Here is a 144179-nt window from a genome sequence, read left to right on the forward strand (position 1 = left end):
TCCTCATTTTAAATTAAAGTCATCCTATGACAGGCTCCCTCAGTGTGCTCAGACAGAATGTCAGCAGGGAACAAATACTAATGAATGCTGTCAGAAAGGTGTAAAGAGACTGATAATAAAATGAATGTATACATATTGTACACTATATGAGGATAAAATATTTTACAGTACTTGGATATTAATTCTGCTGTGACTCTGAGAAATGAATGTGGGATTAAACAAAGTGGCAACACTTTAAAATTTGCAATCAATTACAACTGAATGTAGCTGTAATGTAGCCTACATGTATTAGGAATACTAATGTGGACCATATGTGCATGCATTAGGATTAGATTGTTGTTGGATGATGACTAAAACAAGGACTTAATATGTGTGTGTAAAAACACTAATGCATTTTTCTTATAGTATCAATTTTCATTTTTAAAAGAAGGTCTATCAAAGATTATATGTAATATAATCTCTTTCCCTATTTCCTGACAGCCCCATCATCTCTTATCGCCGACCACCTAATCCGCATAACCTTCTTGCTCACAGTTCTCTTGATCACCCACAGCAACCATCCACACCAGGCACTTTCTCCTACAACAGAACTCGCTGCATCACCTGTAAATATATATTGAATACCACGCATATTCAAGGCCTCTCAGGACGAATCCAGACCACACAGATGACATCATGTATTTCAAGCAATCTCTTTTACTGCCTCTTCTGCAGAAAATGTTCAGCTATTTACACTGATAAGACAAGAAGGAGACTGGCAGACCATTTCAGGGTACACGTCAGAACTGTGAGGATCAAAGATTTCTCCAAACTGATAGTTCCCTATTTTCCTGTTAAAGACCTTGATCATACTGATCTCTCCATCTGCATTGCAGAAAGACAACATTTCCCCCTTCTCTCAACAACAGACTAGTCTCCTTCTAAATCCCATCTATTCATTTGCAGTTTTTAACTTTACACCTCTCCTCCTGATCTACCGGACTGTCTATACTTACAAGCTGGGGGATATGAATATTTATTTTACTTATTGACTAAACCACTCAGTCTTTTCCTGATTTTCACTATTTTTGTAACCTCCAGCCCATTTCTTTCTAAGGTCATATTTAGTTATCTAAGTGTTTTCACAATATGTACATATGTGGACAATCAAAGTCTGTACTCTAAACACATATGCAGTAAAGTGTGTTTTATGACATTCTACAATTCTTTCATTTATCACAGAAACTCAATTATTACAGTACATTTCAAATAGGTAGATATCAAATATGTAGATATATTTAATATATGTTTTAAAATTTTAAAATGATAGATTCTGCTATTTTTAAAACTTTATTGTTGATAATGAAGGACAAAGCTTTTATATAGTATTAGAATAATATACCGTCATAATTATCTTGAATTCATACAGTATAGAAAAGCAGTGTTTGTTTTTACCAATTTGCATCTTCAATTCTGATGCCATTACATTGCCTGAGATGCCACACACTCTCCGCTCCCACCTCTATCTTCCCACCACAGACCACTGTGCACGCTGTGCTCAGTCTCTTTGATTCTCTGCCTGACTAAAATACAAAAAAACACACATCTCAAGTACACCTATTTCACTCTATGTAACAGGTATTCATGAATAAACTTTAGTCTCTAAGCAACATGGATTCAATCGATTGGCACTTGAACAATGTCTAGCCAATTTGTTAAGACATCCAAATGTTACCTCTCCCAGGGGTGAACAGTAACTGCTAAAAACCACAGCAAGACTCACTGACAAGCTCAGGAAGGGCAGCACATGAGAGAAGGAATAAACAAATTCAGAATGCGGATGAGCTGCTGACTGTTAGGAAGAAGCAATTTGGTTAGGTGGAAGATCTGTAAAATAGTTAAGCTGTTTTAATGAAAATCTAATTCTGCTCCATTAAAAGTTGAGTTCTTAATCAATTCTATTCTTGACTAGCTCCAGGTCCCAGGGTCTCACATTTTGAATTTGGATGAATGTATACTTACAATAAGGAAATACCATTCAGAAAGTGATTTGATTTGCAACCAAAATTTGCTAAAAATAAGTCATCATAAACTATGTTAAAATCCAAGTTACTTATCTATTTATCAATAAAAAATTGTGACCATAGCCTCACATGTAGTGATCATAATTAGCGGTTAAAGATGAAGAACCTGTATGATGATTTAATTCTACGGAAATATCATTGTAACGTTTGCTTGGGTTCAAACCTTTAATCTGAAATAATACAGAACAAAACATTACATACAGAGTAAACATAAAAAAATGTTTTATGGGTTTTGAAAATGTTATCATGGGTCCAGATCAAATCTGGGGGAATCATACCAATTTCTTCTTTTGTGGAATCTTATTGCTTTTCTGTAAGATGGGTTTTCAGGTAGGGAGTTTGAGACCAGGAATTTAATTAGAAAACCAAAGTTCCCTTCTGAAACTATTTTGTTCTTATCTCAATTTTCCCCTCTTTGCCCAAAGCAGCACACAGACACTGACATATCCACCTGCTGCTGAGTCCTTAACAGTGTACTTTGTTTCATATTGTTAAAGAGGAATATTCTTTTACTCTTTGCTGTGGTAATACCACAAAACATTGACTAGTAAAAAAACAAGCCATTCCAGAACACATGGGAGAACATGAAAGACAATCAGGTTCTAAATCTGCTGCTGGTCCTCATTTGGCATGCACAACCTTTTTTTAAGACATCTGATCAAATGGTTTCTTGTACCTCCTTCACAGCACTTCCCAACTCTGGGAGGATTTTAAGAATAGAATAAAGGTGAAGAATGTGAGCAAGTTGCTCAGGCTGTCATGGTTGTATATTTGGTTGGTATACTAGACACTACCAACGGAGGGGATTGTACACAGCTTCTACCAATATATATATATCATGGATTTGCATGGCCAGGGTGTTACTCCCAGTGACAAAATAAATTGGATTTGGAAAAATGAGTCATTAATTTGTTGGGTAATACAGCCCTTTCCAACAGAGAGTGTAGCATGCTTTATCATACACTTAGTCTTTAAAGACTTACTATGTTTGTATCCAGGTCAATACAGTATGGCCTCAACTGAACTTAAATGATTTAAAGACACAACAAATATATTTTCTTCACTCATACTATCAAATTTATTTTACCATAGTCCCGTAATTTCACAAAGCAGCAAAACTACTTCTCTTTGCTGCATATACTGTAACTAGAAAGGACTATGTGAATTTTCAATACCTTGTCAGTCTAAATCTATGACCATTGGGAGACCAATATTTAGTGACCAAAACACAAACCTGAAATACACTTTACCTTTTTGTATTGGAAATTTGAGTAAAAAAGCATGTAGACTTTTTCACCAAGTACTTTACAATCATAAACAATGTTTTGAAACCAGAACAATGTATATATAGATGATAAGCAGACTTTCTAAATCTGAAACAATGAGCAGAGGGGATTGAAAAATTGGGGATTGTCCCAGGGCTGATGAATTCTCTCTTTGTTAAAATAGCAGACACTTATATATATATATTATGTAACTGTTTAGGATTGTCTAACAATACTCCTTCTGGCAAGAAGGACCGCACACTCCTTCAGTACAGAGAGATAAAACAAATTTTGGCACTCTTCAGTTCACAACTTTGCTGTAAAATCAGACAGCAGTCCGGACTAATCTCCATTTATTGAGTGCTGACTACTACAAAAATCATCTGTACATGTGTAAACCTGTTATCTGAAAAACACTGAGATGTGAAATGCTGTAATTTCTGCACAATCACATGAAACTGGAGGAATGGGACAACTGTATACAAATTCAGATGATCAAATTGTGAAATAATAATAATGTTAATAATAAAGTTAGCACTGGTTATTTAGATAACAGTGCCCAACATAAACTATTTTTCTGAAAAAACTTATCTTAAACATATAACATAATTATTGTTTTGTTATACTTTAATTTACTTTTTAATTTAATTTAAAAGTACTTTGACAATTAATTCAGATTTACATACACCACCAAATTACTAATTAATTTTCAGTGATGCATTAATAGCACACTAATTAATAGAGCATTTTAACAGATATTTTAAAATTCAGAATGCAGAGGATCTTAACAGCGTTATGGATATTAATTAAAACGTTGAATTTACTGTATTGTCAGGATGTCTAGATGGCTATAATATTATGCATTAAAAGCTCTGAAGAATTTAAAGACATTTCTGCAGGATACAATCACAATGGCTTAAGACATGAGTACTGTAACTGTAGCCAATCCTATTAGATGAGTTTCCTCAAATGGAAGATTAACCATCACAGGCCTGCACCTTGACCACAAAAATCTGTACATTATGGCCAGCAATGGTATGCGTTATAAGAACGGCACTCCAGAAAGTGAGCTATCATAGCACTTAGGACACTTTGGATATTTGTCTATAATTAATATAAATAAAACAAATATGTTTTTTTCTGCAGCTGACTGTTTTAGAAAATGAAATGGTTGCTAAGATACATTTTTTCAAGAAATACACCACTCTGTTATTTCGAAATGTTCCTTTATTACTTCCATTATTTTTTTAAATATGCTTGAAAGGTTCAGATTTGAATCTTGTAAAAAGGGTGCTAATTTCTCTTAAAAAACCAAGCCAGCCTATTTTACCTATTTTTTATTCAATTGACTGTTCAATTGACTCACTCCATTCAATTGACTGTCCTATAATAACTTATCCTAAATGGGCACAATTTATACTTAAATGCATAATGCTTTTTGATCATGTTAAACAATGCACAGTGACTTTTGTCAAGCCTCTATACAAAGCCCAAACAAATCGTGTCCTACTGTTACTTCATTCTCCACAGTAAAATTTGTGATGCTTTCCTTTAATATAAAATATATGATATTATGTTAAATATACATTTATTAAAACACACATTTAAGGATTTTCCTGCTAATTATTTTTTAAATAAACTGTGTATTTACTACATCAATCAACATTACTTTAGTCTTTCTCAAATATTTTGAAATTATCCTTTCAATGATGATTTCAAAATATTTGATTTGAGTAAATTGCTTATATTAGAATAGAAAAATATGCAAATCCATGGATTTTATTTTAGCTGGTGGGGGTCAGCAGAAAAAATCTTATTTCATGGCTCTTAAAGCAATTCATCATTTAGGAATGTTTCCAGGCCAAACTGCAATACAAGTAACAGGAAATCTGGAAAAAACTAAACAAAATTTAAACTAGTAAAATAGTAAGTTACCACATTTTTTTAATTCACTGGATGCATTAAACCCTAGTTAATGCAAATTCTAAGAACCCATAACACACTCGGAAACTTAACATAACAATTTCTTGGTCTTCCTTTGGCAGTAATTATGTCAAACGAAGGTTTTATATATCTCAATAAGAATTTCAACATCATTGTTCTCAATGTTTTAATCATAAGTCTTCACAAAACTGCATTGCAGTTTCAACGCCCTTTATATTTCAACGTTTCCTGGCTTGTATGGCTTGTTTTGGATCAATGCTCTTTTTTGATGAGGTCTGGACTTGGAGTATCTACTCAAAAACCCTGTTTTCTTAAACTAAGTGTAACCCTGTCTTAAGGGGATCTGGGTATTAAAACTGGCTATAATTGATCAAAGATGTATAAGACTGGCTTACAAACTACAACACCCATAAACACACTGTGTGACTTAATGACGGTGTCTACATCACAGTCCCTATTCTGCCTGGCTATGCTTTTTTTCTTTTTCTTTATGGAAGCCAGTAAGCAGCAGCATCATCAGCTAGGTGTAAGGCCGAGAGTCCACCATTGAAGCGGTATCGGTTCAACATTGTCCATAGTCATCGCGGTAGGTCAAAGCCAGGAGGACAAACAGATGGCTCCACCACGAGGGAGTGGTTCACAACACCACTCAGCACTCCAAGCTGAAACAGCTCTCATATCCTCTGGTGGCGGATCCAATCAGACTGGGTGTCTCGAAGACTCTGGCCAACAGAGTGGCAGTAACTTCCTGTTCGACGTAGGTGTGGTGGTGGGATGTTGCTGAGTACGGGCAGCCATGGTAGTGGAATAGGATGCAACATTCCAGTGATGGTATGCATAGACATGTTAAGTTGCATGTCAACCAGGTTTGTGTGGGATGATCTGAACAAGATTGTGGCTGACTTTCAAGCCATGGTGGAGTTCTACAACTGAACGTCGAGGGTTTCTTAGCAGCTAAATGAACTCTCATCAGCACTTTAGCAAGTTGTTACAGTGTTGATGTAGTCTGGATGTGCTGACATCTAGCAGGTCCCTCCCAGTCCTGGCAGCTTCACAGTTGGTTGTGTTTTGTCACCGGCACGCAGGAGGAATTCACATGGACATCCTTTCTTTAAAAGTTTATGTTCTAAACATATAGAAAAAACATGAGAGGGTTATCAGAGATAAGTTGGGAGTACAGCAAGTTGGTAGCAATGGTCTAACTACCTGGCTCCACAAGCCACTATTCCCAATTCCTATGTCAACAACTCATCACCTCGTTACATACTGTAAGCATGGGCGGAAAGTATCATATGTGTGAAGTCTTTATCTTGTTGGAAGACCCAGACAATGTTGGCAAATGAATGAAAGAAGCTTAAATTACTGATATATGTCTGACTTCATCTTCCTTCTGAGATCTCACTGGTGCCTTTTGATTGAGTCCTTCATCAAATGATCAAAAGGGCCCTACCTCAATGGTTCTTACTAGGCACAATGCTTTTTATTTGGAATTCAATATTTATTTGCACTGAACATATTGTATATCAAGTTTGACCAGAAACTTAAATATCAGTCTCTCAGAAGGCTTTGTATTTCTCTTGATAGTTTGACTTCTTTTCACATTTAAAACAAACTTCAATGTTGTAGGGACAGTGTACTAGAGGGGGTATGAAGATGTAAGCCCACCACTGAAATGATCTTTTATAGATTTACAAGGGAGGAGACCACCAAACTCCTCTCATTTCAAAAGAAATGAAGCATGTGCATATTCTTTTTTAAAAAAATCATGCTTATCCTCAACTTATACGATCCTGCAACAATCAATTAGCTGAAAAAAACAATATAATACTTTGAAGAGGCATCATTTTTAGAACTACACAAAAACTTAAAGATGTGTTTTTAGAAGCAGTACATCCGAAGATCCACTTTAGACATAAGACACAATGGTGCTACATAGCAGTGCTGGGGCTCTGGGTTCCAGACCTAGGGTGCTATCAGTGTGGAGTTGTATGTATTCCCCATGATTGTGTTGGTTTCCTCCAGATGCTCCTTTTCCATCCCACAGCCCAAAAACATACTGGTACTGTACTGTAGGTTAACTGGGTTCGGAGAAAATTGTCCCTGTTGTGAGTGTGTGTGTTGGTGTCTATGCATGCCCTGCGATGGACTTTTCCTGTCGCATGCCAGTATAGCCTCCGGCTCCCCCACACCCTGTATTGGATGAAATGAGGGGATGGATAGAATAATAAACTTTATTTTAATAATAAACTTTATTTTATATAGCGCCTTTAAAGGTGGCTTCTCAAAGCGCTTGTTCTGTTATCATGAAAGAGAGCAGAACATTTCTCTAAATGTCTCTGAAAAATGTATTTAAACTTTAGGGAACTAAAGTTCTTTAACAAACCTTTAAATTCATGCACGTTCAAAATTTCTGTTCTTTCTCATTGCAGATCACAACATTTTCTCTTAACACAGAAAATCAATACAATTTGCCCTTTCTAAGTCTTTTATGTAATTTAATTAAAACGGTCTTCTGACATAGCATCATACATAATGATATTACTTCTCCGTACGTCTGCTGACCTTTGAAGAGGATGCCATGGTTACATATGAAATTATTGTTTCTTTCTTTTATTTCATCCATTTTAGCTTTTAGCTTGTTAGTGCAGAAGCAATTTCTCCTACTTGAACCATACTTTAATCTTGCACATAAAAAGTGATATACTGATTTTTATATATTAAAGTATTTCTGTCCTTTCTATTCAAGTTCATATTATTCCTTTAGATTTATTGTTTATTTTTCTCTGTTGAATCCCACAAATGCTGCATTTCTTAAAAAATTTAGTTTTTGGTCCAAGGGAAAAAAACAATTACCACAAAAATGCAATAAAAAGGGAAGGAAAGGGTTAATTGTTTCTGGAAAAAATGTGTGTGTATTTATATTGGCAGACATAATCTTGTTGTATCTGTTATTTGTGCCATAGTGCTTTTCTGTCTATCTCATTCAGTTATCTACAGGATAATCCTAGATCTGTGTCCTTTTATCTATTACATTTTTATGAAGTGTTTAAATTCCATGCAAATGAATTTGCATTTAATAAAGCAGACATTATCTTGTACAAAGAACCCACTTGCTTTGTCAGTTGCAACAGCATTTTAAAAAGCACAGGGACACATCTGAGAGAGGGTACAACCCAGACAAGGTCATTCTAATCTAACTCATTTGGTTAGTTAAGTAGTTAATTGATCAAATAATCTTATTCAGCCACTACCTAAAAAAAAAACAGGATGTTGGCTTCAACAGCATGGTTTTGATAGGTTATTCCATACTCCCACAAACCATTGGGTGATATAGATTCGGTATGATTCAACATTTCATTATAACATTAAGAATATAATCAAAGGAACAAATTACTTTCATTAAGGATTTCAATTTTCGTAACTTGAATTGGAAAAAAAAAACATTAGGAATATCAGAAACAGAAATGGCACATGATTGTTTCCTGAATCAGCTTGTCAAAACACCAAATATAAATACTTGTATGGATTTAGTCTCAAACGATAAAAGAAAAAAAAGAATTACGTGAGAGAACATTAGAGCACTGTGCCCATATTATGATTTCCTTTGAAGTACTGTATATTTTCAAGCTGTACAAATAAAATCCTAAACAAAGATTTACAGCTTCAGAAAAGCAGCGTATGAATTAAAACAAGTAAAATGAGATAGAATAATGGACATTAATGGACGATAATAGAACAGAAACAGATCTATCTATCCCATAAAGAACAAAAAGAAAAAAACAGTGAGGAATAAATAAAAATAGAAAGGAAGCACTTTACAAAACAATAAAAAAGTAGCAGTGCCCTTCCATCCATCCATTTCCTAAACTGCTTTAACCAGTACAGTGTTGCGGTCGATGCTGGATGCTAGCCCAGCAAGCAGCAGGATCCAGTTCAGATCACCAAGGCAGCTGTGAGGAGGAGCAGGCTGAGCTCTGAAATTGTAATTGGTTGTGGATTCAAGGCCTGTGTGGTACAGTACATTTGTTGTTGTACCCTTAGGCAAGATGCTTTGGTAGGAAGTCCAATCATATAAATGGGTCTAAATTTAAGTTGGTTTGGATAAAAGTGTTACCCACATTAATAATAATTGAATTATTTTAAAGCACAGGCAAAAATAGTTATATTTGAAATGCCAGAGACAGAGAAAAGATAATAGTTTAATGGATGATTGTTCAGTATATTACAGTAAAAGAACGTATATGCTAAGAATACAGGACGAAGTAAAATGTTTTTGAAATAATACACCATAGACCTTATCTACATGGATTACTGCTTGGTGATGTGTTAACACACTGGTGGGAGGACTGGATATAGCTTTAATGAACAAGTAATAGGTTTATTCCATGCTGAAAAAAAGAAGAAAGAGAACACAACGTTTCAGTCAGGGCTGTGAAGATTAAAGATCTCTCCATGCCCATTGTTTCTCATTTCACCTCTGATTGCCACAACCACTCTAATCTCTCCGTCTGTGTTCTCAAAGACGGTTTTCAGAACTCATACATCAGAAAGACCACCGAAACCAAAATTATTCTGCAGCTAGGATCACACATTCTCCCTTCTCTTAATGTTCTTTTGTATTTTCTCCATTCATTGGAAGTTTCATTTCACACCCCTCTGCACCCATTCTGACTTCACACCTCTTGATTGGCCTCTCTTTCTGTCCCCTACTCCCGCCTCTCACTCCTCCTCCCTCCCAACCTTTGTTCTCCCGCTACTTTACCTTTGCCTACAGCCCTGTCTCTCTCACACCTGAAGAAGGCTCCACGGCCGAAACGTTGTGTTCTATTTCTTCTTTTTTTGAGCATGGAATAAACCTATTACTTGTTCCTTTGCAGCCTACGCATGTTGACGCAGCTACCCACCTGAACTAGCTTTAATGAAGCTGTATCATGATTTGATTATACATTAGTAAACGGTTTAAATGCCTCTTCTGTATTTGAGATTCACGCAATAATAGTCAAGCATTCACTGAAGTTTTTAAAGCTCTTAACAAGCCAGTCTGACATCTGGGGTTTGGTGACCATAACTCACAAAAAGTTAAGATGCTTGTTGAACGTCACACAGATGAGCAGTATAAAGTATTTGCACAAAGTTTGACAAAGACTTTGCCCACATACCAAAGGAGCTGATAGAAAAGTTAGAACCAAAGTTACTGACATACTGTAGCTCCTAGTCATCTAGTAACTTTCTTGGTATGTGTTTGAAGGGGCCATAGTAAACATAATTCTGCTAAAGCTGTAGAAATGTGTTTTCCTTTACTAAGAAACCTTTAATGTTCTAAAATAATGGAAGCCAACTCTGGTGGATCTCTTTATCATTATTTGTTATATATTATTTTGCACCAACTGAGTTCTTAAGCACTAGTTAATGGATTTTAGTCTTCAGCTTGATGCATGTCTTTTCAATTTTCTTTCAGGTCTTAGAAGGCTGGATGAGTTTAGCAAAGGGTATCACCCCTTTACCAAGTCCACAGTTACAGAACTGCCCTCATTTAGGCACGTTACCCAAAATGTAACCCGCTGGACCTCTTAAAAAGAAATAAAAGTTGTTGGAAACTGCATCTTTGAAGTAGAATATTTTGAAACTCAAGAAATGAGTACAAAACAAATTAACCTGAAGCCTAAACAAGCAAGTAAATCAATTGAAGTTATCAATTACATTGATGAGATGTAGCGCTCAGATAGAATGAAAACCAACAAACACACTGTTGCTCCATGACCAGGGGTGGGAAGCAGAGGAGTAGAACCAGTTTTTCCACTGTACTGTACCTTTCAAAAGCCTCATATTTCTCTTTAAATATTACTGATGTTCATCTACTGCACTACTGTATGTGTTTCTTTTTGTTACAGTCACTGATAATTGGATAATTACCATTAATGTCAGGGCTGTTAATTAGTAAATGATCAGCAGGAAAGGAAAACCAAGGTGTTTTGAATTTCCCACATATGATGAATGATGACGTGCTTTAAATAATGACTATTGCCCTGCCATAACATTGGTCACAGCTCTTAAACTTCCATAGGTCTCACACTGTACATTGCTGTGCTCATACATTAGATTCTCTAGAACACCACTACAGAACATCAACAAAATTAAAATAAACATTTTCTGAAAGACTGACGTTCAGATTTTTAAAACATTAAGCATTAATATCAATGAGTTCTTAACAAATGTCAAATACAATCAATCTATTCTATTTAACCCTTTAGATCAAATGAAATCTTCTGCATTTGGGCTCAGATCAATTCCCTTCTAGTGAAATATAAAAGCTAGTTTTTGTCCTTCTAATGATCTGCAATCATAAATCTATGGAACCATGGTCATACAGTATGACTTAAAGTGACAAAATATGTAATTGTAGCCTTATAATTCCTTTCATGAGTCACATCTCTTAGAAGATGACAAAATATCACATTCTTCAGTATTAGTCTGCCATTAAGAAAATGTAAGAGTACATAGCAAGATTTAATTCAATATGTTAAAGCAATGTAACTCAGCAGGATTCATTTTACATTATAAAGTGTATAAGTTGATGAAAACCTTTCCTGATATCTAAACTCCAATATCAGATAATTGTACTATATATGTGATTTACAATCCAAGCTCATTATATATTAATATGGGATATTTTATTCAGTATCAAAGATATTGCTTTATATAATATGCTGCATATGCTTATGTAGTGCTTACTATAAAATATTATATAATGTTAAATATGCTAATTAAAATACTAAGCATAATGTTTAAATGCAGTTTAAGTGAAACATAAAATCAACTCGTTGTTAGCCTTGCATTCTCTGTCTTTACAAAGCATTTTGTAAATCCCATGATAAATGGTGCCTCGTTTAATTGAAAATGTGAGAATATAATAATTTATTATACTTAATTGTATTTTAGAATTCAGAAGGTTATTGATTGAATTAAATATAATTATTTTTACTATACATGAACATGTAATGTGTAACAGTTAATACTATGCACATTATTGAACCATACTACTTTTTCCTCTTCTACAGTATATATTTTTTTCAAAATACTTAACAACATCCAAAAGGTATCATTGGAGCCCCCCTCCTTTTAATTTCACAGGGCCTCCAGTATAGGAGATGACCCCACCCCTCCCATAAACTCTTTGCAATCCTACCATCTGGGAAAAGATATCGCAGTGTACGGGCTAGTTCCACTAGACTCTGTAACAGCTTCTTACCGCAGGCTGTCAGGCTCCTCAACAACCTGGAATCTACTTGCACCCACCCCAGTTCCAGAAATAGGGTTTAAATCCCCCCAGTGTATTGTGTATATTGCATTGTATGTATTTGCCTTGTAATTTGACCTATCTGCACTTTGCACTATGTGTATCCTGTCTGCAATGTCCATGTCAGTGTCCTGTCTCTCCTGCCTGTATTTGCACCGTGGACCAGGAGGAACGATATTTCGTTCCACTGTATACTTGTACTGTACAGTATATGTCTGGAATGCCAAATAAACGTGAACTTGAACTTGAAGGTAACAATGACAGGAGTACTGCCACCGTACGGACTGATCTCATCAAATCTCAGTATCTCAGCGTTCAATGCTGGGAGAGAAGATTTCCAAGGAAAACCAGGTTTCTACTGTAAATGGTGTTGGTGGACCAGTAAGGGGCATCATTCTGGTGACCAGGGACTTTGCCGTAGAAGATACCATACTTCCTCTGACATGTTTAAACAAGGTCTTGACTGCGTAGTCACTAAAAGTCAGATGCTGCTTATAAGAGTAGGTGTGTCCTAGGTAAATTCCAACTTGTGCTCTCTTAACTGAACTGGTGAGCCAAATTCTGACCTTCTTCCTTTTCTGCTGTGTAGTGGGGTGTTGCAAAATCACCAAGACATAAATATTTAAGTCCTTTTAATAGACACCCTTCAATACATAGTCATTCATTTGAGCACTGAATTCAATAATTAATTATAAAAACTACTGACATTTTAAACATTTAATTTTTTTTCTGATAATCTGATGGAGAAAGGGGATTCTAAGAAGCTTAATTTTTGTTTCTTGCTAGTTATATCAGTGTTTAAGATGAAACAGCAATCATCTTCTTGCTTATTTTTATCAGCTTTGTGAAAACCTAAAAGTAACTAATTGCAGAAAAATGAAATGGAATTTAAATGGAAGAATTAGAGACCTTGTTGTTTTATAGATTATATGCATTGTGAAACCTAATGTGCAGTATCATTAATCTAAAGATGTTAACTGGAACCCAAGAGTACTGCAATATTGTAGGTGACATTCAAATGGACTCCATAAAATCATTGACAAATTGCATTAACTTTAAAGTCCCAGCATGCGGCTAAAGTTAAATTGCCAGAGGAATTTCTATATTTTGCTATATCATTGCTTTGGAATGTTTTCATAATTAGCAGTTCACATTTGTATCTTTAACAAAGTAAACCCCAATTGTTCTTTACTTACTATGTCAATTCATATATAATAACTTTAAAATATAATTAAAATTAAAAATAATAATTTATCAGAATGGAAATTCACCAATGTATCAATATCTTTATAGTCCATTTTTACCACAAGGGTATTGTACCAAATAGTGCCCTACATCTCCCTCACCTACTAATGAATCTAGTCTCAATGTAAGAAAAAATATTTAATGCATTTAAAAACTCAAGATAAGACATTGGATATATATGTTAAAAACCATTAAGTTGTGACTTCAGCAATGAGGTTCTTTAATATAATGTACAATATAGAAAGCAGTGAATGATATTCTATAGTTTCAGATAAAAATGTACATAAGATAATGAGAAGTAAAATACACTTTAGACATTTACGGGCATCAGGTTTCTTTGCCAGTAAGCCAGTACTGATGGCTCCTGCCCTCCTCAAACAACAGTGACATTTTATATTCCTGAAAGTTTTTCTTATCATAACAAATTATTTCAAAACACTTTACATTAGAGATTACATTAATTAATAAATACATTGCAATCAATTCTTTAAATCTTCTTCAATTTACTCATTTAGTAGAAATTATTACAGTGTGCTATTATTTAACAAACAGGACTTCAGGTTTATTTAGATTTAACAATTATCTTTGCTGCTTTACATTTGAGTCCAAATGAACACCACAACAAACAAAATATATAATTCTATGTTCTGAATACATCAGATTTGTTTGGTTCTGGCTAAAATGCCTTATTCTGAAACATGATCTCAACTCCTGAGATTTCCATTCACTTCCTAATTAGCCTTCATTGACAAATGAGTATTCATTTACAAACAAGTGTCTATTCAAAAACTAGCATTCATTCATAAACAGCAAGTCATTCACACAATATCAGCGTAATTGCTCCAGTAATCAGCTACAAAATAGATGCATTCCCCTCCATGTGAAAGTCCAGCAAATCTAGATAATCACATTGTAAACTATTCCAGTTAAAAGAGTGAATCTATTCACCAGATGGCATGCATTGAATTTGCTTGTAGTTCATAGATCCAGTTTTGTCACAAAAGCAGAAAGAAACCACATTTATCTTGAGATTTATATGGGATTGAAAATCCAAACATAAACAGTTGGGTTTTCCCCTTAAGATGCCATGTCATTCTTCTTGAATCACTTTGTGGCAGAATATAAGTTTAGGTTTTGTCTTAATTGCCTCAGTTGATATTAATATTATTCTGGTGGTTAGCTGCGTCAGCATGCGTAGGCTGCAAAGGAACACGTAATAGGTTTATTCCATGCTGAAAAGAGAAGAAAGAAAACACTTAGTTTTGACTGTGAAGCCTTCTTCGTGTGTGAGCACTCTTTAAAGCACTCTCTCTGCTCACCCCCAAAGAAGGCTCCACAGCTGAAACGTTGTGTTTTATTTCTTCTCCTTTCAGCATTAATATTATTCTATTAATATTATAAGAAATTGAATTGCTGTGTGACACATATACACCCAAATGTTTCCTGTTGCATAGAAGTATAGCGATCAGGAGTCTCCAATCTGGTCCTAGCAGAACCTAGAAGGGCTCACAGACTATGTTTATATCATCAGTTTCTAAAGTCCTGGAGCAATTGAACTTTGTTCAGTTAAACAAGTGGTGTAAAATCATCTTAGTGTAACTTCAGTATCTACTGTCCTTTAAATGCTCTGTCAAGCTTCTTTTGAAATGTTAGCCATCTTTGTTTGTTGTGAAACTGTACAGAAAGGGCAGTTGTCCACAGAATGTGGTGGTAGAAGGACCCCTTGTACCTGTCACAACAGCAGTAGAGGTATCCCCATCCCCAATGCCAGGAAGTCAAGCTAATAAGTTTTTAATTGTCGCCAGAGACATTGCTACATCCTGCAGCAGAAAATAGGTCATCTTGTCATCTTTAAATATAGCTGGGTCTTGTAAGTACTGCAGTACACCAGGTATGCTTCTCAGAAATTCTGGTTCTCAGTGCTTTAGAGATTGCATAGCTAAGAGGTGATATCTGTGATTCTAGTAGATGCAACCAAATTTCAGTGATGCATCAGTGAATTTGGAGAGTTGTGTCTGTATTGCAAAGCATAGCTACTTCAATCACCTGAAGTGCTGATGCAATGTTTAATATTGTACTGAACATTTTCTCTGTGAAGCAGATTTGTAACTTTATATTAAGTGTTTTCTGGAAGCTTTTTATTAATTAATAGAACATTTCCAACATGCCAAGGAAGGAATTCCATCCCAATGTTTTAGTAGTTGGCTGGCAGTGTCAATTTCTTTCCCATGTCTACTATTGCATATCTGGAGAAATTATTTATTTTTTGTTGGAGAGACAGTGGTGTAGTACTCTTGGGCAAAGTACTCCAACCTAATTGTTCCATTAAATTACAAATACAGTACAGTAGGTGCAAAAGTAAGCCACTTTGGATAAAAGCATCAGACAAATATACAGTATAAATGAGATTACAGTTTATTCTTAACCAGTTCAACACAGGATTCAGCAGACATGGTACCTACTGTACAGTATGTACTGCACATGAACAGGGCCTGAATTCCAATTTATTCCTGAAATCTTCAGTTTGTCAGCATGATAAAGCATTCATTGACCTCCTTCTAATATAGTGTATTCTCACTGAATGTCAAAGAAGTCTTTTGCCCTTCTTTTTTCTCAGCCATCTCTAAACTATGTACAGTATCTCTTTATAATCAACCACTAATTTCTGAATAGTTGTAGTTGGCATCTCTGAAAGCCCTCTGGATTCGATAGCTAGTGCAGAACACACTGGATGGCAATCTATCTCTGGCAGTCATCCACCATGGTGTAGCTGTAAGCAATTCATCATTCATATGATAGTAACTATGATTATTAACCTTAGTTACAGTTATTTTTCTTTTTCTATGTGATGTTCTAGGGATGAACTCAATTTTTCCTGTCTCTTCTGTAGCTGTAGCAGCGGGTAAAGTCTTTAGAACTGCTTTGAAAACTGACTCTGTGATGGTAACTAAATGCCCTTCCAGACCCCTCAGATGTTTTCAGGACTTCTTTACATTTCACCTTTAGTAGATTGTCTGTTAGCTCAGATCACATCAATTTTCTTTGCACTCCTTTTATCTTGGAGCACTCATTATATTTTCGTCTTTGTCTGTAGTACAGTGACTGAATATTCCCACGTCTCGCTGATTTTATTTACAACAAATAACTGCTTTTGTGTGCTTTTGTTAAGACTAAAATGAAAAATGTTCATCAGCTGCATAAACATTAAGTATCAACATATTATTAGGAATAGCATTGGTTAATTTTTATTATAACTTCTATTAGGATGGTACACACTTTTTGTCTTAAATAAAACTACAAAAGATTATAGGTTGACAATCTGCCTTTCATCCATATACACTGAGATGAGTCCTAGCAGCTTCACTCTAAGGTTTCAACAGCTGAAGCTGTTGATGAAACCTCTGTTCTCATTGTCACTGAAAAGCATTTTCCTTGTGGCTGATATTATTCACAAGGGATGATCTCAAATATATTTTCTGATGAATGAAAATACATTCATTACCACTCACTCATTAACTCTTTACAACAATGAGTTCGAGTACATGTACGGTTTGGTTTTCGCAGTGACAAACACTTAAATCTCTTAAACTTGGTTATACAAACAGCAATTAATTAGTTTTTATTTTATTTTAAAAATTCCAACTCATTACATTAATTATAACAGAAAAGATAATACCTTTTTGTATATATTAGAACTCTATTATATTCTCCATTTATCTATGGGGCTATTATCTTTGGTGTTATTTATTTATTCATATTTATTGCTCAGACAAGTGATTCATAGGCCCACGGTTTAAATGCTATTCATGAATTTATTTTGAGACTGACAATTGGACAAGATACTGTGTCCGTGAAGAGATATAGTGGGTATACCTTTCACAGACTTATTAAATTCAGCAATCTGAATGTTTCACTTCAAATTAGATTTACTTCAGCGCCTGGCTCCTGTTCAACATAACATGTTTTGTTTTAATAGGCAGCATCAAACTAGATATTTACTTAATGAGCAAATCCTTCACATCAAGCCAAACCTTTTTGTCTGCATGGCCCTTCATACAGCCAGTTCCCCTATTGTGTAATAGACAGGGGACTCTATATTCAACGCTCATCCACAACTCAGCATTGTCTTTATGGAAATTTGGCTGTGCAACTGAAGTTAATACGCATACTCTCTTATGAATTAATTTAGCTGTAAGGTAGTATTTGCGTAGTGAAAGAAGTAAATCTATTGTTGATAATAACAGAAATTATTCAGAACCGTTAGAGATTAAATAGGATTCTGTTGTTTTCCAGAACAGAGTGGAATAAAGACAGGGAAGACACTCATTTACAGCTTGTCTCTTTCAACCAGTTCATTCATTCACTGTGGTTTTTCAATTACTATTAGCTTGACAAATAAAGATGTCACCACTGTCATTATGTGTTTCGTTGAGGAAGAATTGCCTTTAACTATGTTTAGGCTCTTTATTGAATAAGAAAATATGAAAGTTTCTACCTACTATATATTATTCTTAAGACAAAAGTGACCAAACACAGTACCTTTAAATATTGAAACTATAAATTAAACTACACAAAATAACATTTAAACTACACTTTAAGTTGGGCACAATTGAGTTTAAAGCAAAACAATCCAAAGCAGCTATTCGTACAAATCTAACACAAAGCACAGTTGGATTTGCATATTAATTGAACAATTGTTTCTGTTTCAAAAGACTTTCAGGCAAACCTTGCTTAATCTTGACTGAGTTGTAAACCTCTGTTCAGGATTATAACCTTTTTCGGCTAACACTGTGAGACCACAATTTTCCCAGAATAGTTAACCAATATTTCTGATTATTTACCTTCTTTTTGTCCACCATTATATATTTCACAGATAAAGTATCAACGATTTTCACAACCCTTGTGAATCCTTATGAATCTCACATCTGTTACATAAGTGTAATGAATATTCTAAAGAAAATGGAGAACATCCACATTTCTACGTTCATTGTGAACAAGAAAATTAAATTTAAATTCAACAGTATTAACTTTGTCCAAGATAATAAAAGATGATTTATTCATAAATAAATATGTAACTACTGTATAAATGTTTAGTGAGATTACATATTCATACATATTAAGTAAAGTAGATTTACTTAAATATGTTAAGTTAATTTTATTTTTAAAGGACTTTTTCATCATTGTAAAGATATGGAAATAGCTTTAGAATTGTTCAGGGTTTATCAACATAACAATTAAGAGCATACATAATCACTTATTATAACACAGCAGAGTGTTGAGAAGAATACTAAAACCTTTTTTGTGTAAATGTCAACACATAATCGGCTGAGTGAGAGTACACAAATTATTCTGTCATATTCATATTAATCAGTATAATTTGGATTAATAGAAAAATATTGTTGCAAGCATTTTTGTGAAACAGGTGCAATATTCTATGAACACTGCAAACCAAACATCTTTTTTGTTCTCCAATAAAATGATTAGAAACTAAAAGACCAACAAACAAATATGACATGTAAACACAATAATTCTTTAAAAAAAAACATATGTTGGTACATAATACCTGAACTCCATCCTTAAAAACAATAACAAGTCCAATTGGAAATATCCCAATGGTAAACTTTAACAGCTTAAGCAAAAGTTACTTTTTTAATATTTTGAAATGAAATTTAAAATTACTCTACAACAGCTTGGAAAATATACAGGAAGTACAATCAAATTGATACATGGAATTTAACTGCCTATTGTTGTTAATTGCAAAAGCAACAAGATACAGACAGCATTCTACTGTATATCATTTTTTAAAACACTAAAATATAACACAGCAATATAAATGTTGTCAAAATCAGGTGCCTACTTAACTTAATGCAAAGAAGTTTAGGAGGGTTAAAATTCAAATGACAGAACTGTGGTAATTTCTGGGATTGCTAAATTATTATGATCAGTTCCTCACAATCTACAGCAGTACCAGCACTGCATGAGCTACTATGAGCAGACAAGAAGTGGTATTGGTCTAAACCATGTGAAGAAGCATTAAAGCAATGCATGCAATGACTCCTAAATAGAAAGTGGCTAGCATATTATGAGACAGACAAGGCTTTGGAACTTGCATCACCCTGTGGAGTGGGTGCAGTCATAAAACGTTCTTTACCATCAGGTGAGTAGCAACACCTTGCTTTTGCATCCAGAACTGTGACACCCAGTGAAAGGAATTATGCTCAAATTGAGAAGGAACCCTTGATGATCATCAATGGAGTTAAGAAACTTCACAAGTCCTTATACAGTATGGACAGAAATTTAGTTTGTTGACTGACCACAAGTCTCTTTTGAGTACCCAAGACTGCAGTGTTGGGTTTTAATTTTGTTGGCATACGATCGTATTTGTGTACATTCTATGGCTCATGGGAGCACTGATGTGCTGTCTTGACTGCTCTGCAAAAATGATGCTGAAGCTAAGGGTGAGGGAGTGGTCTTCCAGCTTTCACACATGGATCAACTTCCTATTTTTTCTAAAGATATTTCTGAAGAATCCAGACAGGATCCTGTTCTTTTTTAAAAAAAGAAACGGTGGCCTACTTACCTAATGAAAAACTTAAACATTTTATGGACAAGAAGGATCAGCTATCCACTCAAAAGCCATCCATCAGGATATTCAGAAACTCTTATGACACTGTTGATCATGTGGACCGTGTGAAGCTGTTCAAGATCAACTTACTCTAGCACTCTTAGATCCATGGTCTTGGCAGCAAATCCCTGGAAACGAATCCATGTGGATTATGCTGAAATGGAAATTAAACACTTTCTATGTGGTGAAAGGGGTTTTCCAAGGTGGTTCCAAGTTGTTCACTCAAAAAGGACTGAGGAAATGCTAAACTCTGAATTTTCTGACAATCATTTGTAAACTTCACAAGGTTCTCAAGGGTCAACTGATTTGAACTAGCTGGACAGTGCCCTCAATGACTTTGCTCCACCATTTTTTTTTGCAGGACCCTCTTGCTCAACCTCCAGTGGCTGACTCATATCCAGCTGTTCCTAAAACACCATAACCAACAGAATCTCCATGTCGGAGATACCCTATATGTCACAGGAAACCTTCCAAGAAACGTGACCTTTAGAATCATTTTTTTTAATTATATAATAACAAATTCAACCTCAAAGTTCAGAATTATCACCTGAACTTGTTCTGAGTTGAATAGTCTCCTTCAATTATTTTCTTTTTGGGACACAGAAAATTAATACTATAACTGTTATGAGTAAATTGTGCTGCTAGTCAGAATCAAATGATGGGCTAAATAATAATGAAGAACAGCACGTAGATTTTAGAACTGTTACACATCTTAAGTCTTTGTGGTCTTTGTAGTCTTTGAAGATATGATAGATCTAAATAATAGCTGTCTCAGATTTTAAATTATAAGAAACCAGCATGCAGCAGACAACTGTAGTATTCTTTTAGGATTTACTAAATATTATTGCATTTAAAGTTTTTGATATCAACATTTGTTACTGTATGTCTGGAGCTCATTTGCTTAATAGCCTTTGCTTACATTGCCTTTCAGTTTCTACGTCTTAATGTGAACCTTGTGTGTACTGGTGCAGTTATTTCTTACTGATTGCCACAGGTCATACGCATATAGTAACTAATCATTTTCTAATGTGTCTGCATTTAGTATATCTTCAGATCCAGGTATTTCTGAGGTAACAGTATGAAAACCATTCACAGCTCACCTCACGTAAATAAGTAACAACTGGCAAAAATATGTTTTTATTTCTTTCAAATAATTTGTAGTAAATGAAAATATATGTATGAATGTGGTTTCTTTATGTCTATGATCTGTTTTAGCTCAATGTTCATTCTTTGTGATTCATTTTGAGCACTTTCCATAACTGACATTTTTAACAATAACTTTGTGTTGATTCACTCTACACTTTGACTGGGCTATAGGACAATTAGGCTTTAGTTATTCTTTAGGCTTGCAAATGCTTAGAGCACTCTTTTAAAACAAATATCCAAAGGGTCCATGTGCATTAAGATGGCTGCAATAAGTCATTTCAGGTGTTGTTCTGAAATTGCTCAATGCAGATATGCCTCTTCATTTAACATAACTATCTAGTCAGCAATGAAATGAAAACATATCCTTTCGATGAAATGCCCACATCAAAGTACAGAACAGTTGCTGACACTGGTCTGTACCTGGTCTTGTCCCACAGGACTCACAGTGTATGATAAGTACAGTACATGGAATGTATTCCAACCTCCTGTGACCTCAGCGTAGTCATAGAGTATAGTGTAGGGGGGCCATTTCTAATCCCAGATAGCTATAACCCATCAAGCTTTGCAGGTCTCCAGTATATACCAAATTATAAAGACGTGTCAAAAAACTTTAAGAGTGAGATCAATTTAAGAATTAAATTGATCACATATATCAAGGATGGAAAGCTCTTGTCCTAGAAGGCTGGTCACAAAACTACCTCAGTCAATAAAAACATCACCTACCTAAGTGAGCAGTTATTCCTTGTATTTCATCATTGATAACTGGACGGTTGATCTAGACTGCGGTTCTCTCTGGGATCGTGAATGATCATCCCTGGGGCAAAACCTGTTTGATCAGATGCTCAGAAATGTGTCTCTTATCTCAATGAATCTCAATATTTCACTGCAAATCCTGCAATACATACTTTGTGGTTCTGACAAATGCCAAGTGCCAAATGCCAACTCTTCTTTAATGAAAATACATATGCAACTATAAACAAAATAACACGACAGGATACACTGGCTTTCATTGGAAAACTTATTATTTTATTTTAAAGAATTAAATATTGAGAATGGTTCAGTTCAATTTTCTGTTTGAGTAGACAATACTTTTATTGAGTAAAAGACAAAGGACAAAAAGTTTGCTTTTGGATCAGAAAAATGGCTAGATAATCTACCCAGTTTTCACTAATGTACCGATGCTTCCATATTTAGAGACCATAGAAACATGACAGTGTTTTGTTCAGCTTTTACACCATGCATGATAATTATATCTCACTTAACTGTTATAGTAGTTTTGTGTTGATGTCATTAAAATAAAATTAAACTGATACATCCCCTGGGGAATTTGGTGAAAACTAAAACTTTATATTTTACAAGTCTGAAAGTGTAGATAAGAAATATTTAATCTGAATGTGTGTCAAAAACTAACACATATAACAGATTCTCCGCGACAAATTCCGCGTTTGTCTAATTTAATGAGTAAGTGAAGTGAAACTATGTGCGTTCGTTTTATCAAGCTTTTGCTCCGCAAACCGACCGCTGACAATTAGGTAGCATGAAATCCGCAAACAAATCATCATTAAGCACAAGGCGAATTTTCCGAAGCTGAAAATGCGAACAGGGTCAATAAACATCTGAGCTCTATAAGTACCTAAGGGAAGGTGCTTTTCAAAACCATATACCGAGTGCTGTATATGCTTCTGGTTAATAGTGATGGAGAGAATGCAGCAATCTATTGGCTGTAGGCTTTGTAAATTTCATTCAGTGTAGTCCAATAGCAACTGGAGAGAGAGAGCGACTGGTACAGCCTTGGTCGCTGCCTCCTTAATCTGTCTTTGCAGACCAGTCTCTCTGTTTCTCTCTATGAAGTCTCTACTACTTGCAATTCCTCTGCAATCTAATGAATTTTCTTCATGAATGTAGGTCATTTACAACCGAAAAGCAGCTATTCTTCTTAGAAGAAGATCTTGGGTATAATCGCATTCACATGGACTGTATTGGATTTTAGAGGACAGGAGACGGACTTTTAGATTTTCCGTGTGATATCCCTTTTTTTTCAATTCCTTGAAGTCCCGGGCTAAGGAAAACGACTTTAGATGTTGCAGATATAGCGAAGGGGTAAGTAGCGAGATCTGATTTTGGCTTGCTTTCAACGATTTCACTGAATCTGCCTTTGGCATGGCCACAATATATTTCTACTTGCTTATGTTTTAAGGATCTTTTATTTAATTGTCGCTTTGATCATACGTGCTTCTACTGCAGACATTTTGCTGTGAACATCTGTTCTCAGAGGAGGGTCTGTTCGTTATTTTTAATAAAGTATCAATGCAACCTGTCTAAAACTGACATGTAAAATAATAAGTATGCATAATGAATGAAAAATGCCGAATTAGATTACCTAAAATTCTGAGATTATAGTTGTTAGGTTTCAGCACTTGTTAAATGACTGCGTTCTACGTTCTGTTCTACAAAATGAAAATTAGAAAAAAAATCTTTAAATTCGGTCTTGCGTAATACCCGATTACCTAGTTTTATTATCATTAAGTTGACACATTTTATAGACTCCTGAAATAATTAAAAGAGACATAAACCCTATACTGTATACTGTATATTTTGAAAAGATGATATCGGTTTGGGGAAAAGACGATGAAGATTCTCAACTCGGATTCTTGGTACGTGGGCTGATGAGTGAACCTTCTAGCTCAAAGCTGTGCGTTACAATGTACCGCTACTGTACTGTATATGCAGATCATTTAATTCGTATAATCAGATTATTTTACTCGTATTCAGTCGAAGTGTTATGAGCGTGCACGGAAACACAACTTGATTGGTTACTTCTGAGTTTATTTAAAGAATAAATTACATATGATAACAAATTAGTTAACAGGTTCAATTTGAAGTAATGACTATACACTACAGAGCACTGCAAATACCTCAGTTCTATTTGGATATTCCGCAACCCATTATTATTAGTAGCAAAGGGATCAGAGTATTATTCCTAACAGCAAGTAGCAATGAGATTATTATTATTAACAGGATTAATTATTTTCAGATTGTTGGTGATTACTTTAAGCAAAAAAAAAACGTTTAGCGAAAGGGCACTTGGACCATTGTAATACACAGCTACGCATTTTTACGTCAAAACTCACACCTCAGACAAGGTCATAACTCTGTCCCCTCCCCCCATCAAACATGTAAAGGGGAGGGCTTCAGCCTTCAAACCTGGAGTGCTAAACCACGTATTAAAATATAACGTTGTTTCAGTCTTTTTTAGGTCAGTTTAATACATTAATATTACCATTATTTGATTTCAGGACGTTATTGTGCCTACAGCTCAAAATATCCGGATCAGCACATCCTTTTGGGGCAAAAATATCTCCCTAAAAGTAAACTTGATATTTACTGATAGCTTAAAATACACCTGTAAAGCCGAATGTTGTTTGGTGGCTACTGGTTTTGACGTGAGTTTGAAATCTCTGTAAGAACGACTGTAAATATTTACTGTTTTCGGTAAACCTGCTGTTTAATAAACGAAATTCCGTCGCTCAGAAATATAATGCCTTAAAATTTTATTCACTGTGTTACCCCACGTATAAGGTTATGTTACCAGTGTAACAAAACCTAATATGACATGCGATTATTCAACACTAGCTAATTCAACGAAGAACCACAAGGTGGTAGTATGAACAACTATTGGCTTCAAGAGCTTTAAAAGATTTGTAAAGTGGTTAAATTGTTGTTCAGCAGTCACTGGAAAATTCCTTTGTGTAAGGTTTATCGACTCCTTCCGTTTTAACTTGCATTCTAAAGGACTCATAGTTTTAAAGAAATGTACATATTTAAATGCATTGTAACAAATCCTCCAAAGAAAACAGGTCGCATGATGAAAATATGTGCGAGAGACTGCAGGACTCAAGAGAGAGAATTATCGATGTAACGCAGGAGGGTGTTAAAGCTCTTTTTGATTGTTACTTCTCAGAGGTAACCTCTCAGTGCAGTAATCCATGTTCTTATTTCTGTTTACGATAGTCCTGTGTATAACGGGCTCTGCGTGTTATAACCTTTGCTTGAATTATGGATGCTTGCATGCTCACAGTAATGTTTAGACACCCTGCATGTATGTGTCTGTATACATGTGTCTGCATACATGTCAACAGATGGACGCAGAAGGCTATGAGTTATCTGTTGTCAACTCTGGATTTGTCATAAAAACACAAGGAAATGTGTCCTAGTATTAGGAATATGATTATATTTTTGAAGTCAGACTGTGATTTGTATTTTGTTTTTGTTCAAAAGCAGCTCATTCAATATATGAGTTCAGTTTTTTTATTGACATTGGAAAGGCTTTAATTATTTGACAGGAAAACAACATAGCTCCACAGCCATAACATTGTGTTTTCTTTCCTTTCCTCATGGAATAAACCTATTACAAAGGCTTGTTTCACATAGATAAAAACGTTTTTGATAATGTGCAAAGAAACAGGAATGTTTTTTGTTGGTTGTCACTGGGAGGGATAGTCCATTTTAATTGTTATGAGAAAAGATGTTCAAAAACAAATTTTAGGTTTTCCATCCTCTGTACCAGTTAACATAAGTTAATCTCTCTATAAAAATTCTATTTAGTAGCTCATTATTTTGGTGTTTTTGTACATATCTGTTTATGTGCATTTATGAAGTTCTAGAAATACCTAACTCTTCATATACAATTACAAGAAATGTGCAATTCTAATATAATATTATAGTATGCATGCCTTAAAGAGAAACTTAGTAGAAAGGTAATATATTTTTTTTAACTTGCAGTTTTACTCATTCATGTGATATCTTATTTTGTTTAAAGGTCTGTGCTGACAAACTTAAATAACACACTGAATTAAAGTATTTTTTGCAATAAGTGGGTTTTATATTTTCTGTCCACCTACTGATGGCTAAAAATGCTTCACAGGATAATTGAGTACAAATTAATGGAAGATACTGTATCTGAATTCTACAGGTTTATATCTGTGGGTTTTTTTTGCAGTGTACTTTTTTTACTTTTTTACCTAAAGACACTAAATTTCAGGGTTTAATTTGAAGACTGTAATGATGTTGTACATCCTATGAAATTATCAAATACAATGGAGGAATATAGATTTATTGTGGCACGGAAGTCATGTTGTAATTCTGCAGTGAAAGGAGTCTCAGTGAAGGGAGATTAAGCATAGCAGATTAGTTATATAGCCCAGCCATTATGTAGATTTATCATGTGGCCAGGACAAACAAAGATTCCCCAAAACTACAGGAATCCCTTAAGCAAAAGATGACTTCTGAAAGGCACACCTATAGAAAGCCAGAGTTAGGCTGTTTAAAACTAGCAGAGAACAAAGTACAAACAAACTGGCTATTGGCTACACAGATCAATATTATTCTCTCAATTCAGTTTGCTGCTGTGCTTTGTCACAGTTCAGCTCAGGTGCATTCAAGCAATGTTTGTAAAGCTTTTATGCTCTGAGCCATTTCAATCCCCACATCTGACTGGGTTATGTACTCAGTCCTGTCGCCTTTTAATAGATCCCTGAATGTTTGCTCTGAGTGCCCCAGACCACAATCAGCAATTCTCATAGGAAATGAAAAATAATATTCACACAGCTAAACATCTATTGTCTAAACATAACAAGTAAAACATTCTCTATTTTCACAGGCTTAAATGAACACAGATTTAATACTACAACATTGAATACTTATGATGAACTTTTTGGCATTCGGAACAAAATAATGATAACCACTTTAGTGACATTTTATATGCACATTTAGCACAAGATGTGTAGAGTTCCCATTGTTATGAACTTTGTCACCTTTTAAATCAATACAAATATTCTTTGCAATGACATGTACAGTAGGTGCTTCATATGTATTTTTTTAACATTCATCACCTAACCACTCTGTGGTAGATTAAGTAATGCAGTCAATGTCTACTTTCAACAGTACAGTATACTCACAGAGGTCTTTTGAGATGGTGGTTTAACTGATTTACAATTTTCTGTTCTTCACATAAAAAAAATCTCTGGGAGGACTGTTTTTGTTCATTCATGTTCATGTCATGTTTTAAAAGGTAGTGAGTGGTGGGTGACATGGTGGGGCAGTGGTTAGTATTGCTACTTTGTGTTCAATTCTGGCCCTGGGGTGCTATCTGCCCTTTTTAGAAAACTCTGCACAGTGTTTGTTTTTAATGTTTATGTTCATGTTTCTATGTTGTTTTCATGTTCTTTGTGCTTGCCTGGGTTTCCTTTGCGAGCTCCGGTGTCCTCCCGTAGTCCAAAGACATATTGGTAGGTTGATTGGCTTCTAGGAAAATTGGCACTGGTGCGAGAGTGTGTGTCTCTCTGTGTGCCCTGTGATGGACTGGCATCCTGTGTATGTGCCTTTTCCTGGCCAGCTCCTCTGGAACCTTGTGATGGCTAAAGAGGTTAAAAAAATAGATGGATGTGAAATATGTTATTTGCAAAACAAATATTTGGCTGTGTTTTTTTTCCAAATATTTACGCATTATTTCAAAACAATGGCATAATATTTATAAGAAAATAGGAATAATTAAGTGCTGGGACTATAGTTTAAAGATTTATATCACTTTTCAGTATATTCAGTGTATTATTAATGAAATCATGTGTGATTAGTGCCTTTTATGTCCTGAATTAGTTTGTGGTAAGAGTAAACTGCCTCACATTTTTCAGACAGTAATCCAAATAAAACAAGTCTTTCAGCATCATTTAGGCTCTGAATCATTTCCTTATATCTTTCATTTGCTGCAGATCCTTCATGTAGCTCTAGTTCCTTGATACAGCTGTAGAATGTAGCTACTGTTTGTGTTAACAATGTTAAAAAAATGCGCCCGTTTTACATTAAGTTCTTTTTCCTTGGATTCCCTCATTATTTTATGATAAAAGCAAAATGAAAGCTAACAAATTGGGCAGGAGAAATTTTGCATCCAATAGAGAAGGATAACTTTTCCTTTTAACACAGTATTCCCCAATAATCAGAATACAATGTTATTTTATGACTCTAATACATTATACAATTAGGCATCATGTAGAAAGAATAAAGCTATGCATTAAGTAGTATGTTTTTCTGTTCTCTCATAATCCGTTTAAAAGTCACTTCTACGTACTATACAGCCACACATCAGGGTTTTCAGTACTAAAATACAAAGTCATTGTGTCAGTTGCAGAATATGTGGTTGAATTCCAGCTAACAAAATGTTATAACAGCATTTCACAGTGTTCTGTAAGGTTGTGGTTTGTCTGTGTTTGACAACATCAGGCATTCAGATATGGGTTTGTAGCCACATTACAAAACACTTAAGACTTTTATTTCACATTTAGAAAATGTTGACCGGAAAATGTTTTGTAAATATTAGATATCATAATGTTACAAAAAGCCAGATGTCAAGTTAATGTTGCAACAGTATTGTGTTAATGTTATGTTATTATAGTGATAAAATTGAAGAAAAAAAATGTTTTGATAACACCCCCAGAGTTAGATTTGTAATTTTCCATTGCAAGAACATTTCTGCATTAAGTCATAACTTTTTTGTGATTTTTCATAATGTTATGTGGTTAGCTAGAATGTTAAGTAACAAAACAATGTTAGTGGAAATCTTGCGCATTCGCTGAAAAACTAATACAAAAAAGGGCCTGCTATCTTTAGTAAGGCAGTCATTGTGCTGCTTCCTGTAGACATGCATCAGATTTTCAAATTGATATGAAATAAGATATGGCTGTTCACCGGCTGTAGTGGATTTAATATCTTGGACACTAAATAACCTCTTAGCAATATGATTGCTGCTCGAAAGAATAAAGCTGTGTGCATCTCTATTAAGTGCTGCAGGAATGCTTATCAGACCTGCTCATTTGTATTCCAATAAAGAATAGACCTGAAAATAAAGAATGTAACCGAGAACTATCTCCCTCCTCAGAAGTGCATGGTTGATCCCACAAATTTCTGCAAGACTGATTTTTTGAAAGGCGGTGTTAGCTGCTTTGGCTCATAGAAGTCTTTTATCAGTGTCATTTGGTTTTGAATTTGATGTGTTTGCTGGTATGTGGGGTGGCTCAATGGCATGGCTATTAGCATGACTGCTTCACACTTTTGTATCCTAGATTTGATTCCAAACTGGGTGCTTTCTTTAGGAGGTTTGGTCATTGTGCTCTGGTTTTCTTGCACCTTTCAAAGGCAAGCTAGCTAGGTTGATTGCTGTTTCTAAATTGTCCCTGTATGCATATGGAATAACACCCTAGGCTACAGAATGGGCTCCATGATGCCGTGATCTGTATTGGGAATTACTGGCTTTCTGACAATAGATGGATGGATGTACAGTAGGTTTTTGTTGGAAGATTCTTAAATGCTGCACCTGCAATCATAGAAATAGAGGTGCCATGTAAACACCCATAGCTACTGTACAGTATGTTTGTAGACTGGACTGGAAATAGATGCACAAATATGGAAAGAATGGAGTGGTGTCTCTCTTTGAATTTATGAATTGTCAGCAATCCCAGTCTGTAAGATTGCAGTACAGTCCTGACACAGAACCTGCATGACAAAATACTGGGATGTGGCTTTTTCTGGCATGCTTTTGCGGGAATGAGGATGAGAATAGCACACTTGTTCCTCAGGGTTCATGTGTTTTGGCTAAGCAGGCTATATAATTTCCTGACCTTCGTATGGTACAGTTGGGTTACTGAATGATTACGGCTGCTGATGTGAAAAGGAACTTCTGCCCAATATATCAAACTTCTTCCTGAGGGACATCTGTTTATCTATGTCAGGATTCCTCTAACTTCAATAGCAATTCTTTATTCTAGAATGTGGTGTCAGAGCAACCCAGAGAGTCACAAATCTACCATGTTTTGTAAATCGTGGGATGTGAACAAACTGGAATATAAGAGAGCAAAAGGAAACACTTAACAAAGACTGCAGGTCTAAAAATCTTCGGTAATAAATAACATAGTACAAGTTAAACTAAATCAATACCCTCCTTTAATGATGTCTTTTGTTGATTTAAATTTATGCACACCCATTCCACCCATTCAGGAGATATTTCATCAAGAATGATCTACTTTCAAAGTTAAATTGCTGTATTATAAAAACATTTAATTAACTTAAAAAGTAATGTGACCCGCTTAACAGAACAGCCAATTTTTTCTGAGATTTATCTGAATACCTAAATATTTAACTGCTTGTTTGAAGAATATTGCTTCAGTTAATTACCTTTTAATTAAAAGAGATAGGAGGATCTGGTAGTGTAAAGGAACTATATAGGAACGTTTCTGCTGATTTCAGCATTTTTTTCTGTTATATTTTATAATAGAAGGAACTATTGTTACCTTTTCACACTGCAGTAAGATAGGCCAGTTTTGTGTTATGCACAAGAAAAAATACCTATGCACCTGAGGTGCTCATTTACTCAAGTAAATTCCATATTTTATTTCAATTAATGACACAGAAAACTTCATAATATATCTATAGCAGTACTGTAGACAACTGTAAAGGTAAACAATGTATTAGCACTGAAAACAGTAATTATAACAATAAAAAGATGTTCAGAAAGATTCCAAAATGCCTTACTCAACAATTTAGAACAATTAACAGACATCAACTCATCCTATTTTGCTGGAAAAAGCAGTGCAGCGCAATTACTGTAAGTCAAATACATACTAACATATTGGGCATTAGCTAAAATGTGAATACTGCCATAGCCTGTAATTGTGAGTGTGAAAACCAATTAATCCGCTATTCAGATTTAACCAGCAGAGCCTGAAATCCTGCTGACCACTCAACACTCAGCTTGAAGTTCAATGTAGGAACCCATTTAATTTTAAATTAAATTACCTATGGAACACATACAGAGCTGATATATTTTGAAGTCAGTCATTATTTATTAAACTTATATGTCTATAATTCTATAGAAAATGAATAACTTGTACTGCTCTATTGTATGTTCAATAATAATAAATACAATTCATGTATACAAACTGTGAAACTTTAGAGTAATAACAGCACTACAGATCAAGCTTTACGAATCATTACTTAAGAAAAACTCAAAGTATAATCTCCAGCCATGTTAAATAAGAAAATATCCAATATAGTGTCCCTTATAAAGTATAGATAATTATTTATTCAGTACTGGTTTTGTTACGTGTTCCTAGATCTGTCTGCTCAGCAAGAATTATAGATTACAGATCATAATAAGAATAAATGTCCTATCATCAATTATCACAATTGTTTAAAAAGATCAAAGAGACTTAGAACAAGTGACAAAAAAATCAGGAATATAAATTGTAAAAAGCACAATTCTATATGTATTAAGAAATTACTGCGGTTAAAAATAAGTACATGCCTGTGCATATACAGTAGGTTCATGCGGCAAAACAATAGTCTAAAAGTCTATCTAGTAACATAAAGAGCCTAACAGAAAAGTGCAAATAATCTTATTTACTCCTATTGAATATATATAAATAACATTAAGTAGTGAGTAGCTTTTAGTCGAGTGGAATTTTTTAGCAATATGTCTTAATTTCAAAAGAGCTAGTGTAAAGAATTCCAGAGCCTGCAGGCGCAGCATTAGAAAAGCTTGGTTGCCTTGGGATCTCAGCGTGGCTGTGCTTCATTGACAGACCAGTCTCATGTGAGTTCATGGTGTGACTTGGGGCACACTGTGTCAGTGTTCCCATGTTCAAAATCAGGACCCTGCAGAGCCTTGTGGGGCGACTTTACTGTTTTTTTTTTGTAGGCTTATTTATTTATATATTTTCATTCTTTAAAAACGTAGAAAGCAGCTGCTTGACCTACATTACAAATTGATAACCATAGTGAGCATAAATCTTATACAAACAAAATACAAATACTTTTTTTCAAATTTTGCCTTTATGATGCTCATTAGGATTCTGCAAAATATGATTTTTCTTCTGAATTGGAGTTTTTGGAGTTCATATTTCAAATGCTCGATTTATATAGTTTTTCACTTTCAAATTAGAATTAAATATGAAAAGTTAAAGAAATATTTTTTTTATCAATTAGCAACTGAATTTTATTCAAGAGCATCTTCGTCGTCACCAAAAGTAGGTTTAGCCGTTTACCCTGCTTATCTCTGAAAAATTGTCATAATTTTATTTGCATTGAAATTCCAGATCATTTTACAGTATGTGTCATTTCAGCTGAGCCTCAAATGGTCAAACGGGACTATTTTTTTAGAAAGATCAGAAATGTGGAAGAAATTTCTTTGGAAGAAAAGAAGAAAAGAACATGTTCTTAACTGAAGAAACCCTGTCCAGAAATAACCACTCAATCTTACTTAAGAATATGGCTCATTTTCTCCCTACATGGAGAACATAATTGAGAATAATATTCTCTAAGTTAGTGCAACATATTCATGTTTGCATGTTTGCCTTTATTGGTTCCTCAACGAAAAACTGTAACACACATGTAAGATAAAATGCAGTACACTGTTCACACGGTCCACACATGGAGATTAAAAACCTGTGAAACACGAAATTTCAGCAGACATCTTTTTGAACTGCATGCATATACCCATTAGGGGGCAGTGTAGTGTGTACGTTGTTGAACCCATAACAGGTGGGTTGTGGGTTCAAGTCCCTGCTGCAGACATTATCATTGTACCTTGAGTGAGATCATTTATCCCCTTTGCTTCAGTTGCTTCAGGTGTGCAAGTGGCGACCAGTGTTACGAGGGGGTGGGTCATTTCTATGATAGACCGGTGTCCCATTCACATGTGGGGGAGTCACATGCTGTCAAGCCCACTTAACACAACACAACACAAACCAGGATGAACTCTGGACTACTGTAGAACTGTAGCACTGGTGTGGTGTTTTATGTACTGTATACCCACCATACAGTTTCACAGAAAACATCCTAGTGCACACAATAAAGAGTTGTGGAACAGAAAAAAAATACGTAACCTCCTGAAGATTCAGTTCAGACATTCTGGGACTTAATAGGTCAAACTGAGCAGCACTCAGCACAAAGTGTTGTCTTGCTCTCCACAGTTATATGGTCTTTAATGTACTGTATATTGTTTATAATTATCCTTCACAGAGGTAGATTGTGGATTATGAAACATTATTGGAATTACATATTTATTGTGGATAATCATTTATTGTTAATTGAAAGTTATACTGAATGATTTCTTAAGAGTTGTTGGACTGCATTGAGAAAACGTTTGCTGGTAAAAGGAGGAAATACATTCTCCAGTATGTTTAAATATTTAGAAAAAGCAAAAAGTAAAAATGTGGTATCTGGGACAGGTCTTGATCAGATCATTTAAAAATAAAGGAATGAAACAGTTAACAAACAGTCTTCTGGAATCCAGAGCTCAGCAAATTGCATCAAAAAATGATAAATTGCTTGGCGTATACAACACTATTCCATCTACATCTTCTTCGTAGCCCAAAGGCTGTTTTTTTTTCCTTTATATTATTTTAAAGGTGTATCATTTGGCATGACAATACTCTCTGGGAACAAACCAGCATGACAGAAGACTGGTGTTGCCCTAGTTTCATATGCATATAAGGTGTTTTGATCACATTAGTGCTCCTTTTAGTAACATTGGTTTAAAATAGAGCTGCAGTACTGATGTGTGTCTCCCTTGCATAATACGCACTATTGTACTATAGAGAGATGTAGTACAAAAGCCAGTGTTATATAAATCAATACCAGGAGATGAGATTCCGTTAACAGCCCTTCTCTCCTGAACAATTTTTGACAGCTCTGTTAATGGAGGAGGGCATTAATAAATGACTACTGAATTATTTCTGTGATTTATATGCACCTCTTTTCATTATGAGAGCTGTACACCCTGTAAACAGATGTGGTTCTTTTAGAATTCTTCTTATTTTTACCTACAAAATCAAAGAGCCCTTGCCATGCAACAGTGATGTCATCACTACAGTAACCCATTTTCCTCTTTCTTTATATTAAATGTTAAATCTATAGCATTAGCCCATATGATATAATCATGCCTATCGTCACCCAATTCAGCATAAACACAAAAGAAAAAAACAAAAGGACAAATCAATATATATAATTGTGTTGAAATAGATGTCTATCAGACATCGTGTTTCCAGAACTTTCATATATTGTACATAGTACAATTGTTCATTTTTTTTCCAGTTCTGCAATCTGAAAACAACCATTACAATATTATGTAAATACTCATATTTCCCTAGAGGGATAGAGATGTAAGCTAACAAAAGTGTTTAAAGTAACTCCTATTGTGCAGTATATAAGACTTGTGTTGTATAGGAGGTTAATGTCATGTTGAATAGTAGACCTAATAAAGAAAAAGCACAACATTTTGGCTGTGGAGCAATTTTCAGATGTGCCAGCTCTCATTCCGGCACCTTGAGGCATCTGAAAAAGGCCAAAACATTGTGACATTTTCCCTCGTATCTTTCCATCATGAAATTAATCTCTAATTGTTCCTTATAAGCATGTATGCTGATGCTGCTCACCACTCCATTGGATAGTTTAGAGAGGAAGGACTCCTTTTTCACCTTCCATGAAGCAGAAACAAAATCTTACCTTTTTATTATTATTATTATTATTATTATTATTATTATTATTATATTAGCTTTTCCTGTTCGTTCTTGTCACTTTTGTAATCTAGTAACCTCCAACCATATAGTTTCTTCAAAAGTCACCTGCTTTGTGACCTTAAGGGGCTAAAAAGTAAATTATTCCTTTAGGAAAAGGCTGTAATTAGGTTTTAGCTAGAGCAATACTGAGCTGCTTCTGAGAAGCTACCATTGATCAGGTTAAATGAGCAAATGTTCCCAGGGCTCCAAAGCAGAGGACAAGGAAGTAATGTGTTTTATTAGACTCTAAAACATAAACAACTTCAATATCAAAGTTTGTTAATGACTTGCTCCATTCAGTATTTTTTGCTGCTACGTGCACTTTTGTTCCAAACTTCTACTATACAGTAAGTTTAACTTTTAAAACTTTTAGATTTGCTACCAAATTCCATGCCATAAATACATAGTGTGCTTATTTTCTTCTTAATACTTGTAATTTTTACTACAACCAATCTATGATCTATATGCCACAAATAACAGTATTTTCTCAGTTGTATTCTAAGAAAGTTGATCCATTACACATATAAGCACCTCAAATATTTTTCAGTTGCCTTTCTCTGTTCTCTGCTGTGTAATACTCATTTTTTTTTTGCTTAGGTTTCTAAACAAACTTAAACGTTTTTTGCTCTGTAGGAAATGTTCACTTTGTTACCAATGCTGTGGGATAGATTTATTATTTCATTTAACTTTTTGGGAAGATATTTCTTTCAAAGGCTCCCCTATTTGCACAGTAATTCTTCACTGTGCAGAGTTGTATTTTAAAAATAAAAAAATCTAATTGGCTGCTTTTCAATAATTACTCTTGATTTGAGAAACAAAGCTAATATGACTTTTAATTCACAAAATTTAAACAAGCAGCAGGCAGAAGTCCACATGTAACCTCCTATTTCCCCATCAATATGTGGAATTCTTAATTGTGACAGGTTGAAAGTATAATGGAACCCACACTCATAGAACATCTATGAGGCACTGAGAGCTCACAGCACACAGTAATGCCTTTTGAAGTGTCCTCTACTTTTGATTGAACTGGCAAGCTAAAAATTCGATAAAACACAGTTCGCTGAAGCAGAAATTGCTCAAGTACATAAATCATTTTTCTCAACATGAATGTTTTATTCTGAAGTTACAAACACATTATTGCATGATTTACTTCATGAGTAAAGATAGTCAGCAAATTAAGAATCTCAGATAAAAGTGCAAGAAACAAATAAGATGACAGATATCAGTTATTCTCTTCATATTATGGCATCATTTCAATTAATACTGCAATAAAAATTTGTTGAGTTGGCAATGGTGAAGTCTTAGTTACTTGCATTTATTTTAAATAATGGTTTTGATGTGACAGACGCAAAGCTGATGAATGGTAGTGTGGCTTGAGGTTTTTTTAATAATAATTTATATCTACCAGCAACAAAATGAAAGCAGTCATACTATGAAAAGTATAGTACTGTGAAAATTTAAGTGGAAAGGCAATGGCTTAAAACTTTACTCAATCAATTAACTGTATCATTACATTGTGTTGGCATAGTGCAGTGTGTAAACCTTGAGTGAGGTACTTTACCCCAGTTGCCCCAGTTCACCCGGCTGTATAAGTGGGGACCAGCATTGTTGGGGAGTCATCTCTGTGACGCACTGGTTTACCATCCAGGGGGGAGGGGTCATGTGCTCTCTGATTGTTTAACGCTACAGAAAGCAGGAGGAGCTCAGGCCTGATGAGCTGCTCTGGGTCAGATAAGGAAATGACCTTTATATTATGACATGTCTAAACAAATAACTATATTAAGTATAGGTCTTTCCATTCCTTATTGTCAAACACATTTGTTGCGCTGACGAATGGAGATAAAGGGTTAACATTCTTGACTGCATCCTTTGCTGTAACCCATCAATTTAATTTGTGCACTTTCTCTCACTCGCAGGGAAATCGATCCATCTTTAATCAGTCCTGGGAAATAATTTGACCTGGAAGGAAGAGCCACTCCTGTCTTCTCATCAACTGGAACAAGGCGGAATGGTTTGCACTATGAAATCCATGCACTGGGATGGCTACTACTGAGGAGACTGATCTCGGGGGAGGGCACTCTTCATGGCAGTCAGCACACACTGCTAGGTTATAGCCCAAACAAGGAAACTTGGCTGTGGAAGACCGTATCCTGTGAATGTTGCAGTAGACAATGTCGAGGCCAAAGGGAATTGTATGGCTACCCTTCATTTTCACTCCAATCTGTGTGATGCTGAATGTAAACTTGATTTTTTGGATCGCCACTCTGGCTGTCAGATTTACTGTTATAAACTGCCAAGCACAATATTCGATAATAACAACAAACTATGGAAAACTGCGGGGATTAAAAACGCCGTTGCCAAATGAAATCCTTGGTCCCGTGGAACAGTATCTTGGAGTTCCATATGCGTCCCCACCAACTGGGGAGAGGAGGTTCCAGCCTCCAGAACCTCCCTCCTCTTGGACTGGTATCAGAAATGCCACTCAGTTTGCAGCTGTTTGCCCCCAGTACCTTGAAGACAGGTTTCTACTCAATGACATGTTGCCAGTGTGGTTTACAGCCAATTTGGATACAGTGGTAACCTATGTACAGGATCAAAATGAAGACTGTCTTTACTTAAACATCTATGTCCCCACTGAAGATGGTAAGTCAGATGTGATGTTTTATTCAATATAGTCTGTACCTGTGTGCATATGTTTGTAGAGAAGAAATGGGAGATGACTTGTCTTACACAATTCAGAAATGGATACTGTATCTATTTCTCCTCAAGCACGTTATTAAGTGGATTTTTTCAAAGATGACTTTTTTTGCTGAGTTTTCTTGACTATTTTCTTGACTATTTATGGTATAGAAATCAAAAGCACACATCCAAGCACATAAACAATAAAAATTGTTACAGTATAAGACTCTTTATATGTTTGTGCATTCATTCCCACTGATTAATGTATACAAGCTAGAATAAACATTAATATACAGCACCTACTGTATATCTTTTTGCTGCAGAATATACAGTATATGCATATAGTACCGCCCATCATTTTTCAACCATTCTTATATGTAAGAAACATTTTTGTAATAGTGTAACTGATATCACTTTGTTTCTAGAATTAGAGAATTTGCTTTTCATGAACTGTACTTCTGCAATTGACCAGGATCTTTATGAAAATAACCATATACAATAGCAACACACTGGATATAATTTCTGTTATTTAGAACAGAAAGAAACTGACGTATAATCAGATGGATTTTAATGCAGTGTATGATATAAGGGTTAAATATGCAATAATGGTGTAACTATTAAGGTACAATAAATTGTAATTACAGATTTCAAATACATCACTGTGGAAGATCTTTGAATTTAAAAACATTATATCCTTAATCTTTGCTTGAACTCATTGGTTTTCATTTAACTAATATGAATAGAAAGCTCCATCATTTTTAATAAACAAAAATAAGAGAAAGACACACTTGAGAATGAGAGGTTGTCATTGAAAAGCTTTTCAGATATACTGTACATGTACTAATAAGCTTCGGTATTGTAAGTCTGTATTTTTAAGGTCAACAAGGAAAACTAATGGAGCCATTTCATTTTTGAAGATTCATTCTATTGTAACGCTTTGGGGTTCACATGGGCACCCTTCGCCGCTGCTGCCTCAGGTCAGCCCCCCACCGTCGGGGACTCGAATCCGGGCCGCCGGTGTCACTCAACAGGGACCCAGCCACTTGAGCCAAAGGGAAATCTCCCGTCAGCCCGGCAGCTGCGGTCCCTGCTATTCACAGGGAAGGGTGGTGACGTCACCGCGCTGGTAAGCCGGTTCTCACAAGCAATGGAGGCCGTATGCATTACACTCTCCCCCGCTTAACTCGCCGTCCTCGGCAAAGGGCTATCTCACCCCACTCTGACACCAATGTAACTCTTTGGGGTTCACGTAGGCGCCCTTGCCGCTGCCGCCTCAGGTCAGCCCCCCACTGTCGGGGACTCAAACCCGGGCCTCCGGCATAACTTGAGCCAAAGGGAAATCTTCTGTCAGCCCGGCGGCTGCAATCCCTGCTATTAACAGGGAAGGGCAGTGACGTCACCGCGCTGGTAAGCCAGTTTTAGTAAGCAATGGAGGCCATATGCGTTACACCATATATAGATCAAACTGTGAAATCGATATTAGATCTAAAAAAGAGACATAATCTGATGATCTTGATTTACTGTACATCTTTGCCAAACTTTGGTGATGTGTGCTCTTGTCTATGATTAATTAACCATGGTGTTTTACACAGCCTTCCTGTTTTGTTTCTTTAAAGCTTTTGCCTGGCTTAATTAACACAATGACAACGTTTCCTTCAGTGTTTTATCTGTACTGGACATTGTAATGGAGATATGTAATATTATCGTTATTTTGTTTTTAAATGAGTCTGAAAATACTTGCGTATGCAGTATGTGATTAATTTACTGAGTGCTACGGTTTTTTATACACTTCACAAGTGTAGGAACCTGTGATGTTCGCAAAAGCCGGTCTTTTGGAATAGAGATGCTACTGGGATCCACGGGGCTGTCATTCCCGTAGTCTTTCCTCTGTGCTGATCTTTTGAAAACCACAAATTGGCAGGTAGCAGAGACACATTTTGACCTTTTCAAATCTAATGTCATCTTTGAATTCAAAATAGAAGCCGAATGTAAGAAGTGAAACCGGGGTACTGTTTCCTCCAGGGTTTTTCAGAAGAAAAGGTCTTGCAATTTTAACTGTTGGTACAGGTCTGTTCCTCGCATACAGTATAAGCAGATAATCAAATCGGTGAAACAGAAACATGCTGATGTACGTGCTGACGTACTGTAACTCAACCGCTTAAACCCCTGTTTAAATATATACAAGTATAATGTACAGTATACAAGTATATATTTTTAAAACATAAATGTATATAAACATATAAGTATTTAAATTTAAAATGTAATTTAAGTTAATTGTTGCTATATAAAAAAGAAAATTATTACATGTTAGGGTGATCTTTCACAGCCCTACAAAGAAGTTTGGTCCATGGAATTCTAATAAATTATTTATTTTCTTTGATATCATCTATAAAGCATTGGGGGAATTGATCACAAATCAAAGGGTCACGTCCTTTCCCGTTGGCAGTTTGTGGAATTTTTTAACCATTAAGTGTCGTATTCAACTTCATTTTGCTGGCCATGTTGCTGTTTAACACAACCTGGTATCCGTATATCTGTACTTACACATGATATGTTTTTGTTAAGAACAGTTAGGAAACAAATAATAAAACAGGATCTTTGAGATGAATTTATAATACTTTACAAAATTTGTATCGGACTCAAAGGAATTCTTCTGGGGCATTGTCTTTCAGCATTGTTCCAGAGAAAACCCTAGGAAATAATTGTGCTATCAGCTTTGTCTGCAGCATGTGCCTTCCAAGTTCAGTGTATTCTGGTTGGAGTACAAGTACTTATGATTTGCTGTAAACCTACAGCATGTATACTTTTTAATGAAGTTTGATGGAGCAAATATTACTTTGTCCTGTAGATAGAGTTAGTCATACTATCTGTCCTTGTTAATCATCGTACATTGACACAATCCACAATTTGCCTTGTGAAACAATTATATAATGTTTTTCCCTTTAATTAAACAATGTGTATATAACACAGAATTTGTTTGATTTAAACTGAATTGTTTTAAAGCACGTTAAAAGAGCAGCACTGGTTAAATACTGCCCAGAAATCATTTATGATTTCTCTTATTGTGTTTAGATACTATTTATATCTCACGGCTAATTGTGTCTGACAGCGAGAATTCTCCTATAATAAAATATCTCATCTCCCAGTTTTGTAGTAGGGTCTTGGACAAGCAGTATAAAGTTTTAAAGGAATGTTATCATGCATTTCAGAGCTACCTTTTCTTGAGAAGCATTCTTGAATGGCAGAATATCTATTTTCCTAAATTAAAGAAGAGAATATACTGTAATGGTTGTGCCCAAGAAGCAGGTCTGATTCTAATTGCCATGATTGTTGCAATAGAATCAGGACATTCTCCGAAAGTCACTTGTGCTAAATTATTCAGGATAAGCTTAGGGCTTGGCCTAGAGGAGGCTTCTGGGTGAGACAACAGTGGGGGCGTTTCAGTGTTTATTCTAATTTTACTCAAGACAGCCTGCTTTGCCAAAATGAAATATGGTCCAATACTTGCTTGTTTTTTCTGGCTCAGCCTTTTCTGCTTAAGAATACCCACTTCTCTCCCAATATTATGCAAATGAAGAAGAATTTCTATGAAGATTAATCATGGGTAGGGTTCTCCTGCTGTTTTTCTCAGAAACAAAAGTCATGAAAATGTGGTTTCTGTGCACAACAAACAATCAGATGAAAAAAATCTCTTAAGCAAACCCATGACTGTAACATGACTGTCTTGTTTTAGTTGTTTAGCTCCTTGTTTTTAGATTTATAGTTACTGGTTTCACAACAGAGGTAATGCTTTCAGCAGTGTAATTTGTACTTTAATAAATATTAGATATGCTATTTATTTTCTAACTAATATAATTAAATCTAGTTATTGTTTGACCATTGAGCTGTAAGGGAATAAGAATTTGTTCATTCCATGTTAAAATAGAATGTTTTTTAAACTCTGTTTCTCTTTAATCAAATATGGATATGAAGTAAATTCACTCAAAAGTTGTGAAACAGTAAATTGAATGGAAGAAGACTGCCTTAACTTAAAAAAATATATATTTCCTTTTAGAAAGAAATCATGTACTTATATTTCAAAGATCTAACATAGAGAAAATGTATCAGGTAAAGAAATTTATTAAGCTATACTGTAGATGTGTAGTATCTAGTATATGTTGTGCTCTTATTTATATACAGTTAAAGGTGTAAATTGCTTTAAATAGCTCAATATAAATGTTACTGTTAATGACAAACAGTTCACATAGTGTCACTCCTGGTTTTTTAAATATAACTTCACATTGTTTAGAAAATACTGAAAGTTTTGTAAGAATGCAAGATTACATGATGAAATTCTATGTTCATAGATTTGTTATAAAACATTTATTTTTTATATTTTTGGTATTATAATTTAAACACAGCAATTGTGTCATGTAGAAAAATGAAATGTGATAACATTCGTAAAATATACATAAAGTGTCATGGACACTCCAAGTGGAAAAAAAAAAACGGTGTATACCGTATGAAGAAGAAAAAAAAGACCATGGACAGATTTCCTTAAAAATAGGAGCACCTGGGGATATTTAAATAGCTATAAAATAACGATTTGCACTTATTGTAGCTCCTTGCAGTAGTTGAATGCTACTTAGTAGATTTGCAAATATAAGTTATACTTGTAATGAACAGTGACAACCACTTTTTATAGGACTACATTGGCATTTTTATTGGTGAAAATGAGGACAGCAAAAGAAAATAAGTAGATTAATAAGTTTTATACAGTATACTTTATCTTATTTTTCTGTAGAACTAAAGTAGAAGTCAACATTTCTGTATGCCACCTCTAAATGGTAAAATCTCAAATAGATGTTGTGTAATATATCAAAATTCTTTGCTTTTTATCCCAAAACATCACAAATGCTACACACTGTATAGGAGAGGACCTACTTCATTTACCCTTGACATGCAGGTTAACAGGCCTGCTCTTATAAACAGTACCATGACGTAGTAAACAAGTAATCAGGAACTTGGTTCAGTATCTCATTCACAGGACTGTACCTCTTACAGTGCACTGTCCATTCTGATTAAAAAGGAAGAAAGCTACCTGATGGTACACCAAAACTACTTACAGAAGCAAATATGATTTTCCTTAGATATTCATCTCAGTACTGACTTGGACAATCTTGCTTAGCTGAGATCTGATGAGATCAGGCTACAAGGTGTTGAATCTTCAGTCTAGGTGTTCTGTGTCCAGAATTCCTTAAGACCTCTCTGGTGCATCTTCACAGCACTTTTCAGAGGCTTGTTTCCCTGTAGTCTTGGATATAGCCAAATTTAGAGAATAGTTTTCCACATCTTTTTTGCCAGGTGGGAAACGAAGGATATGAGAAGTACAGTAGCATGACTCAGAACTGGAAAGGTGGTGAGATGGTCCAGAGTTTAAGAGAGTTCCAGAGATTTGCTGTTGCAATTATAAGAGAAACGAACCATTGTGCAGAATTCACCATAAACTGGTGGTGATTTAAGCATACTCATTTAATTTACTAGTTTAGGCCATGCCTTTGTGATGAGTGTCAAACAGCACAATGATTTTTCTGAATAAAGACTCACTGTGAAAAGCTGTAGGGGTCATATTGACATTAAAATCCCACTTTAACAGCCCTTAGTAAAACCTAGAAAGGATTTGTGAGTTCATCATGCTTATTGTAAAAGAATGTCACATCTCATACATAATAAATAATGTATTCAATTTGAGGAAAAAATAATTTTGTATGAGGGCTTTGTCTAGTTTCTTGTGTAGCTGCTTGGGTGCTTTTCCACTATTGAACTCTGCATGATCTAAAGCCTTACTTAGACACACCATGCCTAAACCCTTTTGGAAACTGGAATTCAAATGTGATCTCTTTGCTGGCATCATAGAAGAGTTTTTATTTCTTTATTTTACATTTATCCTTTAAAAAAACTGCATTAGGATCATTTATGAATATTTAGGCAAATACTTAACTTCCTCTTGTTCTGTTTCATTTCTTTAATCTTCATGTATTCTGCAACATATTCACATGATTTTCCTTTCTAATTTTAGTGCAATAAATCTTAAAACATAATTGTTAATATTATGAAATGTAAATGGTGTGGGTGAGAGTTATTAATATATATTACAGCTTCGGTGACTTGTATATTATATTAAATCTACTGAATTGCTTTAATTCAACAGGCAGCTTTGTATAGTCATGTGGTGTATAACCTACTAACATACAGTATATCTAGTATCGATTACCGTAAAAAAAATGGTGTGCTTGAGTGATACAGATTGTAGCAGACAAAACGTAGTAAAAAATGATGAATAGTTTTTGTAAAACTATGTTTTAAATTTTTAATTTGTTTTTTTTTCTATAGTTCGGCCAAGCCCTAGTTAATGCAGTGTGATTCTCATTAGTTGCTTTATTAACTTAACTTGCCTGGCTGAGGGAATCGCAAATTGAGTGTAAGGACAAGACTGATGGAACCTCCTTGTTTTAGGAGGAATGAGCCAGGGAACTGCTGCAAGGGTGTAAAACAGGAATGGATATTATGCGAGTGGGGTCATGATATACAGTTGTAGCCCCTCAGAGGGTGCGTTAAAACTCTTTGCTGCATTAGAGTTACTGCAGTACACCCCAGTGTACTTCACTATGTGGTTCACTGGATAAAGATGATAAATAGGTGGCACTTGTGGTGCATTAAATGTTAGAGAAATGATGGCGTCATTTAACCTGTTTCCCGACTGTGCATCCTTAAATCCACTTGATATGGAATAAGATTATGGAATTATATAACTAAAGGGATATTTTGGTAGCTGAGAATAAAAATAACAGATGTATAACATCTCTGAGCATCATAAAGGATACTTTATTTGAATATAAACATATAATAAATCATGTATATAGCTGGTAGTGATAGAAAAAAAAAATAAAATACAGTATTCCACCTTCTTTATAAACATTTCCTGAATCAAATTATTTAACTCATTCACTTACTGTGATTATTTTGGAGCAGTTTTGAAGTGCTTGTTCTAATTTTGTAATGTTTATACACTTTATATAAAGCTGGAATGTGTTAAGCTTTTCTGTGAAATACTTGCTGTTGTTATTGTTGTGAAAACAAAGTTGAAGTACTTTTTTAAATCCACTTAATGGGGAATACTAATATCAAATAATGCAATTAAAGAAATTTTACTAGCTGAAAATAAAAATGAATGTCATTAACAATATTAATGTATGGATCTAAATATAATAATGCTGATTTGGTTGCTAGTGGTACCATATTCCACTTTCTTTGCATCAGTTGCATTAACTTGTTCAATTGTACTTATTTTGGAAAGTTTTTGACATGTTCAGTTTAACTACTTTTTTGCTGTCTGTATTTTTGTAATGGATGAAGAAATGCTCAGTTTATAATGTTGCTTGCCCAACCAAGTGTAGCTTTGTTATAGTGGTTATAAGTGCTTGCCTGTCACTTAGAATGTCCCAGGTTCAATTCCGGGTCAGGGCACCACTTTTATTTTTAACAAATAAAGGCTCCTTCTCCCTTCAACACTAGGAAGCGTATAATAAAAATGTATTGCACTATTCTAGTTTACACATTTTCACCAACTATCTTCCTTTACCAAAAAACAATAACAATGGCAAACTAACTGCTAACACCCACAATCCAAACAAGATTGCCTAATCCAATTAATAAACACAGCGGAGATGTAACACCCCCAATAAATCATATTTGTTAAAAGTAGGCTGTTTACAAGATAAACTCCACTAAAAATGTTCATCTTACATAAAAATTCCCCTAAAGCTAACCCTAAAACAAAAGTGATCAGGGCATCAGCTTCAAGATTCTCCATGCCCTTATCGTATCTAATTTCCAGGGTGTAAGCCTTTTAAATAAGTGAACAGTACATCAGTCAAAGCATTCTAAAGTCTCTGAAGTATGACATCAACACTACTATAGGTTGCAAACCAGTAATTAAATGAGACTGTAAATGCACTGTATGTACTGGCACTTGCCCATCTATACCCCATCTCTGCGCCTTGCATGACACATTGGAGTCATGAGAAGTCTGGTCCAAAAAGGCAAAACATTTGCAAGAATAAAAGATTGAGAAGCACCAGTATCTCAAAAGTTTGTATTAACTTCCAGTCTTTTGGTTCTCCAGTTCTCCAAAATAAATGGATCATACTCCTCATTGATGACCTGTTCTCCATTACATTCAAACACATAAGGAGATGTCTGAATCAAAGCAACACTTTTGGAACTTTGTTGCTTATGCTTTAACATAAGAAAATCAGTAATCAAATGACCTGTAAAAAATCACTCTTATTTTTCCAAAGTGTGCAAACAAACAGATCAGATGACGCAGTTAATGCACGAACTGTTGAGTTTTTATCATTTCCCTGAGAGGGTTGGACAGAAGTAGTAAACACATTCTTATGTGTTAGCATACAGTAAATCATCTCATAAGTCACCATAAACTCATCTGCTAACGCAGCTGCTTTTGAGAGCAAGTTAACTTTCTGTTCATTGAAATAAGTTACAATACGCTCAATACGCTCAGACAATTTTTAAAGTCTTCAAGCAAACTTAGCTGTTTAGGATTGATGGTATGCCTCAGGTACTAATATATAGGCCTGCTCCACTGCCACCTTAATGGGGAACTGCAATGCTATTGTTATATTTTGGGGTTAGAAAGAATCAGCATTGATGAGTGCATTTCAAACCACAATAAAAGTAAAATGTTCACAATAACTTGTAAAACTGCCAATTTACATAACAAAATAGACAAAATTTCCAGCTCCATATTCTGTAATTCAGAACAAGGCAACAAGACTTTCAGCTGTCCTAGTACATTGTAAACAAGCAGACTTGCGAGTACATCTCTTTAAATCCTATAGAAATATTGCTCTCAACTTCAAGATGGTTTTAATAATAATAAATAATAATATAAATAAATGGCACTCTGATTGTGTTGGAAGCTTGTGGTGAAATGTCCGCTGCACGACATGTAATTATTCGCTCATTCGTTACATTAGTCATTAATTTGTAGGAGCTCTCACTCTCACCAGTGGTGAGACCAGGGATTTGCGACAACACAGCGACTTACAGTAGTTTCACAAAGTTCACAATTTTGTGCTTAATTTAAAATTTGTAACATTTTTCTATACTGTCAATTAATTTATTTTGTTACCAAGATTTAATAACTGGTCTGAGAAATTGGGACTGCTGTTCCTTTTTAAAAGTATCATAATCTAACCCTTCCTCTAAATTCAGCACAGAACGGGCATCCTGAGTCTTGCCAGTAAAACGACACTGCAACAATGGAAGCCAGGTATCCTTTGGCCAAGACAAAGTCACAGTAATATGCTCAAAAGCACTAAAAAAACTTGTGAGGGAGAGAGGGAAAACTCATTTATTTCACAGCATGTACTGTAATTTTAAAATGTGGGCCATGTGAATTGAATACATGAACAAAGACTACAATTCCCAATGTGCCACACACAAGAATCCCATGAAGTCATATCCACAGATATGCAGAAACAATAGCATACATGTCAATGAACAATGTAGTATGATTGATATACCGTAGAACTATACTGTATATGCACAAGTTCAGTATGATACCATATGGTTTTAAAGCCACTACAGTACAATATGTATGAAATATGTATATTTTTATTAATCACAATTTAAAGTAAAATTGTTTCATAATTACTGGCTTTTGAAATTTGCATTAAGACAAAATGTAGATTATTTTAATGTTGAGGTAAACCTTGAAAATATATCATGTTCACAACAAGCTATAATAATAACAACATTTATTTATATATCCGGCTGAACAATTTTGCTTTGTAAAATAACCCTACTTTCATTTCTAATATTAATTTAATATTTAACATACTATAATAAACATTTCAGCAATAAATCTTTGCTAAATCACCTGCAGTCTCCCAGTTCTCTCCCAATATAAGTGATAGCAATCAAAATTGTTGAAAATACAAAAAGGCACGCACACTCATAATGGTACTGGTATTTCTGTTAGAGTTGCTGGAGTCAGAACCAGCATGGAAGAGAGTAAAGTCTATTTTTTTCTTATTCTCAACATGGGCAATTAACATATGCAGCTCTCCCAAAGCACATGATAAAATTTTCTAGCTTACAATTTTTAGTGAATGTCAATTAGGAAAAAAGTAAGATAACATATAGTAAATGCAGTGTAGAAATATGTGGCATCATCTTTATTCTCTTGCGGATGGAACTGGAGAGAAACGTGTTAAAATACGGTGCCCTCTAGGTTTATCCATCGCTCTGATAGCATATTCACTGTTTCCCAAACATACTAAAATTATACTTTTCCAAATATTTCTAAGTCTTTTCTTTGACTTCATTATAAATTAATCATAAACCTTGTATTTATATATTGCTGTTCATTCCACAGGATCTCAAAGCACTTACAATAACCTAGTTTTTTCACCTCTAGTGCAGCCTCTTCCAGGGTGAAACATCAGTTTTTACCTGCCAGCAGCCCTGCTACACTGCACTTCAACATAAAAGTTAATTCCCCCAATTGAATTAAGTGGGATCTTTCAAAAGACCAGATTGCACAAGTTTAATTTAACCAGGACGCCATGTGTAACACCCATACACTTTTGAAAAATGTTGTGGGATCTTTAATGACCAAGTAGTCAGGAACATCTTTTAGTGTCTCATGTAAAGAATAGTACATCCTACAGCACAGTGTTTGGAAATTTTGGTCAAAATGGAAGAGTGCTACTGACACAACTGGCAGTAGCAACAGCCTGGTTTTCTTTGGAAGTCTCCCATGCCACTACAGACCAGGTCTTGCTTGGGTTTTAAGATCGGTTGAGATCTACCCACCAGTGTAACGATGCATAGGTTAGGACACTGTGCAGATAGTATAATCTGGAAGTGATTGGAAAAGGGCTACAGGGAAAACACAGTCAGGAACAGGGGGCGGTGCCAACAGTGAATCCAGGTGCAAGGGGGGAACACAGACAAACAAGTCCAGAAAACAGTCCAATGTAAAATATCCGAGGCGCAGTCCAAAATCCAAAACCAGGGAATCCATCCAAGACAGATCGATTTAAAACAGAAACGAGGACATGGAACAAGGAGATTAAAATGGAGTGACGAGGCCAGGTGCTCCGAGCCCCAGACTCAGGTCAGGATGCCATTAGGAAGCCTATGCCCTCAAGCCGTGGACATAGGGTGACTTGATGTTAGGTGGGCCTCCAGACGTCCGTCTTCTAATGCAGAGCTCCGAGGTTCTGGACCACCGGGTATAAATAAAGAATGAAACAAGGGGGCAGGTGAACGTGATAATGAACTTAACACAAAAGGGTCATAGCGCCCTCTAGAGGAGGGATGATGATAATGACAACGCGGTGGTAATGCTGCTTTCAGAAATCAGTTTGAAATTAGTCAAAGCCCTAGAAATAAAATATATTGCTTCATTGAGGATGAAAGGCTTTATTCCATGCTGAAAAGAGAAGAAATGCAGTGTTTTGGCTATAGACCCTTCTTTAGACTTGAACTTCTATTACCTAATGCAGTATGTGGTATATATTACCCTGCTTCATGAAGTGAACAAATGTGCCATCATTTTATTTTTTTGAGATATTGACAAATCTGATATATTTATGCAATATATTTGTATATTTGTATTACATTATGTTTGGTTGCTTATAAGAAATTGTATTCTTGGTCTTGTTTGTTCTGAGTCTACATAGCCTATGTTTGGTTTACAATAAGTGTTATTGAATTTATGCAATAATGGAATCTAATGCCGGCAGCAGAGTTCTCCTGCTTCTACTGCTGCTTCTACTCCCTGACTCAAAAAGCAATGTAATCTAAACAAAAATTGTACTTTAGTACATGCTCTGTAAAATATAAGGACTGTGGGGAGACTCAGTTTGACATTCTGAGAAGGCAAATTTAATTAAGGTAAAGTAAGTGTATATTAGAGGCCAATTTCCCTTTAAATATTTCTTTATATTTCTGAATTTCTCCTTTAGAGAGTTTTCCATTAAACAGACACGAGTTTAATGAAACATATCTAGATGGGGTTTGGCAATTTTAAAGATTGTTGATTCACATGCTTTTTATTGTGCGTTGATAACAACAGTGACAAACCACTACTTTGTGTTGACAAACTACCAGATTGAATTTGTTGCATACATTACATTTTTCTTATCAGACAGTTTGAAACATTTAAAACAACATTCAAGCTGGGTTTTAGAAAATTATCACAAATAGAACATCTTATATAATGTATATGTCTGTTTATATACAGTCTACAGTATATATAATGTATGATCCTTATGTTTCTGACAAGCCTGAGTCAATCTACACTACAATATTTCTACTCGTCTACTGGTCAACTGTTGATTTAATCTCTTCACCATTGCATGTACTTAATTTTGTACTGATAGCAGAGCAACTAGTGAATAAATCAATGCTTGCTTGTTTTAATCATGGGAAATAATTGCCTTGTAAATTGTGTAAACACAACAATTCTTCTCAATTGTTCTTTAGTGAGAAGACTGTAATATACGTCCTTACTGCAGAGGCAAAGCGCATGAAAACCCTGGATTGTAAACTGTAACCCAGTGATGATTCAATTACGAAATTTAATGTGTTTTTTTTTCATTTTCATTTTGAAAACTGACGTATTGTAGAGGATTTCATAGCTCCCTTTTCTGGTTTTCCTGTAAAAATCTTATGCTTGATTTTTGGTTTGAAATCACTGACCTTCACTTTTTGCTGCTCTCTCTGAAATGCAAGAAAACAAAATGGCATTAATTAAATTCTGCTTTGTGTAATGGAACAGTCACCATGATATATTATTGCAGAGGAGTACACTCATAAGGAGAACCAAAAATTGCTAAACATAATAATGTATAATAATAGTATGAAGATTGTAGTGACAAAAATGACATTTCAGTATTTTGAAAGAAAGTAAAAAACAAAACAGCTATACCATTTTTAACCAAAAACTGAAGTCAGTAGCAACACCTAGAAAATGGCAGCAATTTCAGCCATGGATACAGATTGATTAATTCACAATATTTGGTGCCATACTTAAAGGATGCTCAAGGAAATAATTGTTAATTGTTATCAGCATCATGCTAAATTCATCCTGTTCTGTCTTTGTAGTTCAAGTAGGTAGCTGCGTCATCATGCATAGGCTGCAAAAGAACAAGTAAAGGTTCATTCCATGCAGAAAAGAGACAACGTTTTGGCTCCACAGCCGAAATATTGTGTCTCTTTTCTTCTCTTTTCTGCATGGAATTAATTTTTACATGTTATGTCTTTTGCTTTTTTAACAATCAACACTTTAAGATGTGGTATCATATATATAAATAAATCATCATCCTTTGTAAGCAGTATACTGTAAATCAATAGCTAGTGCAGGGAGCATGTGGGAAGTAGAAAGGGACCAATACATTGATTCAGCTTTGAAATTTCTTTACAAACTGTAAAGACAGATTTTGTTGAAAAGGTATTGTAATCTTCTGTGTTCTGTTAAAGTAATACTGAAACTTTGGAATGCTACAGTGTTAGCTTCCTTTTAGTGATTATTAGTAGTATTGATACAATTTTATTTTACATATTTTATTTTAAATAGTAATAATATTTAAATTATTTAGGTACCTCCATGAACAGGATGACCATGAACATTAAGTTTATTGGTTGAGATCTAACATACTGTATTTATAACAGGTTTATCTTACATTTTACACTAGATGTAAAAAGAATAACAGCTTAAGGGTTTTGAAACTAAAGGGTACAACTCTGAATTGTGATTACACATCTACAACAGAGTATGTTATTTACATGAGCTGAGTTTGGGTTTATGTCAAGCATTTATAGTTTCATTATCAACTGGAATTGGTGGTACGTATTTTGTTCTTGTCAAGTTTCAGCTAAGTGATATGAGTACTTCATATTCATGTTTTTCTACTATCAGCAAGGAAAACTGATTTCATTTATTTTTTGCCAAAAAATGTTGTTTTGTGGTTTTGTTTCAATCTGCTTTTTTGGTGTATTTTTTTTAAATAAATCTTCAATTTCCAAGTACTTCCTTTCAGTGAAGGTGAAGGTGACATGAGGTGGTTATATTTTGCAGGTAGTTTTTTTTTTCAAATTATTGACATTTTTGATGGGACTACTTTTGAATGCATTTTTTACCAAATGTTTTTTTTTTGAGAAACCTGCTGTTTTTTGAAATCTCTTTTTTCCCTTTACTCTTCTCCTGTTGACCTTAGGAGCCAACTCAAAGAAACAAGCTGATGATATAACCAGTAATGATGGTGGTGAAGATGAAGGTATTTTTTCTTTTTAAAAAAGAAAAAAAAAAGCTTGATACAGTGCATGACAAAAACCTTTTGATTTTTTGTGAATTAATTTGTTTTTTTTTCCTTGAAGTGCATACTTGTGGGCACTTCTTGATTTCTCTTTTTGTTTTTCAAACCACTTTCTTCTTTCAAAAAATTAGCATATAGATGACTGCGGTTCCCCTGTGAGATACGTTAAAGGTTATCTCTAAATGTGTGTGAAGTGAGCAATATAATAAACTTTATTTACTATTGAATCCATTCCCTTTCCAGTGCTAGAAAGTTGAGGATGGGAATTGAAACTATGCATGTGTTTTAATTGTTATTTCCCTTTCTAAAACCCTTTGAGAAAAATGGAAAAAGTCATGTTGGTCCTGTTCATTTTACATTACCCAGTGAAGCATGAAAACTAACCCTTGTTTTGACAGTACGATGCTGTTAATTTGTCCCTGTGTATATATATGTTTCTGTCATAGAGATACTGTAGCTTGCCTTTTTGCATGAAACCCAGTATAGCTTTTCACCCATTGAAATATTGTATGTACATTGCAGTGTCTACTGTATGTAGCAGGATAAAACCACCATTCATGATTATGTTAAAAAGCCAAAATCAAAAAATGAATTTGTTGTGGAAAGATTATTCTACCTATTGGAAACCTATCTCTTCTTCATATTAAAAACAGCATTTTGTTCCACGTTACCTGTACATTGTGGTCTGTTACAAAACATGTTACCATACAGCCACATAATGTTGTTTCAGTGCTTTCCATTATTAATTCTGTTGGATTAGAACAGCAAATCTACATACAATAACAATGTGTGCACACGTGATAAGCTAAAGGTAGGCAGTGTTATAACAGGATCTCTGCTATTTTTGGAGCAGTGTTAGGAGGTTTTATTTGGTAACATTTGAGTAAGAAAGTGAAGCTGAAAGAAAGAATGTGACATTGAAACTGGAATGTCAAATTATTAACAAAGTTTTGATGCTAGAAAACACTTTTGCAGATTAAAATAAAAATGACCAATGAAAAAATTGGTCATTTTTAATAAATTGGCTCCACAGTTTGCTGCTTTTGGTAAAAGAAAAATGCAGATCTAGAAAAAAACTGATATAAAAAGTAAAAGAAAATAATAAGAATACAAAATCATGGGCATTTTCCAGGCATTTGCTCCTTCTCAGCAATAATAGAAGCCTTTCAATTTTCCGTAGAGCCCACACTAAGAGCTGTTTTAAGAGTCACTGTGATATTACACACTGGAACTAAAGAGTGCTTTCAGCAGTGGTGCTGGCATGTTCTCATAGCTGGGCTCTGTAGGCTTTTACAGAATTTACACAGACACAGAATTTTGACCTTATTTGCAGCAGTATTTTGTTTCTTAATCGTTGGTTTTTAACATCATATGTTTTTGAAATGATTTTACTAGGCTAAACAGGTGCACAGAAATAGAACCACTGTGAAATATGACCTTTCTAATACAGAAAAGGCATTATATAGAACATTTAGATCAATGATTTTTCTCATATCCCCACTAAGTATTCATTACATCTTCAAATATTACAACCTGCATGTCTAGTATAGTCTGGAGATGAGTGGGCCAAGGAAATGACTTTGAGGCACATACTGTAGAAGCTCAGCTGAGCAAGTGCAGAAGTTGCTGGTGGAGAGCTAAGTCTTAAAACAGCTGGCAATTCAATATTTAGTGGGTATTTAATAAACAATAAATGGGATTCCAGATTTACTCTAAAAATTCTGGATGAAGCCCTGATTAAAAACATACAAATTTTAAATCATATAGGACACATGTTCTATCCACATTAATACCGCATTGAGTGTTCTCTTTAGGGACAGAATTTTACTGATCACTTACTGGCTTTAATATTGTGCATAACACAGACCATAGCGACATACTAGTTGATAAATGTATTGACATGCACTGCAATGTAAATCTTTACTTACATTTACTTATAATAATCTGTGCGACCTGAGAGCTTTAAAGTAATGGTTAAGCAGTACAATGCTTTTTGTTAAAAGTCCTGCATTTTATTTCAACCCCACCCTGCGTGAGAACTGTTCTGAGCTTTGTGCTACTTCAGTATGCTGTATACATCTGCCATCTACACAGGTGTATTATAGGAAGAAGAGGTAACTTTAAGGGCCACTATGGAATACAGAGCATCTTGGAAAGAGCCTTAAATGTAGTGTATGAAATGTCATACTGTATGCTGCATGTACATTAACTTCCATTTACATATTTTTTCTCATATATATTTTATATATATATATATGGAAAGAGGAAATTCAGGGAATTTTAATAAATAAATGTAAAATTCAGTATATTTTAATATACTGTACAGTATTCAATTATTTTTCTTGCTGAATACTGCTTTGAAGCAGCCTGAAGTGCTGTTATCATATGGTTCTCCAGCATATAAAGCCTTCTCTCCCAATTGCTACTGATGCCTACACCAGAGATGTTTCAAGGGAAGCTCTCCTTTCCATAGTAGTACACTGTTAAACCAGTGGCAGTAATATCATACTCATTTCTTCATATGAGCAATAATTTTAGTGAAAAATGTATCTTGTACACCTGAGCATTGACAAAATGCTTCCAGAATTTGCTGGGAAAAAATAACCAATTGCCACTGGAATGCCTGAGCTCTATTCAATTAATATCTGACAGCCATGTATATTATAATATATTGGGGTGGTAGCACTCTACTTTTAATCCTGTAGAGAAAGCACTGAAAAAAAAAGAGTTTAGACAGACTTTTTGGTTGGACTAACATCACCGTATTGTGAGGTTAATCCAACCCATTAATCACTGGAATGATTAAGTGAGTATTTAAAAGGAGAGAGAGAAAAAAAAGATTGGGAAAGGTATTTTCACTGGGAAATGTGGCATATCCTACTGGATTAGACTGCTACATACTACTGTGAAAATACTTCTGTGAAAAAAAAGTAATTGACCAAGAAGAAAAATAAATAAAATAAATATGTTTAGGATGTATCATGGTTATGATGAATTCCCTGAATTTTATGTGCCTTTCAGCTGTTAATAATAAGTTAGGATGGTTGTCTTAGTATGGAACAGCAATGAAAGCAATGTAATATGACTGTGCAACTTGCAATATACCCTTACAAGCCATCTTTCCAGGACATCACATGCGTGGAATGGACAAATGAGCTATTAGAAAAACATTCTAAAGTTCGCATGCCTACTGTGAAATATCAAAATCCATTTCTCTAATGACATACACTTGGGAAGGTGGAGGAAGCACTGCAGCTTTGCAAGAGTCAATGCAATATGACTGGCATAAATGTCTCATCACTATCTAAAGTCCCATCAGAAGTGAAGAGCCTCAATGGCTCATATGAAATTGCAAAAAAAAAGAGAAGTAGGCATATACTCAATACATTGGAGAGATTAATTACCTGTCACAATACTTTCTGTAGGAAACATTTAATGGCAGTGGTGAGTGCAATGAGCATTGCCCATAGGGTCGTCCATTCACTGCTGAATGTGCAACGTGACTAGAATTAATTTTCTTCTGCTATCCCACAAGATCAACGGCTTTGATTGCTACTTCGGAAGGAAAAACTACCATTTACCAAACATGGCAGTCAGTGTGCAGCATGGCTCCTGCACAGCAGCACAATCGCAGAACAATCTGATCGTGCCTGAAGTGTTATTGACTGGTTTATTGCAGTAAGTCCTCCTGTCCCTGTTGCTCTGAGCCCTGTGCAGTGGGTGACATAAAGCTAGCCATATTAGAAAAAATAAGATTGATTTGTAGAGCACATAATATTTTCAGAGCTGCAAATTCGGAGAGTGAAGAAGGCACATACAGAGTTCTGTCAAAAGATGATTGTGTTTTCTTGAACAAGTGACGAAAAGATACAGGGCATGTTGTATTTTTTCAAGACTTGGCTGATCAAATAAACTCCTGGAAGTGAAAAAAGGATTAAATACAATAGTTTTGTCTTGTGTTTAGGCCATATGGATATTGTTGGATTTCTGGAAGCATCTGCAGTACATAAACATATGTTGAAAGCCAACATGGACTCTGTAATATGTCAAAATCAACAATGAGCTGCCTTTTAATTAACTGAGCGGCAACAGAAGAAAAAACCTTTGAGCAACTATCACGCCTGTCACAAAGTATAATGTTGTTACACAAAGAAAAATCATAGTGTTCCACACTTCTGGTGTTTATTTTATAATGACATACATCCTTTTAAAATTCAATTAGCAGACTTTTCTTCTTCACTACTTCCCAAATTAAAAAACTGTGTTAATCGCCTTCTGGACATAATTTTTTTATTCTAGTTAACCATAATTATGTTAAAATATTATAGTTGTAATTATCGTTCACTACATACACTATTGAAGAGGATGTGTGTTGAAGAAGATGTGTCATTGAACAACTGGAAAAATAAACATGTTACCATGTTGAACATCAGTTGGTAAACTGTTGGGCTGAAATGTGAGTGAAATGGGCTCTGTGAGCAGTGATTGACTTCACCTTTAAACTGTGCTTAAAACACTCCGTGGTTGTGATGTGAAGTGGAAAACGTCTCGCCTAGTTTGTAATTAGCACTTTGACTGTTTTCAAGCGGGAGCCAGATGGGCCTAAGGCAAATTTAAAAGATGGACATGAAACAAGAAAATGTGGACTGATAATAAAGTCAGTGCTGAAAGCTGAAAGTCCTGAAAGTGACAAAACAGATTACCTTGCATTCATCATTTTTGTGAATTCATGCAATTTGCAAGTTGTACATTTATATTATTTGTAATTTTGCTGTTTTGTCATACTAATATTATAATTTATCATGTACTGTACAGTATGTATGTATTAATGTATTAATATATTACATGAATCAAAACTAGAGTGGTCTACATTAATTCGATATTCTTAAAATATTAATGTATGTGATTTACCTTCATCTGTAATTTGATCATTTATTTGCTCTTAATTTTTATTAAAGTCTATATACTGTATACAGGCTACATACATAGAAATCCATATCATAAATATGATTACCTCCTAAAAAAAGAGAGAAAATTGTATTTGTACATCACTCTAGATTTGAAATGTATATTTTTTTAATGCTAATTCTACAATTGATTTATAACATTGTTGTTGCAGTACTGAGAAGCCAGAAGTCACTTGCAAAATTACATGACTGAAAATAACTAACACTTCTTTTGCCTTTTTGTATAAAAGATTTTCATATCTCTCTACAAACAAATAAGAGAGATTGTCAACTAGCAAATAATTCTGTTAAAGCCTCATACCTTAGGAAATTTTAACAAATAAAGTATGGCCATGTTTAATAACATTTGGTATTTCCTTGTCAATAAATATAAAAACTGAACCACAGCAGCAGGCCTTCCTCCTGTAAGGATGGGCTGAAGGCACTAGTGTTTTTTTGTTGTTGTGTTGGTATTGTTTTCAGTTTTAAAAAGGTTCTTGTTATGTTTGCTTTGTAACTTTACGGGGTGTCTTTCCTTCATTTTTAGATATCCATGATGAGAATGGCTTGAAGCCAGTAATGGTCTACATCCACGGTGGGTCCTACATGGAGGGAACAGGAAACATGATTGATGGGAGCATTCTAGCCAGTTATGGGAATGTCATCGTTGTCACCCTGAACTACAGGCTAGGAGTTTTAGGTGAGCTGTTGTTTCTTTGCTTTTTACAATTTTGAAACTAGCTTGTATGAAATACAAATGTTTCTTTCTTCCTCTCTCTTATTGTATGCACCTATGTTGTAAGATAGATATTTTAATTGAAAAATAATCTTTTCACTTATCTGGGATGCCAATGTTATATGATTCTGAAGTTTTGTACAGGGGTTGAATGTTATATCATCCTTAATTTGCCACAGTATTAGGCTGAGATACTTGATTAACATATTTATATGTGGAAAGTCATTCTATAAAAAGAAAATAGGATGTCTAAAAATATTTCAGAACATGGTTAGTACTAATGCACTTACATAGTAAAACCAAAATGAAACCTGACTTGAAACATTTATGAATGTTTAGTAAAATGATAACCGAAGAGTACAAATTGGGCAAAATTCATTTTAAAAGATAAACAGAAATGTGTCAGGGTGATCGTGAGATGTCCAAGTCATACATTCTTATGTTGTTTAGTGTAATGTGATCAGAATGTATCATGAAAATGTTGTCAGGTACTTCCCAGAAATAAATATAGAAAACAATGAAATAGGATATTTTGGTTTTAGAAAAATTCTATATCTATAATGTGCAATATCAATATTTGTACCCTGAAAAAAGCAAATATTGAAGTCTTTATGGTGAGATCAGAATTTCTTCACATTGCCTATATAAAACAATGAATCGTCGGAATAGGCAATACAAAAATGTTTAGTATTGTTAAGTAATTGTTACTGTAAGTAACAAGAGAGAAGGTAATACACCGATGACCAGCTCTGAAATTAGATGTTCCCTAAAGAAGTCAAAGAAATGTGAAAGCAGGCATCCCAGATGAGTTCCTCAAGATGTAACAAATTGAAAAGAATACTTTTTCATTTTTCATAAAGCCTGCCTGTTTATAGTCAACTACTTTGGTCATATAAACCTCTAGTCAGCGTGATGATCCATCAGAGCATACAGCTTGGTGTCTGAGTGATCTGTGCAATGGGATGATTGCTTGCACAAATTGTTAGATCTTTATTTTTTTCAATAAAAGGGCTATAACAAAAGTGTTACTGTCCCTCCAAAAAGAGCCTTCCTCAATGGCCATAAGCATCATGTCAAGCAAAGTGCACTTAATTGGAGCTAAACAGTCTGGTAAAATGTCCTGTAGCTCCTCTTTTAGCTTAGTGATTTACACTACAATTGCCTCTGCGGGAAAATGAACAGGCAAGTGAAGTGAGTGGAGAAAACATACACTGTTTCTGATCAAATCTAGTTTCTAAACTGTATACTTATAGAAGGATATACTAAATGTAAAGCTTATCAGCACAGAATCTAATAGTACACCCCCTGTGCCGATCTAATGGCAGGAATATCGGCAAAACATTTATTCCTGCAGGGTCTCAAAAACTGCCTAGTATGTCAGCCATTGAAATAATGACTCTGCAAAGATATGTGGATATGAAATTCAATGTGATGTCTAAACAGGGAATTCAATTATTTTCTTAAAATTTTGATTTTCAATGCCATGGTCTCAGTCGTGAGGTGCTGTGCAATTCAATCTAGAAAATCCAACTTGGTTTCCAAGTAATTAGGTTTACTTAGTTCAGATTTATTCAGGTGTGAGACAAAAACATTTGAATTGTATTCAATCAAACCTTTGTTATTGACCATATACAATGTGAAGTTCTTTGACCAAGCCATGGCTGAAATCTAGAAAGTATTACAATTTAGCTTGAACTGTTCTAAAAGTCTTAAGGGTTCTAAAAGTTTTATGTTATATTAGGCTGGTTTTAAAATACCAATTTTAAACTGTGATTGTGCTTTATTTATTTATCATCAGAAACAAATCTGTAGAAATTGGTCTAGTGCTCCAATAGGGAAAATGCAGTATCTCAGTATAGTGGAGCTCAGAAAAAGAGAGATTGAGAGTTTAAAAATGTAGCACATTCGTCAATGTGATTTATCCCTAGTCGAAAAAAGTAAGTCCTCTGGCTGATAAATGTAACACAAGCCATGTATCTACAGCATTCAGATCAGAGATCCAATGTCTCAGTTCTGTAAATGCTTTTAAATGGGAATTCAATTCTATCAGTTTTGATCTGTTGATAATGACTCGTGACACCATTAATGTCTCCGTTCCAAATTATAACAAAGTCAGTGGGTTCTTCTTTCTACTTTTCATTGTAGAATTAACCTTTATTTGTTCCATTGATGCACATTGATGCAGGTCCCCACTTGAAAGACACAATGATGTTGATGAGTATAGGTACTATCGGGACTCGTCAAATTAACACGGTGACTAGAAAGATCCCTTCTATGTTTTCATGAGCTAATTTCCAACGTTTGCAAAATAAATTATTATGGCATATTCTGTTTGCTTATTATTTTATCTTTAGCATAAATTATTTGAAATACTTTATTTTTAGCTGTCTTGAAAAGAGTTAACCACAGGATACTCTTATGACACATGCACCTTCTTATGATTTATTAGTGATGCATTAAAGAAAAGACAGATGAGTGAACATTTTATGTCTGTCATATTTTCAAGAGCTGTTGTTATTTTCAAATTATGCTCTGTGATTTTAGCCAGGATGGTTTCAACAATGGTGAAAACATACCCTGACATAATCTGAAAGCAGTTCATTCCGATTACTGTTTAATCCTTAACTGTCCCTGTACCATCTGAATATGCAACAATTGTTTGTAAATATTTTTTTTCTGGTCTTAAGACTGTCCCTTGCTTGTTTTATCACACTTAGAGATGTGTATTCTGCTCAGGGAACCCCAATCACAATTGGCTGAATACATATCCCAGGTCTGTTAATGTACTTGGTACTTGTAATGTAAGTTTTAGTCTGCAATTTGGGCAGATTCTGTCATTAGCCACTCTAAAATGTGCCTTTCCAAAGGTGTTTCAAGAGGATTTCATACTTGGAGACTTGTTCCCAGTACAGTTAGTACTGGCTATAGGACTAACAGAGAAGTAGAATGAAATGTTCAGACTGGGCTGGAAACCCTTGTCTCATTTGTGCTGTGGCAGTGGCAGACAGTATTGTTGTAACTTGAGTGAGGTACTTTACCCCAGTGTCTCCATTCTTCCCACCTGCTAGACTACTGTGTGTTGGGGCTGGGGATGGTGGCATCCCATCTAGAGGGGCAGTCATATGGACCATGAGCTGTTGTGGTTTGACTACCTGTCTAACATTTCCTTACTTAGTCATGGCTGGCCCTTCAAGACAGACCTTTATTCGTCGTTATTGTAGTGCAAATTGAACTGATGTATTCTGACTTTTAAAATGTATCTTTATCAAGAATGTATAATGTCCATGATTTAGCTTATTCAAACTTTCAAGTTTGTTCTTATTGTGGCACTTATTTTTATTTCCATAGGCGTATCCTATGTTATGCCCTGCGTTTTTGGGACAGGCTCTGAGATTGCAAAATCCTTACCTGCCATAATGAGCTTTCTGATAATGAGTGGATGGATGTGTCTGTGTTTCTATATGAACACTTGGGCCAAGAGAAACCGTCTTGTGATTCCTAAAGTGTGATCTTCAACACAAACTACTCAATTAATAATTATGTAGGGTTTTCAAAACTAAAGAAGAGGCATTCATTTCAGAAAATTGTGTAAATGCTCAATTTGAATGAACACATCGGTTTTAATGATATGATGAATGTATTTGTTTGTCTGATTTCACAAGCAGGTCCAGTAATTGATGCACAAGTTAAAGGGAATCACGGGCTATTTTAGTTGCATTTAAAGCAGTTGCTGTTAAGACTGATTTGACCACACAAAATGAGAAACATAGAGATTGCACTAGCAGCCTTATGTACCAACTACAGTATACAGTACATCGAGGGGTAATGTCAGGCAGTGCATGTGTGTGGATGTTTGTATCGTAGGTCATTCATGTCATGCAAGATTTAGATTAGGCCTGGGAGACACTGTACTGTAAGTCTTGTGTGAACATGTAATGCTCTTCCCAAACACATTAAACCATTAGTTTGATTGTGTTAATCAGAGTCTTTCAGAGAAAACAGATACATCTGGTGACAGTAAGCCAACAGTGTGTCAGGTGTTTCAGATTGTGTACACACAAGGCAATTACAGTACATGATTTCCTTGTTGTAGAGGAAAAACTTCAAAATAAGAATGCATTTTTAATACTAATATGTAATACTAGTATTAATTTCCGGTACATAGAGGTTGTACACATGTAACGTGCTGTAGTTTACATGAAAAGAAAGAAAAGAAAGACATTTCATACAACTGACAGATTTGCCATACTAATTAGAGCATTTGATGTGTGTGACTATATTCTGCCATGTTTTTTTGCAAACCTCAGGCAATCGCATATCTGATGTCTCTTTCAAAACAACAGACATCCACGTTGTTTTCTGTGGGTTAGTTCATTTTTTAAATAAAAATATATTAAGTCTGAGAAGTATTGAAGTTCAATATTGAGTTTTCTATACAAACACACATACAGTGAATATGATATAGAAAATCAAATTAACAAACTCTGATAGGCATAATTTGCATCATTTTGTAAGATGTACAGTATCACCTACAGCAGAGATGTTGGCGATGCAGGTTTGAGGTGTTTGCAATTTCTCAGGAAGTGTTTTGTAATAAGACTCAGAATCTAGTGTCTGTATTTGTTGTTACTGTTATGTTGCTTGTTATTTGCTCATGGAGAGAACAATTTTAGTGATGTTTACCTTATTTGGACAGTTTTAGTCCCTATTGTGTTTCTTTTCAACATTTACATGTATTTTCAATTTATGTGTCATTCTAATATTCTGCTTCGAATGTTATCCACATATTACACTCTGTAATGAAAAATTGTTTTGACTTTAAAAGCTTTTTTTAAAAGAACAATAGGTTCAAAAACAATTCAGTTCAGGGACACAGGAAACCTGAACTCTACTCCATCTTTCAAAAAAGGAAATAAAAAGTTGATTAAAGATTTAAAAAGGCATGCAAAACACATGTGGCGAGGTTTCCACTGACTACCTTGCACTGTTTGAAGAGCCTTCTTGTTCTCAAGACCTTAAAGCAAGCTGAGGATAAACTTTCTCATTTCTTGCACCTGAGCTCGGGAAAAACATTTGAAGAAGACTGATTATGAGCAACTTACCTAACTTAAAGGTCATTGTTCTCATAATGGTTTGTAGAGTGAGAAATGCACTGCATTTTGTTTGTTCAAGATGATTATTTTGTTACTTATGACATTTTGCTTTAGCTGATATTTCCTTGATCAAAACTGTTTCTACCTGAAGCTTAATATATTATTATTATTATTATTATTATTATTATTATTATTATTATTATTATTATTAGTAGTAGTAGTAGTAGTAGTAGTAGTAGTAGTAGTAGTAGTAGTAGTACATTAGAACTGACTGTCCACAATTGTGATGGTTCAGTAATGGGATCATTTTTTCTTAAGGGCAGTTTTTTCTATGGCAAATTTATGGTACAGTATTTTATTTCACATTGGATGGGATCACACAACAGGCAACACACCAAAATATGAGTAAAATGCATATGAAAATGCAAATGCAATAAGAGATTGTGATAATAATATGTTAAACATTATTTATCAATTAGGGGTGGCATAGTTGTTTGTTTTGTTTTTAATAAATTGAAAACAGTGCATCAGAAAAGTGAGGCTGCAATGATTTTCTTTCTCCTTATTCCTTTACCACAGCACTTTGTTTAACATTTATTGCCCAGTAAAATTGATTTGAAACTTAACCCAAGATAGGTGTGGGTGTCTGTTGGTGATGGCTTTGGACAGTATCTTGAAACCAATATTTTCAGTATGTCATGAGTCATTAAACATTTTTATCTTCCAATAAGTATGTTCCTCAGTTAGTGGCAGTGACACAGGTGTTAGGGAGGAAGAGACAGTTGCAGCAAACTAAAGATAATCAAATCATTTTTTTTTTGCTTTGTGTTGTCTTTCATTTGTATAACTTCTCATTTTCTGTTGTATGATGATGTTGGTTTTTTGCCAGTTTTAGTCCACTGTTGCATTACTATTGTTTATTATGAAAATTTCTTTATACTGTTACTCAAAATGGTGGGATATTGTTATTTTCTATTGAGAATTAAAAAAGCTTAATCTGTCTGTGCTCACTTTCAATTTTTAGAAGCCAGGAGGAATAACCATACAGTACATTAAAAGTACTATGTAAGACATCAATTGACATACTGTACAGTATTAAAACATCCCTATTCCAATGTTTCCAGTTCAACGAGTAGCTTTTTAACTCTTTTCTTTAGCAGTAACATTTTTGAGACTGGAAATCATCATTATAAATACCTCCAATATACTCCAGTCTTATTTTATTCTCTTTTGTCTCTTTCTATTTGTGTAAAATTCAAAATATGATTTTTTTTCCATTTATTTTATTGATGTGGTCGATTTCAAACCTTAAAAAGAAGCAGGATCTGTAAATCCTAAAACAAATAAGGGGTTTAAGATGTTTAAGCAGTTGGCAGGTTGCATTCCCCAGCTAGTCATGGCAACAAAATGAACAATCAATTTTAATAAAACAATTCCTAATTTTCCAAGTTGTGATGATTAGCTTCCCAGTGATTTATTGTCCTGCTAGATTATATAAATGTAATGTTTTGTTGTTTATCTCTTTGAACTGCTTGATTATTTGTTTCAGTGTAAATTGTAAGGATAATTTATTTCACTCCACATTTCACATTATACAGTATTCTATTATACAGTATATTCTATTTTTTATCATTTATATTATATATTAATTTGTTGTTTTTGCTTGAAACACATGGTTTGGAAAAACAGTACACAGGAGTCTGTATTACATGTAATAGTGCTGGAGTTAAAAAACTACTTTGAGAGCTCAAGGACTGTTTGAGAATTATGTTAGGAAACTGAATTAACAGGATGATTTAATCAAAATAAATAAGTATACATGTACAGCAAAGGCAGAATTGCTTTCATAGCAGAATAAAATGCTTTCAGTGCTTTTATTTTGCACAGATCTCTAAACTTGAGATCTGCCCTTAATACATCAGTCTGCCAACAACTGACTTCTCATTTTTGTTTCCTGGTATAATAAAATCCCAGCATTATTTCTGCACAAAATCTTCTCCAGGTGGTTAAACTCACCTGAAATAATAATTATATTTTATATTGTATTTATACAGTATTCTTAGAAGGACTTACTGTAATGAACTCTGATTTCAAGTGGGATATTGGACTGTTCTTTAAGAAGTTCAGGTGGGTAACTGTGTCAGTATGCGTAGGCTGATGACCCGTAGCTCACACCCGAAGAAGGCTCCACAGCCGAAATGTTGTGTTTTCTTTCTTCTCTTTTCAGCATGGAATAAACCTATTACTTATTCTTTACGAAGCCTTCTGTTTTTTGAGAGATGAAGGATGTGGAAATCTCCACGCTCTGTGCTCCACAACTTGACATAGAGGTTTAATGATGTTTAGATTTGGTGATTGGGGAGGCCATGGAAGGTGGTCGTGGAAGGTTTCGTCCTGGTGTTTCTTGAAACCACTCTCGAATCCATTCAGCAGCATGTTTCTCGACATCTTGAGGGAACAATGTTTGCTCCCTTGGGTGCACCTGGTTGCCTAAAATGACTTTATATTCCTTGGCCATAATTCTTTTATGCAGATTAATAATCAGACCCAATGACTCCAAAGAGATGGGTGCCCATACCATAACAGATCCAGTACCAATTTTAACAGGAGGGAATAGGCATTGTGGGTTGAAGGCTTCCTTTGGCTATCTTCAAATATAAACCTGTCTAGATGTAGGCAGAAGAGTTTAAGACAACTCAACAGACCATATTGCTTTCTTCCAGTGCTCAGAAGTCCAGGTTTTGTGCTCATTAAACCAGGTTATGCCTTAGTTATAAACAGTTTCTGAAAAGAAGCCCTACCATAAATATCAGCTTTGTTTTTGATTCAGTTCAGTGAAAATTTGAGGCCGTTGTTTTGTGGATTTTTGGGTTAACTCCTCTCTGAATGGTGAGGATTGGGTAAGCCAAAATATTACCAAGCTACTTTTTGCATTTTGAATGTGAACTTCAAAACACAGTTTCACAAAAAAAAAATGTATTAAGCTTGTAGGTGGTAGATAAATACGTTTGGAAAAAAAAACACAACTAGCTGTAGCAGATGTTTGATAGGTGGCAAATTGTTAACAGATGTGTTGATTTCTTCTTTACTCAGGTGTCCTCTAGAAAAGACATCAATATTATATCTCAGATTACCAACCTGACGCACGATGAGTTTGAACCAGCCTGTGTAACTGAAACAGATGCACTGAAAGGATTAGGGGCTCTAAAACTAACAGTTCTCCAGGTCCAGATGGTATTTGCCCTGGAGTAGATGGAAAAACAGGGGAAATTACAAGCAAGCCACTATTCAGTATCCTTCTTGAATCCCTAGAGATACTGGATATCCAGACCGAATGGAAACTTGTGTATCGTGTCTGTCCTTCACTTATCAGTGCAGATAAATCAACAAGGCCATATAAAAGTCAATGGGATTTGTGGATTTTTTAATGAACAATCATCATTTCAGTTATTGGAAAGGAAAGCAACTTTTCTGCAGCTTCAGATCCATCACGATTGTTACAGTATATACTGTATCCATCACATGTAATTGATAACTACAAAATAAACAATAATAACAAAGAATAAAGACAAACAGGCATCATAGATTGCATACAGTATATACTGTACAGTATCCTGTAATGTATATTAGAGCAGTATGCTTAAACATACTCACATACAGTTCCTCTTAGAAGAAATTACCCTACTTCATTCAAATCAAAGCCATATTAATTTGCAGTGTGTTTAGACCAATTGAAATGTGTAAGTCTATAATTTTTGATGGTTTACCTTAGAAGGACAGAGCTCACAGTAAGCATTATAGTGCAATTGGTTATGTCAAAGAACTAGAACTTGTTAGGAACTAGAATGCATGGACATGGAGGGATAAGTGCATAATGTCATAAAAATGTAAAACACTCTTCCAGTTTTCTAGTGAAGCACAGTAATTAATAAGAATCTACACTGTAAACAAATGCATAGCTTTGTAAGAATGGTTTAGTTCAGTTGAAAAAAATAATTAGTTCAGATTTAGGAATTTTAGATTTAGTCATAATAATCAGCACAAATGGCTGAATGCTTAGGGAAAACTGAAATGTTTAAGGGAAAATAATAGACATATTTAAAGAGTGTACTGAAGATTATTCAAAACCATTATGAGATTCCCCCCTTGCCAAGTTTGTGTAATGAAAAAATCCCATGTAGGGCTGAAAACTTAAATTGCCAAAAACTTGTCATAGAGAGAAATACCTTGCATATATGAGAGAATAAGAGTTAGAAGAGAGCTCAACCCAAGTGATCCATGTTTCTTTTGAAGATACATTTTAAGTCTTCTGAATGGCTCAGCTGGTAAACATTAAGCAGAGGGGCATCATCAGTACTGCCAGGGCTGAATGGAGCTGAGTCAGCCCAGAGGATACTTGTCTTATAATGTACCTGATGGACCTGTAAGTCTATCTGTTATCAGTCAGAGCTGTGTCAGCCCTTTGTGTTGCAGTGGGTAGTGTAAAACAAAAAGAGTTGTCCAGCTTTTGACATGATAAATATGATAAATAAGATATTGTATATGTACGTCTGTCTTGTGATATAGTTGTGTCCACTTCAACATTTTGGGGACACTGCTTTAGTCACATTGAAGAGGTAGAATGAATGACATCTGACTTCAAACTACAGACTAAATACAATGAAAACACCAAATACAAAATTATATTTTGTGTGTAGTGCCCATAATATATAGACACTGTAAGAAGACATGCATTTACAACTATAGATTTGGTCATAGATTTGCAGCTATATTTTGGTTGCAGAAAATAAGCAGTAATGAATTTAATTAGTATATTAAGGTGGTATTTTGCTTCTGCCTGTTGTACGGAAAGTTACAGTTGAAGTACACAGGTTTAGCATTTCCATGAATAGCACTTGATCTGTGTTTTGTTTTATGTTTTTTCTCATTTTTGTATCATATTTAATTTTTGTGTATGGTGCAAGATCCTCTCCTTGGAAGGTAAAACTCGACTGATTATATTTTTATCCACTGTTGTTCCCTACAGCCTGATTTATACTGTATGTTTGCTGAGCATTGAAGGCAATATTTTTTCCTTAATGTACAAGCAGACTTTATATATTTTAATTATTAAGTTGTTATTATTAACATTATATAGTTACTTTATGATGCTTTGTTAGTGGAAAAATGTGAACAGTCATGGATAATTTTGAAGGATCAGTTAAGAAAACTGGTAGGGTCACTCTTAGTCTTTTAAGCATTCTTTATTTTTTTTATGGATGGAAACTGTAATGATTCCATGGCAACACCTAATTCCCTTTCATAGAATGTGTCGTAGTTTGCTATAATTTGCAAATGACAAAAAACAAATAGCATCATATAGCTTCAGTTAACTCAAAATGTACAGTTTTTCTGAGTTTCTTTTTATAAGGTAGAAACTGTATTTGCTGTTTATTGCTGTGTATTAATTTAATGTTTAAGTGGTCCTTCATAATTGCAATTTGATTTTAATGAGCCAAATACAACAATTGTAATTTCATAAAAATCTGCTAGTATAGTGGCGGCATTATCACTAGTGTGAGTATTATATTGCTGGATAAACAAAATAAAATGACCCCTGTGCTTTCTTTAAATTATATGCTGTTATATGTTACTGAGAAAAATAATGTAAGAAATAAGTAAGTTAAAATGTATTTGATATTCTAGTAAAACTGAAGAGATGTTCAACTGAAAAAGGAATGAAAAAAATCAATCTGAGGTTGATTTTTTACAGTGTTTTTTTAACTAAAGGCACTGCTTTCTTCCAGAAAAAAATGCTTTAGAATCTAGAAATATTTAAAATATACATTGATTTACTTTTACTACAGCATACAAACAGCACTAGACGTATTATAGTGTATGTAAAAATTACTTGCTCCATTTCATTTAGCTTGAGTTTCCTGGTGAAAGTTACAGCGAATTTGAAGTAGTGTGACAATTTGGGAATGAGAAAAATATCTGGAATCATGTCACAGAGTATTTTAACATCTGTATACCTGTGAAGTCACATGGAGAGATTGTGCCCTCATTTCTTTTATTGAGGAGTAACTTTGTCAAATAATAAATCCAATTGTACTTTTTTATGTATTTAAAATCAGTACATTTTAATCCTAGTAAATTATGCATCATATCATATCTTGTGCTGTAATTCTAGAGTAAACATTTGTGAATAAAGGCATAGTTCCTTACCTGTTAAGGGAATTTGGAAGATGGCTTAGGATCTTTTATTTTCACATATAAATAAGCTTAACACTTGTGTCTTTCTTATTTCAGTGCTTATTTCTTGGTTTTAAATCCATGTTTCCTTCAAATATTCGTCTGCTGAGTCACTGTCACAGATTTTTTGTTTTTAATTCTCTTTGGACAGCACAGTAATGACATCAGGGACCATAGCCCACTAATCTCTTTCCAGCGACGCTGGTACTTGGAGTTCTTTCAAGTAGCTGTAGTGTGTGCTCTAAAGGGATGTGGAATACCAGATTTACTGTAGGCTTGGATAAACAAACCAAATTTTGAAAAAATGAAATGTGTACCTTAAGCCATACTTTCTTCCATTTCTGAATGAAGACTGGAATCCATTAAACCTTTTATCACTTTACAGGATATTTTTTCTTGAAAATGGTTTCTTTTCAGTCTTCAAAGCTAGCATTTTAACCAAAGTAGACTCTTGAGCTTTTATCAGAAGATATTCCAAAATACCCTTATCTTAAACTCTACCACTCAGACTTAAGTGCTATAGAAATAACAAAAAGTGAGAGCTACATTGCTTTCCATAGCTGTTGCTAGGGGATTATCTGATCATGTTAAGTATGGTACATATTTCTCTGGAAAGTGGCAGCTGTAATAAAAAAGTGTTTTTTTCAAATACAATTATGCACAGTACTTACAATAGATATCTGGCTGAAACAGACATTGGGCAGTGTTAGCAACAATTAAGTTGTTCCTTTTTTTATTTGGTGTTCAGAGGCAGAATTTACAGCGATTAGATGAAAGATAAATGTACTTCACAATTCAGAGATTGAAAATAATGCGAAGTCAGCAGCTCAGCAAGCCATGACTGCCAGAACAATTCCCTACCCTCTGGCATTAAACAAGATCTTGACTGGCTGTTTTTTAACTTTCTCAAAATGTACTTCTGAGTAGGAAAACAAAAAGGGTTATAAAACTAGGGGACATAACATTTTGTAGGGCAGCCTCACTTTGATTAAAAGTATAACTTCTTCAAACCATTTGTTAAACTTGTGCTTATACTTCCTTTTCATTAAAAGTAACTTCAGCTGACCATATACTTCTCAGAATAACCAAAGAAGGAAAAATTAAGAGAAGTACTGTAACCTCATACATGTTTTGGCCACAATCCATGGTCATTCCTTTAAGTAAATCAACAGGTGTTTGAAGGACATAAGTAGTAACATGTTGCCACTGAGTGTGGCAAGACCAAGACCTTTACATAAGTATCATAGTTTGGTCTCTAGATCAGTCAGTTTCTGAAATCGATCATGTCAGTGAAGTTTAATGTTGAGGTATTGTTGCTGCCATTTTTCGTTGAGTTGTCTCATGAACCATGAGTAACACATACTCTGTGATGGGTTGTACAATTCTTTAACAGCAGAATTTTATGTAGAAGTGACTGGCCATTTCACATCACGCCATTAGATGACCGGTCAACCAGAGGTGTTTGAGGCAGTTGTGATACAGGGAGATGGAGCAACCCAGAGAGGTAGCTGTAATGATTAGAACTCAAAGCATGGATAACAGGTTTCAGAGAATGTACCAGGAGACTAGATAGCACAAAGGGAGCCCAAGACATAGTTTTTCATACATGATTCTACAGTATATCATTAAAGCTGCAATCCCTGTAACATGGCCTTCAGGAATTGTCTTGTGCTTTACAGACTGTTTACCATCAGGCTGCTGGTCTGTGCTAGTTACAGTACGTCAATGGTTACTAACAAACTCCATAAGAAGAGTTTGAGAGCTGGGTGACTTGCCACAGGTTTGATCCGCACCATGCCACATGACCAGAACTTGACTGCACTTTGCTTGAGAAACAACTGGTCTGTAAGAATGACAGCTCTTAATCCCATAGAAGAATTTGTAGGACATGCTGTATAGATGGGTTGTTCAGTGAGAGCACCTGGTAATCATGGTACATGAGGTAACTCGGCCTTTGATGAGGACTGGCAAACCATTCTACATGACATAGTTTGAGAAATTACCTGGAAGTATGTCAAATATTACTCCATGCTACAGGGGAATCTAAACGTTAGTTTTCATTTTTCCTAAATTCTGTGTACAACTTAATGCTCTTTTGCTGCTGACCTTATTTTAGTACAGTATGTTGCTGAAGTGAATATTTTTTTTTCCTTGTACTCGATGAAATTAAGTACAAATACCTAATATTAAAACTTGTAGTTTTGCTTAATTGTCAGCCAAATAACATAAAGGCAGTCTGATCTAAGGCACATAATGTTTATGAAGTTCACGTAGGTAGCTGCGTCAGCATGCGTAGGCTGCAAAGGAAAATGTAAAGGTTTATTCCATGCTGAAAAGAAAAGAGACACAACGTTTCGGCTGTGTGCTTCTTCAGAATTCATGGGATTTAATAATATTCGTGAATTTTCTTAATTTTAACAAATGCCTCTAATGATGAAAATTTCATAACGCGATGCATAGAATCATAGAATAAATGTAATATTTAATGTAAACTCACTACTTCAAAACTGAAGTACAATTCAATTCAAACACTTTAAAAACATGAGTGTTCTTTGTGTGCTGTCACATTACTGTGTGTTTCAATAAATACCAGTAATTTATTTTCTGTTACTTGCTTTTGAAAAAAACGTATAATAAGATCTTGTTATTTTATTTCTGAAACTTGTGCTGAAATAAAGATGAGTAAGTTATAAAAAGACCACTTGTTTTCCCTAAAGCATCTGTGGATATCCTTCAGTGTTCACTGTTGGCTCAGTATCCTTCAAAGAGGATTCCTAAGAGACAAACTCATCCACTGTTTGAGAATTGGCAGAGTTATTTGTGCTAGAGATGACAGATCATGTTGTTTTCAAGCCTGTCCCTGGGGGAAAATAACTCCACAAGTTTTGTCATTACATCATTCAGCTTTATAGAAGTATATTTATCTCTAGTTTCAATTGTTATGCATTTGCACATGGTTTCTTTTGTGATCCTGTGTGGAAATGAAAGAACAGATAGTTTGCATTGAACAACAGACACAATGTATTCAAGTCTTCTTTCTGATGCCTTATTTAGACCCAGATACAGCTTAGTGGGGGGAGGTGCTTTTAGAAAGTTAGGGATTTATCTCTAAAATATAAATGAGGGTTAGAGAGAGAAGAATGGAGTCAGTTTTCAATTTAAGACCTATGAAAGAAGCAACTGAATGAATAGGTTGGCTGAAACAAATTAAGCTCTTTAAGTGAAAATACTGTATTTACCATATTAAAATTTTAGCCATATATGCATTATAACATGATCATCACTAGTAGTATAATTGATAATAAAGTGAAAAAGAAATAGCAGAGGTATTAGCAACAGTGAATATTTTTGACAGTATAACAGGATTCATGTTAGGCTGTGAAAAATGTAAGTTGTGCATAATGCTATTAATGTCTCCAGGATAGTCTTTATCCTAGATGAAAAGCTGATTAAAGTATAATGCCATGCACTGACTTGAGGGAAGAAAATTAATATCAAAGCAACTAAAAATAGAAATGATGCACAGAAATTCTGAGAATATTATAAAATGTAATAATAATCAGTACAGGGAATCAGTGATGTGTGTTACTTGCCTAGGTTAAAGAGGTTTGGAAGTCTTAAGTCATATTCTACTCAATTAAATTAAGTAAAACTACAATCATATAACAAGTAAATAGTATCTAACACTAGTTGTTAGTGGCCAGGTGTTTGTCAAGAGGTCTGTGAACATTTTGCATTTACTTTCTCCAACAATGATTTTAAACCAGTTGCATTATTTAGCATTCGAATCCTTTGTCTAAAAATCTAACCTACCATTTTCTAGGAAGAATGTGAGTCTGTTTAGCTTACTTTAGGGGAGGAATTAGTGAACCTCAAGAACTAATGCATCCATTGTGCTTGAAATTCATCAAATGCATCAGATTGTATCATTTCTTCTTCATGGTGAGTGGAATACTTCAGAACCGCCATGCACATTGCTTGATTCTCAAACAAATTATTGTTTGATTCTATGTTGTCTTGTCACTTTATTTTAGTTATTGTATAAAGCAAAAATGTTGGAGTAATACTATGTAGCTTTTTTATACATATATATCAAAGCTCAGAACTGTGTTAGGGTGTGCTGCTTTTAAAAATAATTGTATGGGAAGACAGTTGACATGACAATTACAGTGTCTTTGAGTTCAATAAATAAAACCTAATCATAGTTTGCAAGCACCTTTCTGTAATGATAAACATCTCTTAGTTAATGCAAATTTGTATTTTAGCAAAAATATAAGCAGTGCTCACATGCTATATGTAATTGATGTGCAGTTGTGAGCAGTCAGTAATAATATATATCTGCTCCATATGCAAGATCCATTGAATAAGTGTTTTGGTATGTGATTGGCTATTGGCTATGTGAGTAAAGCTACTGTATTTTTTTACTATCGTTCCATCCATTATTTTTCTAATTGCTTCATCATTTTAATTCAGGGTTGCATTATTATTATTATTATTATTATTATTATTATTATTATTAAAGTTTACATTGGTAAAATCTATCTATTGTAATATTGTAACAAATTCAGGTTTGGTGAGGATGAGCACAGAGACTCAGACTTGTGGAGTTAAAAACTACGCTTTATTTCTTTCTCCGTCACCACCTGCCAGCCAACAGTCCCACGCCCAGCCGAGAGGGAGATACCAGACAGCCCGCCAGCAAGAGCGAGCGAGCCAAAGCGCGAGCCCGAGAGAGAGAGAGAGCGAGAGAGAGTGCGAGCCCGAGAGAGAGAGAGCGAGAAAGAGAAAAGAGAGAGAGTAACACCCAGGGGTGCGGAACCAGGGAACTATTTACATGGAAAAAGGGCGATTTCCCCAGACTGTACGCCCGTTTTACTGTGGGACAGCTGCGCTGGTCAGCGGCCTTCCTAAACCCCGACCTGACCACTTCCACTCCTGTCCTGCCCCTCACCGCGTACCCCAGCCGGGCGCTCTTCAGCCACTGACTGGGGCGAATGTGCTACAATATTAAACAGCATACAGTGCTTCAAAAAATTATTCAGACCCTTTCACTCTTATGTTTTGTTGCTTTAAAGCTTGCAGTTATGACACTTTGGAATAGCAATTAATATGTGTTAGGTACCTAAGAAAAGCAAAAAAAGAAATACATAATGTGAATGAAAAATGAAAAAAATCATGATTGCTAACATATTCAAACTCTTTGCTATGTTATTTGGGGTGGCTTCTATTTGTGTGTAGTAATAGTGGTTGACAGGACTTCAAAATCATTTGAGGTTTCAGATTTCTTTGAGGTCTCTTTGAGGCTCCTTGGTTAGGTAGTCAATTGCAAGCAAAGACATAACCATGAATATTAAGGTGTTTTCAATACAAGTCACTGATGTAGTCATTGTACCACATTTTTTTAAATGTTCCAATATTACTGTGAGCATGTTCTACTCAATCCTCGACAAATAGAGGAGATATTCTACCACCAAGTGTCACGATCGTCATCCCTCCTCTTAAGGGCGCTCTGACATTTTCATATTTTAGTTTATTACGTGAACCTGCCCCCTGTTTTGCCTGTTATTATTTAAGCCTGGCGCTCCCGCTATTCCTCACTCTGCATTGGAAGACGGACGCCTGGAGGCCTGCCTAGCACCAAGTCACCCTACTGTACGTCTGCGGCTTGAAGGCATAGGCTTCCGATCAGTGTCCTGACCTAGCTGAGTCCGGGGCTCTGAGTGCCTGGCCTCTTCATTATGTTTTTAACTCCCTGTTCCTCTTCCGGATCCCATTCCGGATTTTACTCTTGTCTTGTCTTGGATGGATCACCTGGTTTGAATTTTGGACTGCATCCAGATTTCCCCTTTGGACTGTTTTGGACTTTTTTGCCTGCCCTCCCCCCTTGCACCTGATCACTGTCGGCACTGTCCCCTGTTCGCCATCCCTTCCATTCCTAGCCATGTTTTCCCCATAATTCTTTTCCATTTACTTCTGGATTATACCATCTGCACAGGGTCCTAAACTACACACTACATGGGAGTTAGGACAGGCTCCCATTACACCTACACTTAGATCAGACTGTCCCTCCAAATGTAGCAGCCAGGCATGGAGAAAGCTGGTGAGGTATGCCACTGTTAGGCAAACAACACCTCTGAGTTACAGAACTACAGAGTTTAATGGCTGAGATGGGAGAAAATGCCCATGAGTCAACAATATCCAGAAGTTCTGATGTGAAAGTCCTTGTGAGAATCTGTGGAAATACCTGAAAACTGTTGTCCATGAATGACCCCCAGTTTAACAGAACTTGAGCAGATTTGTTAGGAATCTGAGAATCATCATAAGATGATGTGCAAAGTCGGTGTGATAGCTGCTGAAGGTACTTCCAACAAATATTAAGCTTATGAGTCAGATTACTAATACAATAAACATATTTTTTACTCTAGCGTTGTAGTGTTTGTTGACATTCACTATATTTTCCTTTAAACCTCTTCAGTTTGGGCATTCAAATATTTTATTTAATGTACAGTACATGCATTACTTTGTAATTTCACAAAATGGGACACCATAGGAAGTGTATGATTACTTTTGCACAGGGCTATATAAATATGCATATAAACACAATAAATATGCATTAAAAATGGAGTATCACAGTTTTACATTCTGGAATTAAAAATAAAAGTAGCAGAAATATAGTTTTAAAAGACACTCTATTAAATTCATATTCATCAATTCTGTGGCTATGTAAAACCATTTAAAGCATGAGAAGTAAGTTGGATTGAAATGGCAGTGAATGTGTAGCTCAATGTCCCTACACCCTATAGCTTTCAACTGCTGTTAAGTCAGTCTAAACCATATGAATTCCTCAACAGAGACATTTGCCAAATGTTGATCTCTACTAACCCCTCCACTGCATGTAACATGGAACTAATCCCATCTGTGACCTACTGTATGTGTTTACATCTCTTTTTCTTTCTCAATGATTTCATAATTGGTGGCATTCTTTGCATATATATTTAATGGAAATATTATTCAGATCGCTAAGCTTGTCATTTCAGGGTCACATTTGACACTGAGCTGCAATTTGTCAGCCATTTTAGCATCTTCCTGGAAATTTCAGTAACACAGCAAGGTTATGGTGTCTTTATCTCAAGTGGATACACTCATTAATCCACTAATCTTTTGCATCAAGTCAGACAGTTTTAATTATTTGTATCCTGGCCCTCTTGACTTTACAAGATTCATCAAATATATAATATCAGGGATAAAACCTTTAAAACAACTTACAGTTGATTTTAGCAGAAACTGATACAAAAAGCCAACTGAAACTTTTCCTGATCCTGGTATTTTAATTATATTTTCAATAGCTTGCCATACCCATAGTGGTACTACTGTGGGCTAATGGAATCTATTTTTATCATTTTACTCTATGGCAAGATGACTTCTGTATGAGACTAATATGCATATTTATTTGCATAAAATGTAAAAAAGATGCAAGTAACATAATTGTTTCAGTGAAACTGCTTTACAGAATGCTGTTTATGGAATTTTGGCATTTATGAAAGAGGCATTAATTAAAATTCTATTTCAAAAACATTTGCACCAATCCATAAATATGAGCAAGCATGCAGGCAGGTAATATTATGTGTTTGCTTGTGTGCCAGACAACAGGCAAAAGGAAATGTATCATGAGGAAAAAGCATGAGGACTTCATTCCTTAAAACCTCGTACAACTTCTTGTAATACTACAAACATTGGCCAATATCATGGTTCTGTTTTAGGGGTACAATAAAGACATTGATTCTACACTGAGGAAAATTACTTTCTTCCAACTTTGATATTGAAGGTACTGTACCTATAGCTGTCTGTTGTTAAATTAAATCATTGTTTTTTTTTCTTATGGGATAAGGCTTGCACAGAGGTAAAAAGAGTAAATGGTTTCATTTTGTGAGAATTCTTTTCAGCCCTGTGAGGGCAGATATGTTCCTTTGATTGTTTTATGACTTTGAATGTTGAGAAGAAGGATGGTACATTATTATATACTGTATAAACAGAATCACAACATTAAAGGGAGTAAAAAGTATGATTATATGTGCTTACAGAGTTCTACAGGTTGTAGAAATTGTAGTAACAGATTTTCTGGAATATTTTATTATGTGCAGCCATAGTAGCTGCATAATGGTAGGAGATTGTTGGACAATTGGATAGTTCATAGCAACTTCAATTTCCTGTTTGCCTAAAATACTTATTAAATTACTTATTTTGCCACATTACACTGCATGGTAACATCCAACCTTTATTTCTTCAAATAATCTGAGGCAAGACTGCACTACTTTGTAAAACCTTCAGGTGGTACAGTGAATGCTTAATGTGCTGTGTGTGTATTGTTCAGTAAATATTTTTTTCCATTAAATACAGTATAAAAATTATTAGTATTTGTGTATAAATAGTAATTAGAAAATATAATTTTATTTTAGGTTTTGATTGTAAAACATATTATACACAGTGGTTTTAAAAACATATTGTATTTAAAAGCAAATACTTTAAAAAAGAGGTCAGTAGTTCTGAATGACTTACGGTTGCATAATGTAACCTCATCAATGGGAGGCATTGGTGGTTCTGTGGAAGAATTCTAGGCTATCATGTGAAATACCTGGGTTTGACTCCTTTAATGCCCAACCCCATGGGAATAAACTTTCTCTAATAATAACATTTGCTTTATATAATGTATTGATATGTGTATATATCTATACAGTAGGTTGTGTATTGTCTGCCTTACTCTTTGTCCTATACAATGAGTGTTGTGTTAGATGTGTACTTGCAGGTGATACAGTGAGCTCTGTTGCAAGGGAAAGTGCCTGGTGTGGACGGTTGCTGTGGGCGGTCGAGGTAGCTGTGAACAAGAAGGTTACGCAGATTAGGTGGTCGGCGATATGAGATGATGGGGCAGTCAGAAAAGAGGGCCCCAATGGAGGGATCATCCTGTAGGATGGAAAACTTAATAGTCCTGGGGATAAGAAGTGTGTTGGGGTGGTAGGGAAGCACGAAAGGAATGTGGTTGTTATGACAGGAGTTCCTGATTGAGTTGATGGTCCGAGGGGTGTTTTTGGCTCAGGCAAGGACCCTGTCAGTAACACTGCTAGAGTACCCTCTGTTGATGAAAAAGGAGTACATTTTGAGGGCTTCGTTCTGGAGTACCATCAAAGATCAAAGATATCAAAGAAACGATAATTGACTTCAGGAAATACACCTCCAATCCCACCCTAACCTAAATCAGGGAAGATTCAGTGGAGCTAGTAGAACAATGCAAGTACTTGGGGACTGTTCTGGACTCCAAGTTTAATTCTGAAGCCAATACTGACCTGATCATCAGAAAAGGTCAACAGGGCCTTTTTTTCTTAAGGAAGCTTAAGTATTTTAAGGTCGATGACTCCTTGTTGATTTTGTTCTACCGGTCCTTCCTTGAATCTGTTCTAACTTTTCCCCTTGTATGCTGGTTTGGTAACCTGAATATGAGAAGCAAGAACAAACTGGGCAGCCTTGTGAAAATATGTCAGAAGGTCATTGGTGCTGATCTTCCAGCCCTCTCCGCTATCATTCACGTATTTTGTGTAAAGCAAAAATCTGCAATGATCCTTCACACCCCTTGTTTACTAATTTCCAGTTACTCCCATCAGAACACAGATACCGACTCCCCAACTCCAAAACCAACAGATTTAAATTCTCATTCATACCTGTAGCCATATCCTTGCTTAACACTTGACCTTCAGTGTAAATATGTATGTACAGTATATTGTTGTTTCTGTCTTTTTTCTTCTTCTGTCTGTACACCAAAACTGCTGCTGTAACACCCCTGGGGATAATAAAGACTCTCTCTTTCACTCTAGCAGTAAAACTGTCATTAAAATAAGATGCTGTATTGAGATATGAGACTCCAGTCTCAATGTTCCAATTTAGGGTGTTAAGTGTTGTACATCTGTGTGTCTAGAAAATTAGGTATTTAAGTCTTATTAACACGTTTCGTGTAAAACAAGACACCTCAATTTTCAAAGTCACACGGAATATGAAATTTGAGACTTTTTTGCTGAAATTACTTTTACATATGGGAGTTAACAGGACTACTTCTACTTATGAGTAGGTTTGATGAGTATGATGAGTTTTGACTGAAATGTTTTGGAACATTTGGTTATATATATAACCCTTTGCTCAGTGTCTTAGTTGTTTGTTTAGTTAGTAGGTTTACAATTTTTACTAAAATGATTTTTTAAATATAACAGAAATCTAACAAAACAAATAAAATAAAACTAAAACAAATCGTTACTCATATCTTCTTTATTAGAACTGAAGAAGTTACAATGCCACTCTGGGATTGTTCTGTTTTTATTAATAACGTAATGAAGTGTTGCTGAAATTGCATTCCATTGTGTTGAAATTATTGACACATTAATATTTTATTTGACTTTTCTCTTGGTGCTCTACTGACAATGATTTGTCCTAAAATATATTTTGAATAGCAATTTTTTTGAAAAAGGGTGGAGCAGTGGCACTGTGGCTAAGGATCTCCGCCTGCGGCTAGAAGGTTGCTGGTTCAAATCCTGCGGCCGGCAGAGGAATCCTACTCCGTTGGGCCCCTGAGCAAGGCCCTTAACCCCAACTGCTCCAGGGGCGCTGTACAATGGCTGGCCTTATGCTCTGACCCCAACCTTCTCTCCCTGTCTGTGTGTCTGTGGCTCATGGAGAGCAAACTGGGGTATGCAAAATGATGAATTCCTAATGCAAGAAATTGTACATGGCTAATAAAGTGATCTTATCTTACCTTAAGAGGACAGAAAGGGTAGGGATAATAAATACGTAAGCAGTCACTAGGGCGTCAGTGGTGAAGGGACAGGTCACAGAAAATATTTAACGCTGTGTATTTCTGCTCAAGCTTAATCATGGTCATTGATTTCAACATCAAAACTAAATAAAAGGGGCAGATTTGTTTGCTGGTGCTCTGTTCCTCCTACTGTCAAAGTTAGAAAGCCATTGACTTTGGTTTTAATTTAATATGCAAACAAATCTTAGTTACCGTTTAATTATGTATATCTGATGATCAAATAGACATGGTAGTCTCCCAGAGGTGGGGAAACAATGTCAGTGTGTTGACCTAAGAAAATACATGCACTGCAAATACCTATTTGCATGGAGTTAACATTAAACATTAACATTAATTTTCAATAAATGGATTGCCTGTTGTCATGTTTGATGCTTTTTTTACATGACAACATTTTCAATCTAGCAGTTTGCTTTCAAACTGAGACATGATCTGGGTCTATCTTTTTTTTCTAAAAGTCTCTGTTCCATGCAAAAATCCAATGGTTTAAGCAAGGAGAGAAGCTTGACCTGCCTTAGTCCCTTGCTTCATCCCATGTCTCTGGACATCTGCTGGTGTCAGTGTCACTTGAGCTGGCTCAGACACTACTTCTCAGTCATTGTCATACTGCTTTCTCCACCTGGCCAACCTGTCACCTGCTTAAACCTCTGTACCTTGCCATTAACAACTGTCAAAGCCACTTTTGGATCTGTTAATTCTGCTGTGTAAGAAATTGAAATCTAGCATTAGAGATAATAGCTTACTGTACTGTACATAGAAAGTAAAATGTTCTCTTTTTTGTTATTTCTCTTTCTTTCTACTCATAAGAAATTAATGGAGACATTTTCATTTCTTGTAAATTGTTAGAAGAACAAAGAATCTATTTTTTTAAATAAAAATCAAGAAATCTGCATCCTACTATTAAAAATATACATTGAAAAGTATAGCCATTGCTCATAAGTGCCATCAGAATGTCTTCCTTTAAAGGCCCATCTGCACACATGATAATTCAGTCTTTTGTATATGATGTATACAGGCTAATGTATACACTATATTGATTTTAAACAATTGCAAGTTCTGACTGATCAAGTGATGTTTAGACAAGTTTGAAAACCTTTGTTTAGCTTCACCATTGCTTCTAATGTTTTGCAGTTGTCTCACACCTGATGAAGGATCAGATTGTTTTTACTGGAATTAGTCTCTGTTTCGTGTTTAAGAAGAGGAAATGCTTCCCTAAAAGCCTCAACTGCAGTCCTTCATTTCTATGATACAGAGCCTAAGCATGGCACTGCGGGATATATGGGTATCAGCCGTTTTCCTCCCACTGGCATATATAATACAGGCTTTATTTTTGAGGATACATGAAAAGATTTTCTATTTAGCACAGCTACAGTGCAGAAGCACCATCTGGTCAAAGAGAAATGTCAGGTGCAATTGATTGTATACATGTGCCTTTAGGACCTATGGCACTGGAAGACCCAGTGGATTTTGTCCAAAAAAGAACATCATCCATCAAAAGATATGCCCACTGGGCTATAGGAGAATAAAGAAACAAACTTCTATTTCTTTATTCTACATTCAGAAGGAGTTCTTCAGTTCTCATGTAAATATTTACAGTAAGTCCTCTAAGAAAGTTTTCACCCTGCAATGCATCTCTTTTCATTAATGGACAATGTAATTTACTGGAACGCATCTGAAAGTATTCCTAATCAATGTTAAATTTTCCTAAGTGCTGCTCTTTCATTAAGGCAGAGGCATTCACTTTTACTGTTGTGGAGGTGTTGTCATTGACTTTGTAGCTTCCAGACAAAGGAGGTTAAATGTGATTGATAGGTGAGAGCAGAAGGGGGCCACCAGCTGTGGAGACATGGTTGGGGACATACTCATCAAAAATGGGCTTTTCATTTAAATCATGGAGGATGTGACAAAATACCTTCGCTTTTGGATGTAAAAATCTCTTACAGGCTCTGAAAAATAAATATACAGTATATGTATTTTCAATTAACCTATTGAACTCATTTTCTTATTTTATTATTAATGGTTATTAAAGTGTTTGGGATTAATTTACATTTAAAAATATTTTGTAATTATGTATGTGGTGCTCCATATCACTTTAAACCACATATTATATGTGCAGATTTCTTTCTTTAAAAATAAATATTCCTGGAAATGAAAGTGAGCATTAGATATAAATATGCTAAATTAAAAGGTACACTTCTTGTTTCTTTTATCCTGTAGAGAGCAAATAACCCTTTGAAACTAAAGTGACTTTTCTTTTGTTTGCAGGCACTGTCCTTATTAATTGGATTTCTTGTTTTGCTTAGCTTATACACATATAAGCTGAACTAATCATAAAGCCAAACAGATCAGAATGCATTTTACAAATTGATCTTTTTTTCAAAACCGGAAAGCGAACACTTTTAATTATGGATAGTACTTTCAAAGCATTTTTAACATCTAATTTGTAATCCTTTAATCTTTATCATCATAACAGACTAGGTTATGACCCTGACCTTTCTTAACTAATTCAAGGATTTTTAAACACTATGTGCAAGAATGCTTACCATTTTATTTGTACATGGGTTGTGTCTTCAATGACAATCAAATTGATCATATGTTGTATTTCCTTTTAATTTAATTAATTAACGTTAATTTGCAGAAAATGTTACACATTGAAATACGTTTATTATATAGAATTATTTCTGTACTTAAATGTTACTTGTTGTCAATTCATTCTTATTATTATATAAAAAATTGGAACAAGTTATGAAACAGATACAAAATAAAACATTCAGTGCTAAGCTTAACTGAAAAAAATGAAATCATGATTTTACATTTTATGGGTTTACATTACATTTTTTGGGATAACATTAAAATAGAAACTTATTTCAACCTTTCATTTGACCCACAAAAGTAATTGAAGGAAGACAGGGTGACAAGTTCAGTTGAAAGTCAGCCCTGTGAATTTTTTTGCATTGTAATTCAAGAGGTAGGACAGAAATTCAGTCTATTGATAAATCCTTTAAATATACAACCCTGAAGTTCCCAGTGCTGATGGATCTGACCTTGCTTTGCTGCTGCAGAACACTATGCTTACATGCTTGTGCTTGATAATTAACATTTGGTTTGTGAACAATCTGGATTAATGAATAGCTCCCCTTCTCCTTTAAATCCTTAAATCTATTTACAACATTTTCTTTCTTTTTCATAACTGGATCAAAAGTTTAAAAGTGTATGGAAACCTATCTTTTTCATACGGCTTTAGTCCTGGAGGAGCCGATGGCCTGTGGATTTTGTTCCAGCTGCGCTCTTAATCACTGAGGCCTATTGATCCCTGTTACTGAACAGCCGGTCTTTGGTTTCAAAGCAGCTGTGCTGCTGGTGTGTTGTAGTGAAGAAATTTAGCAAACAGAACTCTCTCCTTTGTCTCATCAGCTTGCATATCAAGTGGCTGTTCCCTTATTTCCAGCTAAACAACTCTTAGCAGGTGATCAATGTATAAGGAACTCATGCAGGTGGGAGTGACATGGTAACAAACTCTCCCCACTGCTCACATTCCACACTCCTGAAAGAGAGTACAGTACGTGTGAGTCCTAGAAATTGACTTGACGGTTGATACAAATTACTTACCCCAGCTGACTGCTTTAATAATTAAAAAATAAGGTTTAATTATCCTAAGAAATTTAGAGTTCAGTTTGAGCAAAAATCTGAAAGAACTAGTGTCCTCTATCACTAGATTGATCCAAGATTCACACACAGCGACATATTCCTTTCAGAATTGCAAAGAGGTGGAAAATGGTTGTTTTAAACATAGTCTTTCATAGTATCTGTTAAACTTGTGCCATTTTAACTTTATTCCTTGAATGATGTGAAGTAAACATAATAATCTTGCAATAGTTTCTTTTTTATCATAGGTAATACAGGGTGCCGACTATGGCCATATCTCTGTAAAGAAATGTCCCCCAGCACCAACAATTTTCCATATTCTAGAGATGAGTGCAAAACTGAAAACTGAGGGAGGGGTTGATTTTTATGAAAAGGGAAATTCACTTCATCCTTTGCTGACATTACAGACCCCTCGCTTGGTTCATTTATACAGTACCTTGGTACAAGATCTACAGTTCTCTCTTATTCCCTATGGTTTTGAATACCTTTGGAAGTGTTGAACAATAAAAGAACAGGAATAAGTGTAACTTCAGATCACTGGGCTGAATGTGCAAGCACAGATACTTGGTGCTCATGCACATCCACTCTGTCACTGTTGTTTTGGTCATTTAAATCAGTGGACCTTGTAGTACAGCCTGGAGGCAGAGTTGTGTTTCTCAGGCTAAGTCATTATGCCTGCAGCAGCTTGTAAGTTTTTAAGTCCATTATGGCTTGTGCTGTTTTGTCCATCTTTTAGCCTCAGATTTGTCCTTTTTTTTGGTTCTGCAACAGTTTTCTTTTTTCCAGAAAAGTGATAATCCCAGCATGAACTCTCAGAAAAAAAAACAACAATTATGCTTCAAGTATAATATTTACTTTTGTGAACAGATAAAAGCCAAATATGTGAACATGGAAATATATTTGCTTCATGAAGTTGTCTTCTGGTGCCATTTTGATTCTTGAATCTGGCATAATATTTTGTTAAATTTCTGCAAGACGAAAATGTTCAAAGCACAAGTTGAAGTAACTTTTTCAGTGGGGTTTGGAGAGATTTCTGCCACCTATGGCAATGATCTATTTACTACGGTCTTGGAATTTTATTTATTCTGTTTGGGGATTTAGGAAACCTTGCAAATCTAGTCTGGAATCCTTGAACTTTACATCTGACTGGCCAACTCAGTTTGTGACCCCAGATATACACTACAATATTCACATGGTTATTATCAAAAATAGTGTAGTTTTACTATAATAGCTCTGTGGTTTACATTTCAGTGTTTATTATGATGTTCTGCATCAGACCCTGCTAGTGTACATTAATGCTGACCGATATGAATGTGTATTACTCAGCTCTGTTTTGTGCTTTTATTCTCACTTGTTAGGCCCCTTGTGTCAAACCCCTTATACTTCCTTTGCTTTTAGCTTGAAATTCCAATCCACTGAGAATAATCCTCTGTTCTCACAATATTAATACAGAATAAAGAATGCATACAAAATAAATCTGAATCCCTGTTTTTAAACCTTTTTTAAACAAAGCATGCTAAAATGTTTGATTTCTTATGTTGCATATAGGAATAGGAATATATCAGCTAAGAAGCTGAGTGTATGGCTACATTGCAATGAAATGTTTAATCATGTACAGTATTTTTTCAGAAGCTGAGTTTATGTTTTCCCTATATACACAGCTCAACTAAATTATATATACAGTATGTGCTTCAACACTTCTATGAGGCCTGCAGGTCAAGAAACTGCTCTTTGGAGCAGTTAAATTATCAGGCTTCCAAAAATCTGGCTGACATCTAAGATTTACTTCTAATACCTTGATTTCATTTGTTATTTTCTCCACATTTTCTGAACATTTGTGTTCACATAGCCTATGGTGAAGGAATGGGAAAATAAAACTTCACACAAACTAAGACGATCTGAGTAATGGGTGAGAAAAGGATGCCGACAGGCATTTGTAGTGCGACACATGCTTTCATGTCAACCTGGAATTTAGGATTTTCTTTTTTAGAAAGTCTTTTAAATTGGTAAGTTATTGATTAGCGTTTTCGATTATATTATTGGAATTATTTTATAAATGAAATTAATGCAGGTTATTTGCAAATAGGGCATTGAAGAGCCAGAAATTAAACTAATTTTCATCACACTGTTAATTTATCTATATAAAAGCAGTTTCAATTTAGCTTAATCACAGCACAATGCCACACGTGGAAGCAATAGTTTGGGTAGCAGCTGAAAATTAACATAGAATAGAAAGATGAACATTTGTTTTTAAGTTTGACCCATTGAGATACAGTATATCAACTTCCAGAAAAGCTGATGATATCTATTTTTTCTACATAGGTTTTATATCTACCTATCACATCTAGTGTTCATATAAAGCAATGTGGTTCATCTGTATTACAAAATTAGAAGATAATTACCAGCTGATGATTCATTTTGTAACCTGAAAATATTTTATTTAGAAGGATCAATTTTACTGCAATCTGCATTGTCAATATAATATTTTATTATCACAACACACTGTACATACTGTATGTTTGGAACATGAAAACAGCTTCATCTCAAACAGTATGTCTTCAGCACACAGAACAGAGATAAATGAAGAACTGAAAAGAGATATAAAATAAATAAATGAAAGAAACTTTTAATCTTCAAAAAAGAAAGCAGATAAAAATGCATTGAATTTATATGCTTTACCAAAGAATGTGCTACATTAAGTAGATTAATGGAAAACCTAAAATAGGGTAGCAATTGAACTTTGACTGATTACTTCAAATTAGACTAGCACTTATATGTAGTGTATTCGAATTATGTTTTATTGTGGACTAACATCCAGCCTAGGTAGTGTTCCTGCCTACAATTTCAAGATGAAGAAGGCATCTTGGTTTAAGGATGAGCAAATAGATACATTTAATAATAGCTGGAGGGATGGATATTTTACTCTAAAATGTTAAAAAAATCAAAACTTATTTGTACAGATGTGTGCATGGATGTGCTACAAAACAATAAAACATATTTGTAATTAAAGAGTTAACTCTTAAAAAGGTTAGTAAAATATCTATTAAAATTAAAACTGGTGTTATGCTGGGAATTTACATTTAAATATACAGAAAGCATTTCAAAGCCATATTTTAATGTCTCTCCTCTGTTCAGAACATGCATATTTCTTTGCATTAATTTTAATTACCTTAAACTTAAGCACTGTCTTTCTTCCTAAAGGTTATTGTTCATTTTAGTTCATTTTCTGGCTAACATCCAACAGTGCTAATATGAATACATTATACTATTTTCTGTATGTTAACTCACAGATTCCTTTCCCATAAGCCTAAGGGAAAAATATGTAGTTATTTTTTAAATATCTGTTTCCTAAAGATGCAAACAAAACAAATGCATTTATTCTAATTGTATTTTATTTACAATATATCAAAATGATATCACAACAAATAAAAATGAATGAATGATGCCACTACAAACCAAATTGAAAAGACACTGCAAATATGCTGTTATAGCACTGGAGTCCCCAAGGTAACACTGGTATCAAGTCTAATGTCAGCATTTTCCAATTCCAAATATTTTCATCATTCAAACCTTTCCAATGCTTCAAATATTCAGTGGCACAAGGGTTATACGGCTCAGATTTCACATAAATAAATCGAATTTCTGGAGAGTCTCACAGCTTTGGATTATATTATTTTTTTCTGGCAGGTATTAAACAGTGTCTCTGTGAAATTATTGTGGGTTTATTTTGTTTTTGACACCCTGCATTTTTCCATGTATTATTTACAAGCAAGGAAAGCACTGCTTTTTTTCTATTTTTTATTATCTTAACATTTGGCCTGTTGTACAGTGTAATGTTGTATGATGGGTGTATTCATCCATCATAATAAATCTTAATGGTGCAAATGATGGTTAGCACACCTGTCTCTCAGCACATCTGTATGTTCACCTTGTTCCTGCAGGTTTTTTTATCTTGGTGCATCAAAAGATGTACAGTAGTTGCTAGTTTTACTGGTTTCTTGCTACTGTGCTTGTATCTGTACCCTGCTATGGACTGGCATTCTGTCTCGTATGCTTTATGCCCTGTGTGTCTGGGATACTCTAGAGCAGTGGTTCTCAAACTGTGGTACGCGTACCGGCAGTGGTACGTGGCGTGCCACCAGGTGGTATGCCAAATGACCCTGGAACTGTGTTGCGTGCGCTGAAAAAATCGGGACGGGTTTTCATATTTTGTATTTTTATACGTGTCGAATATACGTAGCCTACGTACTACGATACAGTGCCCGCTAATACTTCAGTGGACACAAGAGATACTCTGTAATTCTATACCACTCTATAGGAATGCGTGCTACGGACACAAGTGACCAATTGTATTTAAAAAAAGCTACTGTATCTCCAGCAAACAGGGAGAAAGGAGAATGTGCGTGATTTTGGAACAATGCCAACATTGTAAACACAGGAATGCATAGAAATGCGTGCTACGAACGCTGGTAATCTTGTGAGCACAGGAAAGCGTGAAAAATAACAGAAAAATATTTAAGAACTGTTCTAAGTTAATTTGAGAAAAATACACAGAGCGTCTCTGTGTTTCTCTCACATGCGCATGAAATAAATACTTAAAATAAACACTGAAATAAAAACGGAAACATGGAAAAATGCAAGCTTGCGGATTGCTAAAGCAGGTAAGACCCACACTATTATGTGTGGAGAAAAAGCTGCTCAACAGCTCGACCTGCTGCCCCCCCCCCGAAAGACACAGTCATTCATAGAATTATTGAAATGAAGGATTATATCAAAAGTACGCTGACAGAGCGCATTAAGATGAGCATATGTTTTTACACTGCAATTAGATGAGTCTGTAGTCAATTTGGCCAATTTGCTCATTTACGTAAGATACGAGTTTGAGGGTACGTCCCGTGAGGACTTTCTGTTCTGTAAGCCGCCACCAACAGGAACTACAGGAGAGCACGTATTTCAACTTCTGAATGAATTTATTGAAGAGAATGGCATTGACTGGATAAAATGTGTCGGAGTTTGTACAGACGGTGCTAGAGCATTGACAAGCCGACACAGCGGTGTAGTTGCATGAATTAGAGAGGTTGCTCCAGAAATTAATGGTTTCATTGCAACATCCACCGTGAGACCTTTGCTGTCAAGAAAATGCCTGACGATTTAAAATCTGTTAGACTGTTGTGAATTGTATCAAGGCCCGAAAAATTAATTCACATCTGCTTTGCTCGACTAAACAGGCTCACCCCTCTCACTGAAATGGTGCTTTTTTATTTCTTTGTGTTGTTTTTTTTTTCTGTAAAACACTTTGAGAAGCCACATTTTAATATATCAAACAAAGTTTATTATAATATGTATTATATGTATGTGTGAGTGTGTGTTGGTCATTGAGAATTTCTGGGGTTCCTATGAGATGATGACTTGTAGGTGGTACTTGGATACTTTGGTTGGATAAGGGGTGGTACTTGGTCCAAAAAGTTTGAGAACCACTGGTCTAGAGGGTATTACAAAGTGATGATGAGTCCAGAAGCCACTGAATGCAAATGAAGAAAAGAAAACATTTTGTTTAAACAAAAAATATATATACTTCTACAACAAAATGAATGTGTGAAATTTACTCTCTGCTTTATAATCCATTTCTGTCACTACACCAGAGAATCCCTCTTTCATAAAGCATTTCTGTGTACACAGCTCTGCTTTCTGCACAGTGACACACTAGTGCATGTGGACACAGTGTCGTCTCCGTAAAAGAAGCAGGGAGCTGCAGTCTGCTGTTAAGGCTCACCCTTCACTGCCAGTGCTGCACTGCTGAGAGCAGGCTGGTAATCTCCTGACCAGCTGTCTGCATTTCACTTCTATCCCTCCATGACAAACAGGATATGTTGCCTACAAGAGCCCAGGGACTTGTTCTTCTTCATCTGCTTTGTCTTTGGCACCTCTGCCAGTTTCTTCATAAGCCAACCCTAGTGGCAGTGCTGCTCTCCACAATCCAAGGCATGCCTGTTGCTTGGATGAGCACACAGTTCTCATACAAATTCAAATTCTAAATAAATTCCATACATTTCTTCACTTCTTTGCAGCAACTCTAAATATTTATCCACCCAAGACCATTTCCTGATGTGTTTGATTAGAGCCCAGGAGTGTGAATGATGTTGTGCTGGGCATTAATAAGCACTTCAGAAAGACTAAAGTATCACGCTGAGTCTTTGAAAAAGCACTTTACAAGCACATTAAAGAATGTTGCCTCAGATGTAAATTACTGGCTTGATGATAACAAGGAAGAAGTCATGTTTGACAGCCATTTCTTTTAAAAAATGGACCATGGTTCTTTTAAATAATCAATGTCTCTTTGAAATAGTAAAAACTATCCCACTTATGAAAAAGACTTAGGTGATTATGTTGACACATCATTTACAGTACATCTTCTAGGCAGTGTGGGAGCAAATAAAAAGATAAACACAATGTTGGGATATATAGTTAAAAGTGTAGAATTTAAATTGAGGGACAGTATTTTAAATTTGTGTAGTACGCTAGTAAGCCCTAATTTAGAATTCTGTATACAATTTTGGTAACCACTATATACTGTAGAAAAGATATTGCTGCCCTAGAATGTGTCAGGAGAACCAACATGCATTATAGGACTTAAATGTCTTACACTGACAGGCTGAAGAAACTGAACCTTTTTAGTCTTGAATAGAGAAGACTGCGAGTAAGACCATAACGTCCCGATTCAAGTATCCAAAATCCCCAATGGTACTGACAACGTCAACCCAGCAAACTTCTTCAGAATGAGCAGTAAAATAGGAACCAGTGGACACAAGTGGAAACAATGTGGAAGTGCATTTCAAACCCCAAGAGTTGTGGTAGTCTGGAAGAAGCTATGTTATTAAAGCTAATACTCAAGAAACAGCTGGATGAAATCCTGGGAGAGATTAGCTACTACCAAACAGGCTAAATGAGCTGAACGGCCTCTTTTTGATTATAACTGTTCTTACGTTTCTGTACTTAAATCAATGAGAAATATAAACTAATATGTTACTCTTTGTTACATTAAACTACTGTACTGTAAGACCAAAGGCCAGAGTGCACTATGCACACATATAATAACAATAACAATGACACCTGAAGAAGGCTCCACGGCCGAAATGTTGTGTTCTCTTTCTTCTTTGTTTCAGCATGGAATAAACCTATTACTTGTTCCTTTGCAGCCTACGCATGCTGACGCAGCTACCCACCTATAATAACAATAGACACTTAACCTACCCAGCATGTCTTTAGATCCTGGGAGAATGCTAGTGGACCTGGAGAAAACTCACACAAACACAGTGAGAACACGCAATCTCCATACAGAAGTTGCCACAGTCCAGTTTTCCCCAGGACCCAAGAACTGTGAGGCAGCACTGCCAAGCCTCTTATTTGATGTAATAGTTTTTTTTATATTTATATTGGGGAAGGCACTTCTAACAAAACATAAAAGTCTGTCAATTAAAGCTTTTGACAGGTTAGAATTGTAGCATCATTCTGTCCTTTTGTGTTAAGCAGAAGCTATTTTTTACATTAAGTAAAGGATAATTTACTTCAAATCCCCCGGATCCAGATTGCAAGGATTTATATTTAGTGCCTAATAAAATTTGCTAGTAATTTGTCACAGAGATTAAATGAGCTTAGAAATCTTCACCTCACTTGGGTTCATGGTTTAGCTAAAAGTCACACACAGCTAATTTCAAAGGTCGTAAAGTACAGTGTTCCATGTTTTCCTCTTGAAAGGTAAACATGTCAGAAGTCTCCAGTCTAGTTTCATATACATCCCAAAAAATATTGTCAAAAATATATTTGGAGTATTTGTAGTTTCAGTAACATTGTCTGGTCGATGACAGGCTCTTATGAAGCAGAAAAAAGTAGAAGTATTTGTCAGAATGTTAATGAAGTACTGTCGAATGAGAGTATCACATACAGAGTTTGAAATAGGCAATGTCATATGACATTACACTTGCTTGACACTTAGTGGAACATAAAACATTCGAGTACCTCACCCACATACATATGCAGTACAAGGTTTCATCCCAGGACTTACAAGGTCCCATATCAATACAAGTGTGTGTTTTTTACATCATGTAATATTAATTATTTGGTTTAATTTCGGTAATGTTGGTGGGTGTCCGTCTTTTATCGAGAGTGTTCCATGTTGTCCCAAAATTTAACATCTTTACATAGGGTAGAATTATGGTGTTATAAACCCCCTCATGACTCATGTAGTCAGAGTGATAAACCTGACTTTCGGGTCACTTTAATAGTTTGAAATTCTTTTTTTTTTCAGGTTTCCTGAGCACAGGAGACCAAGCTGCTAAAGGAAACTACGGACTACTGGACCAAATCCAAGCCTTAAGGTGGATCAAAGAAAATATTCAGGCCTTCAAAGGGGACCCCAAGAGAGTTACAATATTTGGATCTGGCGCAGGTGCCTCTTGCGTTAGCCTGCTGACTTTGTCCCACTACTCAGAAGGTGAATCATGTGTAGATATTTATATATCAAAATCTTTGCTGAAACACCTTTATCCTAATTTTCACAGTTTGCACATAATTACACTTTGCTTTTTCTGTCCTTGGTTCTGACGTTTTTACCTGTAGCACATTCCTTAGTGTCCTTTGTCTTTCCACGAAGTGGAGTACAGATAGAAAACTTTTTGTAACAGTGTCTTTCTAAAACTCCATTATGTTTCAGTCAAGGCAGTTTCCTTATGTGGACATAAAAGTTATGTGAGGAGGTGTGCTGCACCATGTCTTTTTAGAGATAACAAGTGGGGTCACAATTCATTGAAACATACATTAAAACAAATTCTGTACAAGAGATAACACCTGAAAATGTGTATGCTGCTTCACTGGACCATGAAATAATGTTTCAGTCACTGGTTTTTGATATCAGTGACTAGGAAAGTGGCACAGCAGATAACAGCAGGAATTTGACAATGGTTTTGCCTTTTTTAACTTTCTTGCTGTTTTTCTCTGAAATTTAAATAGCATTCAAGAATCTAAAGGTCATATCATTTTATTGCCAACAGGGAACTTAATATCACTCCCACCACAACCAAATGCACCAAACCACTGTTGATATAAATGGAAATTAAGGAAAGGTTTTCTAGGTATCTTACCTGTGTTTGATATTTGAGTTGTACAGAAAGCATTCTGGTGTCCTTATATTCCACTGGTCTTTTTTTTTTTGCTTGCTTGAACTGTATGTGCGTGGTGGTGTTTCTACTACAGGAGGCGTCGAAAGGCTGGTCGTTTTGGACAGTGTCTAAGCATGCTGTTAAAAGCCCCGTAGAGAGATTCCAAGTACTGGCTGATGTTTTTGCCAGACATTTTGAAATAAAATACCAAAAAGATTCAGGACAGATTTAAAATTGCTATGTATTAATGATCATCAAGATTTGGACTTAATTTTCTATATTATACTAACATCACTATGAATTTTCCATTAACACTTTATTAAAATAAAGCAGTTTTGGCTGTTTTATTTATTTTTTAAAAATCAGGAAAATTAATTGCTAAAGTCATTTATTACCAAGGGATAAGAGATTATAACTAATGTTACCTAAAATAGCTGTGCTCCCACACTTATAAATTAATTTACAGTCATTCTTGTTATGGATCTATTTCATTATCTCAAACTCAGTTTTGGTTTTACTTTGTGGGACAATGGCCCATTTTGTAGGCTATAAAGACAATATTATATGTGAAACAATTATAATTCCAATAAAACTCTAGGGTGCACAACCTACAGAAAAATCTGTACCCAGATGTTTGAGTTTATTATAATCTTACTTGGTAAATAGAAATCTTAGACAACCATAAAGCACATAGGGGTTAATACTGTAGTTCTATATTGTAAGGGATGGAAAGAGCTACACAGTGTAATAGTTCAGGTGGGCAGCTGCGTCAGCATGTGTAGGCTGCAAAGGAACGAGTAATAGGTTTATTCTATGCTGAAAAAAAGAAGAAAGAATACACAACGTTTTGGCCATGGAGCCTTCTTCAGGTGTGAGCTTCAGGTGGCTCACACCTGCAGAAGGCTCCACGGCCAAAACATTGTGATTTCTTTCTTCTTTTTTTCAGCATGGAATAAACCTATTACTTGTTCGTACACAGTGTAATGCTTCCTATGCCAGCAAGGGAAAAAGTAATAAAATAAGAAACTGGAGTGCTATAGTCTACTTTGTAATCTTATAGTTAAAGCAATGATACATTTTAAACCAATTTCACAATCAATTGCATAGATAAATCAATGAGTAAAGAGCTACAAATATATGAATTCAGGACAAAACAAAAGCATGAAATAACATTGTCGTTGACCAGTCAATGTTAGCTACAGTTTTATGATGAAAGTGAAATGTTTTATATACAACTCAGAAGTATTCAAATATGTTATCAATGCATCCATCTAATCCACTAGATTTCCAACAGCTCGTTTAAGTGAAATATTAACATTGTTACCTAATTGATACCTTTATTTTTGTTTTGTTTTGTTAGAACTAATCAGAAGAAGGTTAGCTAGTATCCAAACCTAGATCTCAAGACAAGCTGACTAGTCTGGAATGACACTCATGGTTCACCTCTGGAAGATAGTTGGAGCTTGCAATTATGAGCATAAAAATGGAAATTAAACCATTCATCCATTAAAATCCACATTATTTGAAGTAGTATGTAGTATTACTTAATATTGGCCTCAAAATCGAACCCTGTGGAACAATTTAATTATTTTCATATTTAATATAAGGCTATTAGAAAGCACAGAAGGTCTTCTCTTCAAGAAAGATAGGTCTGAAAACATCAGAAGTGGTAACAAGCCATTCACTACTATCAATAAAGGAACATACCAAAAAGTGTCAAAATCACAAGTGTCAGACATGCTCTATATCATCAGGATATTTTAAAACATGAAAAAACCCCACATACTGTAGCCTACAGGTCTTGTTTGCTGTTCCATATGCATGGTTTGAGACTTTTGTGTTTGCTTCTTCTCTTACTGGAGAATCACAGACATACTTTAATAAGTAATTGCAAATGAATAATGATATGGGGCAAAACTCAGAGGCATGTGCATTTAAAATAGCATCTGAGTCAGCTACTAACTAGGCCTAGAGGCAGGTATGCCTACATTGGAAACACATACAGTACTTGTCAAATCACCAGCAGTGAATCATCATGGTACGGTGTATTATGTTAATATAAAAATAGAGGATGAAAATAATCTAGCACGTAACATTTTCCAAACAGATCAATATTTTGTGAAAAAACAGTAGATTCATTAATAAGCAATTATTATAAAATCATCCTAAAATATTCTTATGCATTAGGAGTGTATAACTAGTAATACCCTAATCATAACAAGAAGTAAATTTTGTTATTGTTTTTTTACTTCTCACACACAATTAAATGTTTTAACAAAATATCATGAATAAATGAATATGAAGTGAAATTTTTGTTGCTATTCTGATGCAAGTGTTCTGTCACATGATCTTACTTAATCTTGTGCAATCTTGATTGCTTGATTTGTTTATCCTCTGTTGGCATCAACACATTAGTGTCCTGAGAATCTGGTCTGGTTCCATCAGTTTAAAAATGAGAAACACTTACCACCAATAAGACATCAATTCACTTTCTAAAATTTCATTAACATTAAATTACAATGCAGGGGAAAAGAATTCATCTTAAACTACCACTACTGACACAACTCTTTCCAGGAATCAGGGTAAAGATAAATCTATGCAAATAGAATCCTCTTTCAAGGGCATACAAACATTTGTAACCATCTCTATACAAGATTATACTGAAAATAAAATGGAAACTGTCCTTTTGCATTTAGTTAATCTTTAAGTGTTTCAAAGCTTACCATTTGACATTAAATATTATCTTTTAATCTTTACCAAATGGACTTTTGATGTGTTCAGTATCTGTCAGTATATTTCAAAAAGGTAATGCATTCCTGCCTTTTTATCCTATTAATAGTTTGTCTTTGTATATTGCTTTTACTAAGCAATCTTTGAAAAAAGAAAATTTGATACTAACGTAGTTTTCAGTACCATAGGAAGATTGTCTTTTGAACATAATCAAGCTCAAGGATTCATAAATAAAATTAAATTTGAATATGGTCAATCTTTTAAAAAGCTTAGAGCAAAAAAGGTTAACTAACCAATAGTTTTCGTACTATCATTGTGGATAGCTAGTTTAAAGCTGCATTTTCTTTCTTATAAAAAATGAAAAAAATGGACACCTTAGATTTCTTTAGCCAGAAAAAAAAATCAATTCCATCATAACTTTGTATGCCAGATTTGTGGCTTGCTTGTGTTGTGTTTTATTTATTGACATCAAAGTACTGCCAAGCAGATCAAATACCTCTGGTCTCTGTCATTTTTCCTATTTTAATGCCAACATGTCCATTTCTTCCCTCAGATCTTTTCCAGAAAGCAATAATACAAAGTGGAACAGCATTGTCCAGCTGGGCAGTGAACTACCAGCCAGCCAAGTATACCAGGATGCTGGCAGAGAAAGTGGGCTGTAACATGCTCGATACCATTGATTTGGTTGAATGCCTCCAAAACAAGAACTACAAAGAACTAATTGAGCAATACATCACCCCAGCAAAGTACCACATAGCTTTTGGGCCCGTCATCGATGGGGATGTGATACCGGACGACCCTCAGATTTTAATGGAGCAGGGCGAGTTCCTGAACTACGACATCATGCTCGGGGTGAACCAAGGGGAAGGATTCAAATTTGTCGACGGCATTGTCGACAGCGAGGACGGGGTCTCAGCAAACGATTTCGACTTTGCGGTGTCTGACTTTGTGGATCATTTGTATGGCTATCCGGAAGGGAAAGACACTCTGCGGGAGACGATCAAGTTTATGTACACAGACTGGGCAGATAAAGAGAATCCCGAAACACGTAGGAAGACTCTTGTTGCTTTGTTCACCGATCACCAGTGGGTGGCACCTGCCGTGGCAACTGCTGACCTACACGCACAGTACGGCTCACCAACGTATTTCTACGCTTTCTATCATCACTGCCAGAGTGACATGAAGCCCAGCTGGGCTGACTCAGCGCATGGTGATGAAGTACCATATGTGTTTGGCATTCCGATGATTGGACCTACAGATCTCTTCAACTGCAACTTCTCCAAAAATGATGTCATGCTGAGCGCAGTGGTCATGACATACTGGACTAACTTTGCAAAAACTGGGTAGGTAAAAAATGCAATTTTTGATACTTTTAAACTACTTTGGATGATCTATGATTTCAGGTTATAAAATAATCAGAATTTTAGAACTAATAGCATGTATTATGTCAACAGGCATTAAAAATGCCTGTTGACATAACACATGCTATTGGTTCTAAAATTATATTATGTCTATAAATCCTTTGATCGACCATGTTCATGTCAAATGCATAATGTGTATGTTGATGACAGACCATACTTGAGATATATTCATGATCAGATTGAGAAACACATTTTTTGAAAATTTTATCTCAGCAGCTTTTGAGATGTCTTATCTTTAAAGAAATTAGTTGCATGTGAACACGCAAGAGCCACCCTACAAAAATGGGAAAGCTGCTGTTGACATATTAGAGAATAGAGGATTAGAGAATAGATAGCCAAATGGAGTTGAATACAAGATCCTGTATAAATCTTATAATTAAAACATACATTTTCTAATATAACAATAAAATAAATTATCATTACGTTCAAAACTTAAACTACATACTGATATTTAAAATTTAAACATTACAAATTGAACTAGGAAACAGAAAGGAGAGAAATATATTTGTGAGCAAAATTCTTACCCATAGAACTTCTAAACCTGACCTCAGGAAATATAATACAGATTCCAAGCAAATATGGCAAAGCTGCAATGCATTGAGAGGCACTGCAAAGATATTCACAAAGATATACAATAAATATTGCAAACTGTGTTTAGAGTGTGTAGAATGTATGTATTTATAATACCTGATAAGGGGATGTTTATTTTTTTGTCTGAGTTTGTTATATGTGGTTGAAAATTCAATTTGCTTATTTTTGCACTGCTTTAATGACATATTAACGTAAACACTTAAGAGGGTTGGTCTTTTATTTAACCTGTGCCTATTAAGCAATCAGATTCTTTCAGGTAGATGAAGTGATGAAAGAAAAAAAAAGTAGAAGCAGGCAAATATTGTTGAAGAGTTCACAGTTTAATGCTGAGTTTAAGCCATTCTACTGTTATACCTTCCTTTTATGTTTGAACAACATCAGCTGGGAGTCATCCAACAGTCATCTCTTACCATGTTGTTGGTTAAGCCTTACGTAAATCTGTATGTTTTATGTTTCTTTATATGTCTATAAGAAAGTCTTTTGCCTCACTGTGTATTTTTGATATTTTCCAGGGCATCATTTAAAATTGACCCGTTTTGCCTTCTTGTATTTTTTTTACTTTAAACAGAAGGTAAAAAATATTTGATAATACATAGCAAGGTAACAATTCATGAAAAAAAATACAGCAGATTTCACATTATTCAACATAATAAAGGGAAATAAAAAGAAAAAAAGACTTATTTTAAATCTGGTGGAAGCAGGGTGGTATCTGGAATAGCCTGCAACAATTAGTTGTCTGTTCAAATTAGGAATGCAGTAATGTAATTGATAAATAATAGTGTGCATAATAGAAGTCGCTTAACTGGAAAGCTTGGGGACAAATTGCTGCTTTGTACATGGGTTTTATCTAGATGCCCTGTAGATTTATTCTATTTTCTTGCACCCTGTCCTAGAATCAGTAAAATTAAACCCGGATAAATTTAGTTTCTGTATACCCTAAAACACAGCTGGATGCCTAGAGACAAGAAGTGTGCAATGAGAAAAGGAAATGTCAGAGACTTTCCCCAATCACATCTTACACATGAATCAGAGTGCCCATCAATTACAGTATGTGTGTTCTGCTTGTTATTCAGAGGTTATTAATGGTGAATGTTAAATGTTGAAGTCATTTAAGTATGTACAATGCAGCAGCTAAAGCAATCTTAAAAGATTATAGAGGAACAAGTAATAGGTTTATTCCATGCTGAAAAGAGAAGAAAGAAAACACAACATTTTGGCTGTGGAGATTTCTTCGGGTGTGAGCTCACACCCAAAGAAATCTCCACAGCCAAAATGTTGTGTTTTCTTTCTTCTCTTTTCAGCATGGAATAAACCTATTACTTGTCCTTTGCAGCCTACGCATGCTGACACAGCTACCCACCTGAAACTTCAAAGATTTTATTCTGCTTTCTTATAAAAAAATGATAACACAGTACAAACCATTACAAAAATCACAAATTAAAACTGAAAATGCTCCTTGGTAATATTACAAAAACAATTGGAATGCATTACATAAACTTTTTAAGCAGTACCATTATAGCATCTCTTTCATAGATTGGCTGCTTTCCAGTTTATAAGAACACAGCAGGGTGCAGATTGACTGCTTTATCAGCTTGCCGATTGGCAGTACTTTTCCTTTGTGAATGCCTCCCTAAACACTTAAAGGATGCAGGACAAAAAAATCCATCACTTCAAGTTCATGCTTTTTAAAAGTCATTTCAAGCCCAGCAAACATTCCAAAGTGATCCCATCATCAACTGATTCAAAAGAATGAGAATAAACAACCAACTTGACTCAGAAGATGTGAACACATCATTAACTTTACTGATAAGACCTGCTTTTTGTGCTATGAAGTGGTGGAAATCATATTGAAGCTTATGAGATTGCCTAAATGAGGTTTTCATTGCTTCCAGATGATTGAAACATCAGCTTCAAATGCCCTAATGTTGCAGTGTAATCACACAAGCAAAGAAGTAAGCTGGAAAGAATGCCATAGATTAATGCAGCTGATGCTGTTCCATTTATATAATCCTGAAATACTTAGGGGCAGATGCATTTGGAGAAGAGAAAACAATGGAACTGACTTGCTTAGTTTTAAAACAATTGAGATCTTTATTTTTCTTAGATATCACCTAATCCCAGACCACGGCTTTCAGTTGGCTCAACTAGAAAATGCAGTTGTTCTGAGCACTATACTCTAGCTATCACTGAGTCTGGCTTGTATCATTAACTTACACTGCCAGAGCTTTCCCATTTGTTAGAGGAAAAGTCTTCTGTTGGTCTAAGGTTTTGTATTACCTACACATTGGTTACAATGTCTTAATTATGTGCCACATTGTGTCTACTGCACCTTGGCAATGGCTTGCTGCAGGCAAAAAGATATTGATAAAATAGTCCTGACAAAATCTGTAGTTCCCTCTGATTCAAAATTAGCTTCTTTACATATAGATTTGAATAATTTAATTTACTTTCGCAAAGAAAATACTGTCACAGATGTTCTAGTCAAAATTGAAATTGGTTTGAGGATGTTGCCATTTTGGTTCTAAATAATGTAGAACCCTGTACAGGTGGTTCTAGAAATTTTGCTTGTTTGGTGATTATTTTTTGACACATTGTAGTCTTTGTTTAATGATTTAAATGAGACATTTTATGGAATGTACTGTAAATGTGTGACTAAATGTGCAGCAGAAACAGTAACTGAATTCAAGCTTGAATTCTAGTCTGTTTATTACAACTGAAATATGCCCATGTATGGACTAAGACAGATTTCCTGTCCCCAAACATTTACCGTGGCTCAAACTTTGAACAACTCACCTGTTAGGGAAGTGACTAATGACACATTAATCCCCTGCATTTGAAGTAAACTATAGTCCCATCTCCCCACATTCACACCCACACACTCCATGCATTAGGCAATAATAGTTCCTTTTCTTCCCATTCTTCCAGAGCTCCTACCATCCCACACTTTCATGAAGCAAAGAACCTTACTTGTTTCCCTTAACTGATAGCTAACAATGTTTCAATTGAGATATATCTGTATGTAGGCAAATCAAAGCCTTTTTTTTCCTACTCACTCATCTCTCATTTACAATATTTCAAGGTTGCACTTTGTCATCTCTCCTTGAAAGGCAGCAAATTCACAGCTACAATGTCAAACCACTGCATTTGTTGTCAAACCATAAACTTGTCAAATCTGTTGTGTCAAACATTGCTTAAAGTGTAAATAATTAATTGTGATCATCTGCTCTGCTGAATTGCAATTATATTTCCCCTAGAATAACAATAATTTGAATACCAAATAAGTCTCTGCTAAATAAAGAACACCCTTCATATTTCAGACAATTTGTGATTAACAATTTGAGGGTTCATTAATTTTAACCAGGAGGCCAAACAGTGAAGTCATTGTCTGATATTATATTAAACTACAATCTGTTAGAACAGATGATGAACCATTTTAAGCATATCTAAGGGATATTCTGTTTCTGTAACTTATAATTAGTTTTTTAGCTAAAGGGATTTACCCTTACTCAGGGGTAACAGTTAAGATATTTTGCTTTTAATGTTGTGAGCTTCAGTATCCATATACGATGTGCAAAGCAAGGAAACAGAATCAGTCGTTGTGGGAAACCACTATGTGCAATATGTCTTTAACAATTAAATCCTGTGTATATTATCTAAATAATCGAAGCTAAATAACAATTTTCATTCCAAAAGAACCCAAACGTTTTACATTTAGGAGATGAACATATAGAGATGTGGGAAATTATGTTACCAACTGAATTAAAAGGCAATTTTGTGCACTCTATCAAACAGTGCCATGGAATAGTAAATTATTATAAAGTCAGGAGCTCAGTTCATCAGGAGAATGGCAGCTCCTAAAGCATAGTGTCCCCAGTCACCATGGTAGGGTATTGGCTTAGAAGTTCTTGTCCAGAATGAAAAGCCCCCCCTACTAGTCCAGCAACATTGCTTACAGCAGCAATCTGGGTTTCCTTAAGAGTATCTGATCCCAGTACTGATCAGGCCCGGTCTTGCTTAGCTTCTGAGACCTGACAATATCAGCCAACAAAGTAGTAACCCTGCTGTTACAATGTATTGTTTCTTTATGTACAAATGTCAGTTTTATTTATTTCATGCATCACAATCCTGTCAAGGGTTCTCAGTCCTCCTTGTGGCCTGTGCTGCAAGAAGAGGTGGCCACAGCCATAGAGTAACGCATCTTTCTGATGAATGGATGGATTTATGTGTTATGAAACCAATTGTGTACTTAAATATTCAAGTAAAGCCTTATACAACAGTAAATCTACCCTTTATGGGTGAGTGTTGCATCAGAGCTACTGTGTCTGTTACCAACACAAGAAAGATCCAAATGAGAAGAGATCATTAGGCCCATCTCATTTTGTTGGCAGTTTTGTTAGGTAAATGAATCTGAAATTTTGTCTACCTTTTCAAGAAGTACCTCCTGTTCTCAGTTTAAAAACATGTACAGTATATTAAGTTGTATCCTGAAGGAAATGAGACTGAAATGATCTTCATTCTTGAGCTTTAGCTGACAGAACTCCATATATTGTAATACCTAGTTCAACATTTGTGTAATCTACAACATCAACAACTCATAAGAAAAACCATGCTTAATTTGCAAAGACCCAAGAATAGGTCTTCCGATGCTAAAACTATAACAAGCATTTAAGTTTGGTTCTATTTCTAATATAACTTTGTATAACACTGGCTTCTTAATGTAGTTGTTCTGGAGCTTGATTGAAATTGGGTGCTAAATTGCGTTTTTTATACATCTGTAGTCATCTACTGAGAAGGATTTATTTGAAGAGACCCACCTCATTTTTAGTATCTTAGTAGCTTAATTAATCCAAATTTGTGCCCACCATCTCTTGAAAGAGGTAGTTTGCACCTCAACCGCCTAGCTGGGAAGGCCTACAATTCTTCATTATTTTAAAAGTAGAGTTAAAATGCACAATATATTTTTTTCTTGTTTTAAATACGGAATTAAATTTTGCAGCTCAAAGAGCAAGAAAGATTGATGTTGAAATACAATCCTTGCCTTGTATAGAGTCAGCCGGTTCTCCTTATCAGTTTTACTGCCTTGCACACCATAAAAAAAAGTCTTCTTAGGGCCTTGTATGCATAACATTAAATAGTTTTTGTTCCTTCCTGCTCTTCACTACCATTAGTGCTTTTTAAATGCCAACAAGAACTGATAACTAGAAAAATTTAAATAAAAGAATTCTGTATTAAACAATTGTTATATTCTATTATATCTATTATTATATATAAACTCTCTGTTCTATATCCTGCATTTTAAATATATGGAATGCAATTTACAAACAATATTTGCTATATTTAAAATAATGAAATCATTTGATAGTTATAATTTTCCATTGGAAAGGCATATGAATGAACACAATATTTATATATACTGTATATAAAGAACTTGACAGTCAGAGGAAAGATACAATAAGATTATAACACAGGTCAGCTAAAAGTGTATGTACTTTTTTTAAAAACTACAGTATTTTATGTGTGAATCTATGAATTTATCTGTGAATCAATCATAGACCTGAATTTGCACATTGTGTATTCTCAACACCATGATGAGCCTTAACACATCAAAGTACAAAACGTTTAAATGTTGACTATAGATCATAAATGCTGAAAAAGAAATTGAGTTGTTTCGTGTGGACACTCATAACATAGCAATATGCAAGGGGTTGGCAACTCTGGCAAGAATAAATACTGTGCTGTATATCGTAATGTGTAAAGTACCAATGACAGTTTTACAGTTCCGTGGCAATTGTCTCACACACAGTCCAATTAATTGTTTCTTTTCCAAAGAGGGTTTTATTTATTCTATAAACTTTAAAACATATCATATAAAATAGAAAGAAGGATTCTATAACTGGGGTAGGGCATCTTGTCTCCTCACTTCCTTTCCATCGCAAGTGTAGCTGCTCCTTAATTACTGGAGTAATCTTCAGGACTTAGTTCAATTAATCAAGGAAGGACCAATTAAGAAATTAACGGACAGAGAGGACTAAACACCTGTCCTGACGAGCCAGGATTGCCAACCCCTGGAGTACACCATGTGCACAACAAGGAAAAAAGGAAAGAAATTCTAATGATCCCAAATAAAATGAGCGGCCTCAGACACACCCTATGGTGTTGTTTGAGTAGGTGAGAAAGCAGTTTGGTACTGACCTGTCATTGACTCACTTGGCTGGGAGAACTCAGAGGACAAGGTTATTGGACTCATTCTTTGGAATGATCCAAGGAGCTGCTGCTTTCAATATCAAGAAAATGTGCTGTTCATTTTCTTTTAACATAATTGGATATCTAGAGACCTAAGGAAAAAATAAAAATAATAATAATGGAAAAATATAATCACATTGGACTTGCCAATCACGTATGTAAAAAATGTCTGCAGAATAAAATCTAGATTTTTTCATATTTACCATTGCATTAAATACAGAATGCTCTTTGCTTGATAAAATGAAGACTCTGAGTTCGTTAATTTCACAAGTTCATTTCCCTCTAAATTTTTTACAGTACCCTTCAAGTGAGTCACCATTCTTCATCTCTTAATCAACCTGCTTATCCACTTCTAGTTAATGACATCAGAAGTAATAAGGTGAAATGTTACACTATTAAACTCAAGGTAAAAAGAGCATATTAAATCTTTATAAACAACAGAACTCTATTAAATTGTGATATCAATGATCACATAGTAAAAACAGAAGAAAGAATGAAACTATTCTGTAATGTGGTTTACATGATATTTCAGCCTGCTATGAATAAACAATAATAGCATTTTCCCTTCTCTGTAATAAAAAAGGTTTCTCAATAATACCTTTATCAGAAAATAATCATTCTATTTTCAGAGGAAGATATTGTTTTTTTTTTAAACAAAAATGTGAAACTGGTTCTTAGTTCACAAGGAACTAGAGTACAGTTGATCAGTTTACCCCCATAAAAGTGATACTTTCCAATGAGAACTTTAGTCCCCAGGTATGTTTTATTAATTCAATTGGGATGTATTGTGAAGTGTATGCAATTAGTGTTTCCTTTCTTTACATGTAACATTACCTTTAAATGGAAGTTCTTAACTGAGGTTCAGGTCAGATAAAGACAGACAAGCTGGTCTCACCCAACTGTTCCTAATCACAATCATTACCAACTTTCTCTATTATTCTTGCACACACCTCTTCTTGTATTTATTTTCAAATTCATCCCCCCTTCACAATACCACTTTGCAGCTACCCCTTGGTTAACTCCTCTCTCTGCATAAGGAGTTGAGCTTCCTCCACCCATGGCCAGAAGGTTACCAAGGTAGTCAAGCCAAAACTTACTGTATTATACTAAAATATAATGTTCAATAAACATTTTCCAAGCATCTGATTCTTGGATGTCATTATTCTTCTTGAAATATTTCTATTTGAACATTTCTTGGTTATGACAGTTGAGTGCTTTTTTTTAAGGTTTCTTTATTAGCCCTATACAATTTTGTGCATTAGGAATTCATCTTTTCACATACCCCAGGTTTTCTCCATGGAGACACAGACAGGGAGAGAAGCTTGGGGTCAGAACATTGCTCAGGGGCCCAACACAGTGGGATTCCTCTGCCGGCCGCAGGATTCAAACCGGCAACCTTCCAATCACAGGCGCAGATCCTTAGCTACAGAGCCACCGCTCCGCCCTAGTTAGTTTTGCTACTCCGCTTTTGTTAGTTAATATGTCAAAACTCTTCCTATAAGCCATAGATTTCAGGATATTCCCCTTTCATTTTACTGTATTTGTGATCCTAAATATTTGGAATTATTATTTCAACAGAAACATTTTAACAATGCACCAAAAAATCTCATTACAGCATTTCATTATTTAGGTCAAGTAACTATACAAATGATTAATTTTCTCCTTTTATGTAAACAGCCTGACATAACACAATCACATGATTTTTTTTTCTTTTTCAGTGACCCAAACCAGCCTGTCCCACAGGACACAAAATTCATCCATACAAAGCCAAACCGATTTGAAGAGGTAGCCTGGTCCAAGTACAATCCGAAGGATCAACTGTACTTGCACATCGGCCTGAAACCCAGGGTCAGAGACCATTACAGAGCCACGAAGGTTGCTTTTTGGTTGGAACTTGTGCCGCACTTGCATAACATAAATGAACTATTCAATTATGTCTCAACGACAACAAAGGTACCCCCGCAAGACACCACTCCTTTTCCTTACACCAAGCGTTTTCCTGGAAAGATCTGGCCCTCAACAACGAGGCACCCAGGAATGACTCCAGCCAACACAAAACAAGGGACGGACACCCACAAGTCCGACCTAGAGGAAACCACGGTCCTCATCGAGAACAAGCGGGATTACTCTACAGAGCTAAGCGTCACCATAGCGGTTGGGGCGTCTTTGCTCTTCCTGAACATTCTGGCCTTTGCGGCTTTGTACTACAAAAAAGACAAGAGGCGTCATGAGACCCACCGGCGGCCCAGTCCCCAAAGGAACACCACCAACGACATTGCACACATTCAGAACGAGGAGATGATGTCACTGCAGATGAAGCAGCTGGAGCACGATCATGAGTGTGAACCTCTGCAGGCTCATGACACCCTGAGACTTACGTGCCCACCTGACTATACACTAACACTGAGAAGATCTCCGGATGACATTCCTCTTATGACGCCTAATACCATAATGATTCCAAACACTTTAGCTGGGATGCAGCCCTTGCACACATTCAACACCTTTAGTACCGGGCAAAACAGTACCAACTTACCCCATGGACATTCCACCACAAGGGTATAGTAACCCGTACCACAGAACTATTTTAAGAAAAAGTAACTCCTACTGAGACTCATCACAGACGTTAAGATATTATTTTGTTACTGCGCCTTCTAAAAATAATATTAGAGACAAACTTTACATACCTGTTAAATGTGAAAAGTGAATGTCACTATTGAAACAATGCATTTGGATCTCAGCTTTGTAATGGAACCAACTGAGCTTCAAGAGGCAAGATAAAACCAAGAAAGTTGTTCACTTCAGAAGACTGATGAAGGGAAAATTACATAAAAGTATATTTCTTTATGTAGCAAGTGATGACATGGTCATTTAAAGCTTTGTATGTGCCATACACTGTATGCCAAGAACTACGAACAAGGGGTTCTCTTACAAGTGTGTGTTAAAATGAAGAAGAAAATGAAAAAGAAAGTCATTGGATTTTAATTTATATATAAGGGGCTATGCAGTAAAATGGTATAGTTCTGTGAGAAGTGAAAATTTGCCAGCCTGAATTGTATTTAAGATTATTTGTAAAAAATAAAAAAAACGTGTAAATAGTTGTCAGTAAAAAAAAGAAGCTTTTATTGTTGTTTTGAGTTTAAATATGGCTTTTAAGGAGCTTGTGCTTTCAGTTGTGATGTGTGTAAATATATTGCTCCTAACATTTTTTCATTCAGAAAAAAATGTTTTAAAGGAAAAAAAAAACAAATATCTTTCATTTGTTGGAAAAACATATATCCTACTGATCATCTACAGTATATTTTTTTCAGTGTTACATGACCTCTTTTCCTTTCTGATTACACTTGTTGCATGTTTAAGTATTGCTTACAACTGCATTTCAGGAAAGATTCTGTACTGTTTTAGGTTCAAACTACGAGGGAGAATAAATGGACTGTTTTAATGAACACCAGGTATAATGCACACAAAAACAACTGATTTAATGATATGTGGTATCAATGATATTACCAGTATGCCTAAAACCTTATGTTTTTACATAATCCATCATGTGCTACTTAGTTTAGTTATATTATAAGCCTTTTTTTTAGCAACCTAAACACTGCCTCAGCTTCAGACGTGACCAGCATCTTAATGGATTTAGAAAACGGCAGTGGATTTTGGTATCAGTATTAGTTGGATATGTTTGTAAAGAAATATATGTTAAATATTTCAACTCGTCATATGCTAGCAATATGTAAAGTATTGTGCCAGGCTTGTGATATTTTGGGTTACAAAGCAAGTGAATGAGTTAAAATATCATGAACCCAGATTATTTTAATTATGCATCCACTTTAAAAAAAGTCAATAGAACATGAACTGAGGATCATAGAAATACATTTGTAATTTCAAACAAAGGTACCCATCTTGGCCTTAGATCCTTCACCTGAAAAGGCAGGCAGGGTTTTAATCTAGGATATTAAACTATATTGTTTGTCTCTATATTGTTTGCATTTTTTGCCTTAAGTGATGATAGATGATATTTATGGCTGGACACGTGTATAAACTTTTCAGCAGCATTTTTAATAAAATATCACAATATTTTCTAAGACAGTGTTTATTTATTTAACATATTTATTCCTAACATTTTGCTTTCCCTTTCAAGGTAATGGACACAGCATTTTGCGTCAGGGCGTAGTTACACAGCATCAGCAGAATATCCAACATGAGAGACAAGGGTTTTTTTTAATTAAAGCTCCAAGCTGAAATTGCTTACATTCCACCATTCCAAAATACTTCTATACTATTTTAATGCATTCATCTCTTCCCTATTAATGTAAAAGACAAAAAAAGGTCTGTTTTTGCAGAATCATTAAATTATTACCATATAAATTGTTCTGCTAGTGTAAGCATTATTTTCCTAGATTGGAGAGTGTTCCAAAAATTATCACTATGAGAAGATCTCATACACATTTAATTATTATTTTTCCAAGTCTTATTACCAACCACTAAATTACATTTCCAGAAGTAACAAATAAGATTTTGATCATTTCAGTGAACTACAAGATGTTTCCTTAGTATTACATGATTTCACTGATCTTGTTTCTAATTAGTAAACATAAGTGACAGAAGAGATACCACAAATCCAGTCGATATAAATGCATGAATGACCAAATAATTTCCATCTCAAATATTTTAAGGTAGTCAAGGACAGAAAGATCACCAAAAGTATTGTGACTGTGAAATACTGAACTGTGATTTTTGCTGTGGATTCCAATATTAATCATGAACAAACACGACTGATAAATGCAACTCTCAATATATTTGTAACAAACTTCAGTTTTAGTCATTTGGACCAACCAAAACAAATATGCAGTGTTGAACCTCTTTATATTAAGGAAGGAAGAGCATCGAGATAACTGGCTGACAGATGTATTTTGATCAAGTATTTGTGGTTGAGTAATACATCTAATGTGGCTTCGTTTTACTACATTTTGAAAATACTGAAACTTTATTTTCTTAAGTGCTGCTAATAATTCATTTCCTGTTTTTTTCCTGGTTTGGACTTGGTGGTTAATCTTTTTTCTGGCTTTTCTGGGCAGGTCGGTCACTTCCAACATTTTCCTCAGGCATTTCATTTCAGTTGCACCAGTTTCTTTCCTCTTCTTTTCTAAATGCACATACTCCTCAGCAATATGTTTCCACTGGCCAAACAAGCACTTTTAGCAGTCTGTTGAGTAATAAGGTACACATACAAAAGCTTTGAACATCCTAATAACCTGTTTCACTTAGGCTTCAGTGTTTAAATCCATAGTTAGTAGTCAAAATGAAAACAAAAGATCATAAAATAAAACTGTCAATTTACAAAGTACAAGAAAAGTCGGAACCATAGAACAGAAATTGTGGATAAACCCCAGGGGAACAATCCAGATGTTAAAAATAATCTGTAAATCTTTTAACTGTGAGGCAACCAAAGAACCCAGCAAAAACCCATGTGAACACACAGACCACATGCAAACACATTTACAGACACCAAAGGCCAGTTACTGCAGTTATAACACAGAGCTTCTAACTAACAGCACTGTGCTTAGTTACCTCTGTTTGATAATTTATTGTGATTGTTTCTTTTAATATATACTATCATTATTTTGCTTGTGTGAAACTTTCAAACTTACAAAACCCAATGCTTCGGGTTTGCTGTACTGTGGCAAGTTACCTCACCCTTTGTGGACAAAGAAATTCATGTACGTCCTGCATTTTAAGACAACAATATGCATGTTTACCTTTCATAATTTTTTTGTTGTCCTTTTTGGAATTACTTCTTATGATCAACTTCAAACGTTTTTATCAAGAAAAAGAGGAATTTCCATTCCTACTTGAATTTCTCTTTCAACTGTGCCAGATGAAAACCATTAGTGGAAAGAATCATTGTTTTTGTTTTGATTTTTTAATTTAACCAATCTTTAATGAAGCATGCACATGGACATAATGCATTATCAAAAAATGACCTGCTTCAATAAAGCAAGACTGCCGCATTATGGATTTACCTTAATGTTAAGAAGAGGCAAAATGACTGCACCAACTTTCCTCTGAAAATCCTATAATCTTCTGTAGAAAAAAAATCATTTGGATTCATTGTATCAAAGACTTTTGTCAAAAAGTTTGCACTTTTTAAAAATATTTGGAAAGTTTCAAGCTTTGTCCTGGGTCCTTTTCAATAGTTATTTGTTGCTAAGTCTGCTAGAAACTGCCTATTAACTAATTTTCTCTGTTCTGTCGCATTCAGTAATTCCTGAATCTTCTAGCTTAATCTTCAGATCCTTAAATGTTGTTTGGGGGTTTCTTTGGCCTTCTTGAAAAGATATTCCTCTGCGCTTTGAGGTAATCCTCTTGATCTACTTTCACTGAGTGCCTGAGTTGTATTATATATTTCAAAGTGTCTACACACTGTGTTCAAGACATACTCTGGTTATTTTCTGAAAAAAAATGTTTTTTTTTTCATTGGAACAAAGAATATTGTGAAAACAATGTATAGTAGTTTATCAAATATTGTTTTCAAAAATATAAACAGCTCATTTTAAAGCATTTTTAAAATTGTTTTCTGCCAAATCTGCATCTTTGAAAAAGTTGAACATTCAACTGTTTTTACATTGCTAATGTGTCACTTGTGCACTAATTCTAAAATATTTAAATTTGTTCTATTGATCCCTTTGGCGTCTGAGTTAATTCCTTTTACTTTAGAAGTCATATTTCTAATTGTTGTCATTTCTTTACAAAGAATCTGAGTTCTATCTTTCATTTTGAAGACATTGAAATGCCCAGTGGCTTATCCCAGAGAGTTTATATTTTACTATTAACACATTTCCTTTTTGATTTTATTCCATAAATACAGTACATATACCCAGCATTGTCTTTGTCTTCTGCATCCTTCACTTTCAGCACCACCAGTTATTTTTAAAGAATTTCTAAATTCTTTTAGGAACGTTTTAAATCATATCAAGACTGTTTTCATTATCTGTTAGTTAAGTGATCATGATTTAAAACATTCTTTAAAACGTTCTTTTTTATATAGAAGTACAGTTTGAATACAGTATTCTTACTAGAACATACTCTATTATCCTAATTTTTTATTCATGAATCGTTTCAAGCAGTAAGCTTTATGTGAAATAAAACCATTTGAATACTGTGCACATTTTATTTATGTGCAGTTATACTACATAAATTACAGTAACTCTGTAATACTATTTGTGAATTAAAACATTATTTTGACTTGTCTTAACTTTGAATTTAAGAAAAATACAATATCAATTAAAATATATATTTTAATGCAAGTTGCTAAATTAGAAAAAGACACCCCCCACCTTTAAAATAGCACAAGAACTGCTTAAAGTTAATGGACACATTGAAAAAACTGATTCATTTTACAGTCAACAAGGCTATAGTGATGAAGCCAGTAGTTAGAAAAAAGACACAGAACACACGACTTTGAGAAACAGCATGAGGCACAGGAAAACATGATTATGATGATCTATGTCACATCAAAGTGAGGAACAGAGCAAGTATGGAGAAGCACAGTGTGAAGGGCACTGGTTTCAGGATGTGAAGTGCTGCTGGCTGGGGAGAGATAAAGATTAAACCTGTGAAAAAAAGACCATAAAAAATACATCCCTCGTTAAGACGTATACAAGGCAAGTCTGCTGTCACGATCGCTAACCCCTCCTCTTAAGGGCGCTCCAGCGCTTCCTTGTTTTCTCCTATTGTTTGCACCTGTTCCCTATTCCCGCTCCCCCTTAAAAGCCAGACGCGGACTTCACTCCTGGTTCCTCATTGAATCACATTTCATGAGAGCTTGGGGCGTCTGGCTGCGTCTGGCTGCGTCTGGCTGCGTCTGGCTGCGTCTGGCTGCGTCTGGCTGCGTCTGGCTGCGTCTGGCTGCATTATGGGTTTAACCTTCTGTTCCTGATTCCCTGCCCCGCCGGTTCCGACCAGGCTCATGCTTTTAACCCTTGGATGGATCTCCTGGCTTTGGACTCTACTCTTCTGTTTGGATTCCTCGTTTGGACTTTAGCTTCGTTTGTTCGCCCGGACTCACCTCCCCAGGACACCTGCTCACCTCGGACACGCCCCCCTGTATCCAGACCCTTTCTTGCATGACTTTCTCCCTAGTGTATCTTCACAATTCCGGATCGCGTTGTCTGTATAGGGCTCGGAAAGAACTGTCTGTGACATCTGCTTTCTTTATGTAGTGTTGCTAACAGTAATAGCAATTACTCTTAATGGTAATATTTCTTTTTTGTAATTGCATTATTTATGTAAGATGGGGTGGCATGCTGGCATTTTTAGTATACTTCCAGGGCTTGGGTCCAAATCTGGACCAGTGGAGCTTGTCACTTTCTTCTAGGGGCTTTTATATCCTTATACTTTTTAAAGACAAGGTGACTAAATTGTGTCCAGCAATTAACTGGCAATTATTTTGTGCTTTCTGGATAGATTATCACTTGCTGCAGCATTTGCCACAGGCAAGTGGATTTCTTTGAATAAAGAGAATGATCAAACCGTCCACTGGACATTCAGCTAGCCTACAAAAATGACAAGCTAATGGTTAACTCGTCAGTCTTCCTCTCTTTGTGTTGTTTCATGTTACCTTCTTGCTTTAACTCTGACAAAGGTGAAAATATAAGAATATTTATAAGAACAGTGACAAACAAAAGGAAGCCATTTGGCCCATCCAGCCCATTTAATAGTTTGCAGTTTACTGCTCCAAGGACTTCATCCAAGTGTTTTTTGAAGGGTACAGACCTCAATGTCATGGTTGAGAAGCTTGTTCCACTTTCCCACCACTTAGGGCAAATAAATTACCCCTTCCTGTTCTTGGTTTAACTTCCATATACAGTAGCTTTCACCTGTGTCCTCTAGTTTGTGGCCATTGAGGTCATGTGATTGTTTTCTCTGTTCAAGACTGAAAGAGTTTAATGTTAGTAATATCCTGATAATCTGACACTTCATCTGGGCCTGGGGTCAGCTGCGATGACACCCTGGTTTGTAATCTCATATAAAGGCCTCATCTCCATAGATGTTTTTTCTACCTTCTAAGGTAAACTGTCACTCTTAAAAATGGTATTCAACCTCTTAGCATACATAAATAGGTTTCCCTCATTTTCCCAGCTGCACTTGAACGTAATCCTGACAACAGAGGTATGAGTTAGGTTTAAATTCCAAAATTTACATACTGTAATTTCCTCATGGGACTCCCCCTCACTTTCTTTGTAAAAAAAAAAAATAATGTGAAAAGCAGCAGCATACTCATTGTACAGATAAGGACCGAGAATCCGTTCAATCTTCTTCGATCTATTGCACACATGTTTTTAATCAGTTTGAAACAGTGCATTGTGTATACCTGTCTAGTGTTCATTTAGCTAAGACTCATCAGAACACAGTCCCAACACGTGTGAAATCCAAGCAAACTTCTTCCTTCTCTGCATCATATGTTTTGGACTGGTCCCAAAGTGATGTCATTCTGGACTTCTGTTATCAAACATGTATCCACTATTCTGTCCATGCTCTTTGAGCCCACTCTTCTCATTGAAGTCTTTTGGTGTAGTTCCAGGGGATTTTCTGCTATCTAGGGCGCAGTCTGATGTATTAGTATTTGCAACTCTCCTGGCCAGATGTCTCATCCTATTACACTGGAAACAGAGTGTGCCCCCCCCCCCTCTTTCTTTTGCACTGTGGATAAGAAATACAATTCAACTCTTTTAATCTAGAATAAATACAGCTCAGCCTCATATAAGCTCCACAGAGGAATCCGATATAACCTGAACTTATTTTATAAATTACTTTGACCACTTGCACTTATTCTTGTCACCTATATCCCATTCACCTTCATTTAGGAATTCATAAGGGGCAAATGCCTTAATTTATAAACTTTTCTTCATTACCATTATTGCAATGCTGTAAATATAATACTAATAATAAGACTACTAATCAGTTGTTTTTAGTGAACCCATTTGTAATTTGGCTTACTGTCACTTATTCTGAATAAAGCCTCTACCTTTCTTTCTCATTTTCCTTTCTTTTTAAAGTTCAAGTTCAGGTTTATTTGTCATTCCAGCCATATACACTACAAGTATACAGTGGAACGGACCATCGCTCCTCCTGATCCACAGTGCAATTACAGACAAGACGCTGACATAGACAATGTAGACAGGACCAGTAATACTAATATTAATAAATATGTTTGTGCAAACTAAGACAGTGTACACTGGAACAGAGGCAGTGCACACAGGATACTATAAATACATAATGTAATTTAACCGTTACAGAATAGTATCAAAAATACATCACACAACATACACTAAACATGGGGTGTTTAAATCTTGGTTCTGGAATTGGAGTAGCTGCAAGTTTTGAGAAGGGTGTTGAGAAGCCTGTGGGAAAAAGCTGTTTCAGAATCTGGTGGAGCTAGCCCATATACTGCAATATCTTTTTCCAGATGGTAGGAGGGCAAAAAATTTATGGGAGGGGTCATCTACTGCATTGAAAGCCTTGTGCATACAGCAGCGTTTGTGATAGATGACATAAATGGAAAGAGGGGATGCTCCAATAATGTTTTCAGCTGTTTTCACAATTCGTTGCAGGATCTTGCAGTCCAAGGTGTTGCAATTCCCACACCAAACAGTGATACAGCTGGTCAAAATAATCTCAGTGATACCTCTGTAGAATGTGGTAAGAATGGGGGAAGGAAGTTTTGCCTCAGTCGCCGCAGAAAATGGAGACACTTTATGTTTCATATTAGAAAGCACAGATGCACTCATCTGTGATTGCTTTTTTACGATTTCCTATTCTGTACTAAACTTGATTAAATAAGCAAAAAGCAAAACTAAAGAAAAATATGGATAATAATAAGAAAATGGAGAAAAAAAACACATTAAAATCTTTTGTGCATCTAATTGCGCAGATACTGTGACCTGACTATCTCATATACTGCCAAAATATATTTTGGCCTTTACATTTTTAATAAATATATTGTATTAAATAATTTTAAATAAGAATATTTAAAATGATAATATTAATGGTATTTCCTCTTATATTTCTATGTAACCCTGTCTATATAATAAGATACAGAATAAGAAAGCTTATAAGCTCAACATATACAAACGGCTTGAAGAAAAACACTGGAATACTTTTGTACTTGTTTTAAGCATGTCAGTATATACATGCATTTCTTGCATGTGTTACAATGTTACCATCACAACACTTCAAAATAAACCAGAAAGATGCAACCATACACATTTATTATGGAGACAATAGCTCCAGTAGTAACTCAAGTAGCTATGATGCGATTGTTACCATACAGGTAAGTCCTTAAGCTTTCACACACATGCATAAAACAGGTATCCATCCATGTGTTTTCTAACTGCTTCAGCACAGAATCATGGGGGAATATTAACACACCCCAACTTAAAAAGAGGAATACTGGTAGTACTTTAAAACTTGTCAATTAGACTAAGGTAGCAATGATAACATTTATTTAAAGTATTTCATATTCTTCAACAACTATATTAATTCAAACATTGATGTTAAAACAGAAGTAGCTGCAGAAGCAGAAAAACAAAATCCTGCAGCCCTACACTTTGTACAGGATAAAGAGGCTTCCAGCCTTGACCTAGGTGATTATACACTTTCAGAAAAAAAGAGAAAGTCATACCATGCCTTTGTATCCCATTATTTAAAAAATAAAATAAAATAAATAAAAATACCCTTAAAAAAAACTGCAGCGTTAAACTGGCTTAAGCAAGCTGCAAAACAGGTTTGTTCACTAACACATCTCCAGCTTCCTCTAAATGGCTGGAGGCCTTACTGCACATCCACCTGCTTTTATGCTGGCTAAGCCAATTTGTCAATTGTTTGCAGATGTTGGATTGTTAATTATTATTTGCCATGTACTTAAACCAGCTAGCTACATTTAAGACAAAACACAACGTTTTTACACATGGAAACACGCAAAAAAGTAAATCTTAATATAACCTCTTCATATAAGATCCTTATATAAACCTTAATTAGCAATTAAGGGAGATTAACTAAAATGGAAAATGGTACTGTAGGTGCTTAAAATTAAACTTCTAGCAATGCATTGTATGCTATTATTATGTTTATAGGATCCCTTTAAGCACACAAACAAAATATTTGTATTTAGGTTTTCACAAAGTGGAACAAAGCATGCATACATATTGACATTGTCTGTGTTCATGTCAAGGGAAAACAAATAAATAAAGTTCAATGCCAGGTCTCAGTGTTTTAAGATGTTAAGCTAATATCGTCATGGGAATAAACACGTTGCACCAATAGGTTCAACAGGGTTCCTTTTATTTTATCAAACAGATGTGGACTGCCTCTCAGGTTATGCTGTAAGTCATCTTCTCATGAGGTTTGTAGGAAATTAATTCATATATCCATTGAGATACAGTAAGTGGATCTTCCTGATTCCATTTAATATAATCCAACCTTTGCTAGCAGCATTTCAAATTTCCAATACATTTCAATGAATTTTAATTATTGTTTTCATGGAAATGGAAACTGACTTCTTTAGTGCAATTAGTCATGTTTACAAGTGAGAAAAACTAAAATGTTTCTTCTTCTTTACTTTTACATAATTGGTATGTTTTTAAATTGTCTTCATTTGATATAACTGTATAATTAATATTAAATCTAAATATGTTCTATTGTCAAGAATGCTAAGTAATTCCTAAAATTCAGGTTTAATGTTCTTGAGGCACATCTGACCTTATCTCTTTACAATACAGTTTCATCACGTTCAATTTCAAAAGAGAAGGGCAAACAAATGCAAGAAAAGTATGTATTACAGGCAATTACAGTGCATGTAGAATCACTGAAACATTATTAACAGAGAATGGAGGTAATGAATGCAACATTAGTGGATAACCAGTGTTCTGAAGAGACACAGGAAAAAGGAATGTGGAGGCATATTATAATACAACAAAAAGAGCATTAAGCACAGGAACCTATCCTAGATTAACAGAGATTGGATCAGATTCATGAAAGAGTAATAAAAAAACAACAAGTAAAGGAAAACTATGCTAAGAAAATGGAAAGAAGAAACACAGGGTGGCTGGTGAGCCTTCTTGAGGTGTGAGTCAAACCTGAAGAAGGTGTGAAGTGACTGCAGCTGTGAGTCACCACCAAAAGAGCAGTAAAGGCTGAAGTATCAGAGCGATAAACATAGGAAGATGAGAGAGAAATGGCTGATGTATTAAATCAATATCTCACCCAGGTGTTTACCAAGGAAGAAAGAAACAGCAAAGTTTCTTATTAAATACTATTAACATAGGAGAAGCAGAAGGGTAACAGGTACAAGAAGCACCTAAAGTAAACGGATCCCGGAGTATGATGGTGTTCTGCCAAATGTACATGTAAGGAAATGTAAGGAAACAAGAGATGTTGTTAATAGGTTGTTAGCAAAGCTTCCATAAGTCACTCAATAGGCAAAATTCCTTGACTAGAAAAATGGCTAACACAGCAGTAGTCTATAAAAAGTGTGACAAAGCCTAACCAAGTAATTATAGACTTCTTACTGTACTTCTATTATATAAAAGATTATAGATGCCATAATTAGAACTAAACTAAAGGATAATCCATAAGGAATTAGGATGTTAGTCAGAATGGATTTAGAAAAGGTAGGTGTTGCTTTATTTTTACTTTGGAATTCTTTGAACAAGTGACAGCAGTAATGGATACATACAGAGCATATAATATGTTAGGATTTGATTTTCAAAACGCTTTTGACAAAGTTCTTCTTTAAAGATTAAGTCTGAAATTGCAGAAGGTACTGTAGATATAAATGCTTGAGGCACTTAATGCAATCCATGGCTTTCGACTGAAAACTGGTTAACAGACAGGGAAGAGAGCATACAGGTAAAGGATAAATACTAAAAACTATCTGTATTTGTGCATACATTATACACTACTCTTAAGTACATATATATATATTAATTATCTTAAATGTGAAACTTTCAGATCATTAAAAATTATAGAATTAGCAAACATTATAAAAGCCAGTTGTAAAATACAAAAAGGAAAGCAAATTAAGAAATATTGAGATAGCATTCAAGACTGAACACATTAGTCAAGGCAACTGACAATTTTAACATGATTGAGATCTATCAAAATGCCATTGATTGGCAAAAAGCAAATGGTATTGATCTGCAGAGAAAGTGTGGATACAACTAAGCCCGTTTTAAGGCCTTGTAAAAAATACTACAATAGGTGTAGTTGAAGAGATATACTATCTCTAATCCAAAACTGGGGTTTACTAAAATAGAAATTATTCTAGGTTAAGGTTTCCACTATGATCAGAGTAACTATTTCTTTGAAAATTGGTTTCAAATCGCAACTGTGGTATTATGTTCTAAATGTTAAATTAGAAATTTTCACCTAAAGTTTGGGTTTGTCCTCAGGTTTAATTTAAGAGGAAAGTTAATCCTAACCCCAGATTGGGTATCATAATAAATGTAGATTTTCTTAATGACAATTTAACAATTACATTGAGAAAAATGTTCGGCTATTTAGATTACTTATCCCTTTTCTTCATAAGTGCTTGACTGCTTGTCTCTTTCTGGGTAAATGAAATATCAATTTGGCATCTGATTTCTATAGAGCAAATTATCTGAAGGAACATGTATCATTTCTTGGCAAGTGATTCTGCAGTGATATTCCACTTGTGCACACAACATTATTGAGATAATTAGAAAATTTGTCTGATGTCACTTAAAAGATCCCAAACCAGAAACCACTGCTAAACAGGTATGTGTGGTGCATGAAGCCATATCATATTTTAAAGCAACTTTAAGCAAATACTGTATGCCATGGTGCTTACTAATAACATATGACTTTTATCTGACTGAAAATATGGTGGTGAACCATATTTTCTTTTCATTCAGGTGCTTTGGGATTTGCAAAAAAAGCTCCATCTACAAGATGCATTATCCTATAATGTTGACTATGTTGTATGATGTTTAGGAAGCTAAAGTAGTTCATATATTGAGCTGGACAACAATAATGAAACCAGTGGGTCTTGGGCACACATGGACTTTTTCACTTGTGAAAAAAAGATCAAATTAAGCTCAAGGGTTAAACGTGTGACATACAGGTCTACAATAACCTATTTGTGACCTAATTCAACAATGTAAATGAAGATGAATTTCCTAAAGGCCATTACAAATGTGCAACTAAAAAAGCTGCAGAAATAACAACAAAATAGTGAACAGGTTGATATTGTGTATGTTTCTGTTTCCACATCACCTAATGGAATCAAAGTTTATCACCAAAGTCTTCCTCAAACTCACAATTTTTCAAGGTACCTCACAGGAAGCATTATGCTATATATGTTTAGCATAATGTTTCTTATTAAAATAGGATTATTGATACTGGTAATCTGTTTATTTGACAGTACTTTCTGGTTTGGTCAGCCTTAAACAGCAATTCAAAAAGTTGCTGTTCTCCTGTGGTAGCAACATCATTTTCTAGTATAGTTGATAAGCTAGTCACGTTCATACATGACACCAAAATAGGAGGATTAGAAAAAGATTTAGAAAAAAATAAAAATCGGGCAAACACTAACAGCTCACTTTTAATACAGACAAGAGCAGAGTGTTATATGTAGGCAGCATATAAGTGTAAAAGTAAGATATGAAGCACTGAATTTAAAGAAGCTATCTATGCAACCAGTCTTCTGTATCTATGTTGACACATTATTTTCATCTAGATAATTTAATGAAGCAAGAAAAAAAAATGATTATTTGGATATACACTTATAGGCATATGATTTAAATTAAGTAATGTTATGTTATAATTATAAAATGCATTAGTAAGACTTTTTATTAAAGTGTGTACAATTACAAAAATATATTGTTGATCTGAGTCCAGAGAATACCAACCAGATACAGGTACTGCCAGTGTTTAAAAACATATGTACATATGCCTGATTTAATATACTGTATATCTCTGCTGGATCTTTTCAAATTAAAATATTTGATGGCTAGATGTTACTCAGTTATTCACTTGTCTTAATCATCAACTAATCATTTGGTCAACAGCACCGACAGTGAATATTCTGAATCTGAAAATTCATTAAGTGAACGTAACATCTTATTAAATAAGCTTTATGTAATATTCAGTGTTTCTTTTAATAAATGTAGGATACCATAAGTCATAAATAATGTACTGTGTATATACAGTAGTATATAAAGTACGCATTTTACCTTTATGCCTGTTATCTTTGGAAAATTCTGTTCCCAACCTTTTTAAAATCGGATAATGGGTCGGATAAAACCAAACATTTAAGCATTTGTACATTTTTTTTATTCTATATTGATATAATAAAGAATTCTGATTGTTTTAAATATTTTGCTTTATGCTCCTTTATATACTGAGAGACATAAAAATGTAACAAATTGGCTCCAATTCTCATCATGTTTTATGTCTCAGTGTACCCTTCATATTGCTTTAGAGTATTTTGACAGTGAATAACACAAACTAATATTTTGGTTTTGGAACCAGAATCATCTGAGTAATTGTGAAAATTGCTGTATCAGTGAATTTATGTTGTATTAGGTATTGGTGCATATTAATAACACAGCACCTGCTAACATTTCCTAAAAAATAAAAATATTCAAATAAAATAATAATTTCAGGACATCTTATTTTTTCCCAATTTTCAGTCCAGTAGCTTTAGAAAAAGAACAGGATTCTAATTAAATATGAATAATTAAAGTCATCCACAACAGTAAATGTTTATCCTAGTGCACAGTGGTCCCCCCTTACTTGTAGGGGTTTTCTCTAGGTGCCACTCTTCCCTCTGTACTCCTCTATATATGAAGGTTGCAGCTGTACACATAAGAACATAAGAAATGTTACAAATGAGAGGAAGCCAATCAAGTTCCAAGTTTATTTACCATCTGTAACAAGTAAATCTTATCTGTGGACAGACAGGTGAAGGTATCAATAAATAAAAATACAATACAACTTACAGTGTATGATACAACATAAGCATAGAATAACAATTTACAATATACAATCTGAAATAGTAAACAACAGTGTACAATATACAGTGCAAAAAACATAATGTTCAATAGTTGAATATTCACTAGTGGGATGGATGGTAGTCTGTCAGTCTGCATTTAGCTCTTAGTTGCTCATTCTCATGCCCACCCCAGCTGTTGATTGGAGGGTGAGCCAACTTTGTCGCGTCATCCAGTTACATCATTATTACCCTATCTTCCTACACTTGTTGCCATGGAAACTAATCACCTGGAGACTCGGATCCCCTAGGATCAGTTTACTATCTCGTCTGTCCCACGTGTTCTTGAACATAAATATTTGAACCTGACAAAGCTATGGGCTCTGTCATTGAGTTTCATTGCTGTGTTTCTCTTGCTTGTTCTTGAGTCCTACTTTGTGGGTACACTGGCCTCTGCTTGCTTGCTGTTTACCTTGCGCTTTAGGTACCTTATCTTCAAGATCGCCCCTCCGCTTTGTCTACAATGTGTTTTCTTGGCTCTGACCCTTGCTTGTGTCCTTGATCTATTCGCCATGGCTCTTGACCGTCCAAGTGTCTTCACGACTTTGGACCCAGACTGTACTAGACTATGACTGCTGGATTCGCCCTAGCTGCTGACAGAGTTCACTGGTACCATAAAATGCCACAGCCTGTCAGCAAAGAGCCTGTTACTTGTCCTGTCTCTGGAGTGTGCATTCCTCATGCTCTCCCAGTCTCTAGTAACTTGCATGCTCTCGCCCAGCATGTGTGGTTACCTTACATTTACGGATCATTCTGAAGAGTCTCACCTTGGTGCCGTGACTTTACATTCATGACATGTAGTGCTTGGTAATAAAAACTTTCTGAACCTGGGGGTCTGTGCTTTGATGCTGCAGTACTGCCTGCCAGATCAAAGAGGTGTAAACAGTTTGTGCCCAGGGTAATTATGATCCTGTATTATGGCAGAGGCTTTATTTTGGCAATGGTTAATACAGATCTCTACAAGTGCTGAAAAGTCAGATACAGTAATATACGTTTTTTTGCACCACCTTCCGTATGGCTTTTCTGTGCTGTGGTTCTGCTTGTGTTGCTATACCATATGGTCTTGCCACCTCAGATGACTCAGAAAATGGCGGTGCACTTGTGCTTTTTCAGAATGGCTTCACTATTGCAGGATCAAGCAGGTCATTGAAAATGTGCAACCCAAAGAATCTGAAACGGGTAAAAATTTCCAGTGATGCACCTTCGATGTTGATTGGAGTGTGGATCTCTCGGTGTCTCCTGAAATCCACAATGAGTTCTTTTGTCTTGGTGACATTCAGTGTAAGGTTGTGGTTACAACACCACTGCTTCAGATCTGTGACCTCATTCCCATTCCTGTGTGCATACTGTATTTGTCATTATTGCTGATCAGCCCAAATACTGTGGTGTCATCTGCAAATTTGATGATATAGCTGTTAATACATTTGTCTGAACAGTCATACTGTAAGTACAAGAGTGAGTCTTGGGATTGAGGCAGTGGTCTTGAGAGACTCCAGAATCATCTGTTCAGAATCATGTGGATGAGGGTTTTGTTACCTATCTATATTACCTGTGGTCTGCATCGTCGAACCTTTATCGTCGCAGGTGACTTTAATCAAACAAATTTCAAATCCGTTCTCCCAAAATACCATCAGCATGTCTCCTTCCCAACAAGAGGAGAAAACACTCTGGACCATGTTTACACCAAGATTCAGAATGCTCACAAGGCAGTACCCCTCCCCCACTGTGGAAACCCAGACCACATCACTCTGTTTCTCCTCCCAGCATACAGACAGTTGCACAGGCGAGTGAAACCAGTGGTCAGAACAATGAAAGTGTGGCCTGAAGGAGCTGAATCAGTCCTGCAGGACTGTTTTGAATGCACTGACTGGAGTGTGTTTAAAGAGACTGCCACACAGGGATCATACACCGACATACAGGAATATACATCGTCAGTCACTAGCTACATCAGGAAATGTGCTGACGATGTCACACTCACAAAAGAAATAAGAACTTTTCCTAACCAGAAACCATGGATGAACAGTGAGGTTCACATCCCAATCAAAGCAAGGGATGCAGCATTCAAATCGGGCAATACATCAGAAGTAAGGTCAGCCAGGATCAATTTAACAATGGTATTAAACATGCAAAAAACACACTCAAACAGGAATTAGAGGAACACTTCACCACTAATGACCCAAGGCGCATGTGGCAAGGTATACAGGCCCTCAAAGACTACAAGAGGAAGAGCATCTGTGCACCTGCCCATGATGCCTCCCTGCCTAACGAGCTCAACACCTTCTATGCTCGGTTTGAAGCCAGCAACACAGAACCAGCCATTAGAGCTGCACCCTCCGTAGTTGACCAACCGCTCTCACAGTCTGCAGGTGAGTAGATCTCTGCTAAGAGTGAACACACGCAAGGCTGCAGGACCTGATGGCATACCCAATCCTGTCCTCAGAGCCCGCGCCAATCAACTGGCAGCTGTATTCACAGACATTTTCAACATGTCTCTGGCCCAAGCTGTAGTCCCCAACTGCTTCAAGACAACCACCATCATCCCAATACCGAAGAAAACCACAGTGACATGTCTTAATGACTACCAACCGGTGGCACTAACATCTGTCATCTTGTAGTGCTTCAAGAGGCTGGTCATGAAGCACATTAAGGACACCATTACAAACACACTGGACCCGTACCAATTTGCCTACCGGCCCAACAGATCCACAGATGACGCAATCTCCATTGCCATACACACTGCCTTATCTCATCTGGATAAAAAGAACACATACGCAAGACTACTATTCATCGACTTCAGCTCAGCTTTTAACACTATAATTCCAGAGAAACTAGTCAAGAAACTTAGTGCACTGGGTCTCAACACCACCCTCTGCAACTGGATTCGGGACTTTCTGACAGGTAGACCTCAGGGTGTCAGGCTTGGAAACCACACCTCCGGCACACTAACTCTGAAGACTGGGGTCCCCCAGGAATGTGTGCTTAGTCCATTACTCTACTCCCTCTACACCCACGACTGTAAGGCCAAACACAACACCAATTCCATCATCAAGTTTGCCGATGACACCACAGTTGTAGGTCTGATCACAGACAATGATGAGAGGGCCTACAGGGAGGAGGTCAATCTCCTTACAACATGGTGTGAAGACAATAACCTCACCCTCAACATCAGCAAAACCAAGGAGCTGATCGTTGATTTCAGGAAACTGCAAACCGGACATGCCCCTATCCACATCAACGGGACTGAAGTGGAAAGGGTCAGTAACTTTAAATTCCTTATCATCCATATCACCAAGGACTTCACATGGTCTCTCAATGCCACCTGTCTGATCAAGAAAGCGCAACAGTGCCTGTACTTCCTAAGACGGTTGAAGAAGGCTGTCCCCAAATGTCCCCAGATGCTCACTAACTTCTACAGATGCACTACAGAAAGCACATTGACATGTTGCATCACAGTGTGGTGACATTTATGACAGACGGTGCTTGAGGAAAGCTCTAAGCATCATCAAAGACCCCACACATCCCAGCTACAGACTTAATGATCCGCTACCATCTGGAAAACGGTACCAGAGCATTCGGGCCCGGACTACCAGACTCAGAGACAGTTTTTACCCCTGCACTATCAAACTATTAAACTCCCAGCCTCTCTCACTCTCACCTCACCTCTCACCTATGATCTGAACCTCACAGTGCCTTCTTTCTTTCTTACCAAAAACCCAAACACACATTGAAAATCTACCTCTACCATACATGTCAAAAAGCTCACTCCCCATAATTTCTATCCTTTTATTTCATTCTGCTGATGCATGTTTTTGCACATCTGATGTTGTTTTTGCACATTACCCGTTACCTTTTTGTTGTATTGCACACTGCCTGTTGTCTCTGTCTTTCTTTTATTATACAATTGTATTGTTGTTGTTGTTGTTGTTTTGTACTACTTATCGTCTGACAGCTAGCTAAATAGCATTTCGTTATACCATATACTGTACCTGAGTATAATGACAATAAACTTGAACTTGAACTTGAACTTGAACATTAGGAAATCCAGTATCCAGTTGCAGATGGCATTACATAGTCCCAGATCTTTAACTTTCAAGACCAGTTTGGTAGAAACAGTTGTGTTGAAGGCAAATTAATAGTGAATAAACAGCTTCCTGACATAGATGTTCCTAAATTCAATGAGCTAGATGGGATGAAAGAATCCAAGGTGTCAGCTTCAATCACATTGCTGTGTATCTTGCTCTACACACTTCCACAGCTTTTTGTGTAAAGAAGCACAGTTTTAAATACCCTTCCATATAGTTCCCACTTGTGATCTCTGCTTTATGTTTCACTGTTTATTCTGAAGAAATCTACCAGGGTAACTCTGTCCAAGACTTTTGGAATCTTGAATAATTACAGTATATTAGGTCCCTTCATAGTCTTCTCTTTTCAAAACTAAAAATATTCAGTTCCCTCAGTTTTTCAGTGTGGTACATTCTCATTATAATGCCTTTACAATGGATGGATGTTGGCTTACCTGATAATTGCAAAGTATTTTTGGGGTATATAGTTGAAATGTATTTGAATTTCTAATGACAAAGTAAATTAATAAATATTAAATAAGCATTCACATTAATAATAGTTATTTTTTATATAGTAATATATTTTAAGAAACTGTTAATGTATTTTATTTCTTCCTTCTCCATTTTTTTCAATCGGGTAATATAGGTTGGCTGTGGCTACTTGCTCAAACATTTCTGCCAGTAATATTGCCAGATGGGTTTAACCTGTGTTTCTAGATTAAAAGTTTTTACACTGAAACATTCCTCTGTGAATCTTCATTTGTCATTACATAATAATTAGGTTTATATTTTCTAGTGAGACGGTTCTTTTATTCCTATCCAACCTGCTTTATGCACACAGGTGTGCATATACTATACACACAACCATACTATTGTGTATACTTTAGGCACTCTTCTGTTAAGTCAAGAAGTTTTGAATTGTGGAACCTTGTGTTTATTAAGTTTTGATTAAACTGCCTCAAGATTTAATGCATACTCTGCCAGATTTCCTCCAGTGGCTAGAATTTACTGTTTTGATAAGTGAAATTCCCCAAGTCAGAAGTATTGTTTCTTAAACCACCCAACTTTTTATTTCAAAGTTTTATGGTACAACAGAAAACACATTTTGTTTTACAACTTTCTACAAACTAGAAAGCTAGAAAGCTCTTTTTTTATTGATGCAATAACAGTAATTTATTAAAAATGACACTACATGTTATATAAGAAGCAGTTTTTTATTGTCCCCATGGTGCATTCAATCTAAATATACAGAGCATCAAAAGAAACCTATCACTTCTAACCACTAATTCAGAAAGTTATTATCAAGACAATGACTTGTGTTAGTCAAGTGCATTAACATTTTAATGAACTGTCATGACACAGGTAAATTCATTATACTGATGGACATTTGTTATCGATAGGGTTGAACCAAAGAGTGTGGAAAATTCAGGCTAGTAGTGTATTGTGGAAAAAAATCGAAGCCATATGTCTGCAATGCTATAACTAGAGGAATTCTGCCTCATTCCTCTTGTAGAGTCTGGACAAACATGTGCCTGTTCACTGGTCTCAGAGCCATGGATGCCATGCATTATCCAAACTCATGCCACAGAATTTCAAGTCTGGAGGGTAGGGTGTCCACAACATGAGAAGCATGAACAAGCAGTGTTGTCCTGCAAAAATATTGTAATACCAAGGTGAGGCCACAGGAAAGGAAACCTCTTGCCAGGACCATTACACTGGGACCTCCACATCGATTGGTATGTTATACATAATTAGCATATCACTCTCTAGATCTGCACAGAATTTGCTGACATTGATTATCGTCATCTACAGAAAACAGAACTTGGGTTCACTGCTAACAGGCCCACCAAAGCTGTTGATCAGATACGTCATCTTGCTGACCTGAAAATGCTGGGCTTCTCTCTGGTCATTTGGTGTTTCTGATGCAGTGGAAATGACAGCGTGGAAACAAAAGTGAAGATGTAACATGATAATATTTTGATCTTGGCAAGGTGTTCCTTGTGATACTCCTGTACAAACCTAAGTAGTGGGTTTTTGATGTAGGTTATTATGCTTTCTATTATACAAGTAAGGATTGAAGACCGAAAGGACTATGTTTGAGTACCATCTAAATAATGACATGATTAATGACAAAGGCAACAGTGAGATCCAAACAAACAGAATGGAGAATTAACCCAAATTGGTAGCCAATAGAATATAATTCACAGCCTTAACTAAGACTGCTCTTGTGCTGATTCTTAAATCAGGCTGCAATGATTTGCAAAGCTCAATAGGTACTGTAAGAGATGTATTAATCAAAAGGCTAAAGCACATTTTGGAATTTTAGCTACAAATGGCACTGATGATGTGAATAAAAGACTTTGTAGCTGATAATTGAAAAGCAAGCTAGGAATGGCATGAGACACACATTGAAGGGATGTGAATAAGAAAGTACTCTCCCTCATGATTATATGGTTTTACATATTATGACATATCTGTTCTTCATCTACAGTAGTCCTTACCAAACCCTAACAGTACAGTAGATGAATCTAACTTCATGTGACAGATAAGACATTTTTTTCACTATTTACTGAACAAAAAGATCAGCCAACATTCAGCAGCCTTGTGTGAAAAAGTATGTGCATCCCATGATTTAGTAACATGTGGAACCCTTTAGCAGTAATAACTTGAGGTAAACATTTCCTGTATGAGTTTTTGGTGATGTTTGATGACATTAAGTGACTCACAGCTCTCTTTAGGACCCAATTACATCTCAGTGGTGTTGAAGTCTGGACTTTGACTTGGCCACTCCAAAATCCTGATACTAAGTTATTTTCTTTTTCAGCCATTCACTTGTAGATTCATGTGTGTGTTTTGGATTATTAACTTTAGCTGTAGGACAGATGGAGGGTTGCAAACCAGGCCCAAATCATCACCCCTCCCAACTACTATACGTGACGGTTAATATGAGGTGGGGATATGCAGTGTCTGGTTTTCATCAAACATATTGTTTTGCATTTATGGCCAAGCAGCACCACTGTGGTCTCATCTGTCTTGATAACACTAGTCCTGTGGTTCATTCAGGTGCTGTTCTGCAAACCTAAGCCATCCAGCAATGTTCTTTTTTAAGCTAAGGTGTTTTCTCCTGGCTACTCTTCCATGATAACTGTTCTTGTTCAGCCTTTTCCTTATCATAAAATCATGAACTTTACAGTATTGCCAGAGGCCTGTAGACACCCGGGATATAGCTTTGGTGTTCTTTGAAATCTCTAGGAGCAGATGTCGTGGTGAATGTGCTGGGACTCCCACTCCTGAGTAGATTGTACATTTGTAAATTATCTTTCTCACTGTGGAATTATGGACTTAATATTGTTAAGAAATGGCTTTATAACCCTTCCACGATTGATGGGCAGCACCGATTCTTTTTCTGTGGCTGTGACAAAATAAAATTTGTGTGTGTTATTTTTCGCATGGGGGTACATGTATCTATTGTTAGGACTTGGTAAGGACCATATAATTGCAAGAGGATGATTTTGTTCAGTTTCAAAGTCAATTTTGGTTTGAAAATAAATAATTTATTACAGTGGTTTACTGAAATGTAAAAGCTACCATCTCTACCAATAAAAACTACCAATAAATTAAAAATACTTAGCTGAATTAAGAGTCTGCAGTTTTTAGACTTTGATGGTGAAATTGTCAAATCCCAGTATTTGGTCATGTCATGGCAGCTGTCATGGAACATAGTGTGCAGTATACAGAGGGGGAGCAGCAAGCAAATAATAGCAGTCATACAATCACATTTAGTGGTAGCTTAACTATCACTGTCACCATTTGGTGTAGTTTTATATAATTTAATCAGATTTTCCAAAAGAGAAAAGGTGAGCATCAGAAACCCTCTCTGAAACAAAGCTCACTAACTGACCTTCACCTTTATACGCTTTTAAAAGCAGGCTTTTTCTGAAGATTACAAAGTAACAGATTGTCAATATATATATTTATTTCTGGTTGTTATACAATGGTTTTAAAAAGAACCAGCCAAACAGATTTATATATTATATAATTTGTTAAAGTAGTAAAAACGATAAAATAGCTTTCAGAATAATTTACAACCCCTCGAATAAAAAAGATTAAAATATAACTTGAAAAAGAATAGTTGGTCTTGAACAAATCTTATGGTAGACCACATGTAAGCACTTTAGCCTAAACTCACATTAAGAGCACCTGCTCTTTTTTTCATCACTCCCTCTTGGTTTCAGTCCTCTCTGCTGTTGTTCACAATGTGTTCACTTATCTGATATACTGCATCAGTTCAGTAACACGGACGTAATCTTTCTTCAAAGTGGTTCATTGAATGGTAAGCATTTAAAATCTCTCTTTTGAAAGTAGGCTATTTTTTATTGATTGCAGAGAAAATGTTTTAACCTCCTCTTTTGCCATCTGAAGAGTATAATGAAAAGACATCCACTGGATTTTAATGGAATTGGAAGTGTCTATTCCTTACAGATTCAATGTCGGAAGTGAAAAAACTTTTCAAATACACAGAACATGGCTCCAGCAATGCAAAACTATTTCTGTTTCACGGAAGGACATTAAAATGTTCACAAACCCGCACCTCAATTCTATGGAGTTGTAAAAAATGGAGAAATAAAGTTTGACAGAAAAAAGGTAGTTGACACCCATCTCAGTGTTTCTGTATGACCAGTGTATAAGATCTATCACCAGGAAACAAGGGCAGTTTACATCATCTACTAAAGCCTCCACATACTTTACTCGGCGTAGGCCTGTATTGTTCTTATTAGTACACATACAATGGAAATTACCTGTCTGACTATATGCAACATTGACACAAAATGATAAGAAAAAATAGAACGAAGAAAACAATGTTATACAGTGATTAAACCTAAAGAGAACAGTTATAGTGGAGAATTCCAACAAAATTATAGAGAAAATTGAAAAAAAAAAATAATAATAAAAGATAACAAGATTATAGAAAAATAAAAACACAATAAGAAAATGAAAGGTTAGGAGAAATCAATTCAAATGGATAAAAAAATATTAGAAATTGAAAAAGCATTATTATACTGTATGTATAAAGGTTTCATTACTATTGGGTTCACTGGATCTATATGATTTAATATCATCACCAACTGCGCTATGCCTGCACATATGACATATGACATTTTCGTATACTTTCGTTTGCCTCTGCAATGTCTGTAACATAGAAATGCAGTTTTCTGTACAGCTGGCTGTCAACAGAACTAAAATGGTGCTTTTCACAGATGATCAGGAACATGTGTCCTCAGGTCTTCAGTTAGGGAAAGTGTCATTTGCTGAGTTGCTGTGGAACAGTGATGTAAGAGTTATCCTGGACAATGGGGCCCATATCACATCTAAACCATTTTGCTTTAGAAACATTGCAAAGGACACCTGCTGTCTGTAATTCTCAGGGCCAAGGTTCTGTCCCAGCTCAGTCCCTCCTTTCCTAGAAGAGCTCTACTCACAATACCACAGCACAGCTCTAAGTACTACTTTCACTTCTTGTAAAAGTGTGTTTCTGAATAGTAGAAGCTATATTATAGAACATGATTACAAAGCACAGGAGATGCAATAGAAAAAAAAAGTAAAAATGAGCTTGGTGGTTCATATATTATTATATAACTGTGAAAGAACTAAGAATGTTGGGCCTTTAATAAGAAACTAAGAAGTCTCTTTCATTCTTAATAGTATGCCTTCTGTATCAAGGCATCGACTGACTCATGCAGCAGGATTTGTCATGTGTTCATGCCGTTCAATCAGTGCCACCCAAACTGATGCCACAGATATCCCATTAATTGGGCAGATGTAAGAACTGTCTCATATTGAATATGTAAATGTCTTATTCTATATCTATATAGAAACTGAAAATGGTGTGAAGCAACCATGGTACAGCAGTGCTGTTGTTCTGCTGTTTTGGTTTATTAGCATAAAGTTTTGCAGCCTGCATTGTGCTAAATTGTTTTGCAAACCTATCCAGTTCTGTCTCCTCTATATTGATTTTACTTCAAACAACAAAAGCAAATTAGCTTTTGACTTAAAACTGAAGTGACAGCACAAATCGAAATCCTTAATAGATATTTGCAGTTACTGAGGTGTATTAGATGTCTTTATGTATTAACCCTTACATATGCTTGAGCTTCAAAGCTTGTGACTTTATAAAATTATTTGGATAGAATAATAATCACAGAAAAGAAAGTGAAAAGCATGCCCAATTAGGTGTTTTGTTAATTCAAAATGTTTTTATGTTCAAAAAGAACAAACCTCAAAGTCCTATTTATTGAGCTCAATGTACTTGTTATATTGAGCTTACAGTAAATCAATTTTTCAAAATACTGAACTTTTGTGCATACTGCAGTCTAATTCCTCTACAATTTAATCATTTTAGGATTTGCATTTTAATTTCATTTTAAGTTATTGGAGCTGCCATCTGAGAACATTATTCTCATAGAGGATGCATTTTTTGAGTCTAATTGAAAATAGTTAACAACAGATTACCCATACTTTAAGATAGCACGTTCCCTTGAATGGAAAACAGACATTGAATAAAACACGATAATGATATTTCCAAAAACTATGAGCATAGCAGCAAATGTAAAAGCTACAGGGATTTACTGAATTTTCACTTCTCTTGTTTGTTTTATCTTCTTAACACCTAATTTATTTATTATAGGACAATAAATATCAGGATGGAGGAGGCCAAATAATTTTATGGAAGAACAAAAAGATTTTCCATTCTTTTCATATACCCTTTCCCCTATTTGTTTTACTTACAAAATGGTTAGGTCTGTCACCTTATTGGAGCACAAACGTTTGACCAGCAAATCAGACTTTTTAAACTTGTGTTTTCTCCAAAAATCAAAATACGTTTCTGCATACAGAATCATCAGTAGTGTAAATTCCCAGTCTGGCTTGCTCCAGAAGCCTTGCAATGCCCATGATGTTTAACTGTAGGTGTAGAATTGACATGTGTTTTACACTTTACTTGTGAAGAAATGTTACTTTTTGAACCAAACAGATATTTGATTCACTGGGCAATGATACCACTTTCCACTGATCTTTTCATGTCATTTTTTCTACCGCAGCCTTAACTTTATTTGTAGTACTAATAACTGGCTTTTTACAGCCACAGCGTGTCTTACACCAGCATCTCTAGAATGCATTTCCAAAGAAGTATAGACACAGACACAGTATAGCCTTTCTCAGAGTGACATTTAGTTCTGCTGTAATTTACCTTTTCCTCTAGGAAACTATCTTCTCCCTTTAGATGTTTTTCAGTATTTTCCTAAGCTGTTTTTTTCCATCCCAGAAAGCAGTTTTCTTTGTAAACTGTAATGAACTCTTTTGTTGAACAGATTAAACTTTCTGCAATTTCTCCTTCAGTCCAGCCTTCACCTTTTAAAGTCCAGACAGCAGTACATGTTTCCAGATTAATGTGCTTTCTTTCTGGCATCAAGACAACAAAGCTTTACAGTGAGCACACAATGTGAATTACGGCCCCTTTGAGGTTTGTTCCTGGGCCACTGCTGATTTTATATTGTCATACATCCTGTGAGCAAGAGCTTTAGGTAAAGTGTGGGTCTGCTTGACATGTATCACTGATTTCAGACAAAGTGGCAAAACAAAAAATCAAATTCCTAATATGCTAAAAAACACAATTATGTTTACACGGTGTACCTAGAAATTATTTTAAAAATGATATTAAGATAGTGCTTTATTTGAGTGGCAGCATAACTCCTTCACAGTTGCTACAGTATATAATCCTGTGATGATTGCTTTCATAATCCTTTCTAACCATTATTCAAAGAAACATTACAGGTACATAGTGACCTTGACTCTTAACCTTAAGATACAATACCACCTCTACTGTGACAGATGTTATGTAAATGTACGTATACTTACTTTACTTACTAGTCATATCTTTTGGAACTACATTCATGAACAATAAAGAATGTTATTATAGTGTTGTGTGTAGCCTCGATAAAGGTGTTATTCTGACTACATACTGTAGGTCTACATTGTTAGGTTGAGGATCAGCTCAGTAAATAGTAATTGGACCCTATGCGGGAATCAAGGTTTAATGGACATCCAAAATAGGGGAAATCCAAGGCTGGAGTCTCTAGGCAAGCAAAGTTCCAAATAACTACGCGGCAGGAAAGTATAAAGTTCAAAAGACACAATCCATAAATCCAGGTCAAAAACCAAACCAAGATCCAGGGAACCAGTAGAAAATCCAAATTGAGTGCAGAGAAGGCACAGTTCAGGAGCTCAAGATGTTGAAACCAATACCGAGCAAAGTTTGTATCTGGAGCAGGGTTTAAGTATGTTTTCAGGGCTACTAGTCAAAAGGTGATTGGTTAAAGGCATCTGCTTGGCCTCTTCTGAGAGGATGAGGTAGACACCAGAGGTTGCGTTTTCCTCTGGTGGCGGGATGCTGGAACTCTAACACAGATTCAAAAAAGCATGAACGTCATTATACCCGATTAGCACACTTTATTGTTTACATTTTGTCTGGGAATTTGCTTCACTGAATGCCCAGTTTCTGGACTGTCATGACTGCTGAGCTAGATTTTGTCTTTGGTAGAACATAGGATATCCTATGTGCACATACAGTAATTCAAAATTCAACTAATGAAGCAGTGAGTGTTCTTCATTACAGCACATACAGTAAAAAATGTATCATATTTGGTAGACATATTCAATGATACTCTTGAATTTAGAGACTTCCTTTATAAAAGGAGACATCAAGAGATTGTTATTCTCCATCTTAGATATGTTGAGATATAGGCACAGCAACGTCTTATGTCAATTTATGGCTTATAATTTGCAGTCTTTTATCATTTGTGGCTTAGTAAAAACAATAAATGTGGCAACTTGAATTACTGTGTATCTTTTTTTTTCAAAAATCATATGGAGAATGAATACAGGACATGGCAGGACTTCTGCAGCATGGGAAAGTGTGAAACTGTAGCGATGACATAGCTAGTGACTACAGCACAGCATTCTGACACTGCAGTGATGCTATAGCAATGCATTCTTTCTGATATAACTGCATTCTCTCTGATATATTGCTCTCTCAAGTACAATAGTTTCGTTAACATTTTTAAAAAGGCACGTCCATTCATTGTCCAGCTGTCTAGTGCTCTCTAAAACTTTTTCTGAACCACTCCCTGACAGCTCATGAATCATGCATAACAGCAGCCCCTTCCAAGGGACTTTGGCAAAAAAAGAAATTGTCAGGCCAGAAAAATGCATCGGTCACAGCAATACTGAGATGTACATTAAGGAGCGATGTTTCATTATACTGTATCAATGTGAATCTTCTTGCAAAATTGAATTGTGTTATTGTGATGCATGGCGATTAGAAATGCCTGGGATGCTTGAGGAAAAGGTTCAGCTGAATTCTTTCATATTTGGTACGTCACCTGTTTCGAAGACAGAAGATAAAGCGTAGTTAACCATCTTTTTAGTATATACTGTACAATCGTTGGTACTATGAAAGTTAAAAACATGCTGTCACACAATATTTCAGTCTTAACCCTTTGTCCTTTGCTGCTGCAAGCATATAATTTGAGGAAGGCACTACTAATAGACTCTGTATCTCCAGAAGCCATTTGAGCAACTATTTATGAAGCAGTGAAATCTAAATTTTGTGACAAGCACGTATTGTACAGGATATTAAAATTCATCAAAGATCCTCTGACAGATTTGTTAAAATCTGTATGCGGGCTAAACCATGCGGGCATTGCTATGAAGGTAAGCTGCCCGAAAGCATTCAGTGGAGAAGTCTTTGCATTGCACTACTTATAATACTGATAAATAGATTTCCACACATTTATAAATCAAAAGAATATTTGTTAGTCATAAGATGTATGAGGACGAGGATGTGTCTGGCATAAGTGAAGCCTTGATATGTTGTAAACAAGAGAGGAAATGTGTTTTGAATACTAAAAATATGGTTGGTAGTTAACGAACTCATCTCGGGGATTCCATCAATGTCTTTATGCTACTGAATGTCAGTCAGGTGCATGGCTTTCTAAACAGTCATTATCGTGAGGAATTGATTTTTGCACTGACAAAGCAATGGACCAAACTGCGAAGGCACAGAAAACATTATGGGAACAAAACTGCAAGCTGATAAAATCCCGATCTCAAAGCATTTACTTACAGAATTGAACATAACAGAGTGTGCTGCTTGAAGAGAAAAAAAAGGAAATCTTAAATCCTTTTTATAAGCCAAATTAAGATGCAAGTAAATACGGAAACATTTCAGCTAGCTGATTATTTTTCCGTTTTGCAATGAAGCTTTTATACACGAATGTGAAATTGTCTAAACCAATATATATGCTGAACAGTTAACGTGAGAAGAGCTATTTGAAGAAGCACTCATCTGCACAGACATGTTTCAGTAATGAGAATAGTCCAGAGAATATAAATCAGAAGATCCCTGACACATTTTTATCTCCTTTGGAATAAAATTATTTTTTTTGTTCTCATCAACAGAATATTACTCCCTTCTGGATGGCCATTTTAAAATTTAACCTTGAAACCTGATCAACTTTTTGTGTTGAGTTATATTCTAGAGTATTTACAAAGAAAATAGCATGGCAGGAAATCAATGCTTGGTTACTGATCATTATTACAATATTAACATTAAACAATAACACTACCTCCTCTTCAAAAAGGAATTACTGAAGATTATAGACTTGTGGGTGTCAATAATAATCCTGAATGAAAGCTTTTACTGAAATAAATGAACAGAAGAAATATATGTAATTGTGGCCATTTAGACTCAAATTGGAAACTTCAGTTATTTTCATTCTTTCACTACAAATTAGTTATTCCTTTTCTCTTTCTTCTGTTATGCACTACTATTGTTTTTCTCCTCAGTCTCAGGAAAGATATTAGGAATTAATGATTTGCTTTGTTACTCCAACTCTGAGTCAGGAAAAGATATTTTAATGTTATAATTTTCTTCTAAATGTACTGTGTCTTCACAAGTGAGACGAGCTTGGTGATTACCAATGTACATGTGCCCCATTAAGGCACTGTGCAAATGGTTATCTTGGAAGGGATACTGTAAATGACCGCAGAAAAATTGCCATAGAAGCTGAATACCTGGTTGTTCCATAATGGCTTGAAATTCAAGGAGAGAGATGGGGGATTATAAAGGTTATTGAGCAGAAACTCAAAGAGCAGCTATCTGGAACTAGAACGCAGACAAATTAAGTTTGCAAAGCTACACTGATGCATAATGACTCCCTTTACATCTGAATTGGCTCCGAAGAAAATTTGAGGAAACAGTCACTTCCATATTTGTAAAAGATTGAAAATCACGCTTTCAAGTATGTAAATTATGATACATTGATGTTGAAATAATTTATTTCTTGAAGAGTCAGGGGATAATTTTTATTTTGCATTCTGCTTTTCTAATGTACATGAAAAGGAAAAAAATGCTCAGTAAATAACTGGTATTATCAGAAAAGGGCTCTCCAAAATATCTAGTAAAATAAATCATGTTGGTATGAAAAAAATCAGTTTTGAGAAAATGATTGATGACAATGGAGTTTTTTGTACATTGAAAGAAAGCATTATTTTCTGCAAAAATACCTGTGGTCAGGAATATAACAGTAGCCTGCTGATTTCCAAGCTGTCTTTGTATTAGACTCTGTATTTTGCAGCAACCTATGAAATCCTAACAGTGCACTGGTTTTCACCTTTTGATTTTGAAGCACTTTCTTTCTCCTGTTTCTCTTTCTCTTTGCCTTGAATATTGGGAATATCAGTTATTCTTTCTATTTTGACACTGAGCTTTCAGTAAAGGTACTGTAGGAAAAGGTAAAAAAAGAGATTAAAGCTTGCTAAAACAAGTAAAGAAATACATTAAAGTGAAACACATATATTAATTCTAACCACTTTATCCAATACATGGTCATAGGGGAGCAGGAGCCTATCCCAGCAAGCAATGGAAACAAAGCAGGATATGTCCTCACAGGGTACACAGAGACACAGAGTGACACACACATATACCAGGGCCAATTTTCCCAGAAGCTAATTAACCTATCAGTATGTCTTTGTACCGTGGGAGGAAACTCACACAAACATTGGGAGAACATACAATCTCCACACAGATAACACCCCAGGTCACAAATTGAATCCAGAGCCCAGCACTGCAAGGCAGCAATGCAACACTTTTTCCGCCTAATTGTATTTCAGTCTTGGCATTTTTATATTTTGCACGTCATGTGAAAATACATGTTTCTTCCTGACATATAAGATAAATGCTAGAGCATTCAGTTCTGTGATAAGGCCATCATATGAGGCAATCCATGTGTGAAAATGTTATAGCATCCTATTTTCCTTTGACAATCTCTATCACTGAAATCACAAATGTTCTAATAATATTTATCAGTTTTTTAAAAAAAATATTAAAGAAGAAATACAGTATTTAAATTAAACTGTTTTTCATTTTTGTTGGATTTTTTTAACAAACTAATATTCTTCAAAATCACACAACGCAAATCATCCAAGGATTTGTTCAGCCAGTCTTTATTTTTGCATGGAAATTTTAAGACAGTTATTAAATTTATCTAGGAAGTTATCGTTTAATAGAAAACAGATACAAATATATTATCAATAGTCACCTGCGTGCCTCTGGTGTATGATCTCCAAATTCATTCAATAAGTCTTTAACATAGTCCCAACACAACATTCAAATGCCATAAATTGTTTTACTTTTTACTATTTTGTTTTGCTTATGCATTGCTCTTACAGTTTGTTCTATAACTATTGCGATTTTAAAAAACTCTGTCTTTTTTGTGCCTGCTCCATTGCACTCACCTTTAATGTAATTTTTTAAATTATTTTAAATTTTTTAAAGGTATAGGGCATCTTCTTAACAAACAAAATATGTGTGAAGAACAAAAACAAATTCATGATGGCAGTTTAGGGAAATGCTGCTAAAGTTCAAGTGTCTCCAGTAAATATTTTGCAGAAAAATAAATCTCAGCAATTTGAATGTCGACCTTTCTTCTCCTGATTTTGGCTGCATATGCTTTCTTTGCACAGCATAAATAAACTTTGTAAATGCTTCTATAAAATTGAATTTACTATTCTGGCTTGAAATCTATTGCTCAATGCACAATTAATAGATACTGTATCATGAACTAGAACACCTTGTCTAGTCTTTAACAATCTTCCCATTCTTATACCAGTAGATGTGATTTTTTTCTGAATTCAAAAAACACAATGGAGTGACAGATGCGTTTTGCTACCAGAGATCTGCATTGCCTTAATCTAGGTTGCAGCTGGAGGAGATGATCTGTTACAAATGTTTTCCAGTCTATGAAGTGTGAATGTCTTGGCTTCACAGAACGTGTAATTTTGAATGTTAAGCCTAAACACACAATTTGCCGTATGTGTACCAGTTGATGCAAAGTACTGTCATCATGTATTTTGCTTTTATTGTTGAATTAAATCATTAATATGGCGTAAAAGCACACACATTTGCAGTTCTTCAAGAACAAACCTAAGTTACTCTATGCCTGAAGATTAATGGATTAAGGTGTGAGAACTTGCAGAGGCTACCTGTCATTGTGAAGTGGAGAAGTAATTTATTTTGAGCATTTACAGTTTCAACCATTGTATTTTTTTTCTTGTACGAGTATGAAGTTATGCTTTGTATTTCTTTTACGAAGCTGTCATCACCATGGTTACACTGAATAAAGATAACCAGACTAAGAGCCTGTTTTTGATGAATGGTGCAGGCTGAAATGTAGAGTTTAAAAAGGGCAGTACCTGACCACAAGGTGACAAAGTAATGCAAATCTGGTCTTGATACTATGCGTTAAGCTGTCTAAGCCCAACAGGTGCACGATTTCCTTAGCATACAAAGCAACAAAAGTGACTTAAGCATTTATTTGTCTGTTATGTATTCTTAGAGAACTGTATTATCAGGATAAAAAAACATTAACCTCTTGCAAATCGTTAACTGTCCTTGCAACACAAAAACATTTTAAATTCCCATTTGAAATGGGTTTTTGCAGGCATCACATTCTGTTAACATTTCATGTTAAAGACTGTTCCACAGATTGTTACTCAGAGATTTAAATTTTCTGATTTGCTTTTATTTGTTCTCATATTTTTTGTTTGGTATTTGCTGTGGTTCTCTCGAATGCAGTTCTTAAATGGGTCACTTCTCTGATATGTTGAATCTTTGCATGAAACCTGGAGACCCCATGAACCTAGCAACTTGTTATGCCAAGGCGTCGACAAGAGAGCTGGACCCTATTGCAAAGCGAGTATCCGAGAAGGCAAACAAGTCCGTGAGGCATAGTCCAAAAGAGCAAAGTCCTAGGGTCGAAAGGTGAGGTCAAAATCAGAATAAATCTCCAGGTAAAGCATGTGGTGATACTGTAGTTAAGCAAGCAAGTAGCAAACTGACTAACCTGTGACTTATCCATGCCCATTAAGTGTCATTTTCTTAGTTTCGTATTGCTTTTACTTGACAGCTTGCCTTTATTTTTTCTTTCATAGTAATATCTTACTGTCATTAAAATAGTGAAAAATATTATTTATTCTGTAGCATTGATAAAATCCTGTAGGTATTTGATTTGCATTTGACAGTGAATATCCCAAAAAAATAATGTGGTTTAATACTGGACATAATCAATGATAAACATAATTTCTTTGATGCATTTTTTATCATACTGTACAGAGCAAATGAAGACTATTTTACATTTTCTATGTACATTAACATAACAATAATTAAGACAACTAATAAGCATACCTGTATACATTTCTGTACAGTTTGCTTTTTTAATGTATGACACTCGAAGTTTTAAAAACTAATAATTTGTAGATCTGAATGCAAATGAAAGATATGAAGATTGTATTAAATGGCTGTGAATGTTTAAAAACAATCTCTGTTATGTCATATACTGTATTTATCAGCCTGTTTCTCATCTGACTCATTATTTGATAAATTAACCAGTGTGTTGGAGCCTGGAGACTTACAGAGAAACCTTATTCTAGCTTATACTGTACATTTCTGTAGAGAACAGAAAAATATTAACATTTGAAGAGGCACCTGGGCTATCTTAAAAACCTCATCACTATCTGAATTCCTCAAATACCTTTTCTGAAAAACAACACATTTCTCTGTCTGTTTAGGCCCATTAAATGTTCAACACAGTGAAACTATATGGTAAATTCATATACTGTATTACATGGTGCTGAAATGTTCTGGCTTACTGGAATCACTGAGCAAGTGACAAACAAGTAATAACAACATATTTAATTCTCTCATTATATTTAAGAAAGTTTAGAAATTTGCTGGCTATTTTGCAATTATTTATACTATCATCAATGTATTAAATAACCAGCTCCTTTATAAATAAACTGCTTATTTGATGGAATTTCCAAATTAACCAAACATACAATATGTATAGTTTTCAATATGTAACATTGTATACAAGGTTATGACTAACAGTATCCCTACCCTCTTTTATCCTAAACATTTCTTAAAATTGTCCCTGTTAAAACATATTAAGCAAAATGTAAATATATATTTTGAAATGGGATAGGGAGAAATGCTATTTAAAAGGCATATTTATCTTTTGAAAAAAAAAACTTTAAAAGGGGCTGAGCTTGATCAATCCTCTCCACTAAACCTTTTAGATGTTCAGCAGTTTCAGATCTAGGTACTGTCTAGTGTGACCTTTATTGCTTGAAAGTACAGTACCTGTGATATTTAAGTTATGTTTACTATTGAAGCGTTATACCTGTATAATAAAGATCTTGACATTTCTGCAATGCAAAGACCTGGAGTTTTTTGTTTCACTGCAAATATGTAGGTGTTAAAAGGGATTCTATCCTGTGGTTTTTCATACAACGTTTGAAGGCATGCCACTTTGTTGGTTTTTATTTTATCTGAATTCTTAATCTTTTAATTGAACTAAATCCTAATAGACATGCTGTAGGATCTTTCATGTTGAACTACGAAAAAGCCATGTATAGCTTTAGATATAAAAACATATTGATGAACCAAATTAAGAAACAGTAAACAAAACACATTTAAAAAAATACTCTATATGATGGTTGAAAGGCATTGAGAGGCATTGAAATAATTACAATTAGTGGTAAGCGTCTACTAAGGATGCCACTATGATGTTTTGTGGTAGCTGATATATAATTTAAACCATTCATAACAGGAAAGTTCACAAATAAGAGGATTCATTCACTAGCCTGCTTGGTACTAGTTAATTGATCCAAGGATCTCATCTAGCCTTTTCCTGAAAGAAAACCAGAGCATTTGAGTCAACAACATGGCTGAGTAATTAGTTCAAGACTTCCTTAAAGCTTCGGGTAAAGATGTTCTTGGTTTTAAATGAACTTCCACAGAGTTTCCACTTGTGTCCTCTTGTTCACACTCTGCTTTTAGACTCTAAAGATTTTGAAAACTTGCACTAGGTCTCCTCATTGTCATCTCTTTTCAAGACAATAAAGGTTTAATTCTATCAGTAGTGTAGGGTATTCTAGAACAACAATATGGTTTGTGTAATGTAGTGCCCAAAATTGTAGACAATATTCTAAATGTGGCCTTACTATTACATTATACTGTTTTACCATAACATCCCTTGATTAAACCCCTACACTTTTTTAGTGTGTAGCCTACATAGTCTAAAGAAGGAAAATGATTTGTGAAAATAAATATCGACCTCTTTTTCATAAGTAGCATCAAATTTAATAAAGTCTAATCGACTCATTGTTACATGTTCATTAACATTGTTTGTTCTTTTTAACATTTCCAGAAAACTGGCTACTGTTTTTTACAAAATAGAGATATTTCTTTGCTAACTAGCTGTGTATGCAGGGACTGACATTTTGAAATCTGTATTTAAAAAAATATTTTTTCTGTTAATGTAATACCAACATCTTACAACTCAAGGTGAGGCCAGCCAAGTAGACCTGTGTTTATGCTTCAAGAGGCTAAGATTGTTAGTTATCATTTATCAAAAGTACTAGCTGAATGTTATGTTCCAGGTGCTGCTGAGCACTGCTGTAGCAAACTGATCAGCTGAAATGCAAGTGCAAGACTTTGTGTGTCTCCACAATAATCTGGAGAGCTGAGGAGGCAGCGAGACAGGGGCGGCTTAGTGGAGAGCGATGAGTAGGCAGGCAAGCTGACAATCAGAGAGTAAGAAAGGCTGAGTTAGGACTATCAGGAGAGAAGGTTGTGAGGTAATCTGTCGTGCTGGTGGAGGGCTATCAGAGAAGTGATTCCATATCTCCCTGCAACTCACAACTGGCAACCCACTGAAGCTAAGCAGGTGTGAGCCTGGTCAGTACCTGGATGGGAGACCACCTGGGAAAAACTAAGATTGCTGCTGGAAGAGGTGTTAGTGGGGCCAGCAGGGGGCACTCACCCTGCGGCCCATGTGGGTCCTAATGCCCCAGTATAGTGACGGGGACACTATACTGTAAACAGGTGGCGTCCTTCGGATGAGACGTAAAACTGAGGTCCTGACTCTCTGTGGTCTTTAAAAATCCCAGGGTGTTTCTCGAAAAGAGTAGGGGTGTAACCCCGGTGTCCTGGCCACATTTCCCAATGGCCCTTACCAATCATGGCCTCCTAATAATCCCCATCTATGAATTGGCTTCATTACTCTGCTCTCCTCTCCACCGATATCTGATGTGTGGTGAGCGTTCTGGTGCACTATGGCTGCCGTCGCATCATCCAGGTGGATGCTGCACATTGGCGGTGGTGGAGGGGAGTTCCCATTACCTGTAAAGCGCTTTGAGTGGAGTGTCCAGAAAAGCGCTATATAAGTGTAAGCAATTATTATTATTATTATTATTGTTATTAATTAAAGTGAATCTCCACTGGATCTACACTGTTGTAAACTAATGCTAAAGAACATACAGCTAGCAGTCTCGTGGCGATGGGACCTCAATGTCAGAGCATTGGTTTAGTGGAGAAGTAAAGTAAGTATTAAATAAGCAGACTATCGGGTGCTTAATTATTAGATTGGCTGCCTTATCGATTGAAGGTGGAACGAAGAGGTGCCCAACGCACATGCGGGGATAGGCTCATAGCCTTGGAGTAACTGTGAGAGCCAAGAATATATTTGTTTAGGATTCTGGACAAAGATATAGAAACCATTCTCCAGAATTTAAACATACTGTATCTGAGAATTGCACATCTGAGAATTGCAAAAGTACCCAAAAAGTAGAAAGTTATGAAAAGGATGAAGAAAATATGAAGAAATTTCCTATGACAAAACAGGACAAAAAATCCTCCATTTAGACACAGGTAAAAAAATCAGTAATATGTAAAAAAATCCATTGATAATACCAACATGATAATGCCTGCAAAGGATCTGATACACTCTGAAGAAAATCAGAAAAATATTATTAGGATTTCTGAATAATAATTTCTATTGTCCCAAATCTGTTTCATAAACTTTCTTCCATCTGTAAAATTTAACATCAGTGATGTAAACTTGAACCAATTAATTTTACATCTGGATGCAACCCTAAAATTATTAAATGTATACTAAGCATCATGAAATTGATCATGCATAACTACAACAAATTCACCACGTTTTTACCAGGAAAAGGTCAAATGTTTTTTGTAGCGGATTCACTGACATTTTAACAAACATGACCTTCATCTATTCATTATGTTGATTAACATTTGTCATTGAAAAAGCAGATCAACAGGTGGGATATTGTGAAAGTTACAGGCTAACATACAGTATATGGCCACTTTTTAAAGTAATAAAAGATGTATATGAGCATTTTGCTTTGCATGAGGTTGCAGATGCTATATTGTGGACTTTGTGCCATTCCTCTGGACAGGAATGAAAGCAAATCCATAAAAGGAATTGGAGGTGAATTGGTACTCACAGTGGTAACAGGGCAGTCCCTGAAGTAGTGAAGGGTAGGTATCCGATAGTAACCAAATCCAGGAGGGTCCAAAGGGGAATGGGTCCATTTGACATAGATTCATTAACGGGAAATCCATCCGGAGACAAAAACACACGAAGAACAGGAGCTAGGGAATACCGGGCTTCGCTCCATGCCCTGTGGTCAGAAGGTCAGGGTGACTATAACAGACCTGAAGCCTGGTAG

General features: G+C 35.3%; 1 protein-coding gene across 2 annotated transcripts; it reads left to right on the forward strand.

Moving 5' to 3' along the window:
- Positions 1–23346: 23346 nt before the first annotated feature.
- Positions 23347–107986, forward strand: nlgn4xa (neuroligin 4 X-linked a). Of its 2 annotated transcripts, XM_006637913.3 has the most exons (7): positions 23347–23685; positions 37106–37832; positions 52160–52219; positions 57752–57904; positions 92070–92255; positions 96203–96992; positions 105623–107986. In XM_006637913.3, exons 2-7 carry the CDS (start codon positions 37361–37363, stop codon positions 106464–106466), a joined length of 2505 nt encoding a protein of 834 aa, XP_006637976.1. In that variant the 5' UTR covers positions 23347–23685; positions 37106–37360; the 3' UTR covers positions 106467–107986. The 2 variants fall into 2 exon arrangements, with proteins under 2 accessions (XP_006637976.1, XP_006637977.1); XM_006637914.3 differs by lacking the exon at positions 52160–52219 and having other exon boundaries at positions 23348–23685.
- Positions 107987–144179: the final 36193 nt, after the last annotated feature.

The sequence above is a fragment of the Lepisosteus oculatus genome, chromosome 13 (genome assembly GCF_040954835.1).
Source record: "Lepisosteus oculatus isolate fLepOcu1 chromosome 13, fLepOcu1.hap2, whole genome shotgun sequence".
Classification (NCBI taxonomy): Eukaryota; Metazoa; Chordata; class Actinopteri; order Semionotiformes; family Lepisosteidae; genus Lepisosteus; species Lepisosteus oculatus.

Bases quoted from the DNA above. Each gene is read 5' to 3' on its own strand.
- nlgn4xa (XM_006637913.3), top strand. From the start codon at position 37,361: ATGTCGAGGCCAAAGGGAATTGTATGGCTACCCTTCATTTTCACTCCA. The intron at 37,833-52,159 runs GTAAGTCAGATG...TGTTGACCTTAG, and splicing joins CTATGTCCCCACTGAAGATG to GAGCCAACTCAAAGAAACAA. The intron at 52,220-57,751 runs GTATTTTTTCTT...CTTCATTTTTAG, and splicing joins TGATGGTGGTGAAGATGAAG to ATATCCATGATGAGAATGGC.